Below are 144,179 nucleotides of genomic sequence, written 5' to 3'. Positions count from 1 at the left end.
GGGTACGGAGTATGAGGAAGTCGAATCATTTAGCTATAAGTGGACAACAGTGAAATTTAAGTATGAGGCGTTCAAGGTATATCAAATACCCTGTGATATTTTTTCCGCAATATCGAGAATTTCTCACACTAGTAGATTGGTTAGTAAATTGCTGAAGTTTTCGCTTGTCAAATTCTCGAGAGATGTGAAGCAGTGGCTATCATTTTGGGTGCAGTTCAAACGAATACACGAAAGTGGTGAGCTGGATGATGCAGAAATGGTTCTCTATCTAAGAGAATCTATGATTCCTGGTACAAGGGCTTATGAACTTGTGAATGGTTTACCGCGTTAAACGTTACACGTTTACACGTTATGGTGGAAAGGATTTGTTAATAGAGCTTTATGTCAGAGCCATTATAAATCTAGTGACTGAAAAACCTTCCCTGTCAGTGTTGTGTGCTGGAATTGAGGTTAATGTTAGGTAGCTAGAGTCGATTGATCTAACTACTGACAACTACGCCGCATTATTATTTCCTCTAGTGGACTGATGAATTAATGGATGTGTGGCAGAAACTAGGAGATAATACACAAGCAACTGGGTCACAAGAAAATCTCAAAAGACTATTAGAATTTCTGAAATCTGAAGGAGGAAATGAATATTACTTACAGCTAACTAGGAAGATCAGTTACATTAGTGCGGGTAAGACTCAAACATTAAAACCTTTGAGAAAATCTGATGTTCCAACCACTCAAGGTTCAGTTCTCACTGGTTGTGTTATTAATGCGTGTGCTTTCTGTAAAGTAGACACTCATGCTTCATCGCAATGGCAGCAGGTAAAGTATATGATTCTCGAAGAAAAGGAAGCTATACTCTACCAGAAAGGCGCATGCTTCAAATGCTTCAAGGTTGGGCGTGATGCAATGAAATGCCACGCTCGCCTCTCCTGTAATATATGTAAACGGCAACATTATCCACACATGTGTGATCTTTCAGAAAGGAAGGGTTAGAAAGAGTCACAGGCTTTACCTCAGTTTAATTCAGTAACGAATTTCTGCGTTAACTCCCCGTGTGTCTATCTTCAACCTGTCTTGGTTAAAACAGTGTGTGGATATAATAAAGAAATTTTACGTTTCCTTCTGCTTCGCAGCATTCTTGATTGAAAGAAGAACTGGCAGAGATATTGGGAATTCGGGAAGTTAGAAAAGTGACTTTGAGCCATAGTGTGTTTGGTTGTAGTACTGAGTCTCCTGTAGAGCATCGTGTTTTTGAACTCTTTCTTCAGAATCTTGATAATTCTAATCAGCTGAGACTGACTGTTCTTAGCCATCCTGTTATTTGTAGTCAGGTCCCTCGCCTTACCGCAGAACAAGTGATGAATCTTGGTCTGTAACACCTAGATGTAGGGAGAGATAAGGAAATGGTGATCCTTATTGAAACAGATTTCCTAGGATCATATCTCTTGTATGAGCGTAGAATGGTGGGATAATTGACAGGACTGTTGACGGTATTCGGCAGGGATCAGCGCTCAGATTGGGTGAGAAAGAAGCGACACTTGCTCTGCTGTACATAGAGAAAGAGAATACCCTGTTGGAACTGGACGTTTTGGGGGTAGATGTATCTATCTCTGAAAAGAAGAAATGCAACTGGAACAAGAAGCAAGACTAGAATTTCTTGAAGCTGTACAGATAAAAGAAGATTGTAGATACGAAGTTCGACTTCCATGGCTGAAAGATCATCTGCCCTTGGAGCTATCATACGAGACAGCAGAAAAGTGGCTAGAAATTTTAAAGAGAAAACTTGAAAGCAATGTGCATTTAGAGGAATATAATAAAGTTTTTCAAGGCTGGCTAGATGAAGTGTAAATAGAAGAAATTCTGGGTGATCATTCTGGAATCTGTGGGCATTATCTCTCTCATCGACCTGTCATGAAGAATTCTGCAACAACACCAGTGAGACCTGTCTTTGATGCTTCCGCGAGAAGAGGTAACAATCCCTCCCTAAACGATTGTCTAGAAAAGGGTCCGAATCTCATCAAACGAATTCGTTCTCTTCTTCTACAGTTACAAAGTAAGTCAATTGGGGTTATTGCTGATATGCATAAGCATTTCTGCAAATTTCATTAGCAACAGAAGATAGAGATTTTTAAGATTCCCGCTGGGCAAGGAAGAAGTGAAAATATATAGGCACGATCGGGTAGGTTTTTGGAGTGACTTCGAGCACTTATTTACTGGCAACTGTGATTGAGTACCTTTTAGACAAAGCCTTGTAAGATGCTCAAGATGAAAATAAAGTGACTGTCGTTATTATTATGTAGCTACAGGACAGTTTTTATGTTGATAATTGTGTGACAAGTGTCTCCAATAATGTTGAGCTAGTACTATTTGTCAGAACTGCTCAGGATGTTTTTCCCAAAATAAGTATGAGCTCAGAGGTTCGGAAAGCACAGATCCTTTGCTTTAAGATTATATTAAGTTGTTACCCGACCATGGTATAATGTGGAATCGCAAGGAGGATGTTCTTCGTTTGAAATGCGAGCCTGTGGAAAATATTTCACCGGAGAAGATAACTAGAAGGATGGTGCTGTCTTCTGTCAATCGGATTTATGATCCAATTGGATTTTCGGTGACCCTTATGCTGTTGCCGAACCTTTTACTAGAGAAAATAAATGAGGTGTCGTGGGACACGGAAGTACCTATGGAAATGAAAACCACATTTGGGAAATGGCTTCGTGTACTTCGAGATTTACACCAGTTGGAGATCCCCAGAAGATTCCTTGAAGTACATATAGAACGTAGCCTCCTTGCTTTCTTTGATGCGAGTCGAGATGTGTATGCCGCAGTGGTATTTCTACGTACGCAGACATAGTCAGGAGTTCAAGTCTAGCTCCTTCAAGCAAAATCAAGAGTAGCTCCCTTGCCAAAACTGACCATTCCTCGATTCGAGCTCATGGGGGTAACAATAACTGCTCGATTGTTGTCGACTGTGAGAAAGGAGTTCGACACCAAGTCAGTTTACTTGTGGACAGTTTCTGTGATAGTGTCGACATAGATGGAACATGAGATCCTTTGGTCAGTCTTCGTCAAGAAAATGGTTAGGGAAATAATACCACCCCCAAAGTAATCTTGCAGGCATGTGCGTGGTGCAGTGAATCCTCTTGATCTGCCTACTTGAGGATGTGGGACAAGCGAACTTATAACCTCTAGATGGTGGGAGGTGCCATCCTGGTTGTACCTTCCAGCAGATGAATAGCCTTCAGATTGTAGCGTCAGGAATGAAGATGAAATTATGCATGAGAGAAGAAATACTACCACAAGCATCGTCGTCACACAAGATCCATTATGATCAGACTGATACTACAAGTATTTTTCTTGAGTTGACAAGATAGTGAGATTGATTGGTTGGATTAAACGGTTTATTTTTAACTGTACGGTAAATCTAGAAGGAGGAAGAGTGGAAAGCTGAGTTCTTCAGAACTGGAAGACTGCGAAAGAACAGTTTTGAAACTTATCCAGAATGAGAGTTTTCGAGAACCTGAGGACAAATAGGTGACTTTTGTTGTGCCAATCCTGGACGAACATGGTATTTTGCGATTGAATATGAGATTATCAGAGAGAGAGAGAAGATTCATTTGAGTTTCGTCAGCCCGCTCTATTGCCAGGACATCACCCTGTTGTGCAGCTACTTATTCATGATGGTCATGTTCAGAATTGTCGTGTAGGCCTACAGACTCAGTTGGGTATTCTCAGGGAAATGTTCTGGATCATGAATGGCCTAAGAGTTCTGAGATCATGTGTGCGAAAATGTGTCATTTTCTGGAGATAAAGGATAGAAATACCAAGGGTTTCTACACCACCTCTGCCTAATGATCGTGGGAGATGTGCCAAGTTTTTTGAAGTAGTTGGTGAGGACTTGGCTGGGCCGTTAACTGTGAGAGGTAATCAGAAGATGTGGGTTTGCTTGTTCATTTGTGCTGTGTACCGAGCAATGCATTTGAAACTGTTCGCATCATTACCTACGGACTCTTCTCTTCAAGGACTACGAAGATTTATATAACGTAGGGGATGGCCTTCGACTATTTATAGTGATGATGGAACCAATTTTGCAGGTACGAGGAACATAATGGCTAAACTTAACTGGCAGCAGATGGAGTCTTATTGTAGCATTCGAAGAATGGCATGGAAGTTCGACCCTCCCACGGCATCATGGTGGGGTGGCTGTTGGGAGAGATTGATCGGATTCATGAAAGACCTCCTTCTCAAACTTCTAGGAAAATCTCCCCCAAATACACTGACTGACAGAGCAAATGCAACACCAAGAAGGAGTGGTCAGAACTTGATGCCAATTGCAGGGTAGACTGACGTCACAGAGGCATGCTCATGATGTGAAATGCGCCGCTGTGCTGCGCACGTAGCGAACGATAAATGGGACACGGCGTTGGCGAATGGCCCACTTCGTACCGTGATTTCTCAGCCGACAGTCATTGTAGAACGTGTTGTCGTGTGCCACAGGACACGTGTGTAGCTAAGAATGCCAGGCCGCCGTCAACGGAGGCATTTCCAGCAGACAGACGACTTTACGAGGGGTATGGTGATCGGGCTGAGAAGGGCAGGTTGGTCGCTTCGTCAAATCGCGGCCGTTACCCATAGGGATGTGTCCACGGTGCAGCGCCTGTGGCGAAGATGGTTGGCGCAGGGACATGTGGCACGTGCGAGGGGTCCAGGCGCAGCCCGAGTGACGTCAGCACGCGAGGATCGGCGCATCCGCCGCCAAGCGGTGGCAGCCCCGCACGCCACGTCAACCGCCATTCTTCAGCATGTGCAAGACACCCTGGCTGTTCCAATATTGACCAGAACAATTTCCCGTCGATTGGTTGAAGGAGGCCTGCACTCCCGGCGTCCGCTCAGAAGACTACCATTGACTCCACAGCATAGACGTGCACGCCTGGCATGATGCCGGGCTAGAGCGACTTGGATGAGGGAATGGCGGAACGTCGTGTTCTCCGATGAGTCACGCTTCTGTTCTGTCAGTGATAGTCACCGCAGACGAGTGTGGCGTCGGCGTGGAGAAAGGTCAAATCCGGCAGTAACTGTGGAGCGCCCTACCGCTAGACAACGCGGCATCAAGGTTTGGGGCGCTATTGCGTATGATTCCACGTCACCTCTAGTGCGTATTCAAGGCACGTTAAATGCCCACCGCTACGTGCAGCATGTGCTGCGGCCGGTGGCACTCCCGTACCTTCAGGGGCTGCCCAATGCTCTGTTTCAGCAGGATAATGCCCGCCCACACACTGCTCGCATCTCCCAACAGGCTCTACGAGGTGTACAGATGCTTCCGTGGCCAGCGTACTCTCCGGATCTCTCACCAATCGAACACGTGTGGGATCTCATTGGACGCCGTTTGCAAACTCTGCCCCAGCCTCGTACGGACGACCAACTGTGGCAAATGGTTGACAGAGAATGGAGAACCATCCCTCAGGACACCATCCGCACTCTTATTGACTCTGTACCTCGACGTGTTTCTGCGTGCATCGCCGCTCGCGGTGGTCCTACATCCTACTGAGTCGATGCCGTGCGCATTGTGTAACCTGCATATCGGTTTGAAATAAACATCAATTATTCGTCCGTGCCGTCTCTGTTTTTCCCCAACTTTTATCCCTTTCGAACCACTCGTTCTTGGTGTTGCATTTGCTCTGTCAGTCAGTGTATATGAAGAATTAATGACTGTTTTGTGTGAGTGTGAAACGATTGTCAACAGTCATCCCTTAACTTTAGGGACAGAAAATACTAATGACTTGAGACAAATCACACCAGCGATGATCCTTCAAGAGGCCCATGGAATGGGTCTAACGGATCTGGATGCGATGGGCGGACCTCAACTGGGGAAGAGCGTAGCCTATTGACTGCAGCTGAGAAATACACTTCTTCAGAGTTTTCGTAAAGAGTACCTTGGCCATCTTCAGCTGAAGCAGAATAAGCATGTCAAATTTAGCAAAGGAGATGTTGTGCTCATTAAGATGGACAAGCATAAAAAAATGGAGTGGCCATTTGGCATTATCGAAGATCTCTTACCTGGGAAGGACGGTCGTGTACGAGTTGTGAGGCTTCGTACAAAGAGGGGAGTATTCATGCCTCCTGTTCAACGTCTGATCCCGTTAGAATGTTCTCTGTCATCAGCTGAAGAGACCGAACGGAAGATTGATGCCTCGAAGAGGGGTACAGGACTGGAAATAGACCGTACTAGATGTGGAGGAGTGGTGAAGCGACCTGCACGGTTTCTGCGATGAATGACTGACTATAGCAATTCCTTAAGGACTGAAAATTGCAAGATGGGAGACTGTTGGGATATTTCATGTTTTGGTGTAGGCCATGTTTTACTTTGAATTGTAATTTTGTAACGTTGGGATCACTACAGACGTTGTTGTAAAAATTAATAAAGTCGGATAGTCTTTGTTGTATTCGCGAATCTGGGTATGGTATTAAATTGATTAGATACCTAATTATTGCACGACATATGATATTTTATATTAATGTATTAACACCGGTTATCAGTAACACTGCATAGGTAGTTTATACCAGACATTTTGTTAACTTGAACTTGAAAGAAGAATCCATTCTTTTCATGTATTTGTAATTTACTTAAATATTTTTCACAACATTTTGCTTCATGACCATGTATGACGTGAGTTCTTACATTTTCACTATCAAAGGGTAGGAAGGGTCCACCTATTCATTACTATTAGCTTGTATATTGTCTTATAAAACTGGGACTAATTTCGACCCCATATGTATTGGGTCATCTTTAGCCACGCTCCAATTGGAAGACATAAGCACACATATAATCAATAATGATATAAACACTGATATGACACAATTTATAGTCCTAATTAAACCATTGATGAAGTCTGAATAACACATCCACACTTACAAGTAAATAACACATCAAGATTGTTGTTCTACAGCAGTAGAAACGACAAAATAGTTCGCTATCAACAATAACATGTTTGATGTGTTATTTACTTTAAAGTGTGGATATGTTACTCAGACTTCATCAATGGTTTAAGACTATAAATTGTATCATATCAGTGTTTATATCATTATTGATTATATGTATGCTTATGTCTTTCAATTGGAGCTTGGTTGAAGATGGCCCAATACATATGGGGTTGAAACTAGTCCCAGTTTTATAAGACAATATACAAGCTAACAGTATTGAATAGGTGGACCCTCCCTAACCTTTGATAGTGATCAATTTTCAATACGGACCATAATGAAATTCATAACTTATGATTCTTACCGGTACACTTTTTAAAAATTTGTTTTACGTCACACCGACACAGATAGGTCTTATTGCGACGATGGGATAGGAAAGGCCTAGGAGTGGGAAGGAAGCGGCTGTGGCCTTAATTAAGGTAGAGCCCCATCATTTGCCTGGTGTGAAAATGGGAAACCACGGAAAACCATATTAAGGGCTGCCGGCAGTGGGGTTCGAACCCACTATCTCCCGGATGCAAGCTCTCATCTGCGCGACCCTAACCGCACGGCCAACTCGCCCGGTGCATTTTTGCGTACAGTTGGCCTAAATAAACACATTTTGATGATGTAAATACTTTATATTCTACAACAAATCAAATAATACACCGTGAACGTTCCGTAGAACGTTTCGTGAAATTTCCATTATAGTGTAATTGAATATTTCATTTAAAACTCAAATTATTTTATAAGTGGTTTTATTATCAAACAATTCCGGATCAGTGCCACTCTTAATGATTGAATCGGTGTAAGACGTGCTTTACTGATCGAATTAAGATTTATCAAAAATATCTTATAAATTATAAATCGTCATAAACAAGCGTATGATTATCACGGTAGAGCCTTCATGCTGTAAATAAATGCACTTATACCATTAGGAGGAATTGTAAGGATAATGCTTCTCACGACAACATTGTATATTCAGACTATGAAGAGGATTTGACGAAATCATAAAATTCTTGAAGAGTTTAGTCACATCAAAATATACCAAGTTCATGAATTGATTTTGTTATGTTAGCACCATCAATGGTAAATTGCAGGCAGATACATATGTGTTTATATTTTCTTCGTCGATAAATGTATGTCAGTTCCTTTTTTTTATTATTATTTATATTACAAAAAATATAGATACAATTGAGGGATAGTGAATTGAGAAAGGACTTAGCCCCACTTACACGAAGGTGCCTCCATCCCCCGTTAAAATTACAATATTAAAGAACTACAATTATAGGCTACAGAATGTGCTTATCTACAGTTACACTATTTACATAAACGTATTGTTTACATAATTATCACTGGACCTGCTCAACATTCAAGTAATTCTGCACACACGCACACACACACTTCAGCTACGTTGACCCATTCACATACAGTCTCACTCACTCGGGATCACAGAAACTTGCATCCTTCCTCCTATGCACACTGACCATTCACACAGTAGAAAATTATGTTATGTACCGAAGGTTTCCATATTTATACACTCGTTTTACCTCTTAAACTTTTTCAGTAGATAGTTCTTTTGTCTGTGGTGAGAGTTCATTCCATGGCCGAGAAGAATGAATAAAGAAGCCACTTTGCTATGAAGCTGTTCTTACAAGTGGAGGGATAAGGGGCACACCTCAGCCTCTTTGAACGAAACGGTAGTGCAGTTGTAAGCGGATGAAAGGGTTGATGTGAATGTTACCTGCGAAGGATTTTCTCAGAAACGTAACATACAGAGAGCTGTTATCGGAGGCAGTGACCTGGCTGTATTTAAATGGCCATGATGAGCAATTAGTCGTTCTTCGTAGCGTTGAAATCCCTCTAGTTTCGTCACGTTCTCTAATGTAGAAGGGTGCTAGGAAGGAAGCACGTACAACAGTATTGTCCGTACTAATGCCGAACAGGCCGTTTGAACTGGTTTCCTTCTACTGTAGCTCCCAGTAGAGATCTGCGGATAAATCTTAAGACTCTATGTGCCTTGCACCTTATTTCCTCAACGTGCTTGTTCCATTTTAAATTGCTGCAAATATGAATGCCAAGCAATTTTATTGAGATGCAAGGCATCAGGTTTTTGCCACACAGTGAAGTTTGATGTTGTAACGGTGACCATGCTCTAGTTAAGCGGATATATTTACATTTATGTATATTTGTAGATGTTATATTTACTTTTGCACCAAAGAACCACATTATCAAGATCTGACCACAACCTATTTACGTCGTTGACATTGCCAATGGTTTTGTAAACAATGGTGTCATCAGCTTACTCTACCATAGTAGACGATACACAACCTGGCAGATCAAGCGTAAACATCGTGTACAAAAGCGGCCCTATCATACTCACCCTGAATCACACCCGAGGTGTCCAAACATTAGTCTGACCTGGCTGGCCACACTGAACACAACGCCCTGCGTTCGACCTATCGGGAATGATCGAAGCCATGTCAGCAGTTTGCGTTGAATGCCATACTTACTATGTTTTAACAACTGTCGTTGATAAGGTACCTGATCAAGGGCCTTACTTAAGTCGAGTTACTAAGTTCACTTGGGAGGTACTAGACTGGTCCACGGAATGTTGCCACTCATCAATTACTGTTGTTAGAAGTGTAGTACAGGATTTTCGATGGAGGAATTCATATTCGTTGTTATTCAACAAGTTTCTCTCATTCAGAAAATCCAGCACACATTTACCAATTAGCAATTCGGTGCATTTACATAAACCAGATGTAATAGACACCAGGCGAAAAATTTCTACATTTTCCCTCTCACCGCCTTTGAACCCGGAAAGGTCGTTTTCATTCTTCCATTCACCTAACACAGTCCCAATGTTCATTGAAGTGTTAAATATTGCACAAAGAGAAGGTTTCAATGCATCTATACAACGGTGGAGCACGTTATCCGGGCCGTTCGATGAATAGGGTCTGTCTGGTTCTCCGAGGACTTGCTGCGACCTCGTTACGAGAGCAGTAGAGGGTAGTTAAGCGAGGGGAGGGAGGAGTTGTCCATGTAGTGAACATGTCTTCGTCCTTGTCAGCCGTGGTGAAGTGATTTCTAAATTTACTCTTAAATGTGTCTGCTATTACTTGGGAATGGGAACTGATAATCCGTTGTACTTGAAGACGGATGGAACACTGTTGCCGCTTTTCTTTCCGATGAAAAGCCATGGCTCTATACTACTGGAACTAAGGCTGTAGGCATCACGGACTGATGAATTAATTTTGTTCCCAGCAAGTCTGTACTTGTCCCACCTTCTGTCACTTGGCTTTTTCACCCATTTCTTGCAAAAATTACTTCTCTTTTGGATAACTGGTGTTATCTCTTTACTGATCAATTGCATATTTCGCTTATTAGAGAGGGAAACTTTCGGCACAACTTGATAGACGCATTCAAAAAATACATATATTCCTGTTTTTCCAGAGCTCACTGATATTTATGTCGCCAGTGAAGGACGTAGGCGCAACAGGAAGCCTTTTTATATAGCAGAGAGAAGGATATTTCCAGTTGGTGTGCAAAAAATAATATATAGTAATTTAGAGATATCTCGACACGCTAAGCGAAATCCTGTTATTTTGATCATGCTTTATTTGTAAAATATTTCAATTATTTCCCAGGTGATTTCGTACACAGTTAGTTTATGTTTTCTATTATTTATGGAAAAAATAACATTTCATAACATGTTAAGGTATCAGATAAATAAAGGATGCAGTAATGTCCACTTCTCAAGCACTTAGGGAGAACCTGACACTAGGTAGGACCTCCGAATAGTTACGCAACTATTGTACACAGTGTGTACATATAAACTGCTTATCGTTTCGATTTTCCACACACATCTCGTGGAACATTTCCTGCAATCCCCACTACATTGTACCCATGCCTCATTACGGTTGTCGTCACATACTGCGCAGTAATTCTCAGAGCAAAGAAGACTGCTTGAGGAACTAGCTTCCGCGTTGCGCACGCCGAGTTCTCGTTGTTTTCCTTCGGTTTGAAGGATGCTTTTCATTTTCACATTTACTATTCTTTAAATTTTCCCGATAATCCTTTGAATAGAAGTCACCGTGGCGGGTAGGGGAGGGGAGGAAGCAACACATCTCTATTCGTAAAGCTGATACCTTATCAAGCACATCCGGATCTTTGCAGTGCGTTGAGTGTCCGTCGATTATGAACCGAATCCTGCCCCGAGGTTTGTAACGGTTTAGGTGATCAAGGAATAATGAAAATACCTCAGTGGTCATATACACTGATTCGGACATTTTAACAACTGATCCACCTGGCCTTACCCCTTTCATTATAACAAAGGGTGGTATAGCCTATCCAATAGCATTATCACACACTATTACTGTTACCGTAGATCCCTTTTCTGCCGTGGAGCTATGAAACACGTTTTTCTTTCCTTTTTCGCTGATAATCATCCCTGCCTTAAATATGAGCTGAACACCAGTTTCATTGACATTGAAAATATTACCAGGCTCTTGAAAAAACTACGTCAGATCCAACCATTGCCTTTTGTTTTTCAAATATGATTCTTAACACCATCCCTCTGAGTGGACCTAAAAGCCAGTTCTCGTAAGTCGGTCACTGTTCGCCCAAATCCTTTAGAATCGAGATGAAAGAGATAGTTGACTAACTGGTCCTCCATTGCTTTGTCAATTGTTGCTCATTTTTCCAGTTTTCTATTGGTAGATATACCAGATAGTATTCTGGATTTGAGTGTCTTCCTTGGAATACTGAAATACTTCGCAGCTGTTGCTAAACTAGTTCCATTTTCATTCACGTCCTTAATAGCAGCAGCAATATCTTCTGCATTCCACCGTCCAAGCAGACCTTTGTACACATATTTTCGTGGCATCCTCCACCTATAACCATTTGGATGCAAAACTATTAATGCGAAACTTCTACTTTATCATCAGTCTCCAACCTTCGTAATTTGAGTTTAACTTAACAATACAAACATTATTATAAAAGTATCGGATTACAAAAATATTATAAATACCCTAATACACTATATTGTCATCATTTATTAGTCCTACTAAACTGTAGTATTAACGCACCATTAAACCATGTCCCCAAAAATGTATCCCGGTTTAGAGATTCAGGGAGATCTCGACACTGTCGAGATCTCATTCAGCTTGTCGTGTCTGGATCTACCCGAGTTTAATTGGCAGGCAAGAGGTCGCAACACTTACCAAGCTGAAGGTTTGGCGATTTGGAAATGACATGACCGCTTCTCCGAAACTTGCTTAGAGTGCCTAACCTAAAACATTATCTTAAAAGTATCGCATATCTACCTATTTCTTTACACAACCTGCTCATCATATTATAGCAAGTTATATTCAAGTCATATATCACTTACTTACCTTCAATTGTTCATATGCCTTGTATTTATAGTGATAATCTTCAGCTAACAGGATGACCATGAGCACAAGACCATACGGCTCCAGTCAATGTAGTTGCAAGTTTGACCTGTGCAATACTGTGATTACCAGAGGCACTAAGCTCAAAAGTGTCGAGTTCTCCCTCATGTCGGGATCTCCCTAAGTTACCGTATTGTTCTGGAGTAGAGTTTTGGGGAGTGTTTTCTGCGGGTCGAATTATAATTTCAGTTCGGTGGTCACAAAATCCAGGTATTACTTCCAGGGACTGGACGGATGTTTGGGAGATAGTAAGGAACAGATCTAGCATAGAATGGAAATTTTGAGTAATAAGGGTCTTTCAAACACTAGCTGATGGAGAAAAATATCGTATAAGGTGAAGAGAAAACTATTTGAAAGAAGATTATTTGGCACTGGGGTGGCATTTGTAGACCAAATAATTCCGATTTTGAAGTCGCCGGCAACATAAATTGCGTCTTAAATATTCTGTACTTGTTGCACGTGATCCAGAGATGAGAGCAAGGCATCATTTATTATTTGCAAGGACTTCGGAACAGGTTTTACTTTTACTATCACACTGATTTCCACCCACACGGCTTCAGCCGTCGTCTCCAACTCTGGACGTATTATTGAATTACACTCTGGTTTAACAGTAATATGAACTCTGCTCCCTGAGGTTAGGATCCGGTCCTTACGGAACAGGACAAAATAATTTGGTAGCACTTCTGAGTCATTAATTGTGTCTGCAAGCCATGTCTAACTTATACGAGCTGGCTCTCGAACGCCGTACTTTCTACTTATAAATGCCCCCCATGCACAAATGATGAATGGGATGTCTACCAACTGATTTTGACAGGGGAACTACTGCCAGCGGGCTGGTTACGTCACAATATGCAGAGATAAGAAACGGAGTGTCGCTGGCAGAATGTTACCGGCCTAATGCGCCCCTTGCATTAGTAAACATCGTTTTCGACCGCATAGTTCTATGCTGAGGTATGGTACAGCTGCATTATATTTGCTGTCGGCATATCGGCAATGGATAGTGTGATCAGCAGCGACGAATACACAGACATTATTTTAATCTGGACAATCTGGTCGGATTGCAACAGAAGCTCCAAACAGACGTATGCCTTCTACACACATACTTCACCGAACAATATTAGTTTTTGTTTCATACAAGCAACTCTTCCATCGAGTGAAATGTCTACACGTGTATAAATTAATACATTATTAGATTTCCTTTTCTGCATCGTTGGCGTGTCTACAAAGAGTAGCGGCGATTAGGAGGTGGGGCGAGGAGGGCAGACACACCTCCCACTTTGTGGAGTAAACATCACGTTTCTATTCCACTTTAGCCAGCTGGAACCAGGAATTATTTTAAAAAAGCTGTTTGTACACACCTTGTTATTATTTATTATTAATTTAAGCCCACTAAGGAGCGCTGATGACAAGTTCTTCCTCGATGCTCTTCTTTGTTCCCAATATTTCTTGAGCCCTGCTGATAATTTCTCATTTCTCTCCTGTGAAAGGGGCTTCCGACTTCTAGGAACTCTAGGTGGTGGGGTCCAAGACTGTACCATAGCACAAAATATGGAACGATTTTCTATATCAATGTCTGAAATCCCAGCCGAATCCAAGTCCTTCTGTACTTCATTAAGCCAAAAGCTTCCAGTCTTGTAGCTTTTAACCAAAGAGAAGATCTTCTTGGTAAGCCTGTTTCTGTCCATTCATTTTAGGTGTCCGTAGAACTTAAGCCTCCTACGTCGCATGCTGGTATTTGCGGATTCTAACTGTTGATACAGCTCAGGGTTCGATTTAAGTCTGTAGGTTCCATCTGGGATCAATCTCGGTCTATGAATTTTCCTGAGGATACGTCTTTCGGCTTTCTCTAGATCATCCATGGTGCCTTTTTTGTTCATCAGGAGGCTCTCTGCGGCGTACAAAAACTGTGGTCTGACAACAGTTTTTTAATGACAGATCTTAGCATTTTTCGAAATGCACCTCTTATTATAATGGTTGTGAGATAGTTGGTACGCTGCATTGAGTTTGTTACACCTTTCTAGGATGGATTTACCGTCTCTACCATTGGAGTGGATCCATTCACCAAGATAGCGGCAGCGACTGATTCTCCCAATCGTTCCATGTATCGTCGTCAAAGGGGGGTTTCGGGGATGCCGAGTCTCAAAGTGCTTAGTTTTGTCGTACGATAAGTGTAATCCTGCCTTTATCGCTATCTCGTGCAGGGCTTCGATAGCAATGGCAGCATCCTTAGAGTTGTTGGTTAGGATTGCTATGTCATCTGCGAATGCTAGGCACCTGATCTCAATATTTCGGGTCCCGGATCCAATGGCAACTGGTTTGATATCTAGATTCCTCAGTGTACATTCCCAGTTCTTGATGACTTTATCAAGCACTAGATTAAACAGAATGGGTGAGAGGCCATGACCCTGTCGTACTCCAGTTTTTATCTTGAAACTCCGAGATAGTTCTCCCCTGAATTTCTCCTTCGATGTTGTATCCGTAAGAGTCTGTTGGATGAGGGTGCGTGTGTTGTAATCAACACCTCGTTCTTGCAGTACGGAGAAGAGTGTCTGGCGGTCGATGGAATCAAAAGCTTTTCTAAAGTCGACGAAAACCACAGCGATGTTCATACTCCTTACTTGTTTTAGTTCGAGAATAGTTTTTAGGTTGAAGATCTGCTCGGTACAGGACCGTCCCCGCCGAAATCCTCCTTGGTATTCACCAATCGTTCGATCACATTGGCTTTCTACATTGTCCAATAAAATCCTTGACAGCACTTTGTATGCTACCGACAGCAGAGATATCCCTCGATAGTTGTTGACATCACTGCGGTCACCTTTTTTATGTAAAGGGTGTATGATAGCTGATTTCCAGTCATCAGGGATCCTGCCAGTCCCCCAGCAGTCGATCAAGATCTGGTGTATGGCCTCTGTGATTCTGTCTCCACCTGCTTTCAGAGCTTCCGCAATGATGCCATCTTCCCCGGGTGCCTAGCAGTTCTTAAGATGTCCGATGGCATAAGCAATTTGCTGCATTGTTGGTGGGTTAGATGAGAGGTGTATCTCTGGAGGATCTTCAACAGGTAATCTTTCCGTGGGCTCTTGGCAACTGAGCAGCTGCTCAAAGTAGTTTGCCAAAAGTTCCACGTTCCGGCGGTTACAGGTGACCAACTCCCCGTCTGTATTCTTAAAGTGAAGACGTTGTGGTTTATAACCCGAGAGTTCCTCTTTGAAGGCCCGAACAATGTTTCTGGTGTTGTACATTTTGAATTCTTCATCTAACTTCTCCAGTCTTGACCGATTGTGAGATCTTTTCACACGTCTGATGGTCTCACTCGAAAGTTTCCGCATCATTCTGAAATTTTCCCAGTCTTCCTTTCGTTTAGTCGAGTACCACTTCGTCCACGCTGCGGCACGCTCATCAACTGCAAGATCGCATTCAGTATTCCACCATCTATGTCGTCTTTTCCTTCGAGGTTGTCCGAGGTTACTGGTCGTTTCGCATATGGTGGACTTCTGTTAGTTCCAGTCTTTCATATCTTTTTGCAAGATGTCAGTTGCAAAACGTTCTTTATTCTCCGACAGCAATTGGGGATCAATCCTTGGTGTAACTGTGGTAGAAGATATCTTTCGTTTGGGCAGTAATCTGGTCTTTATTTGTGTGTGAAGAAATGGTCAGAATGAACATTACAACCTTTACGAACTCTGACATTCATAATCTCTTTCCTGCATTTTACACTGATTGCAACATGATCGATTTGAAATGATCCTATAGCTGCGTTCGGTGATTGCCAGGTGGTCTGGTATTTTGCCTTTCTGGGGAAAACTGTGGACATGATCTTCAACTGATATAATCTACACAGTTCAATTAAGTGCTTGCCGTTGGTGTTTGTTCGTCTATGTGCTGTGTAAGGCCCCAGTATATCTTGGTACTGTCGTTATTTTCCCAGTTAAGCGTTGAAGTCACCTTCGAGTATTTTGACATGGTGACCGGGGATTTTACCGATCTCGTCTTCTAGCATCTGCCAGAAACTTTGGAACTTTTCAGGGTTCTTCTTATTGTCATCATTAACTGGAGCATGTGCATTTACAATAGAGTATCCCTTGTTGCCACATCTTAGAGATAACACAGAGATGTGTTCGCTAGCTGATGTAAATCCGATGACAGAATCCATTATATCATGTCGTACTAAAAAAGCTGTACCAAAAACGCTGGAGCCATGTGTGTTATTAGACGCTAGTTTCCCCTCGATTACTCTATAACCTTCTGGCTCGAAAGCCACATCATCAGTAAATCGGGTTTCTTGAACTGCTGTTATTGCAATTTTGCGCTTATGTAGGATGTCGGTCAATTGCTTGAGTTTTCCGGTCTTAGAGAGGGTTTGAATACTGATGGTTCCAAATTGTGTGACAGTTTTGGGTCTCAATAGGTCGGTGATATTGGGGAACTCCGACTTTCCCCGCACGATGAGGTCAGGCTCCCCAGAATCCGAAGGCCTGAATGCGCCACCATTGGTGACGGGAGATTGGATACTCCCTGGGGTAGTGACATCTGCGTCGTTGTTTATCATCGTATGCGAACTAGTTAAGACATTTACTAGGGGTGAAGACTAAACGCCTTCAGGGTTGGCCACTCCGAATCTTATACAGGAGTGTTGATTACAATGGGGTCGCCACTCCCAAAGGCATTTTAGAACTACTGCCAGCAATTATTAGGCCGCCCCTTACATGGGGAACAGACGCCCTTGCAGCCGCCCCTGACATGGGAAACAGACGCTGCTGATGCCAAGCGTACTTATATTATTCCCTAAGCACTGGGCTGCCTCTTCCGCAATCTCCACCGTTCAGAAGTCCATCTTCTCTGCTGTAGATTCCGTTGAGGACTTCACTCGCAACCCTGATCTGGGACCCTTACCAGATTCTACACACCGGGTCAGTGTGCTAATTCCTTCCTTAATTTTCTTTAATTATTAACATAATTATTGACAGAAATACGTATAAAATGCTGTTCGTCAAGGCTAACCAGTTTGTATAGCACTACGGCATGTGCTGTGAGGAAGGGTAGTAGGGGTACATATTTTTTTGCCAAGGTCGTGGCCACCGAATTATAATTCACCCACTTGCCGCGCGCATTCATCAGTCTGGCAGTCTCTTTAGTGTCTGTTAGATTCTTAGCGAGTACTGAAATACTAAATGATTTTAATTGCATAATCATGCCGTACTTCTATTTAATAGTATCGGGCGAGCTGACCGTGGGGTTACGGGAGTGCAGCTGTGAGCTTGCACTCGGGAGATAGTGGTTTCGAATCCCACTGTCAGCAGCCCTGAAGTTGGTTTCCCGTGGTTTCCCATTTTCACACCAGGCAAGTGCTGGGGCTGTACCTTATTTAAGGCCACGGTCGCTTCTTTCCACGCGTAGACCTTTCCTTTCTCACCGTCGTCATAAATCCTATCTATGTCGTGCGCAGTAAAGCCAATTGTAAAAAAATAATATTCAGTTGTAATTGCATTTCAACGGGATTGAATACCAAAGGACCTTTCATTAGACTAAATTATTTCTTTGTTTTATGTTATTTAATAATTAAATGAATTAAACCTGCCCCGTAGTATGTTTGTGAGACCTGGCGAAAATTTGAACTGAATCAAAATCTCAAAAAAACTATTATTACGAATAATCCACGGGGAAGATTAATTACATTTACATATAAAATAACATTATACAAACGAAGGAATTTAGTCTGGTGAAACTAAAGTTGGTATTCTCTCGCGATGAACTTACATTTACAATTAAATATATATTTTTTACAATTGACTTTACGTCGCACCGACACATATAGAACTTATGGGATGGAAGCGGCCGTGGCCTTAATTAAGGTACAGCCTCAGCATTTGCCTGGAATAAAAATGGGAGACCACGGAAAACCATCTTCAGGGCTGCCGACAGTGGGATTCCAAACCACTATCTCCCGAGTGCAACCTCACAGCTGCGCGCCCGTAACCCAACGGCTGGCTCGCCCGGTACAATTACATAGCTGTACGGCATGATTATGCAATTAAAATCATTTAGTATTTGAATACACACTAAGAAACTAACAGACAGTAAAGAGACTGCCAGACTGACGAATGCGCCTGGCAAGCGGGTGAATTATAACTCAGTGGCTACGACCTCGCCAAAAAGTATGTACCCCTACTACCCTTCCTCACAGCACATGCCGTAGTGCTATACAAATCGGTTAGCCGAGAAAAACGGCGTTTCGTGCGTATTTCCGCCAGTAATTACCTGTTAAATAAAGAAAATAAAGGAAATATTTAGCATATAAGACAACAAGGCTCGTACAAATAGCTTTTCTTTAAAAATAATTCCTGGTTCCAGCTGGCTAAAGTGGAATAGAAATGTAATGTGTACTCAACAAAGTGGGGGGTGCGACTGTACAGCCTCGCCCCACCCCCTAATCGCCGCTACTGTTTGTAGACACGCCAAAGATGCAGAAATCGAAATCTAATAATTTATTAATTTATACACGTGTAGACATTTCACTCGATAGAAGAGTTGCTTGTATGAAACTGTTCGGTGAAGTACGTGTGTAGAAGGCATACGTGTGTTGGAGCTTCTGTTGCACTCCAACCAGGTTGTCCAGTTTAAAATAATGTCTGTGTATTCGTCGCTGCTGATCACACTAGCCATTGCCGATATGCAGACAGCAAATATAGTGCAGCTGTACCATACACCAGCCTAGAACTATTAGGTCGTAAACGATGTTTACTAATGCAAGGGGTGCATTAGACCGGTAGGATGCTGCCAACGTGACTCCGTTTCTTATCTCTTCATATTCTGACGTAACCTGCCCGCTGGCAGTAGTTCCCCTGTGAAAATCAGTTGGTAGACATGCCATTCATCATTTGTGCATGCGGGGCATTTATAAGTAGAAAGTACGGCGTTCGAGAGCCACCTGGTATAAACTATAGCGGATTTAGTCTTGAGAGCGATGCGAGATTATATTCGATCAATCATTCACTACAGATCTGCATTTAGGGCAGTCGCCCAGGCGGCATATTTCCTATCTGTTGATTTCCTAACCTTTATTTAAATGATTGCTAAGAAATTGGAAATGTATTGAACATCTCCCTTGGTAAGTTATTCCAATCCTAACTCCCCTTCCAATAAAGGAATATTTGCCCCAATATGTCCTCTTGAATTTCATGTTTATCTTCATATTGTGATCTTCCTTAGTTTCAAAGACACCACTCAAACTAATTCGGCTACTAATTTCATTCCACGCCATCTCTCCACTGACAGCTAGGAACTTACCACTTAGTCTAGCAGCTCGTCTCCTTCCTCCTCCCTTTTCTACCTGGACACAAAATACTGCGTGCGTTAAATGCAAAGAGATTTAGATTATTATTAACATATTTACAGTTGTGGCTATTTGCAGAGTCACTGGTAACGTCACTGGTATTGGAAAAGAAAGAGTTCGTTAGTGGCGGCATTTTGCATTGCCAATAAGTCCACGTTCTTCCCCAGTTCTTTAATTTCCTGTATTCGGATTTTGTCATTTTTGTACAGTTCCTGGACTACTTGAAGAACAACTGTTACAGTTCACAAACAGTTCACTACGACGACCACTGCTTTCACATATCGTACACAGCTGAAGTCCGGGTTTCAGTTCAATGTCTCCGGTTAATGCGAGAGTTAAGCAACACAGAGGCTGCCCAGCGATAGGAAATCTGACAAAATTTCTCTCCCCATCACGACGTGGCCACTCTACTGCAAGCAGCCTGAGGTTTTTACTTCCGCACCATGTGAGACACTTAAGAGAATATTTCTCATTTAACAAGATTTTTTCGTATTAGGTGAATCTTCTTCAAATCACCACAAGACTTATCCGAATGTACATTTACAATTCTCGAGTCGGTTACGGCACTGTTATTACCAATAAATCTATAGTAAATGCATGGAGAATACTTGTAAACACTGGCATCCACACCGCCATCACGAAATAGTGTTTTAACAAATTCCTTCACTCCAGCAATTGAAATACGTAGTAAAATCCCTGTTCATAAGTCCAGAAATAAAGCTTTAGAGATTGTTGCACGTTATGAACCACTTGTATGTGGTTCTCTTGGAAATTCCAAGACTGCTACATTAGTATTATTGATATAATTATTTATTTACCACAATTATGTGCAGAAATATGAAAGGTCAAGAGAAAAAGTGTGAAACCTCCATTCACATACAAAGTGCTCCCTAGACGTATCTTAAGATTGTCGGTACAGGATAATCTGAGACAACAGGATGATGATGGCGGTGCTGAACGAATGTTCAAGAGAGGAGGTTAGCGCAAGAATTCGTCAGCGCGACATGTCCGTTCTTACACTATTTCATAATCACCGATGATTCAAATTTTCTGCGCCTATTCGTGTAAGGAAAATTTAATATTTCTGGTGATATTAACAAATGAGCTTTGGAGAGTTCTCATCTACAGTGATCTGTCTGCAAACCATATCTAGGGTCCACCATTCTCTTACTGGCACAGCACACGTGTTACGTCACCCTACCACAGGCAGTAGCAGGACCTCGTAAACAGTAATAGATTGTCCGTGTCCGTGAACTGTCTCATACTGGAGTACTGAATAAGAGATACTTGCTGACTTGGTTACATGATATGTGTTATCAGTTTAAGGGAGAACGTATGTATCAGTTAATGAAAAGTATAAGACTTTGCGGGTAGCGGTTGTGGAATAGATATTCCCCGGGCTGTAAAGCTGCAGTGTACTGGAACTTCTTCTTACAGTCGTTTGGTCTCTTCAGCTCGAAAAATAATAATTTCAACAATTTACAAGAGTTTAGAGTTAATTGTCATTTCGGAGTTTTACCTAAAATACTTACATCCTCGATAATAAATTGTCATTCCCCCTGTAATATGGCATTTTAGTATGATATTACATCATTTCTGGCATGCCCAGAATTTTCCCATTGTATCTGGTCTCAATTTTATAACATTTCATATTACACATTTTAAACAATTCGAACGAGAATGTATTAATATTCTTGTTCTTTGTTTACCGTAAGGAATGCCATAAAAATTCATATGGAATGTGAAAATAATTGTATGTTTGTAAATGAAACACTGTCTATCTCATTGATCTATTTTAATATAGGATGACTCAATCAATACACAAGTATAATCATGCGGACATTTATATTCGACAATGAATGGTAACGCTTCATTTATTAGTGGCTATTTGCAGAAGTCCCTTGTCCTCGCAGTAGGTTTCCGCACGGATGTTATTTACCTAGAAAGAGTTATTCTTCCGGATACTTCCTTGACAGGTCTTACCATTCATTTGGTTGCACACGCACGCCGCGGTCACTTAACACAGCAGCTTCCTTGTAGTTGTGTTTGAATACACGTCTGTTGAATATCACAACTCACGACTGCTGTTCAGTTGGCTCGAACTTAGACAAAACCGATCTTTTGCACAATCAATTCACGTGTCCCCACGACGCACTGTACTACTTACCATACATCACTCGACAAGATAGTAACACAGCACAAAATCAACTACTACTCAACACTAACAGCTTCATATTCTAACACTCCTCAGCGACTCACGCTCTTCACTATAACACTATTCTAACAGTCCATCACGACGACATCTCTCACGTTTTTCATCGACATTTCTGATTTGGGTTGCATCCAACTCCGTAGAACCTGCTAATCATTTTTGCTCGACCGGTTGTCTTACCATCTATAACTTAGTTTCCCGCCGATACAAACAGCATATTGGGCCGACACCTTTTTGGTAGTCAGCCCCCCCCCCGCAACATATCTAGCTGCGTGCTCCATGATATTGATCCATTGATCCCGCCCTCTCTGACCAGGACTTACTTACCAAACTCCAACTGGCACACATCCCAGCCCGAAATATCTGAAGGATACTGCAAGACTTCGTTCCTACTCGTCGGGTCCTGCTACATTTCCATACAGCGGACGCCGTTCCACATTTCATCGCCAACGGAATCTACTTGGGCCCGCAGAACCATCGAGTGACGTCTAGTCCTTCGTACTTGGCCGACGAAGCACCACCACAGTGGACTCCGCCCCACCCATCTTCTTCTCGTTCCTACACTACTCCCATCACCGCCACTACCAGCAGCACTACTACAACCACTACCGTCACAACGACCACCACGCCATCCATCCATCTCTAGCGTTCTTTTCCGATCACAACTGTTGTAACATGCCATCCTTCTCCTCTCATGACACCTTCCCTCCCTCTCTGCCGTAGCCTTGAAGGAACTCAACCCCCGTATTAGCCCACTGAGACATCTCAGTCTACAGCTGCAGCACTGCCTTCGTCACCATCATCTACGCACGCCGCCGACGCAGCAGCCTCCGCCACCCAACCATCCACGCAGTTCTCATCGACCTGTCACACCACGTACTATTGTGTGATCCGCGGATTGGATCCTGCTCTCTCAGCAATGTCAAGCCGAAGGGGTCCCAGTTCGTCGCGTCTTTCGGATCAAGAAATCCTCCGGCCCGACGTATATGGTCCGCGTCCAACTTCCAACTGCCGAAGATGTCCAACGACTTATCGCCAACGGAACCTACATCTATCGCCATTGTCATAAAGTTGAGCACTCTCTATACCCACCTCAACCTATTCGCCAACATTTCAAACCACCATATCGCCGTCCCCGGCCAGCCAATCTTTTTCAACCTAGTAAACCCGTCTATCCACGCCTTTCTCCACCTAGTTTCTTCTCCCAACCACCTCCAACGCTAGATATCATCCTACTCCGCATCACGTCCCTCAACAATATCACAACAATTCTGCAACTCCTAACATTCCATCTCCACCCTGCCACCTTCATTTAAACTTCACACCTAGCGCACAACTCCTATCATTCCCACATTCACATCTCCCCAGCCAAGAGAACCCACCGGTACGTCACCATGACTTTTCACATCGCTTTACCCATCTTCTTCTTCTATCACACCTCCTAATTATTTTTCCCTTCTCCCGGCCCGAGAGAGCGCGTTACGCTTTGAGGGGCCCGCCCCACTTTCGGGTGGGAAATGAAAACCTAAAAAAATCACTACGACACTCTCTCAAAATTGCAACTTGTTCGGAGAGTGCTTGCTTTTATATACCTGGTGATGAAGTTCTAGTACCTTCCGGGTGAGGCCGGAATAGGAACGTTCTAGTTTCGCCTTCTACAAAATCCACGGAGGTACCAGACGAAAAAACACAATGCAAACAGAGGTCGTAATATGCCCTAAGGCCGGTCGGGAGCTTTCCAGCCTGATTGTCTCATCCATTCCAGGAAATATCCGGGCGGGGTGGGGGATTCCAGACAGCTGGTAGTCACACGAATACGTAACAATATGATATTTGAAGATTTCTAAGTTATAATTTCAGAACTAAAATAACATTTAACAATGAAAAGTATGATATTTTCTTACTTTCGAATGGTAATTTTTGTGAATAACGTTTTAGTCCGTACGCCAACACATCTAGGTAAGATAATACATTTTCAGCATGAATTTCAAGTGTAATATATAAAGTGTGTCTTCTGTTCACATATATTTTAATTTTCTTGTTGGAATGACGTGTCCATCCCAAAACCCGCAGTCAGCGGATGTCTGCCTGATGCACTATCTGGGGTTAAGTACCTTGCCAGTCTGTGTAATGGTGGGATGTAGCTGGGGAGTTGACGTAACTTTCTTCTTTTCTTATCTTGGCGTTCCTCTGGATCACATATATTGCGACAACTAATGGTAAAGGAGACTGTTTTACCTTCAGGATAGTGAGCCATGGAACATGTTTTGTTCTGATTTCTTCTGCTTTCTATCAAGCTCAAAGTCAACCAAATTATAAAATATTCCAGCAAGTGGCACTGACGCTAGTTCTGACTTGTTAACAATTGTGGATGCTGTGAACAAAACATCACCTTCACCATCGAAAGTTATTTTTTCATTCGTATTGTGCTCTTCGTAACACAGAAATGAAATTGCTAAGTGCATCTTGTCATGTGATGAGTAAGTGCATTTGCTAACTTTAGTGATTTAACCCGACGTCTAACTTAGGGGGCAATTCTTGTTGAAACGTGCATCCTACAATACAGCATCATGCGCCATGGGAAATGGTTCACGATGTTATCGTTCCTTTTTCCTTTTTTTACTTTTGAGAACATGCCGCGAAGTAAGTCGAGCGACAAGAGGGTTCACGCTGATCCGGATGTATTGAAGAAAGCCGCAGAAGCAGTTGCGGCTCCTCCAAACGCAGACCTTTCAGTCATTTAAACTTGTAAATTGTGCATTGTGAAGAAAGGGACGCTCTCAAGAAATTTGGCAAATATCCCGAATTCATACGGTGAAACGTTCTGATGTAGCCCAAGATTAGACAGCAGAAGAAAACCAAAGAAAACTGTTTATGTACCTGCATAAATCTATCACTAATATGAATTGTGGTTTGACCAAAATGTGTGTTAGGGGACTACTTTTTACTAACAATAACAACTACCCTGATTTTTGGGTTGGAGGAGATACATTTTAAAATGTTTCCAACAGCAGCTAAGTGAAACTGCAAGAGAGAAATAAGTTTCCATGCATGGTTATGACTTTTTCGAAATATCCCACTGAGTTTTATATATTTCTGAAATTCATTGCTGAAGTGGTTAATGAAAAAAGAACATTTAAAATTGATTTGAAATGTTACTTACTGCTGTTTCCAATCTACATTGCCCGTGTTGTTATATACAAGAGGATTTGTTACATGGTACATGATCCCGTTGTACAATGGAACATTTTTCACACGCTATAAATTATATATTTTGACCGTACGAGAGCAGTAGAACATAAAACTATAAACTGGAAGCTATAAAGGAAACCTCAATACTTATCATTAGCGTATACTGAAAATTATAAAAGAAATTTAAAAATTATTCCAGGATACAAGAGTTTTCCCTGTGTTGCATAATCGCATCCGATTTTAATATATCTTCTGATTTCCTTTGTGTACGATAAAGGTGTTAATGGGATAAAAAATAACATGTCCTTTGTGTCCTGATCATTTAAATATGTATTGTCTTTATTCTTTGTGACATTTGAATTTATCCTTACGTTTGAATGAACTATATATACCTGATGAATATTTTCAATTTCGTGTTTCAACGTGAACATTCAATTGCAATGTTAGGTGTCCATATGATTCAGTACAAGTATTGTTTAGGAGGAGCACTTAAACATGAAGAACGTTTCGCTCTACGACATGAAATAGAGAGCAAATACGAATTACTTAGTGCAAGTTATGAAACATAAATTGGGCTGCTCAAAAAAGTTCAAATGATAAAAAGTAATATATAATTATATGTAATAAGTATCATCTTAATATAAGCCATTGTATTCACATCTTCCGTGGTGCCAATCTTACTTCTAGTGGGGAACATACATTAGAAATTTCATTTCATTAACTCTCGCAGTCAGGAAGCTTAACGACACTTTTTCATGTTTAAAGAGCAGATGTAGCTTTCAAGTCCTCACGCAACATTTCCTCTTGCATCTGATCCGAATATAGTTGATTCATGGTAGCAGGAGCCAGTTCTATGGAACAGTGACTGCACTCTGCTTCAGGTACAGCTGTAAGAGAGCCAGGACGGGTATTTATGCTGGGATTACCACTGTCAAGTGACGTTACTGTTGTCAGAAGCGAGCCTCGGTGAGTTGGCCGTTCAAATTCTTGAGCAGCTCCTAGACCTCGAGACCTACATGTCCCTCCAAATGCTCCGTGTGGGTATATACCTGTGGTCCCTTTGTAGCGTGCAGCGCGTTCACTGAACAGTCCATATCTACTTAGCAAAATGAAGAAGTCACGACGATAAGACTTGGTCAACAGGGCGTAAAGATATGGATTAGCACACGAATTTAGAGGGTAGAAGAAGACGAGAAGAATCTTCGTACGTGTTACGTCTATCAGAGGGTAACCCGACAATGCTGTAAGTCCAAAAAAGGCAATTGGTGCCCAGCATGCAAAGTCCGTGAAAACCAGGAGTGCCATTCGTTTCGCTACTGTCATGTCTGAGCGGGATAAGCTTGTCACTGCATCTTGTCCTCCTCGAATTGAGCAGTACATCCGGATGTAGAAGACGCAAATCATCATGAATGCTAGGCCGTTGAAAGTCAGCAGCATGGTCAAGTAAGCCAGGTCGCTATTCCGTGCGTTGTCCATGGGCAAGCAGATACTGGTGACAAAAAAGACAGAGATATAAAATGAGAGAAAGTTGATTACTTGAGGTACAACATTATAATAAGTTATAGCACAGACCTGGAATTTGTTTAATATTATTTACACTGGTAAGAATATTATACCGTTCAAAATATACTAATAACTACATAATATACTTTAATACGTACACTTGTATGCAATCATAAAGCTTGGTTAAGGTAGTAAATAGCATAATTACTAACCACGTTAACCTTCAGTTTTAAAATATTTCCTACTGAGGTAGGTTCTCGCTGTATTAGTAACAAGTAAGTGTTGCCAATTTACTGTTTGAAGTATCTCCCTACGACTGTTGAAAGTTTTTTTTTTTTTTTTTTTGCTAGTTGCTTTACGTCGCACCGACACAGATAGGTCTTATGGCGACGATTGGACAGGGAAGGGCTAGGAGTGGGAAGGAAGCGGCCGTGGCCTTAATTTAAGGTACAGACCCAGCATTACTGCTGAAAGCGAAGAATAACATTATGATATAGTGTTGGCTACTGAATGCATGATTCGAAGCAGTGTATCTATTCATTCAAGTGAGCGAGTGAATCGATCCACAGGAACGGCGAACTCACGACACACGATTCAGCTTACTCCCAGAGGACAGTGCTGAGTGGCGTACTCACTGGACGTTGACGGGGAGCCGAGTTTCCGCTGCAGCGAGACAGTGAGCCATAGCACACCGAAAGAATCGTGAACGAGCACGGTTCAGTGAGACACAAGATACACACGGCTCCTTATCGGCACACTGGACACTACCGGACAGCCGAGCTTCCGCTGCAGCGAGACATACAGTGGGCCATAGTACACTGAAAGAATCGTATGCTATAATAGACTCTCGAGCTCAGCTCATTTGAAAATTATACCCATTTGCATTCACTGTCCTCTTCTTACAGGGAGGTTCAAATAATAGATGGATTTATTTGCAGTGTTAAAAAGGTAGTCAAAACCTAATTCTGAAGTAGCTAGTAAGTAGGTAGGCTATTAGGTTATACTGTTTAATAGTTTAATGAATCTTAGTATTATAACTTAGTTGATATTTGACAATTAAACTCGACTCTAGCCTGCCCTATGACTATGAGTCATGCTCATGACCACTCAAAAGTAGCTGTTTTATATTAGGAAAAACGGCTCAGTATTCTCTCAGTTCATATGTCACATCGTTGCACAAGACTTCAATCATATGTGAACAGACGCAATAACTTAACAAACAGTATATTGAATCAGAAAACCAGCGGGCTACTGTAACTCTCGGATAGCCTATACAAAATATGACGATTTAATAAAATCCTCAGGTGATAGAAAAATACATATTTTCAAAAATGGCTGAGCGAGTTGTCATGCGGCTAGTATCGCGTAGCTATGCGCTTCCATCCGGGAGATGGTGGGTTCGAATCCCATCGTCGGCAGCCGTTAAGATGGTTTTCCGTAGTTTCCCCATTTTCACACCAGGAAATCCTGGGACTGTACCTTAATTCAGGCCATGTCTGCTACCTTCCTAATCCTAACTTTTCCTAACCTGCGTCGCCGGAAACCTTCGATGTATTAGAGTGACTAGCATTTTTTTTCTAAGAAGGGAGTTCATAGTATGAACACCACATGGCAGCTGCGAGCACTGAACGCTGTTGCTGCGGTCTTACCAGCACATACTACACAGATGCAGTAGGAGTACTGACTAATGTGCCCTGAATCGGATCACTGTATCGATTCAGTAACGTGAACGGAATCAAATGAATCGATTCAGTAAAATGAATCGAATGTCCCATCACTCTTATGATAAGCATATTACTAATGGGTTCCATCTGATTTGTATCTGCAGTGTGAACTACATTTTAACATCACAAAATAAAGAAAACAGGTGGTACGCAGTGAGTAAATTCTATCACTCTTCATAGTGAATGATTGTGATACACGGATATTGCGGTAATGAAGTGACTTAAATATATATGTAATAAGAGTTTTGTCTATACATTGCTCAGAATTTGAAAAGAATAGTATTTCTAAATCGGTCATGTCCACAGTAACAAGGAAATGCACTTTTTACTTTTCCGTAATTTCTGTCTGTCTGTCTGTCTGTCTGTCTGTCTGTCTGTCTGTCTGTCTGTCTGTCTGTCTGTCTGTACACGCATCACGAAAAACGGCTGAAGCGAATTTAATGAAAATCGGTATGTAATGTCGGGTGATGAACCGCTACAATCTAGGCTATAAATTATTTCATTCACGCTAAGTGAAATTGTAGTTTTGGGGGAAGGCCTGAAATTGAATTATCAAATACTTATGTAATTAGTGGTCATGTCTTAACGAAAATCGGTATGCGAAGTAGCGGTAATAAGTCGATATAATCTAGGCCATCAATAACTGTATTCACGTAGAGTGAAATGGTAGTTTAGGGAATACCTCAAATATTTATGTTATTAGTGGTTGTATCTTAATGGGAAATCGGTATACAAAGACGGAGAATAAGTCGCTATAATCTAGGCTATAAATAATTGTATTCACGGGGAGGAAAATGGTAGTTTAGGGAAGGCCTAAAATGTAATTCTCAAATGTTTATGTTATTAGTTGTCGTATCTTAATGAACATTGGTATGCAAAGTCGGGGAAGAAGTCGCTCTAATATAGGCCATCAATAATTTTATTCACGCTGAGTGAAATGGTAGTTTAGGAGAAGGCTTAACATGTAATTCTCAAATATTTGTGTGGGCCGGGCTGAGTGGCTCAGACGGTTAAGGCGCTGGCCTTTTAACTCCAACTTGGCAGGTTCGAACCTGGCTCAGTCCGGTGGTATTTGAAGGTGCTCAAATACGACAGCCTCGTTTCGGTAGATTTACTGGCACGTAAAAGAACTCCTGCGGGACTAAATTCCGGCACTTCGGTGTCTCCGAAGACCGTAAAAGTAGTTAGTGGGACGTAAAGCAAATAACATTATTATTATTATCAAATATTTGTTATTAGTAGTCGTATCGATAAATACTACATAACTAATATAAGTTTAGTTATGTAGTAAGTTAGTAGTGGTAACGTAGGAAGTTATTAAATTTCTGATCAATTATGTCTTATACATTGTTACCGCACCGCCTATAATCACAGCGATATTCATGAATTTGGATTTTTGTTACTAAGTCCATATCAGCGCTGAGTCACGAGAAAATGGGTAAACAGAATTTAATGAAAATCGGTGTGTAAAGTCTGAGAATAAGGAAGTACAGTCTACGATGAAAATAATTTTATAAGACACCCTAATATTACAAATCCGAAAGAAAACTAATGTGAAGGCCTACAGTATAGAAAGCTCATAAAATTAATCAACAATAACATTACATTGACCATTGTTTGTTGTGATGTGCTTTGTGTCTTCTGTTTCCACTTATCTCCGATAGATAGGATTACTGCTGCGTACCGAGTATTTATTTAATTTGCTGTACGTCGCACCGACACAGGTAGGTCTTATGGCGACGATGGGATAGGAAAGGTCTAGGGGTGTGTAGGAAGGGGCCTTTGCCTTAATTAATGAACAGCCCCAACACTTACCTTGTGTGAAAATGGGAAAACACGGAATACCAACTTCAGGGCTGCCGGCAGTGGTGTTCGAATCCACTCTCTCCATGATTCAAGCTCACAGCTGCGTGGCTCTAACCACACTGCCAACTCGCCCGGTCGTACCAAGTGTAACAGCCTGCCTGAATATTGGAGGGAAGTAGCTGGGGAGTTTGATAACTTTCTTCTTTAGCATGCCATTCCTCTGGTTCTTAACCCTTTAATGCATGATTTTTTATTTTCATGTTTAAAAGTTATTTTTGGACTTTCCATAAGGTTTATAGAACGGGAAAAATATTGAAAAAAATATCAATAATGCTGCATATATGCTACATCATGAATAAACATTCTCTTTGATACGGTTGCCATTCAACTAGTTCCTACATAAAATATATACAAATGGGCAACTAACGTCAAAGATATTCTATAAACAACTTGGAACTCACGTGGAACATGCACTGGTTTATGAAATGCCCATCAGAGGCGTGCAAATCAATTTGTTAATCTATGTTGTATATTTGCTACATCATGCAACAAAAGGGTGTATGCTCTTCCATCTCATATCATATGCTACTCTAAGGCCACAGTACAGCCAACCTATGAGTAAATAAGGTCAAAAGTATTATATAAACATCTTGGAACACATGTGGAATATGCATTGGTTCATGAAGTGCCCACCAGAGGCGTGCAAAACAGTTTGTAAACCTATGTTGCATATATGTTACACAATGCAACAAAGGGTTAAATTTTCTGATACTACTGGTACGTAACACAGTGGTTCATCATAGCATTCGAGCTATTCAGTCCCTACTCTCAGACACTGATTGGAATGAGCAGTGTGGATATTTAACGGAATAATGGCAGAGGAGTGTTCACGGCAGTCTGCGACCTGGTCATTCCAGCTCTGGGACTTCGGATTGTTAGATCGGCACCGTAGTACTCTTCGTTGAAAGTGAGAAAGTGTGCTGTTTTTCATTTGATCGAGTATTTTATATGATAAGGTTGCTTTTAATCGCTACATTCCAACTGACGTTTTTGTAATGACCTGTGTTGAATTCAGTTAGAAAAACCACGAAGTCAGTCTTTCTGAGAATCCCGTAGCGAAGCTTGGGTACATCAGCTCGTGTGTGTGTATATATATAAAATAAGAGTTTTGTCTGTACATTGCTCAGAATTTGAAAAGAGTGGTATTTCTGTATCGCTCATGTCCACAGTAACAAGAAAATGCACTTTTTACTTTTCCGTAATTTCTGTCTGTCTGTCTGTCTGTCTGTCTGTCTGTCTGTCTGTCTGTCTGTCTGTCTGTCTGTCTGTCTGTTTTTCTGTCTGTCTGTATGTATATATGTACACGCATCACGAGAAAACGGCTGAACAGAATTTAGTGAAAATCGGTATGTAAAGTCGAAACCACTACAATCTAGCCTATAAATTATTTTATTCATACTGAGTGAAATGGTAGTTTAGGGGAAGGACTACAATTTAATTCTCAAATATTTATGTTATTAGTGGTCGCGTCTTAATGAAAATCGGTATGCAATGTCGGAGTAATAAGTCGATATAATCTAGGCCATAAATAATTGTATTCACGCTGAGTGAAATGGCAGTTTAGGGGAATGCCTAGAATTTAATTTTGAAATATTTATGTTATTAGTTGTATCTTAATGGAAATCGGTAGACAAAGACGGGAAATAAGTCGCTACAATATACGCTATACATAATTGTATTCACGCTGAGAAAAATAAGTTATTTATGTTATTAGTGGTCGTATCGACAAATACTACATAACTAACATAACTTTAGTTATGTCGTATGTTAGTTGTAGTTATGTAAGAAGTTACTAATTTTCCGATCACTTATGTCTTATACATTGTTACCGTACCGCATATAATCACAGAGATGTCCATGAATTTGGATTTTTGTTACTAAGTCCATACCACCGCCGAGTCACGAAAAAAAGGGTAAACAGGATATAGTGAAAATCGGTATGTAAAGTCTGAGAATAAGGAACTACAGTCTACGATATAAATAATTTTGTAAGACGTCCTAATATCACAGAGTCGAAAGAAAACTAATGTGAAGGCCTGCAATATAGAAAGCTCATAAATTTTAACAACAATAACATTACATTGACCATTGTTTGTTGTGATGTGCTTTTTGTCTTCTGTTTCCAGTCATCCCCGATAGATACGATTACTGCAGCGTACCGAGGTTTGTTTAAATTTGCTTTACGTCGCACAGACACAGATAAGTCATATGGCGACGATGGGATAGGAAAGCAATAGGGGTGTGAAGGAAGCGGCCTTGGCTTTATTTAAAGTACAGCCTGGTGTGACTGGTGTGAAAATGGGAAACCACGGAATACCATCTTCAGGGATGCCGGCAGTGGTGTTAGAATCCACTATTTCTCGGATGCAAGCTCACAGCTGCGCGCCCCTAACCATACGGCCAACTCGCCTGGTCGTACCGAGTGTAACAGCCTGCCTATATATTGGCGGGAAGTAGCTGGCGAGTTAGATAACTTTCTTCTTTAGCATGCCATTCCTCTGGTTCATACATTTTCTGATATTACTGGTACGTAACACACTAGTTCATCATAGCATTCGAGCTATTCAATCCCTACTCTAAGGCACTGATTGGAATGAGTAGTGTGCATATTTAACGGAATAATGACAGAGGAGTTATGCGACCTGGTTATTCCATCTATGGATCTTAGGACTGTTAGATCGGCACCGTAGTACTGTTCGTTGAAAGTGAGGAAGTGTGCGGTTTTCCATTTGATCGAGTATTGTATATGATAACGTTGCTTTCTATCGCTACATTCCTACTGACGTTTTTGTAATGACCTATGTTGAATTCAGTTAGGAAAACCACGAAGTCAGTCTTTCTGAGAATCCCGTAGCGAAGCAGTTTGTACTAAATGTGAGTCAGTTGCATGCACACCTTGACAACAGATCACTTAAGATATAGAAATACGATCTTTCACACAAATGGTTGTATCATGAACATCTCAAACGATCCTAGAATTGTTCTCCTTCTGTGATTACTGGACAGTTTCATGTTTTGATTACATTTTAATTTCATTGTACCTCAACTAATCGCAGAGTTTCTAGTTGTCGCACACAAAATTCTTCTTCTCTGGTGTCTAAGACCAACTCCACCAGCATTTTAGTGAAAGGTATTTTACCGTGAATTATTATTTATATTATTCAATCCAGTTTCGAACTCATAGCTCAATACATGTAGAACTGGAATATTTAAATGGAAAATAAATATATATTATAAATTGTGCAATATTACAATTGTACAACTGTCCTCTTGCTAGATCCAATGTGGTGTTTTATTGTGAATGCTGTTTAAAGGGATATACTCCATATTCTATTTGTTTTCACGTGTCATATATTTTGAAAGCATGATTATCGCAGAGAGTACAGAACCCCCCATATGAAACTAACAGCTAACAACGTTGCGAGCGGGGTTAACAAAAGAAAATCTCCTTTGATTTGAGGCACGTCATTTTGTAGCTATGGTGGTACAAAAATGACCTCGAAATAACAAGGCTTCGACTTTCTGCCATTCATGGCGAGATAAACAATTATTCGAGGAGGTATGACATCCACATTCCACCCATTAGATGTCCAGTCCATGTTGGAGGGAAGCGCAGACAACCAATGAGGAAGACTGTTTAAACGCGTTGAATTGATTTTGAATGTGTTGCCATTGCCAGTAATGCCAAAAGGCGTGGTCTTGATTGAGGTATTTTGTTTGTGATAGTACATATATCACACCCTCGCACTGTATGTAGAAGTTAGAGATATCACTGTCAGTATTCGATTTATTATTATTATTATTATTATTATTATTATTATTATTATGTCATTTGTATATTTTGTTATTAATCTTTGTAAGCTGGAAGGTAACCATATATATAGTATGAGTAATTTGTTTTGCATGAGTGGGAAAACATTGCTATCTTGGACTCTGGTAATTCGTATGACTCATGCGGACATCCCAGTGTCTGATGAGATGTGATTGTTTATGTTGTTGTACTAGGAACGTTCTATGAGTCATGTGATATACCCCAGCGTTTGTTTATGTCTTAGGAGCATGAAGAAGTTCAGAGCAACTCTGAACGGTGGATCACTCATGATTGGCTGGCAAGGACCAATCCAGACGTATCATCTGAGAGGAGGGGAGAAGCGGATGTTTATATAAACTTCGACATCACTACACAAAGGAACCACAACTACAACTGACACTCGGTACGGACAAGAAGGAGTACTGACACACTGTACGAGAAGGAAGTAGTGCGGATATACGGTATTCGAGTGACATGGCCACAATGGACAGGACTTCAAACGTTCGTGGAAGGTAGTCATGTCATGTTCGTGGAAAGTGGATGATCGACGGATTGTGGAGTACTTACGCATTACGTGTTGTAGTACTTGTGGAGGTCTGGCATTACATGTTGGTGAAAGCCATCTCAGACTTTCCATAATTTATGTTCAGGGTCGACAGCGTGTGTTACTCAAATGTATAGATCTTTACAACAAGTGTTAAAATATGTGAACACAGTATTACAAGGTACATTATCTGTGTGATGTTAGAAGTGCTGATTATGAGAACCGACAAGTAGTATTGATACAGAGACAGTGAAGGGTATTTATCTACATATATGTACATTGTTCATCGGACCATCTACAAATGGTAGTTTAGTTCTCGCTTTCGTTTTCCCACTGTTTTCATTGTTGTTGTTGTTGTAAATATGGAGTTTTCCAGCAATATTTTATGTGTGTATTATATGTATAATTTTGTGTGTTGATGAGGTGCTCATTCACGGATTTTGTTAAGAATATAGTTAGCTATTTTAGAATCAGTGGAGTTTTTTATGAACCTAGGTGCAGTTCCTACCTATTTAGTCGTTTAACGAGGTTAGGTAAGGCCTGCAGCAGATGTACCAGTACGCAGCATTATGTACACGCCCTGGGATATAAAGTTTATCATGCTCTATCAAAATTCGAGGGATCCATTCTGGTGAACTCTGGCGCCCGTACTACGGACATTTCGATTATCTATTTTTATTAATTTAATTTAATTCAAGTATTTTATGAAGTTTTTGAATAATGTTATTTATTTACATATTTTTATTTATATATATATAAATTGTGCCGTAGTTATACATTTACGATAAGTACTGCATAATGAACAGCATAGTAAAGAATATGGATCTGATTGTTCTGTCACGACTAATGTTTGTAATGAGTACATTCCTCGCGAGTTGGCTGTGTGGTTAGAGGTGCGTAGCTGTGAGCTTGCATCCGGGAGATGGTGAGGTTTATCCCCACTGTCGACAGCCCTGAAGAGGGTTTTTGCATGGTTTCTTATTTTCACACCAGACAAATGGCTGTACCTCATGTAATGCCATAGCCGTTTCCTTCCCACTCCTAGTCCTTTCCTACCCTATCGTCGCCGGAAACCTATCTGTGACGGGGCGGCGTTAAGCAAGTAGTAAGAAAGTGTATATTTAATAATTGTCTTTATACATGTCGGTGGTCTCTGTAACCTGTACAATTAACCAGATATGAATATGTCGTTGATATGTATTGGTGTCGGGAATTGGGAACAATCGAGCGTCCGAAAATAGGAACACGTCTGTCCATCACTCAAATTTCGTGCAATGTTGACAAGTGCAGTGACCTATTTGTTACCACCCACACATTACCTGGTTAAATCTTTCAAATTCAATACTACAGATTTTCTCACTCTCAGGTTGTACATTTTCTCAATTTAAGTGAAACGAAAGATCAGAATAAATATACAGTCAAGGAAAAGTATAGGAGGCGCGTCTTACTGTGTTTCTTTTCGTATTGCCTGGAGCAAGAAATGCTCGATTCCTGCTATTCACTACCGTTTCACTCTACTGTAAGAGGGTGCTGTCATGTAGTTTTCTGTTTCGAAAACACATCTGACGCTTATTTGAAATGTAAATCACATAGATGTTACGAGTTTCCGGAAATAGGAGCTGTCTGGATATTGGCCCCCTCAGCCTATGTTGTTTATGCCCCCCGTCAGACAGGTAACTAGAACACCAGAAAACGTACATGAATTTGTCACCACTAGAGCAACATTAACTGCACACACTATACTCCCAGAGGCATCTTCAATGGGTGCGAGAAGTAGACTATTTTTTTATTTGCCATCCAGAAAGCTAATACTGTAAGTTACGAAGATCAATCCAAAACTATTGCAGCACACATTTTTTCCAAATGAAAATTTATATATCGTTTTTTATTCCTTGAATACTTAAAGACAATACTTTTTCATTAAGTAATATCGATTTCACATTTCTTTAAAATGTGTACTCTCGTAGAAAGTAAGTGCGTATCATTAGGACGTCTACAGTTCTGCACATTGTGTGATTTCTCTATACAATGTCCGTCCCTAGCCGTTTCAGCATTCTACTCACACATCTCCAAGTCCTAGTTGATTTGCTATTTCGTTTACAGTTACGCATCCGTATCTCAGAATCGTGGCGTGCCAAATATTGCCCGATAAAGTCTGTAACTTGTTGTACAGTGATCGACGGCAGCATCTCCATGCACTTGCTTCAACTCTGTAACAGCTTGTTGTTTTTGTGGTATGAGTGCGAGAACGAGTGCTACGACCTACCACGCACCGGAAATGAATGAAATTTATTCGAATAGAAGTAATAGGAGTGCTTCTATGTGCTCTGTAAATATATAGCTGTAGAAAAAGTGACTTTGCAAAGAAATGTGGTACATTCATTTTGGAACGATACCGGTATAATTTCAAATTCGCATCTCTTAATATTACACCAACGGATGCATTTTGCATTTCATGGTGATTTAAAATAAACTGAAATTTCCGTTACTCTTGAAAACAAAGAAATAGAAATTTATATGAGCAATACCTTGTTTTGGAGTAACCACTGACTCCAACGAGAGGCAACATAGCCATTGTGCAAGAGTAAATCCATCCTAAGACCATGATCTTCCCAGAAGTATTTATCTTGAGTCTTCTATTTAGATGTATGGCGTACGTTATTGTGTACCAGCGTTCTGCAGTGATTACTGTAAGAGTGTAGATCGACAACTCGCAGGAGAAGACGGTAAGGAAACCAGCCACTTGACAACCATAACCTAAAACAAGTAGGTTTGCACATTAATGTATCTAGACATTGGGCATATCAACAACTTGAGAATTGATCGGATTTGAAAGGTAACTTTTCAAAGATAATCAACATCAAATATCATATTGTATTAAGTTTTAAAATATGTGAAACAATAAACTACAAAAACTTTTAGCGTGATACAAGCAAGTTATCTGTTCGTGATTGATGTATCACAGATTCGTCCAAAGTTTTGGGTTTAACTACAGCCTAAAAGCAAAGAGTGCGAATTTATTTTCGGAGAAACCGCAGGGCTTAAAGAGAAGAACTAAAACTTGAATATCATAACTCGACAATAGAGTAGATTAATGTTTTTCTAGCAACCAACAATTAGTAGAATTGACAACTAATACTGCTGAGGAGAGAACAGTATAAGATCTCATTCAATCACCTAATTCAATAAGACAATAATTTTAATGAGTTTTAAATTGTATACAAAACTTGAGGTATTAAATTGTAAGTAATCACTATACATCTTTCAGATTGAACAACATATTTATGAAGAAACAATGCGGGGGAATCAAGTCAGAACTAGTGCCGACAATCTCAATATTTCACACCATAAAACCCCAATCATCGTCCTCATCATCATCACCATCAATTTCGTAGTCGACAAATTTAACAGCAAGCTAACTGATCATTCTGCCGAAGTGAATGTCTCTTCTGTTGTATGCTTTCATTTAGGGAAGTCGTGAACTTGCCATTTGATGGGAAACAGAACCAGATGATGCGTGGTGGAAATGTTCAGTAGAAAATTGTCCATAGATTTAGAGCCATTCATAATTTAATTCAAGTTAATTTAACGCCACTCCTCCTATTATCCTATTCAGTTAGCTTTATCCTGAGAAAAATATATCAACACGCTCCTAATTTTGCCTTAATACTGATTCCGAAATCTTGAAATAGTAACTAATATATGAGAGGAACATGCAATTTATTAGTAATTCACTCTCATCAGGAATTTCCAACACCTTTATATTTTTTTTAATATTTCCAACTTAAGCACATGAATTGACATACGTATGACGATTTATGTATATAAAATAAACCCATATTTAGTATTTCAAGTTCCTATTATTTTGATAACCCATGAATTAGGCTCTACATTATTATTTCTTTTAAGTAAAAGTATGCAGTTCAGTTATTTCACTAAGTACTGAAGTTCTCCTGACACAAGCTAGTTTTTGGTCTAAGGCTGGAATTGAAATGTAGTTTTCGATATCACGTTATGTTTCAAGTATAATTACTACCTCACCGGGCGAGTTGGCCGTGCGGTTAGGGTCGCACAGCTGTAAGCTTGGATCCGGTAGATAGTGGGTTCGGATCCCACTGTCGGCAGCCCTGAAGATGGTTTTCCGTGGTTTCCCAATTTCACACCAGGCAAATGCTGGGGCTGTACCTTAATTAAGGCAACGGCCGCTTCCTACCCACTCCTAGGCCTTCCCTATCCCATCGTCGCCATAAGACCTATCTGTGTCGGTGCGACGTAAAGCAAATAGCAATAAATAAATAAATAAATAAATAAATACATAAATAAATAAATAAATAAATAAATAAATAAATAAATAAATAAATAATAATTACTGCCTCAAATTTACGGGTATTCGAACCATGGTGAAGGAGATATATGCTAGACACTGAGACGTAATATCTCCACTTTCGTTGGATTAGGAGAGTCTTAGAATTGTTATTAAACAAGAAATTGGTAATAAATTACAAATATCAACGGCTATAATTTTAATTATTTAAATACTATTCAGTAAAATAAACTTTGTTCTGCGTGATATATGACAATAATTTATTGTTAAAGTGAGTTGATAATACACCTATGCTGAGTATTTTGTAAGTTCCGTTTATCCGGAAATTCATTATCTGAACTTTGAGAAGAAATGTATTGGAGTCACAGACATATTTACAAAGATCAACTATCTTCGACAGTGACTTATTTAAATAGTTTGCCTCGTCCTGAACCTCATTAAATGTAAGTTGGTAAAGACGTGAATTCTAAGTCAGGTGAAATAATATGGCGGCCTGAACTGTAAACTCGAAGAATAAAGAGAAGGGGAATAGGATGATATTAGATGCTACACAGTTAACGTGTCACAGTAAATTCTCAGTCAAGCTGTCAAACATGCATGTGTTCTCAGCTGTTAGTAAGGTCATGTGTGAGTAACAACGCTTCAAAAGGAACCCAACCTTGATCTACCAATTTGGCGAAAAATAACCGTTTCTCACATTATCTTCACATTATAGAATGACACTTCACAGAAGAATGAGTTACGAAACATTTTTACAATAAGTCCCTTTTCTTGTAGACAGGAGATATAACAGTACAATAGAATACAGAATCAGCATTACACTCCTGCTAGCAACCCTTAAGTTGTAAATTGGGTCACCCAGTTGTAACCAGATCACAGTCACACGAAATAATAAAGTTACTTAATCATTGCATTTATGTTATTTGATCCAAATTTTCTGTTCAATTTCCGAAGAGTGCTTATTTATTTACATTTATTGCTGATATTGGACGTTCCAAAAAACAAGATAAAATTTCACGTGGTATTATACTATATCATCCGCTCATCACCAGTGAAATTTTTTGTTTCAAATATTATCCTTTTCTTCTCAAAAGTTCGATTATCATCATTTTTGTAATAACTTTATTATGTTACTCCAAATATCTACTCAACAATCCAGTGGTTGTCAACGTTTACCGTTGATTTTATTTCAAAGGCACATGATACAATCAATTCTATTGATTCCCTCCTTCGAATGAAAATTCTATTCAATACTGTGTTATTCTGCGATCATTCTAATGAGCTAAACAATCCAGTAGATTCATCTCTTCAATGTTACATTCAAGTACATGTCAACTGAATGTACACTGACGGAAAATGAAATCCCAACACCAGAAGACATAAGGTTAAAGGAATGAAATTTAGGATAAGCAACTATCTAGGTAAAACGTTTATTTGATTAAAGTGTCCAGGTCATAAGTTCAAGTATGGACGAGAAGACATGTGACATTTGGCACATTAATAACTACTGTAGTCGCCACGATTTTGAACACAAGCATGTATTGCCTGCAAACTTGCGTGCATTATGTCGTACGGATGCAATGTCTTTTTGAAAGATGGAGTTGCACGCTTGTTGCAGTTGTTCACCCGGCTTCATGGCTAAATGGTTAGCGTGTTGGCCGTTGGTAACAGGGGCCCAGGGTTCGATTCCCGGCGGGGTCGGGAATTTTAACTTTAATTGGTTAATTTTGCTGACACGGGGGCTGGGTATATGTGTCGTCTTCATCATATTTTCATCCTCATCACGACGCGCAAGGTCGCCTACGGGCATCAAATAAAAATAGACCTGCATCTGGTTAGCCGAACTTGTCCTCAGACACTCATCATCATCTGTTTACCCTCCAGGTTCGGCTTTTCCCTCGGACTCAGCGAGGGATCCCACCTCTACCGCCTCAAGGGCAGTGTCCTGGAGCTTCAGACTCTTGGTCGGGGGATACAACTGGGGAGAATGACCAGTACCTCGCTCAGGCGGCCTCACCTGCTATGCTGAACAGGGGCCTTGTGGAGGGATGGGAAGATTGGAAGGGATAGATAAGGAAGAGGGAAGGAAGCGGCCGTGGCCTTAAGTTAGGTACCATCCCGGCATTCGCCTGGAGGAGAAGTGGGAAACCACGGAAAACCACTTCCAGGATGGCTGAGGTGGGAATTGAACCCACCTCTACTCAGTTGACCTCCCGAGGCTGAGTGGACCCCGTTCCAGCCCTCGTACCACTTTTCAAATATTCGTGGCAGAGCCGGGAATCGAACCCGGACCTCCGGGGGTGGCAGCTAATCACGCTAACCACTACACCACAGAGGCGGACCCTCAGACACTCCCGGCACTAAAAGCCATACGCCATTTCATTTTTTTTTGCACTTGTTCACTCAAACCAGCAATAGTTAGTGCTTGTATTCGATACCGCAGGATTTGTGGAAACATTATGTCCCATGCGTGGTCAGTGGAAAAATGTCTGGTGATCTCGCAGGCCAAGGCAATTGGTCAGCATTATGTAGAGCAAGTTAGGTAACAAGAGTGGTATGAGAACGAGCGTTAACTTGTTGGAAAATTACCCATTGAATACTGCGAATGAACGGCAGCATAGCCTGTTCAGTCAACAGTCTGACATACAAGTCCACTATCAATGTTTGTGAGAAAACAACGACATTTCTCCTGCGGTCAAAGGAAATCGCTCCCCAGACCATAACTCCTGGTGTAGGTCAATGGTGTCGAATCTGCAGACAGCTTGGTTTCAAGCTCCCACCTGACCTCCTTCTTACCTAACTACGGTCATCACTGGCACGAAGACAGGAACGGCTCTCATATGAGAACATAACAGATCTCCAAACAGCCCTCAAATGAGCTCGGGTTTGACACCACAGAAGTCACAGATGGTAGTGAATCGGAGTTAGTGGAATGAATGCTGAAGGACGTCTGGCTCGGAGCAGTCACTCAAGTAATCGATTTGTTAGGGGTACATAATCACGATGTCAAATGAATGGAGAGAATGATTTGGTTGTATTCAAAGTTATTCAGTTTTTCAATTTATTCTGTGGTGTTTCTGATAGATTTGTTGGATAAAATTTGGTATTTTTTGTTAAAAATTTATGGATGAATTTGGATGTATTGCATAAAGGACTGGGTCTGTAATTGATTATTGGGCGAATGGGAATGTCGACCTTATGAATCTTAGAGAGGGCTTTAGCAGTGGGCAGACCGGGTTCATATTTAAAAGTTTTGTTTTTTCTTGATCCGTAAAGAGAAAAGAATTTTAAGTTTGTTTAAGTAGAAGTTGGATTTTTGGTAGGGTCTCTTTTTAACGCAGATTTGTGTCAAAGCTCGTACCATTGGTGATTGACTTGTGATGTAACTTCGCATTACTAAGTGTTATTGTATTGAACAGGTGGAACCGTAATACATTATTAATTTAGTTGTAATCTCAGTTCAATAGGACCAAATTAAAATTCTTATATTTCAACGAACTAGCCAACCTGGCAAAAGGTCAAGTCTACTATTATATGGGCTTAAGAATTAAGATCGCCAAATTGGGAAAGGACATATTCTTTCTAAGACAGTGCATTACACATAACCTAACTCCTAAATTTCTTGATGACAGAGCCAAAAACATCAATTTTATCCTCATTCCCTTCAAATGCAAAAAACCCAGCACAATTTGGTTAAAAATGAGATCCGTTTTACATAAGAGAAAAACCTTTTTACATAACAGATTATACGAAACTCACCTTGAAATAGCTAACCTACACCCAGGTGTCCAATGGAACCTTTTCCAAGCCCATATCAACAATAGATTATTTAACGAGTTATTAAAAATCCAATTTTGGAGAAAAAGCTTAACACCCTAAGAAACTATTCCTCACTATCTAAAATCTTGTCAAAGAGAATAAAATATCCGACACAATAACTGAACAATTGCATCACCCAGTTGTTAATTTGTCTGTGATAGCTTCGAATGATGAAGAAAACTCGATTCTGTCCAAAGATCCCAAGCACAATTGGCCAAACCTCAAAACTCTTAATATTGTCACCAACTTAGTAATTGAATCCGAGATAGCTATCTATAAAATGCCGTCAGAACAGCAAAACTAACTAAGGATTGACGTAAAAAGAAAGCATGACAAGATTTTCACTACTAGAAAGAAAAATGTTCCTCCCAGTAATTATAAAAACAGCAGGGACTTATTCAATGATCATAAACGTATCTTTGATCTTAAAAAGAAAATTAATGATGATTGCCTTATCATCACCAAATCTGATAAAGGCACTACCACTGTCAAAATAGATAAATCTGATTTGGTTGTAAAAACAAAAGATTTCTATAAAAAATATACTGTTTCAATAGTTAACGGAAGACCCTACCCAAAAATCCAACGTCTACTTAAACAAACTTTAAAAAATACTCCTTTTCTCTTCACAGATCAAGAAGAAATAAAACTTTTAAACATGAACCCAGGTCAGCCAACTGCTAAAGCTCACTCCAAGATTCACAAGACCGACATTCCCATTCGCCCAATAATCAATTACAATACATCCAAATTCATCCATACTTTTCTTACGAAAAATACCGTATTTTATCCAAAAAATCTATCAGAAACACCACAGAATTAATTGAAAAACCAAATCATTCCCTCCATTCATTTTACATAGTAAATATGTACCCCAGTATACAAGCCTCAAAGTTATTCCCCATCATCGAAAATAAATAAATACAATCACCTAAGTAAACTATAAATTCAAGACTTTATTTCTACTTTAAAAGTGGTCGTTAATAATAACTTTTTCACTTTTGACAATACTATATTTCAGCAAGAAGGTTTTGCTACGGGCTCACCGGCCTCGGGTATTTTGGCGGAGATCTATCTTGATTTCTTAGAATATACAATTCATAGTAATAATTTTACTAATATCCTCTTTTGGCCCAGGTACGTTGATGATACGCTAGTTATTATGAATGAAGATATTACTAACGCGGATTCTAAAATTCCTCTTCTCAACAACACTGACCCTCATATTAAATTTACTCTCGAATCTGAAACTAACAAAGCTATATTTTTTTAAATTATCCATTAACAGACATCATTCCTCTTTATCCTGCAATATTCTTAGAAACTCCACGCAAACAGCAAGCACCATTCGACAAGACACTTCGCATCCGCAAGCACAGAAACGTGCAACTTACAACAGCCTAGTCTTTCGTGCCTTTAATATTCCTATGTCTAAGGAAGATTTATGAAACGAATTGACCGAGCTCGATAGCTGCAGTTGCTTAAGTGCGGCCAGTATCCAGTATTCGGGAGATAGTAGGTTCGAACCCCGCTGTCGGCAGCCCTGAAAATGGTTTTCCGTGGTTTCCCATTTTCACACAAGGCAAATGCTGGGGCTGTACCTTAATTAAGGCCACGGCCGCTTCCTTCCACCTCCTAGCCCTTCCCTGTCCTATCGTCGCCATAAGACCTATCTGTGTCGGTGCGACGTAAAGCAACCAGCAAAAAAAAAAACTATTTGAATGCTATTGCTAAATTCAACGGCTATAACAAATTTTTCATAGATAGAATAATTAAAAAATTCAAGCACCGTCCCAAACCACTTTAACGAAAGAAAAACTCAACAGCTCCGCATTATCCACTTTAATTTTTAATAAAGCTGTTTATAAAGTCACCAATATTTTCAAAAAGCACAATGTAAAAATAACTTTTAGAGCTAACGACAGGAATATAGATATCTTACATAAATTTACCTTGGTAAACAAATCTAATGTTTTTTTTCAAAATCCGGGGTTCACAGTTTTAAATGCAACAACTACAGTTCTTCGTATTTGGGACAGACCGGGCATAATTTTAAGTTAGATATTCATAACATGTTAACGATTAAAAATACAATAGATCTTCTGCAGTACTCAGCATATGCGTGATTCTAAACATATTTTCACCAATATGTAACAGGGCATGTACATACTTGAAATAATAAACAAAGGCCCCCTACTGAACAGAAGCGAAAATTGTTACATTCATCTTTTCGATTTTATCTTCATTTTTAAAAGTATTGAATCTTCAAACTCGAACTCATTTTTTCACCCCTTGCATAGCACCCATCCACGTCTTTTACCCCCCATTACCTCATCCACCTGCCCCGCCTTAAATTCACTCCTCTTTCCTCCTTTCCCTTTTCCCCATCGTCTCCTTACCCTCTCCCTTTCTCCTCTTTCCGTTTTTCGCTCTCTTACACGTTTCCAAATTCAGTCCTTCACTGTATCACGCTGTGCAATGTGAGTTATATATTATATTTTTCTCGATCAATGCATTGCCTTTAAAATCTATCCCTTACCCAAATCGACTTTTATTACTCTCGGTATGTTTCCACATCCAACTGGTAATTAAAATCAACCATGGTTCAGAACATTACGACCTTCAAATTGATCTTTTCGCCCCATCAAGAACTACTCTAGCATTTATCTCAAAGATACCTTCGTTTGTCAACTGTGATTCTCAATTGTTCTAACACTGCACTCTGTTTCACTTATTTCTCTTCCCAATAGTATTTAATTTCAACTTTTCTGCATAACAAGACAACTGGCTACTTGCATCTTAGGCCCGGTTTCATCAACACATGTTAAATATATACTAACAAGTAGTTAGTTAATACGGAATTAAAATTTTAACATCTTGCTAGGTTTCTTGCGTTTCATCAAACTTTTCTTGTGAAATGTTAACCAATCGACTGTTAACTCTCCCAATATTGCGAACTGGTGCGAATCAAGGAGGCAGTGGTACGAATATGCTCTTTTACAGCGCGCTCCGATGCGCTTTTGTTTGCGTACAGAAGTGAAAAGGAATCGTAGTTCTAATTTTTCCTCCTTCGAAAAAGAGTTGTTAATTGAATTAGTTAGTAAATGTATATAAGTTATTGAGTGCAAGCGCACGGATGGCTTGACGATAAAACAAAAGGACGAGGCGTGGGAGAAAGTCCGCGATGGTTTCAATGGGGTTAACAGATACTTTTTAGCGGCTATCCACTGTCACCTAACAAAATCACTTCGTTAATTGTCCAGCTTCAAACTGTGCTCCAATATGGGAGTTATTAAATATTGTATTGTCGTGTGCAGAACCATACCACCTAGCAAGTATATCCCTGATTTGGAGGTTAGGCTCATTAATCACCTGAACATTAACAGATAAATATCCCTTCCGATTACGATATATTTCGGCCCAATTGCCTCCAGGTGATTGGATTCTTTCATGTGTGTAATCTATTGCACCTAGAACAAACACTAGGAAAACGGCTTATTTCATAGAAGTGGCGGATAATTTGCTGACGCTCTTCTACTGAAGGGAATGTAATGTTACATGCCTCCTCCTCATGGATGCTATTGCTGCAGACACTCGTCAAACAACTCTACTAACAGTGGCTTTAGAAATTCCAGCATTGTCTCCGACCATTATGTGAAAATAACCAGTAGCAAAAAATCGTAATATTATCAGTACCTGCAACATTGGAGAAAGAGGTTAAGTTTCTCTTCGTAGGACATTCTAACCTCACTCGAATTTCGTCAACAACCTTAGCAATGACTATTTTTGATAACCTGTATCTATGAAGAAATTCCGTATCCGTCAAATTTTCAAAAGTCATTACGTCGCTGAACTCTTCATCGATCAGGATTGTTTTGTAAAAGATCTAAATAGAGCAATTCCGCATAGAAAGCGAGATTCACAGCAGCCATTTTGGAACAGGTTGCTAAATGCTAATGTTAGCCATTTAACATTGGAAATGGCTGATGTTAACTTTAATACGCATTTTAACATTTGTTAATGTTAACAGTTGTTGATGAAACGCAAATTTTCTTAAATCGTATGTTAAAATGATTTAACACCTTGTTAAGTACTAACATGTGTTGATGAAACCGGGTCTTAATATATCAAACATACGATTATAAGATTTAACATCGGGCTATTTATTAATTTCACATCAAGATTTTAAAGACATTTGAAACCTAGTGGTTTATACTCAAGTGTTATATAGCTCCACACGAACTTTGTCTTGAAAAAATCTTCATATCTTCTACGTCACTTGTTATTCATGTGTGCGTTACTTTTACCTTGTACCTTTTGAATGATCGGTTGATGATGACCCAGATCTCGGGTCGAAACCAGTACCACTTGTCATCGACTTTTGATGTAACCTCTCATTACTAAGTGTTATTGTATTGAATAGGTGAAAACATAATATATTATTAATTTAATTGTAAGCCAGATAGACGCATAAAGTTACGAAAACTGAGAGCTGTAGTCATCACGTCTATATTATCAGTATATAATGCGATGGTTTGTGACTATACTGTTTGGCTATATCATTATTTCTGGATACTTTTTCCCCATGAAAAGAAATTGCTTATGCTTAAAATGTTCATGCAGTTATTATAATTATTGAGATTGAAGTATATACAAAGCCGGTTCAATCATAGGGGGAGCGAATCAGCTGAATCAGCCTTTTTGAATTTTGCTGAATCAGCATGGATCGATGAACTATGACGTTGTCCTAACTTAACCTAACTTAACTACCCTACCTTAAATTCAGACTCCATGCAAACCGTCAATGATAACGACCGGTCGTTGGGAGAAGGGCCGTATGTTTTTGAACGAAAGAGCGTGTTTTGAAAGTTGGTAGCTGTGGAAAACTACGCGTAAATGCCCAAGAGAGTTCCGTAGATGCCTCATAGATTGGAGACCGAGCGCAAGAGTTCTTTAGATGACTAGTAGAGGCTGTATGATGGTTTGTTCATAAATGTATAAATAAGGGCAGGTGTTTCGAACTTTTCGCAGGTAGAGGCATGTCAGAGAATTTGTTTCCTGACAGGTGAGGTAGCAGTATGAGTAAAATCAAGCAGTTTTAGGACATTTTTGGACTTTTTTAAGAGATAGGGGCATGTCAGAGCACATATTCTTTTGAAAAATATCACAAGCACGTGAACGTATTTAACAGAAGAGGTAACAGCCTTAGTACGATTTGATGTGTTTGCGTGAATAATTTGATTATGTTCAGGACCCTGGTAACATGCGCAAGGGAGTCTTTTTGATGGCTGATAGAGTGCATGCGTTCTTTAGATGACTAATTGAGAACGTGTCGAGCATAAGCAGATTAAGTGGAAGTATGCGTGTTCCGCGAAAGCAGTCATCACATTGAGACAGCTACGGTATATAGAACGGGTGTGACTACATATGTGTATCTGGAGTGTGGTCCACACATGTTGTCCTCCTCATATGTGGGCACAGTCCAATTATTTGGAAATGCAGGGTGGTCCACACTCATGGACATCCTCATCTGTGAATGCAGTCCACATACGTTGATCTGCAGGGTTGTCTACACACGTGGACTTGCGACACTGTGCACACGTGTGGATCACCTCATTTGTGTATACAGTCCACAAATGTGGACCTGCAGGGTGGTCAACGCATCTGGAACTACTCATCTCTTCTCGCATTCCACATGCATGGTTCTGCAGGATGGTCCACGCTACTAGGTCCACATATGTGTACCATCCCTAGGTACAGAAACGAGGGCTGTCAGAGCTGCTAGGTCCATCCACGTATGTTGACCATACCTAGGTCAACAGGCGAGGACTTCCCAAGCCACTAGGTCCATCCACATACAATCTACCTGTCCTACCAATTACAAAGCCCGAAACCAAGGGCGAAAGTATTATTATTCAAGGACCATTGACGAATTGATCCGGACAAATTAGAAGGAGATGCTCTTTCTGTGCTGTGGATGGAGATAAATCGCGTCAATAATGTAGAGGAAATGGTTTCAATATTTAATGACCTAGTAACGCAACTCTAAGTTCGGAAAAGGGTTCCAGAGCTCCTAAACCGTAGATAGTTGATGAAATTCGTCACCTGATGGCTAAACGAGACACTGCTCAAGGATGATAAGGACACTGCCCAGCCGAAGTGAACCACCAGACTTATAAAACACTGCGTAATGAAACGACATCGAAGCGCTAGACTACGTTACGCCCTTACCTTGATTAGACCTGACGCACGCCTTGTGACGATGTGGAAATCTATGAAATATTACGGCATAAATAAGCAGCAATATAACGAAGAACTAAATGTTTGCGTACATGAATTAAACGACCATTTCATCATGCTAACGGAAATGAATCCGGCCATGGAAGGAAAGACAATTAATACATATGCTAATACGCCATCTCCATACAGAGATAAATTTTACTTCAGTTACTTCAGACCGCAAGAAGCGATTGACCCAATAAAACGCATTAAGACCAAGGCTAGGGGCGTACATAACATAGGCCAAGAAATGCTCATGAAAATTCTCCATGACATCATTTATCCATTGGTGAATATCTTTAAGTATTCTCTGCAACAGGGGCCTTATCCAGAAATATGAAAAATACCCATAGTTCGCCTGCTTCCGAAAATGAGACTGGCGAAAACGCCAGTGATTATCGGCTGATTAGCATCTTATATATATTGTCAAAAGCTTTAGAGACCGGGCGAGTTAGCCGTGCGCGTAGAGGCGCGCGGCTGCGAGCTTGCATCCGGGAGATAGTAGGTTCGAATCCCACTATCGGCAGCCCTGAAGATGGTTTTCCGTGGTTTCCCATTTTCACACCAGGCAAATGCTGGGGCTGTACCTTAATTCAGGCCACGGCCGCTTCCTTCCAACTCCCAGGCCTTTCCTATCCCATCGTCGCCATAAGACCTATCTGTGTCGGTGCGACGTAAAGCCCCTAGCAAAAAAAAGCTTTAGATTCATAGTTCACAAGCAGATTACCAACTACCTTACTTAATATAATCTCCTCAATAAACACCAGTCCCGGCTTTAGACTAACACACAGCACTTGCATTGCATAAACACCTGTGACTGATGACATAAGGCAAGCCATGGACAGCAAATAACTGACAGTTCTAGCATTATTTGACTTCAGTAAAGCTTTTGGCACTGTTGACAGAGGCATACTTACATCCAAATTAAACAGTTTAAATTTCTCCGCGAGTGCACTCCAGTGGATCAGTTCGTAACTCACCGGCCACCGGCAGTGTGTACTTAATAACAACAATGAATTATCAATTTGGTTGAAGCGGCAATACAACAAGGATCCGTTCAGGGCCTCCTATTTATCTCTTTGTTCATAAATGACATAGTTTACGGCTTAAAACACTGTAAATACCACTTATACGTAGATGACTTATAGATATATATAAACAGTAAACCCGAAAATCTACACTCGAAAACACTTCACTTGAATAAAGACTTGATGACCATAGAGATATGGGCCAAAATTCACGGATTGAAATTAAACCCCTGAAAATCCTAGACAATAATATTATTGGTTACCCTAAATTACTTCGCAAACTTAATCGAACAGCTTTACCACAATTGTTCATAAGTGGTACTCCCATACAATATAGCCAAAGCGTAAAGAACCTTGGTATAATATTTGACGAGCATCTGCCCTTGTCTGCCCAAATGATATCTGTGTGTAGAAAAATATACGGAACGCTACACTGTCTCAGTAAATTCAAATTGCCGGGCTTAGTGGCTAAGACGGTTGAGAGGCTGGCCATCTGACCCCAACTTGGCAGGTTCGATCCTGGCTCAGTCCGGTGGAATTTGAAGGTGCTCAAATACGTCAGCCTCGTGTCGGTAGATTAACTGGCACGCAAAAGAACTCCTGCGGGACAAAATTCAGGCACCTCGGCGTCTCCAAAAACCGTAAACAAGTTGTTAGTGGGACGTAAAGCCTATAAAATAATAATAATAATAATAATAATAATAATAATAATAATAATAATAATTATTATTATTATTATTATTATTATTATTATTATTATTATTAGGAAATTGAAATTGAAATTCACTTTCCCTTTTAAAGTAAAGACAATTCTTGCTGTATCACTCGCATTACCTCAGTTTGATCATTGCGATATAGTTTACAACTACCTAGAAATATACTGTGGAAGGAAATTTCAGTGTGTTCAGAATGCTGGACTTCGTTACGCTGATCATGTCACACCGTCTTACACATGGCTCGGATGGCTACGCCTGCATGAACGACGCGCACTTCATACTCTTTGCTTTTTTCAAAAAATTCTTTAAACATCTCAAGCTGCCTATCTCCGTGATCGCACTAAGCTCCTCTTCACAGACCATAACAAAAATACCCGATCCTGCAACACTATGGGTTTATCCCTTCCTGTACACTGAACAGCAATCTACACGAAGTCATTTACCGTTAGTGCAGCCCGACAATTGAGTATATTACTAGTGGACGTCGGAAGCATGTCCTGCAGCTCAGCTTTTAAACATGCCTGTGTCGAAATACTAGGTAAACCCACATGAATCATCAAATGTTGACTTTTAAATACCTCTTCCTACCGCTTCTTCCTCACTATTTCCCTCTTCCTTTAACAGATTTTCTTATTCTTATTCTTATTCTTATTCTTATTCTTATTCTTATTCTTATTCTTATTCTTATTCTTATTCTTATTCTTATTCTTATTCTTATTCTTATTCTTATTCTTATTCTTATTCTTATTCTTATTCTTCACCTCTCAACTGAAGGCAATATCTCGGTATATTGTAGAAATGTATATATATATTTTCTAAACTTTCTCTTAAGTATTAGTTATAATACTCATTATTCATATATCTTTAGTGTAGGACTACTCTATGTATGACGGGCATTATACAGATGATAGTACTTTTTTACGTGTGATACTTTTATTATTACTGTTATTATTGTTAACGTTTTTTAAATATAATTGGCATCAGTAGTTAAATTAAGTGTCCTATGTTAAGACAGGTTAAGTGTAAGAAAGGGAGTACATTCCTAACTTGCCAGATGAAACAAAACATCATTATTATTATTATTATTATTATTATTATTATTATTATTATTATTATTATTATTATTATTATTATTATTATTATTATTTGCACCATGCCTATGTCAAAGGATGAGGTCTGTCCACGCTACTAGTTCCGTCCATATATGTGGATAATTCTAGGCCCACAGATTACCACTGTCGACGCTACTAGGAGCATACCCAAATATATGGACCATCCCCAGGTCCACGTACAACGACTATCCATGCATCTAGGTCAATCCACATATTTGGACCATTTATAAGTCCATTTATAAGTGGAGTGCTGACCACGCAAATAATTGCATCAACATTGTTATAGTACATATATCATACCTTCGCACTATATGTAGAGGTGAGAGATATCATTGTCAGTATTCGATTATTATTATTATTATTATTATTATTATTATTATTATTATTATTATTATTATTAGTAGTAGTAGTAGTAGTAGTAGTAGTAGTAGTAGTAGTAGTAGTAGTATCGTCAGTATTTCAGTTGTATATTTTGTCATTAATATTTGTAAACTGGCATGTCTCCATATATGTAGTATGAGTAACTTCTTTTGACCATACGGCTGAGAAAACATTGTTATATTGGAACTTGGAAATTTTGCATGAGTCATGTAAATATCCCTGTCTGATGAGATGAGTTTGTTGTTGTACTAGGAAAGTTCCATGACTCATGTGAAACACCCTAGAGAGTTTGTTTATGTCTTGGAACCAAGAAGGAGTTCACAGCGTGGTCTTGACAAGAGGATCTACCATGATTGGGTGGCGAGGAACAATCCAGACGTATCATGTGAGAGGAAGGGGAATGCTGATGTCTATAAAGGTTGATCAAACGGCGGAAACCACACACACTGTACCAGAATTAAGTAGTGCTAACACACCGTACGAGAAAGGAGGAGTGCTCACACACTGCACGGGGTTGAAGGAGTGCTAAGAGACTGTACGGGGATGAAGGAGTGCTAACACACACGGGAGTGAAACTGGATATACGGTATTCGAGTGACACTGGTACAATGGACTGGACTTCAAACATTCGTGGAACGTAGTCTTGTTATGTTCGTGGAAAGTGGCTGATCAACAACTTGTGGAGTGCTTACGCATTAGGTATTGTAGCACTTGTGGCGGCCTGGCATTATATGTTGGTGAAAGCTATCTCAGACTTTCCATAATTTATGCTCAGGAAAGACAAGCGTGTGTTGCTCAAATATATATATATATCTCTCTTTACAACAAGTGTTAAAGTCTGTGAACACAGTATTACGAGGTACAGTATGTGTGTGATGTTATAACTGCCGATTATGAGAATCGGTTCTTATCTACATATATATACATTGTTCAACGAACTAACTACAAATGGTGGTTTAGTACTCGCTTTCGTTTTCCCACTGTTTTCAGTGTTGTTGTTGTAAATATGGAGTCTTCCAGCAATCTCTTGTTTGTGTATTATAAGTGTATTTTGGTGTGTTGATGAGGTGCTCATGCACGGATTTTATTGAGAATATAGTTAGATATTTTAGAATCAGTGGAGTTATTGATGAACCTAGATGCAGTTCCTACCTATTTAGTCGTTTTCAGAAGGTTAGGTAGGGCCTATAGCAGATGTACCAGTACGCAGCGTTATGTACACGCCCTTGAAGATAAAGAATTATCATGCTCTATCTAAATTCGAGGGATCCATTCTGGTGAACTCTGGCGCCCACACTACGGACATTTCGATTAAATATGTTTATTAATTTTATTACGTTTTTGAGTAATGTTATTTATTTATATAATTCTATTTATTCAGTCATTTATATATTTATTAGTATTATACAGTAAAGTTACAACATATGTAGACAGACGAGTCGCCGGACGAGGACTCTCCACGTTACTAGGGCCATCCACATATCTGGACAACCTATATGTTCACAGACAAGGTTTTCCACGCAAACAGATCCATCCACATATAAGAACAATCCATGAGTTTACAGATGAGGGCTGTTTTGCTACTAGGCCATCATATGTTGACCTTTGTAAAAGGTGACTTTCCACGTTATACAGTATACAGTATGTGGATCATCTTTCGGTCCACAGACGAGGACTGTCTACGTTACTAGTTCCATCCATATATGTGGATCTTCTATGGATCCACAGGAGAGTAGTGTCCACGCTACTAGGCATATCGGCATGTCTGGACCATCTATATGTCTACACACTAGGACTATTCATGCTACTGTGTCCATCCAGAGTCCTGCAGACGAGAACTGTCCACACCAGTAGCGGTCGTAAGAAGCTCGTGGTCCCACCACAACAATTGAAAATTGACCCCCTCCTTTCCTGATAAGGAACGTTACAAGTTCTTCTCGTAGTACATAATAATAATAATAATAATAATAATAATAATAATAATCATAATAATAATAATAATAATAATAATATGCTACACAATTCGGTTTTCAAACCCGAAGAAATTAAATAATACACTTATATGGTAAGAACACACACACGCATGCACGCACGCACACGCACACAGGAAATGTATATTCCAATTATAATAACCAAAACACGCTGACCGTCACAGTATTAAGATATAATCTCATTCCTAGGACCAAGCAATTTACACATCAACCGTCCATCTTAGGCCTAATTAGCTATTATACACTGACTGCCGAGAGTTATAAGCAGACTTGAAAATTCAGTATTTTGTGTTTAGATCAGGAGGAAGCCTTTCTTATCACATCTTAGCTGACTACTGGGTTCTCAGAACTGGCTAATTACTCTAAAAGCCTTGTTGATTGTCGTGAGTGGCAGCAAGGGATGGTTATTATTGGAACAGGATGGGAAACTCACATTCTTTCAGAAATAACTACCGTAGTCCTATTGACTAAAGAAGCTCTGCATTACGACGGCCAAAGTTAAGGATATCCCTCTGAAATACAAATAATACTCTGTTGTATGCTGTAGCCTTATCAATATGTAAAATCACTCTTCAGCTACTGACGTAAGAAACAGTCATGGGCCCCTCAGAGGCCATGGGCCCCACTGCTTCGTGGGGTCTGCGCGGTCCTTATAGTCGCCAGTCATCTACACTACTCTCTCCATCCCCATATGTGGTCAATGTGTAGGTACTTAGACGAGGACTGTCAACCGTATTAGGGCTGTCCACTTACGTGGATCATCCACACGTAGATATATAATTTATTTACCCTGGCAAAGTTAGCGACAGTTGTTGCCGTCTTACACTTAACCAGTAGCGGATTTAGATTGATATCTAATTACGTGTCGTTAAAAGTAACCTATCATGAACTTAAACTTTACAAATTTACTGAACTGTAGCTCTGAATAACTACTTGTACACTAAAAGTTATAAATGACAAGAACGCAATAATACAGAAAAGGAGTACAGTTTTGAATATATACATAAACAATAAAGTTGTGAAAATAAAAAGGGAATTAGCAAAAATAAAATTATATGTGAAGTAAAAGTTACTCTTGTACTGTCAGTTGTCATTCAAATTGAGATAAGTACAGGGAAAGAAAGGATGAAGTAGATGAGGTAAGAGGGATTAAAAGAAATGAGGACAAGGAAGTAGGAAATTGATTAGGTCCTGCTGCCTTGTGATTTGTGTATTTCCTTAAGATACTTTGTATATGCACGTTTAAATTTGTTGGACATTGATATGCCTCTGAGGTGTTGTGACTGATTTTTCCAATCACGAATTGCAGACTCTGAGGACTTGTGATTGGGTATGGTAAGAATATGCATGTTGTATGCTCTTATGCCTTTTTCGTGGTTAAAGAGAGATTATAGAAACATTCATTAATGTAACAAGGAGAAATGAGGTTTAAAGTTCGTTGTAGTAAGATTAGGCGGTGATGATAACATCTGTCTTGTAGACGGAGCCAGACGAGTTTGGTGTAGAACGATGTCACATCATCTGTCTGTTTAAGGTTTCAGATGAACCTCACACAAGCACTTTGCCAGCGCTGTAACTTCTGTACTGATTCATCAGTGCAGTTGTTGTAAACTAAATCACAGTAATCAATGATTTGCTTAACTAGCGTTTCAATTAAAATGTTTTGGAGTTTAAGGGGAAACATGAATTTGAAGTTACTGAGGGGACGATGACACTCGCCTGCATGTTGATAGCGTGTGTGCGGACCAGGTTAGGTGTTCGTCTAGACGGATTCCAAGATTTTTGAGTTTTACTGTAATATATGACTTAGTTCTGTATCACTGGATGAGTTGCGCGATCTGCTTCGAATAGTAAACTTGGATTGGCTATAATGGTCGTTCAGGATATGTCAGGGTTGAGAGACAGTCTATGCTTTACTGCCCAGTAGATTACTGATTCGAGATCTGAATTTAATTCCTCTGTTGTTACAAAAATGTCATCCGGTACACAATGAATGTACAGTTGCACGTCATCTGTGGATATGTGATGTCTGCTGTACCTAAAGGATTTAGAATTACCAATGAAATGCAGTAAAAGAAAGGAAGAGACCCTAGTGTAGAACCTTGAAGAACTCCTGGTTTCACGGTCCGCTACAAATAAGATTGGCCAGCTTTGTTAGCAACACATTGCTGCCCACCATGTAAAAAGTAGTCCATCCAGTTTAAGGTGCTATTTAAAAATCCTAATTCTATATATCGAGTGAGTTAGCCGTGCCTGACACTTTATGCTGTTAGGCATCCCACCGAACGTCACTGGTGTCGTTATGGTCCGTTCTCCTTTGCCACATACGAAACAACATTCGCCTTTAATCCCTCACTGCACCATTACATTTGCTTAAACATTTACCGTATCCGACAGACATTTACACAATGCATCAATCTGTCATGCGGTTATGTAAAAAGTATGTGCCAATTATGAACTTTCAGCAGGATATGAAATGAACGCTAAAAGCGATGCCATACTGATAGAAAACGTGTGTGCATTTGTGAAGCGGAAGTAGTGGTCCATCTAGTAGGCTTCCTGGAAACCTACTCGCTGGAGTTGCTCTGGTGTCGTAGGTTAAGTGCGGTGCTGTTAATACAGCTGCGTTTGGTAGATGGGTTCGAATTGCAATTGAGCCTGTAAATTTTATTCGCATTTTGTATTTCGAGAATCATTCGGAGAGTCAATGTATCTGAATGCCCTCACGACGTGGGTTAATTGATTAATTAATAAAAGTATTAATTAATTAATTAATTAATTAATTAATTAATTAATTAATCAATTAATTAATTCATTTATTTATTTATTTATTTATTTATTTATTTATTTATTTATTTATTTATTTATTTATTTATTTATTTATTTATTTGGCACTGTTCTAGGCAATTAGGACTGCTCATGTGGATGTTTTAAAAGCAGGGCTGGACAAGGATAGAATGGTTGTGTGTTTGAAACCGCTTGACTGAGCAATAGCCTGTTAGCGCAGTAAGTGCTCGAATAGATGGCCTTCTGCAGTAATGCACGTTTCAGTACGCCATTGAACTGCCATTCGGTCTCTTTCTAGCATTGTACGTGTTACGGAATCACAGGCTTCCCTAATAAGGTTTCGAAGGCTTTCAGGATTTTTCGGCTGCTCAGCGTACACTACATCCTTCAAATAGCCCCATAGGAAGAAGTCAAAACGGGAGTCAAATCGGGCGATATAGCAGACTAGGGGACAGGTCGTCCCTTTCCTATCCATCGACAGAGATATGTTACATTCAGGTATTTGCGAACATCTGCTGACATGTGAGGGGAGCTCCGTCGTGTTGATACCACATGGTTACACGCTCACCCAGGGGCACATCCTCTAGCAGCAATTGTACTTGGTATTGAAGAAACTGTACGACCGGGCTCCTGTCAAATGATCCTCAAATAAATATGGTCCAGTTAGGTGATCACGCAGTATACCACACCAGACATTTACTCCCCATCATACCTGAAATGCTGCCTGCCTTATCCAGTGGAGATTTTCAACACTCAAGTAGTGCATATGATGACGATTCACAGAGCCATTATAATGTTATTTGATTTACGTCGCACCGACACAGATATGTCTTATGGCGACGATGGGACAGGAAAGGCCTAAGAATGTGAAGGAAGCGGCTGTGGCCTTAATTACAGTACAGCTCCAGCATTTTACTGGTGTGTAAAAGCGGAAACCACGGAAAACCATCTTCCGGGTTCCCGACAGTGGGGTTCGAACCCACTCTCTCCCGGATGTGAGCTCTCAGCTGCGCGCTGCTAACCGCACGGCCAACTCGCCCGGTGGCATATCAATAATTGCAACTCGCCAATGTGTTCCCCGAACCACTCCATCACACTCCTGGCGTTGTGACATGGCGCATTATCTTGTTGAAATATGCCACTCTCGTTGGGAGACATGATCGCCATGAAGGGGTGTATGTGGTCTGCAACCAGTGTACGATATTTCTCAGCCGTCATGGTGGCTTCACGAGCTCAACTTGACCTATGAATGCCCACGTGAATGTTCACCAGAGCATAATTGAGCCACCACTAGGTTGTCTCCGTCCCGTAGTACAGGGTCAAGGAGCTGTTCCCCTGGATGACGACGGATTCGCACACTCCCATCAGCATGATGAGGAAGGTACCGAGATTCATCAGACCAAGCAACGCTCTTCACTCCGCCGACGTCCAGTGACGATGGTCACGTGCCCATTTCAGTCGTAGTTGCCGATGTCGTGGTGTTAGCATTTACACATCCATGGGTCATCGGCTGCGGAGGTTCATCCTTAGGAGTGTTCGGTGCACTGTGTGTTCAGAAAAACTTGTACTCTGCCCAGAATTAAAGTACGCCACAGTTCGCCACCTGTATTGTTTTAAAAGTCTGCCCCGCCTACGACGTCCATCTGTAATGAGGGGTGGCCATCGAACCTGTCGACTTTTGGACGTGGCTTCACCTTGTTTTAGCCACTTGTTGAAGACACTCACCACAGCACCCCTCGAACACCCTTCAATTCGTGCCGTTTCCGAAATGCTCGTTCCCAGCCAATGGGTCATCACAATCTGCCGTCCGTAAAACTCAGATAGATAGCGCGCCTTCCCCATTCTACACATAGACAGCACCCTCACTGATACTACATGCACCGTCGTGTATCTGACTAGCAGTCATTCCTCATCAGGTGACGCTATTAATCACCTGGACGGGTTTATATCGATAGTAGGTGGGTGGTCATAATGTTCTGGCTGATCAGTGTAGATTATGTCATTTTTTTTTCTAACTGCCAACAGAAAATACTATTTCCAATCATTTATAGCTGAGTTTCTTCCGCGTGAGCTATGAATTGCATATATTTATGAATCCAGATAGAACTCCCTCAAACAATGTACAGGTTACAGTAGGTGTACAAGAGGGAGGGGAAGGAAAGGGAGGAGTTGTAGAAGACAGGTGGTCTAATGTTCTAAGGGGAAGGAGATTGCAGGCCAAGGACTCTATTCAGGATCAGAATTCAGAACAGGTGTCTGTGCGAAATCGGTACGAGTCACTCCAGGTAGAACAACAGAGGGAAGATGAGGGACAGGGAACTGTTGCTGAGATGCGTGGAAGTAGGAGGAAGGGAAAAGGTAGGAAAGGGAAATGTAGAGTAGAGGATAGGAAAAGACAGGTGGAACAGGGCCATGGGAAGGAGAAAAGGGAGGAGGAAGTAGCTTCTGCAGCTATCAGGAAAGATAGGGCTGAGCAGGAGGGGAGGGGATCAAATGAGGTGGGTAGATTTGAGGCTCTGGTCATGGGGGATTCCATCGTTAGACACGTGGGGAAAGTGTGTGGAGGAAAGGGAACCAGGGTAGGATGTTATCCAGGAATTAGGTTGAGGCAGATGTTGAAGAAAGTAGAAGAGAGGGAGGAGGGGAAGGAGAAGGTGGTAGTGTTTCACGTTGGTACCAACAACGTAAGGCAAGCTGATATAAGTACCAACATAGTTGGAGATGTGTGGGATCTGGTAAATGCAGCACGGGTGAAGTTTAAGAAAGCGGAAATTGTTATTAGTGGAATACTGTGTAGGAGGGATACTGACTGGAGGGTGATTGGGGATTTAAATGAGACTATGGAGTGGGTATGTGGGAAACTGGGAGTAAAATTTCTAGATCCTAATGGGTGGGTAGGAGAAAGGGATCTGCGCTCAGATGGCCTTCATTTAAACCGCAGTGTTACGTATAAGTTAGGAAATTTGTTTGGAAGGGTAATAGGGAGGTACATTCAGGGAAACGGGATGGCCTAGGGAGCGGTGATAAGGGAACAGGGAACTGAAAATCAAGTAGGGATGACATAAAATTGTTAGTGTTGAACTGTAGAAGTATTGTAAAGAAAGGAATAGAATTAAGTAATTTAATAGATATATATTTACCAGATATTGTAATAGGAGTTGAATCATGGCTGAGAAATGATATAATGGATGCAGAAATTTTCTCACGGCAATGGAGTGTGTATCGTAGAGATAGGATAGGAAAGGTGGGAGGGGGAGTTTTCATTCTGGTGAAAGAAGAATTTGTAAGCTACGAAAAAGTTAAAGATGAGACACATGAAATTCTAGGTGTAAGGCTCATTTCTAAAGATAATAGGCAACTTGATATATTTGGAGTGTACAGATCGGGAAAGGGTAGCACTGATGCGGATTCGGAATTATTTGATAGGATAGTCAGCTATGTGGGAAACGACATGGAAAGAAATGTGATTGTAGCGGGAGATCTGAATTTGCCAGATGTCAATTGGGAAGGAAATGCGAACGACAGGAAGCATGACCAACAAATGGCAAATAAGTTAATATGGGAAGGACAGCTGATTCAGAAAGTGATGGAACCAACCAGAGGGAAAAATATTTTGGATGTGGTGCTGATAAAACCAGATGAGCTCTATAGGGAAACTGAAGTAATATATTATATTAGTGATCATGAAGCTGTTTTTGTGGTAGTTAAAAATAAATGTGATAGAAAGGAAGGTCTTAAAAGTAGGACTGTTAGGCAGTACCATATAGCTGATAAAGCAGGTATGAGGCAGTTTCTAAAAAGTAACTATGATCGGTGGAAAACGGTAAATAAAAATGTAAACAGACTCTGGGATGGGTTTAAAGGAATTGTTGAGGAATGCGAAAACAGGTTTGTACCTTTAAGGGTGGTAAGGAATGGTAAAGACCCACCTTATTATAATAGAGAAATAAAGAGACTAAGAAGGAGGTGCAGACTGGAAAGAAATAGAGTTAGGAATGGCTGTAGAAGTAAGGAGAAATTGAAGGAACTTACTAGAAAATTGAATCTAGCAAAGAAGGCAGCTAAGGATAACATGATGGCAAGCATAATTGGCAGTCATACAAATTTTAGTGAAAAATGGAAGGGTATGTATAGGTATTTTAAGGCAGAAACAGGTTCCAAGAAGGACATTCCAGGAATAATTATTGAACAAGGGGAGTGTGTATGTGAGGATCTTCAAAAGGCAGAAGTATTCAGTCAGCAGTATGTAAAGATTGTTGGTTACAAGGATAATGTCAAGATAGAGGAAGAGACTAAGGCCAAAGAAGTAATAAAATTTACGTATGATAACAATGACATTTACAATAAGATACAAAAGTTGAAAACTAGAAAAGCGGCTGGAATTGATCAGATTTCTGGGGATGTACTAAAGACAATGGGTTGGGATATAGCACCATATCTGAAGTACTTATTTGATTATTGTTTGGCCGAAGGAGCTATACCAGATGAATGGAGAGTTGCTATAGTAGCCCCTGTGTATAAAGGAAAGGGTGATAGACATAAAGCTGAAAATTACAGGCCAGTAAGTTTGACATGCATTGTATGTAAACTTTGGGAAGGCATTCTTTCTGATTATATTAGACATGTTTGTGAAATTAATAACTGGTTCGATAGAAGGCAATTCGGTTTTAGGAAAGGTTATTCCACTGAAGCTCAACTTGTAGGATTCAGGCAAGATATAGCAGATATCTTGGATTCTGGAGGTCAAATGGACTGTATCGCGATTGACCTGTCTAAAGCATTTGATAGGGTGGATCATGGGAGACTGCTGGCAAAAATGAGTGCAATTGGACTAGACAAAAGAGTGACTGAATGGGTTGCTATATTTCTAGAAAATAGATCTCAGAGAGTTAGAGTAGGTGAAGCTTTGTCTGACCCTGTAATAGTTGAGAGGGGAGTTCCTCAGGGCAGTGTTATCGGACCTTTATGTTTTCTTATATATATATAAATGATATGAGTAAAGGAGTGGAATCGGAGGTAAGGCTTTTTGCGGATGATGTTATTCTCTATAGAGTGATAAATAAGTTACAAGATTGTGAGCAACTGCAACGTGACCTCGAAAATATTGTGAGATGGACAGCAGGCAATGGTATGTTGATAAACGGGGCTAAAAGTCAGGTTGTGAGTTTCACAAATAGGAAAAGTCCTCTCAGTTTTAATTACTGCGTTGATGGGGTGAAAGTTCCTTTTGGGGATCATTGTAAGTATCTAGGTGTTAATATAAGGAAAGATCTTCACTGGGGTAATCACATAAATGGGATTGTATATAAATGGTACCGATCTCTGCACATGGTTATGAGGGTGTTTAGGGGTTGTAGTAAGGATGTAAAGGAGAGTGCATATAAGTCTCTGGTAAGACCCCAACTAGAGTATGGTTCCAGTGTATGGGACCCTCACCAGGATTACCTGATTCAAGAACTGGAAAAAATCCAAAGAAAAGCAGCTCGATTTGTTCTGGGTGATTTCCGACAAAAGAGTAGCGTTACAAAAATGTTGCAATGTTTGGGTTGGGAAGAATTGAGAGAAAGAAGAAGAGCTGCTCGACTAAGTGGTATGTTCCGAGCTGTCAGCGGAGAGATGGCGTGGAATGACATTAGTAGACGAATAGGTTTAAATGGCGTCTATAAAAGTAGGAAAGATCACAATATGAAGATAAAGTTGGAATTCAAGAGGACAAACTGGGGCAAATATTCATTTATAGGAAGGGGAGTTACGGATTGGAATAACTTACCAAGGGATATGTTCAATAAATTTCCAATTTCTTTGAAATCATTTCGGAGAAGGCTAGGAAAGCAACAGATAGTGAATCTGCCACCTGGGTGACTGCCCTAAATGCAGATCAGTATTGATTGATTGAACAGCTATGACTATCAATTCATCGCTAATTTGGAAATATTGAACAATTATCGTGGTAAAGAACTAATGGGCGATGGTGGTAGTTGAGATTATTTTTGTAAGCTGCGAGATTGAGTGATCATCATACGCTAATAATAGGAAAAGAAAATGACGATAACTATCGAAGTTGGGAGGGAAACGCGAAGGAACGATCACTCGAAAATATTAGGAAAATCATAAAATAGTAGCGTGATTATTACGTAGGCCTCGAACACCCTTACATCGTCGAACCGAAATAAAAAAAATATAGCCTACAAAATCCCGAGCCTTATTAACGATAACATTACACTGATTGACTATTGTTCTTATTTGACGTGTGCTCTGTCTTTTCTGCATTCACTCATCTCCACTAGATAGCATTACTGCTGCAGTTAAAAAGCTGCCCGGTCAACGAAGAGGAGCTAGTAAATAATATGTGACTTCATTCTGAGTACCGTAATATGGATATTCAATCAGAAAATTCAAGACATTATTTCAGGACCACGCCAGTCTATTAAGCTGTGCATTTCTATATTTCCTAGCAGGAGGAACGCTTATTTCTTGCGACCCTATCAAAGTGTCTTTGAAATTGCTGTGAAAGTATATCTCCTTTAATCCTTTTATTGAGAGTCTACTAGTCAAGTAGTTGTCAATATATTTTTGAACTACATCCATTGCAATGATAGACTTAAGATATTCTGGCAGTTTGAGATAATCACTCAATTAAGAATCAATAGGAAATCCCACTCGCCACCGTATAACATTCAAAATTTCAGTCCTCATTCGAAGACTTACGTCATCGTACGGAGCTACATGTACTATCATTATCACTCATTTCGCATTTGTGAAGGTCGTAATGGGGCTATGTTTCCTTTCAAGCCTTCTTCCAGTGGGTAATAACGGCGAGCTGCGATTGTCAGCTTTTACTCGTTATTGAACCTTCTGAATCCTGAATATTCATTTCTTTACGAATTCCCCAATTAATTACACATACTTCTTTCTATTACAAAGATATGCATTCCTATTTACTTTATGGAGAATTTACTCGATCGTATTGAAATTAACGAAAGAGTCCCAATGGTGTTTTTCTACCTGGGCCAAAATCCGTCCGTTCGAACCTTACGTAGCCCAATCATGCATTTAGGGAGGAAGGTCTATTACACTGAAAAACTCTCCTATTCCCATTGTTTAGTTTAAGGCAGAAGTTTACTTTCCTTTTAGAGACGTGTTTCCTCTGAGTTATTTACAGAAGTTGTGCATAAATGGATATTTTTTTACAATTTGTTTTACGTCGCACAGCGCAGATAGGTCTTATGCCGACGATGAGCTAGGAGTGGGAAAGAAGCGGTCGTGGACTTAATTAAGGTACAGCCCAAACACATGCCTGGTGTGAAAATGCGAAACCAAAGAAAACAATCTTCAGGGCTTCAGGCAGTGGAGTTAGAACCGACTATATCCCGGATGCAAGCCTACAGCTGCACGGCCCTAACCGTACGGCCTACTCACCCGGTATCTAAATGTCTACCATGTATCAAGTCTGCATTCGAATACTACCAACGAACTAGGTAGCAATTGTAATATACGGTATATAAACCTTTCGATGAGTTGAAGGAAACAGTCAATGAAGATTCTAAGAATAAGGATCATCAATTACAATGTCGGTCAGTCACGCATTTCTGCGTAAAATTCGTGCCTGAAGTGGACGTTTAAAACAATATTGCGTTTCGTTTACGTTATTCTTGTACGATTATGACAAACTCCACATTGTATTCGTGAGCAAACTTCTGTGTATGTTTCTGCACGTCACCAACATTTGGATCTCCGGGAGGTATGCAGCCTGCTACTTTTCAAAACATTCCACAATATGCATGGGTAGCTGTACTCCGCAACCGAGAATATGTAAAATGCTTTCCATTTTCAAGTCTTTTAATTGCTTGCCAAGTATTCTCACAAGCAGCATACAAACCAAAAGCAAACAGGGGACATCATGTTTTCCCTTCACTGACTGCACTCCGAGATAATCTACATTACAGTTTCAATGGTCTGCTACACACACTGTTTCGTTATAATTCAGGATTATTTTGGTGTGGTCGACTTACAGTTTTGTCCTCTGTCCGGTGTAACTTCAATTCTGTACCCCTTTGACAATTATGCATGACAATCACAATACTGTTTTCATATCACTTTTCATTCAAAATATCTTCAACTAATTTGGAAGATATATCTGCTCAGATGGAAAGCCACTTCTAGGGAAAGAAGACAAAGCAGAAAGATGGCAGGAGCATATCCAACAGTTGCATCAAGGTAAAAATGTAGATAATTTGGTTCTGGAACATGAAGAATCTGTTGATGCAGATGAAATGGGAGACCCAGTTTTGAGGTCAGAGTTTGACAGAGCTATGAGTGAGCTAAATAGGAACAAGGCACCTGGAATTGATGACATTCCCTCAGAATTACTGACTGCCTTAGGAGAAACCAGCATGGCAATGTTATTCTATTTAGTGTGTAAGATGTATGAAACAGGGGAAGTCCCATCCGATTTTCGTCAGAATTTTTTATACCTATTCCCAAGAATGCCGGTGCTGACAGGTGTGAAAACTACCTCACCATTAGTTTAGTATATCATGCCTGCAAAATTTTAACACGTATTATTTACAGAAGAATGGAAAAAACAGTTGAAACTGAGTTAGGAGAAGATCAATTTTGCTTCAGAAGAAATATAGGAGCTCGCGAAGCAATCCTGACTTTACGTCTGAACATAGAGGATCAAATCAAGAAGGACAAGCCCACGTACATGGCGTTCGTAGATCTAAAAAAGGCTTTCGATAATTTTGATTGTACCAAGCTATTTAAGATTCTGAAGATGATAGGGATCAGTTAGCGAGAACGAAGAATTATCTGCAATCTGTATAAAAATCAGTCTGCAGTGATAAGAATCGAGGGCTTTGAAAAAGAAGCAGCAATCCAGAAAGGAGTGAGGCGAGGCTGCAGTTTGTCCTCCACCCCCCCTTCCTTTTCAATGTTTACACAGAACAGGCAGTAAAGGAAATCAAAGAGGAATTTGGAAAGGGAATCACAGTCCAAGGAGAGGAAATCAAAACCTTGAGATTTGCCGATGATATTCTTATTTTACCTGAGACTGCAGAAGATCTCGAGAAGTTGCTGAATGGTATGGGCGAAGTCTTGGGTAAGGAGTACAAGATGAAAATCAATAAGTCCAAAACAAAAGTAATGGAGTGCAGTTGAACGAATGCAGGTGATGCAGGAAATATTGGATTAGAGAATGAAGTCTTAAAGGAAGTAGATGAATTTTGTTACTTTTGTAGTAAAATAACTATCAATGGCAGAAGTAAGAAGGACATAAAATGCAGAATAGCACAAGCCAGGAAGAGCTTTCTTAAGAAAAGAAATTTGCTCACTTCAAATATTGATATAGGAATTAGAATGATGTTTTGGAAGACTTTCGTGTGGATCGTGGCATTGTATGGAAGTGAAACATGGACGATAACTAGCTCAGAAAGAAAGAGAATAGAAGCTTTTGAAATGTGGAGTTACAGAAGAATGCTGAATTTGAGATGGATAGATCGAATCACGAATAAAGGGATTCTGAATCGAATTGGTGAGAGGAGATCGATTTGGCAAATTTTGACGAGAAGAAGAGATAGAATGATAGGACACATCTTAAGACACCCAGGACTTCGTCAGTTGGTTTTTGAGGGAAGTGTATGTGGTATGAACGGTAGGGGTAGACCAAGGTATGAATATGACAAGCAGATTAGAGCAGATGTAGGATGTAATAGTTACGTGGAAATGAAAAGGTAACCACAGAATAGGGTGGCATCTAGAGCTGCATCAAACCAGTCTAAGGTCTGATGACTCAAACAACAACACATCTGTTCTCTTTTCCGTCTTTATCGTTCCAATTGCTGTGAGAGGATATTTCTATATAATTTATGTGTACACTTTTCCTTTATAGTGCAAGATTTTCCGTTACATTTCCCACTCAGAGTAGACAGAAGTGGAATGCTGGAAATTATTTGTTGTCAGAATGAAAGTCCTAAGGTCGAAGGTTCTATGACAATTGAAAATGATGTTCCAGTACAAGAGCAGCTCCCAAAACTAAATTATCCTGACGAGGAAGAGCAGCTGACTTAGCTCCCCTGTAATTCTCCAATGTAATATGATGAAGTAGCCATTAGATGTTGAAAATTACCATAATTTTTAACTAAATCGTAAATAAATGTTTCGTATGTATATGTTGTTTGGTACCGGTACCATGTTAAATAGTGTGGGACCATTACTTCATCCTTCGCTATGTATGGTGATGCCACTTTGTGAAAACGTTCTACGAAGCTGTCATTGGCATGTGGAAATGTTTGTGAACATTGCAAAATTTATCGTCTCTTGGCAAGCTAAAATGCTTAGAGATGCGAATTTCAAAGATATGATTGGATGGATTACTTTAATGAAGAAATTCGCCGCTAATACAAACGTTTTTAACGAGAAATTCTATAATCTCACCTCCAAAATCTTAAGAAGTAAAAATAACAATTATTTCTTAGTTTCACTAGTCGAAATGTAGGAAACACCTTTACTTCCACTGTAGTTATGAGCTACTTGTAATTCATACTTTTCACTGATGTTGAATGTGGGATTTATTGGTTAGTAGTATGAACCTTGATATAACATAACATTAGAAAACCGAGCAAGTTGGCCTAGTGGTTAGGGTCACGCAGCTCTAACTTGCATTTGGGAGACAGTGGGTTCTAATCGTAACGCCGGTAGCCCAGAAGAGGGATTTACCGTGGTTTTCCATTTTCACACGAGCCAAATGCTGAGGCTGAACCTTAATTGAATCGATTATTTCAGAAACCAGTCAAGCGCCAACTCTTGTCATTTTTGGGAAAATGAAAAAAAGCTGTCTAGCATCAGACAAAATGTTATAATAGAGGTTTTAATATTTTAGCTTGAAAGTATTCTATCTTTTAATACTTTCTATCTAAGGAAAAATTTTTGTGCTTATTAACTTCGCTGTAAAAAAGTCCAAAAAATTTCCACTTAATTGGTTTCTGAAATAAACGAGTGTTGCAAACATATTTTATGGGATAATTCTTGAATTTTGAAAGGATTTTGACATAAAACCCATATTTGAGGAAATATAAAATATTTTAATAGGTTTAGACTACAAATATAATTATTGAAAAGATGAAATCAGCAATGCCTGCTCATCATGACAGGAGATAACCAATCCTCATACATAAACTCCACAGGACATTCTGTCTCTGTAGTAGGCCATTGTAAAATGCTGTCATAAAAGTGTTCATATCCCATCATATCTTCTTGATATTGATGGGCACCTAAAACAAACAGTAACAAAGAATAATGTAGGGCTCAGACCAGGTACTTCCTTGCCCGAGTAAGAAATATAAACTCCTTTTACCCTTGCATTCCGAATAATATTACGCATGTGAGCTTGCTTGTCTACCACTCCTCGTTTCATTTTAGATACAGGTTCGTCTTCTGAACTTTCAGACATATCACTACAATTATAAAAACACTGCACTAAACAAAATAAACACTTATTCAATCAGTTGTTCACAAAACTACGAACATGCGATTCCAGAAACACTACAATGACAATATAAACAGCTGAACAGCTGGTTATTCTGGATTCAGAACAGCAGCGCCAACTGGCAAGATGAGGCACATCACAAAATGTACCAGCAGTTTACTGCAGAAACCAGCCAAGCGGTGTCACTAAACTGGTTTCTGAACTAAATACAAAATTCAACGTAAAGCCTGACCATTATAGGAGAACGTTTCTTAACTGGTTTCAGCACCAAAATGTCCGTATACCCTCTTAGTAACATATTTTGCTATTAACTCATTTTTTTCATTTTTTGGCACTTGACTTCTTTCTGAAATAATCGATTCAATTAAGGTGACGGGCGTTATCCTTCCCAACCTTTCCCGTGCCTCCATCGCCGGAAACCTCGAATGTCTTAGTGTGACGTTAAGAAAAAAGAAATAAATTGCAAATTTAGGCCACCATTTGCACTGAGAGCTGAAAGATGAACTCACTCTGTTGCTGGCAGACTTTTTTCATTTCCAATTGTTTCTAAAGTAATAATATTGTTTTTTTTCTTCTTGTTTCTAAAAATCTATGCAGTTGTAACAATTCATATACATGCATACTAACATTATTATTACGTTGAACAATTTATATGCGTTTCAAATATAAATAACTCACGGGTTTTATGGAATTCCGAGCTGCAATACTCTATTACTAATCACCCCGTGGTTCGATTATCAAATTTGTGATTTCGTCGTGTTGTCTCCGATTTTGTTCACATTTACTGCGATGGCTGTGAGATTTCACGTGTTAATGGATTTTCTAAGAAAATATTCACAAGTAAATTGCTTCCGTGCTTGTATGGTTGCGATTACTCCCCTGTCCAACCTATTTTTCGCAATGTCCGTTATACAAATTTTATTATGAAAATATATGTCTCCTCTTGACGGGTGAACAGTTAAGTGATTTATTATTTTCGTGAGTTACTAGGAAAGCCTCCTCTTGATTCACCTCCTTCATTCACAACTAACTCATTTCATGTTTCACATGACCGTGACGATACAATGCATTGCCGTTTTAACACTTATTTTTAGAAGTTGTGAAACAAATGTTGTGACGAACGCCTGTTTAGTTCATGAGAAGAACATTTGCAACCTAATACCTGAAACTATTTATGTTGATATTATTGACTAGAATTGAAGAGAACAATATTCCTTTTCCATCTCTGACACGCGACTAGTGATATTGGACAGAATCTTGGCAATTGTGCATAGCGGCCTTCACACAGACAACTATGGCATTATATGCCTGTGACATTTCAGGCTGTCACAATTGAATGCCATATCACATTGTACTCATTTGATGCAGTGTCCGATGTGTCTACATTTTGCTTGCAGACATGCTTCACAGTTAAGAATCTGCGATGCACTCACACGTTCAGGCTTTTAAAGATCTTCCGGAATTGTTTCCGCTACAGTTCAAATTCATTGCTAAAGCTCGTTATCATGTAGATGTTCTCTTGCGGCAGGTACTGTTCTGTACGTGTACGTGAAAAAGGGCGGTAAGCACCTTTCACGCGGTATCCGAGTACCTTTCCAAAGGAAAAACATGCACCTTTCGATACTTCTCTCAGAGTACTGTCCAGCATGCCGAAAAGGTTTTCTCCCACTTCTAGAGTAATAAAATCCGAGAACATACCCAAACCACCAACTTTTCTGGCAACCATCGTGACACAACACATAAATGTTGAACGTTGTGGTGCTCGGCAGTTACTACAATTTTTCTTGTATATTCCAAACGTAACCTCGTAATTACGATATGCTTCGCAGGAAATGAGTATGATATCCATAAACACGAACGTGAAAGTATTCATTCTCTTATCAGAGAAAAACTATGTGTTAGTTGCTTGTCCGGCTAACATGGACTCCTTCCATCACCAGCTAGTGGTAATAAGTTTATTTGGTTGCTGCTTCAGGTGCACGGGCTTTGATATCGACCTCGAATGCTGACATATTGAATAACATCGTAGCAAATCGTTTGACCTTGTTCATAAAGATACTCACAGTATAAAGGTGCAAATTGTTGCGTTGTTCTCAATTTTATTTATAAGTGTGTACGTGAAATGTGGGTTACGCAAATTAGTGTCCGTACACAGCACTAATTAAGAATTAGAAATGATTCTCACTTGTGCCATGCTAGGAACATTTTCCCCTACCCTTTATATTCTCGGCCCAACGTCACTTTAAAATGTGTTCCTTAACCATATTTAGCCGCACTACACACTTGGAAACTAACCGCTCATCGCCTGAGCAAAGATAGGAACGAGCAAGTCGTCGCTGTCCTTGTCTCTACTGTAACTGGGAAGAAACTGAGAAAGCTATTCAGTAAAACCAGAGCATTTAAATTTCAAGAAAAACTCATTTTTTTCTACATTGTTTTCTAAGCAGCATGCTTTCTAATACACGAATCATTTGTTCCTTCTGAAACTGATTCTTGAGTAGCAAATAGTTCCCCAGAACTTCGCTCGGTATATGTCGAAGTGGCATTCATGTCACATGTTACATCAGCATATCGTTCGGAAGATACTTCATCCTAAAAATCAGCATTCAAAACTATATCTCCTACTTCGTGCAAAATATAAACATGTCGACTCGCTCCATTTCTTGGAACTCTCACAAACTACGCAACGCAAAAGATCACATATTCACATATTCCACAAATGTACAGACACATCACTGGTACATACAAGTTGATTTACTTGAGTAGTGACAGTCTTAGGACATTGGCTGACGTACTGCAACAACAATGGATCATTACTGACACCGTTAGATGGTCTCCACTATTATGCAATACGTCAGCTAAAGCGAAAAGGACCGAAAGCCACCATAGCATTATCGCGTATATCCAAGGTAATCCCCAGTGATAGTTGTTTCACGACATGGGACATTCACAGAATAAAAATCACAATGAGAGAATGAAAGGTACTTACCCAAAACAGTCCCAACAGAAGTCGCGAGAAAGATGGGAAAACAAGCTGTGCCCAGAGGTCATGCGGATTATTTAAATAAATAGGAAAAAATACTGACTGAAATAAAAATAGACAGTAATTTCAAAAATGAAACTTTAATTAATTCAAATTGTATTTAAATGAATCATTAAACCACTATTCAGTATTCTTTTAAAATAAAAAGACTAAATTGAAATGGTCAACCAGGTAAGGTAAAATCATTGTTATACCTACATATAATAATGGCCCCATGAAACAAATATTTAATTTTAAACTGTAATAACAATTACATCATTTTTGCGTAAGAAATTAAGTAATTAATTAATTAATTAAAATAGAATGAAGTGTCTTAGAAATACTTCAGGTTAGAATTGAGTAGAGAATTGTTTCTACATGATTTCCTTCCAAAGTTCATATAAGAAATGCAAGAATAAAACCCGCCACAAAGCTTAAATCATGCGATATCAGAGTGAAGGAAAATTTAAGGTAAAATTAAGAAATGATGACTCCTGAAGGTAATAAAATTTTAAAACATCAATGCTATAATAAACAGAATCACACACAGACTCAGGCAACTTAAGTCAAAATTAAATCTACGACATGTAACAGTCCATCAACGACTGAATGTTCAAACCTCAAATGTTCATCTGTCAACAGGAGACACGCCCCCTTAAATGTTTTATAATACGTAGCCATGGCGACCACATCACGTGATCAAGAAAAGGAACATTGCTGCCATATAATAGCCTAGTAGCCACAAGAAACAATTTTCCACTCACTGAGTTTGCGTACGTTTTCGGTAGAGTTACATTTATATATATAAAATAACATGTCCTGACTGACTGACTGACTGACTGACTGACTGACTGACTGACTGACTGACTGACTGATTCATCATCGCCGTGCCGAAACTACTGGACATAAAGAAATGAAATTTTGGGGAAACATTCATAATGACATGTAGGTGCTGGCTATGGGAGAATTTTTGGATATTCCGTTGCTAAGGAGGTGAAATGGGGTGAATTTTTAAAATGAGGATATCTGTATCTCAAAAACATGAAAGTTTACAGACGTAAAATTTGGTACTTGGAATCTCCTTTAAAAATAAGAAACAAGTATTTTTTGTTTTCGGAAAATCCCATTAGGGGGCGTAAAAAAGGGGAAATGGGGTTAAACACGTTTTATGAGGAGACATATATATATATAATTTCCAGTAAATATAAAGAAATATAAATATTTTTTTGAAAAATCCACTTAAGGGGAACTGAAAAAGGGGATGAATTTTTAAAATTAGCATATCTACAGTATATCTCAAAAACGTAACATATATATATATATAAAATGAAGATGGTATAGACATGAAAATTTGTAATCTCCCTTGAAAATAAAGAAAAACGTATCTTTGCGTTTTTTGATAATGTGATGAATAGGGGGTGAACAGGAGTGACAAACGGGGCGAATTTTTAAAAAGATTATATCTGCAAATTTTCTCAGACACGTAATATATTACAGACTTGGAAACTGGTATTTGTAATTTCCAGTAAATGTAAAGAAATATAAATATTTTTTTCGAAAAATCCACTTAAGGGGAACTGAAAAAGGGGATGAATTTTTAAAATTAGCATATCTACAGTATATCTCAAAAACGTAATATGTTGCATACGTGAAAATTGGTATTTGGAATCTCCTTTAAAAAGGAAACACGTATTCTTTAGTTTTAGGGAAAACCCCTTAACGGGGGGGGGGGGTGAAAGAATAGAAAAATTTGAAGATACAACAAGCGTGAATACTGGTATTTGGAATCTCCTTTAAAAATAAAGAACACGCATTTGGTGGGGGAAACAACTTGATAGGGGGGATGTAGGCAGATACGAATTCCTTTTACGAGGATACATATATCTCAAAAACTGAAGATGTTACAATCGTAATAATTGGTATTTGGAAGCTCTTTTAATGAAACGGGTAGGGTATACTTTTTGTTTTCGGAAAATTCGCTTGAGTGGAGACTGTGAAAGGAAGAAAAAAGAATTGATTTCCTTGTCTGGAGAAACTTGTATCTCAAAACCGAAGGTTACAGCCGTGGAAATTGGTACTTGGAATCTTCTTTAAAAATAAAGAAACGCGCATTTTCTTGGGTGGGGAGAAACCAACTTAACGGGCGGGGGTAGAGTGACAAACGACTTGAATTATTTTCATGAGGATACTTATATCTCAAAAACTGAAGATGTCACAGACATGAACATTTGTTTTAGGAATTAGGAATTTTCTTTCAAAGTAATGAAACACGTGTTCTTTTGTCTTTGGAATATCTACTTAAGGGGGTTGAATTAATTGAAAAATTAGTTGAATATTTTGTATGAGGATACTTATATCACAAAAACTAAAGATGTTACGGACGTGAAAATTAGTAATTAGAATCTCCTTTAAAAATAAAGGAAAACGCATTTTGCGTGGTGGTGGTGGTGGGGGGCAATCAACTTGGGGGGCAGGGTCGTGAAAAATTAGTTTAGTTCCTTTTTATGAGGATATGTATATCCCAAAACTGAAGATGTTACAGGCGTGATAATTGGCATTTGGAAGCTCCTTTATAAATAAAGAAACAAGATTTTTGGTTTTCGGAAAATTCACTAAAGGGAGAAGGTGAAAGGAAGTGAAAAATATTATTTCATTATATGGAGAAACTTATATCTCAAAACTTAGAGTTACACACGTGAAAATTTGTATATGAAATAACCTTAAAAAATAAAGAATTAGGCATTCTTGGAGAGGGGAATCAACTTAACGGGTAGGAACGGGGGTGTAAATGGAGATGAATTACTTTTTTGAGTATACTTATATCACAAAAACTGAAGCTATTACAGGCGTGAAAGTTTGTATTTTGAATTTCCTTCCAGAATAAAGGAACACGTTTGTATGTTTTCGGGAAGCCCACTTAAGGCGGGAGAGTGGTGGAAAGAAGTGAAGAAGAAGAAGAAGAAGAAGAAGAAGAAGAATTTCAAGTTGAATTATTCTTATGAGTATACATTTATCTCAAAAACTGAAGGTGTTATAGACGTACAGGCATAAAAACTGGTATTTGGAACCTCCCTTAAAAATAATGAAAAGGTATATTTTTGTTTTCGGAAAATCCAGTTAAGGGACTGTAAAGAATTGGAAAAGCAGGTGAATATTTAAATTGAGTAGCGGTATATCTACATTATATGTCAAAAAATTAACATGTTAGAGACAAGAAACTTGGTATTTGCAAAGTCAATTAAAGATACAGGAGCCTGTACTTTTTTGTTTTTGGAGAAGGCACTTAACAGCGGATGAAATGAAGTGAAAAATAGTTGAATTTTTTTTATGAGGATACTAATTGAAAATTGAAAATGTTACAGAGGTGAAAATTGTTATTTGGAATCTCCTTTAAAAATAAAGAAGCATTTATTCTTGTTTTCGGAAAATACACTTCAATGGTGGTGAGGAGGTTGGGGGAATGATTGATCAAGGGGTTGAATTCCTTTTATGGGAATACTTATGTATATCTCAAAAGATGTTACACATGTGGGCATAGGTATTTGGAATCTCCTTTAAACATGAAGGAACATGTATTTATTATTTCGACTTGAGAAAAGACTGCTTCTCACATGTACAGTTCTATGTAGCATGGTCGTTTTAGCCCCAAAAGGTAATACCACAAACATGGTTTACAAAAAAATTCCGGGGTAACTGAAACTCAATTTCCGGGTGTGTTTTTATACTTTAGGATTTTTCAGCTGATGTCTTAGTACAATGCCCAATGTTTCGGACGTGAAAATTAGTAATTAGAATCTCCTTTAAAAATAAAGAAACACGCATTTTGCGTGGTGGTTGGTGCGGAGCCGCTGGTAATTGCTAGTAGTTAAATATAATTCTTAAATGAAAAGTTATTGAAAAAAAAGTGACTAGAAAATTAATTCTAAGGAGAGCCCCGTAAAAGTGATGCCTAACATCAGTACTCGATTTACGTAGGCTTGCACATTTTTAAAATTTTATTTCACAATTGCTTAATTACTAGAGTCCAATGATTTTTATAACTTAACGAGATTTTGAGGTAGGCAGTGCGAGAAGTACAAAAACAGTCCAGATCAACACTCTAAAATCATCACTGGTATACAATCCCGGGGACTAAAAAAATTAAATTACTTAAAATTATATCCATAAAGAGGAATAATGACGTAGAAAACTCAGCGTTTCGCCAGATGGCGATTAACTTTCCCAGGTTCGTACATTTTCACCATCTCTTCCCCTTTTTTTACTTACATTTCCTTAACTTTTCTTCTAGCGTCAAGGGCCGATGTTTCTCGTCCGACGATCAAACCAGAACAAATTGCTCTGAAATCACTGTCGTTACACAATGAAATCGACAAATGACGACACAAGGAGTAGCGCACACGCAGCCAGATAGCGCCACAGTGCCTGCCAGGTGAAATCCATACATGTTTAGCGCCCAACGTCAGTCATTCATACTAACAAGTGTTCAGTAGATACCATTATGAATAAAATGAAATACCTTTAAGGCCAACGAAATGTTATCACGCATGTTAATGAGTTTAAATACGAATTTCCAACTATGCTTGACAGTCAAATATATATGTACTCTCCGAAACACGTCATAGCATGGAGGAAAAGTTTTTCTTGCTCCACTAGAGTGATACACGGAATTGACAGCACAAATTGTGACCAAAGATGAGAAAGTGCCAGAAACATGTTTTCGAGAAAACGCCAATAATAGAATTCCCGAGTAAAATGACAGTTTCAACATTCTCTACAGACTAGACCTGGAATTAATGATTACCTATGGCCTTAGAAGTGCCATTATATTACATGAGGGTAAATATCACAATATACTTGAAATTGTTTATTTTAACATCGCGGCATTATTTTACTTAGAGCGCCATGTAGTCGTGGGGAGTGAACGAAAGAATCCAGTATGGTCGTGCCGTATCCTGTGAGAACCCCGTAGCACTACGATAGGAACGAATTCCTCTAGTTCAATCAATCAATCAATCAATCAATCAATCAATCAATCAATCAATCAATCAATCAATCAATCAATCAATCAATCAATCAATCAATCAATCAATCAATCAATCAATCAATCAATCAATCAATCAATCAATCAATCAATCAATCAATCAATCAATCAATCAATCAATCAATCAATACTGATCTGCATTTAGGGCAGTCGTCCAGGTGTCAGATGGGCTTGAGCCGCAAGCCGTGATTTAAATAATGTAGATCCCGATATATAGGCACACCCAAACGCAGCAAACCTGGAGGGGGTGAGATTTAAACGAGGGGATATACTGAACAATTTATTGTTACATCTTAACAAATTTCTCTTTTCCAGGGCTGGAATCATCTTATTTTCAATCAATGAATCCGCCATTAAGCTAAATTCCACTGACACCACACATAATTAAGGTTAGAATTACCGAGTATGATGAACCGATAATATATTATAGACCTACTTATGCTAAGCTGAGAGATATGCGTATTTACGGGAGCGGCTGATAACATCTGGGCAGCTCCTACAAAGGTAAATGGACTGTTTGCGGGGTTACACTAGAAGCAAGCGTCCGCCAGAGGCTACACAATCTGCGGTGAGAAAGGAAGGGCCCTCATTGTCACATGTTTACTGGCTCCTTCTGATTTGAAACGCCAAGTGCAAAGTGTCGTAATTCGCGAGCTAACAAGTTATATTCCTTTGTGAAGTTTTTGTTGAACTGAAGTAATTCGCCTTGAGGTAGCTCACAAGAGCTAGTGACGATCTGAAATTATATGTATTACCTTGCACGTACACGAACTGTGAAATTAACGTGTGCGAGTATTTTAAAATGTAACCGCTGTCAAAAACTGATTGCAACCGGACCAGTTCCCTTAATTTAGTGCCGCACAATTTGAACTTACATCTGCGCGGAGGCTATAGTCAAATGGTAGCCAGTGCAAAGATTGTAATTGTTTATTCGAACACGCTAAGCTTTGAAGTAGATGCTCCTAACGTAACTCAATATTTTCAGATACGACCGTTACCATGAAGTAATCCGGAGTCGAGAATAGGACGTTCATCCCTGTTCTGTGTACCGTCGTCATGAGCTAAGCACGCATGAAATAGCGATTATGTGATTCGTCGCTAATGGAGAATTAGCTGCTAAGTTAAGTCTTTTTGTTCTATAAGCCTGTGAACTGAAATCTAGGTGCAATTGTTAGGGCATACTTAAATAGGTATATTAATCTATAAATGTATGCCTGGGTGGCAATTGTTCTGTTTATTTTAAGTGAAGTTAAATAAGTTCATGGCTGTAAAAGTTCCAAATCTCCGACCTAAGTGTTGTATATAATTTACATGGGAATGAGAGATAGAAAAGGTTAAATACAGATGTTCTTATAGTTATTAGAATTATATTCCAGCGTGTGTTCATTTTAGGTAGAGTTGCTCGTGCAGATTCTTAATAAATCCTAATGGGCTGTACCCCATCGGTGTCGTAATATTTAAGAGGATTAGACTTGAGACAGCATTTGTTGATATGTTTCTTTGCATGCCGCATGCATTTCAGCTGCCAGGAGAAGCTACGGGAGATCTTTCAACGTCGAGAGTAGAATAGGGTCTTTGAGTATAGTGGTAGTCAGATTCATGAGTCATTGAACCGAGGATTATTGATATGCGAGGGTAGAAATTTGCCGATGTATGTTTACGGGGATGAGATGACAAATGTTAGGTGATGGAATCCGTGGTGTTATATTTGAACCTGCGTTATATGTGAGTTGGTAAGCCAGCCTGTTTTGTGTGAGAGTAACGTACCGCTGTCGTCTATGTTTTTCTGGTAAGAATTGCATGCGAATTTGAAGTACTGAGAATGTCAGCCAGGCCCCGACGTGGTATTGTTCTTACCCAGGTAGAAAGTCTACCTTGACTCAGCTGTAGGCTGAGGGCAGTGAGGGAAGTGAAAGTTATTTACAAATGATCCCGTTAGCTGGATGATCTGCCTGACCACAAAGCCCAGTTACTATGATGTTCGTTGCTAACCAGCTGATTTTCCCTGTCGTGTCAATAATACTGATATGCTGTGTCTATGTGTGAGAGATGCTATGTTCCGTACCCGGATATGTGGGATTTTCCAGGTTTGGTTATTATATATATAACTTAGTGCATTTATTGTTGTGTCCAGTGCATTTATTTCTGTTTTGTGATTTTGTCTTTTGTTGATTAACGAGGAGACTTAGCTCGATGGTTATTAATTTTGGGAAGAAAGGTTCCGATCTTGGTCTTGGAGAGAAATAGAGTTAGAAATGGCTGTGGAAGTAAGGAGAATTAAGGATTTACTAGTAAACAGAATCTAGCAAAGAAGTGAGTTAAGCATAACATGATGGCAAGCATAATTGGGAGTCATACAAATTCTAGTGTAAAATGGAATGTTATGTATAAGTACTTTAAAGCAGAAACAGTTTCCAAGAAGGACATTCCAGAAATCATTAACGAACAAAAGGGGTCTCAAAAGGCAGAAGTATTCAGTCAGCAGTGCGTAAAGATTGTTGGTTACAAGGATAATATCCAGATAGAGGAGACGACTAATGCTAAAGAAGTATTTATACTTACATATAACAACAATGACAACTACAATAAGATACAAAAGTAGAAAACTAGAAAAGCGGCTGGAATTGGTAAGATTTCTGGAGATATACCAAAAGCAATGGGTTGGGATATAGTACCATATCTGTAGTACTTATTTGATTATTTTTGCATGAAGGAGTTATGCGGAATGAATGGAGAGTTGCTATAGTAGCCCCTGTGTATACAACAAATGTGATAGACATAAAGGTGAAAATTACAGGCCAGTAAGATCGACATGCGTTGTATGTAAACTTTGGGAAGGCGTTCTTTCTGATTACATTAGACATGTTTGCAAAATTAATAACTCGTTCGATAGAAGGCAGTTCGGGTTTAGGAAAGGTTATTCCATCGAAACACAACTTGTAGAATTCCAGCAAAATATAGCAGATATCTTAGATTCAAGAGGTCAAATGGGCTGTATCGCGATTGACCTGTCTAAAGCATTTGATAGGGTGGATCATGGGATACTACTGGCAAAAATGAGTGCAGTTGGGCTAGACGAAATATTGACTGAATGGGTGGCTATATTTCTAGAAAATAGACCTCAGAGAATTAGAGTAGGCGAAGCTTTATCTGACCCTGTGATAATTAAGAGGGGAATACCTCAAAGCAGTATTATTGAACCTTCATGTTCCTTATATATAAATGATATGAGTAAAGAATTGGAATCAGAGATAAGGCTTTTCGCAGGTGATGTTATTCTGTGTAGAGAAATTGATAAGTTAAAAGTTTGTGAGCAACTGCAAAATGGCCTGGATAATGTTGTGAAATGGACAGCAGGCAATGGTATGATGATAAACGGGGTTAAAAGTAAGGTTGTGAGTTTCACAAATAGGAAAAGTCCTCTCAGTTTTAATTACTGTGTTGGTGGGTTCCTCATGGGGGCCACTGTAAACATCTAGGTGTTAATATAAGGAAAGATCTTCATTCGGGTAAACACATACATTGGATTGTAAATAAAGGGTACACGTCTCTGCACATGGTTATGAGGGTGTTTAGGGGTTATAGTAAAAGGTAAAGGAGAAGACATATAAATATCTGGTAAGACCACATCTAGAGTATGGTTCCACTTTATGGGTCCCTCACCAGCATTACTTGATTCAAGAACTGGAAACAATCCAAAGAAAATCAGCTCTATTTGTTCTGGGTGATTTCCGGCAAAAGAGTAGCATTACAAAAATGTTGCAAACATTGGGCTGGGAAAACTTGGGAGAAAAAAGAAACGAGCTGCTCGTCTAAGTGGTATGTTTCGAGTTGTCAGTGAATAGATGGCGTGGAATGGCATTAGTAGGCGAATAAGATTTGAGTGGTGTCTTTAAAACTAGGGAAAATCAAAATATGAAGATAAAGTTGGAATTCAAAAGGACAAATTGGGGCAAATATTCGTTTATAGGAAGGAGAGTTAGGGACTGGAACAACTTACCAAGGGAGATGTTCAATAAATATCCAATTTCTTTGAAATCAATTAAGGAAGGGCTAGGAAAACAACAGATAGGGTATCCGCCACCTGGGCGACAGTCCTAAATGCTGATCAGTATTGATTGATTGATTGATTAATTGATTGATTGATTGATTGATTGATTGATCGATCGATCTTATCCGTGCTCATGGGTATCGGCCCATATGATTAGAATCTTTGTTTATCTGTGTGGGTAATTTGAACGCAGTCCTGAACAAGTGTTTTATTTATTTGTGCCCGAGTGATCGGAATGCACACATGTAAATTAGGCCAATTCCTTGTCTATGGGATATTACTATCGCATCTCATGAACGGTTAGATATCGAGCCTTCGGGCAAGAAACTGGGGACTTAGCGAGGTAGGCAACACAACGAAGTAAAATGTAATTAGAGACATTTTCCATATAAACAATGTCATGCTAATTTCCAGGGTTCGTTACCCGTTTTCATTTGTGTACATTTTGATAATAACATTAATTTGTGAGTATGGTCGTGTCAGTTTTCTTGATTAACCAACGGTCTGTTATTCGTTTTGTTCTATATCTTTTATTTAGTATGATTTTTACTTATGTTTTTAGTTTAATAAGTCCATTTTACCCGATTACCTGCGTTCTCATTCACTAGATGTATGTGTACGTATTACCTGTCCAAATACTTTGGTATATTTTAGTAATTATAAATTTTATAGCCCATATCGGGGCGCACAACGCGCTTCTGCCCTGAGCTAGGCCAAAATTAAAACATGATATGGTACATATAAATTTGGTGCCCAAAGGGGCGGCAATATTGTTATTTGTGGGCAACTTTATATCCACGTTGGTAGATATAAATTTGGCTACGAAACAGGTGGCAGTATTGTTGTTTGTGGGAAAATTGTATGTCCATGTTGGACCACATCATATTGACACCCACCTTTTAGGTATTTTCTATAGTAGGGTTATTGGTTCGGAGCCTTGGAGTGAGCATGTTATACCAAGTGTATCAGGCATTTGTAGTTGTTTTCTGGCAAGATGTCAGTCATTTTCGATTTTTGAAGCAGGTATAGGTAAATTCGAACCTTGCGCGTTAGTTATATTATTGATTGTTTATAGTAAATTTAGATACACGGCATCAACCTCAGTCTCAAGTGAAATCGTGTAGTGATAGTTGCATCGATATTGAAGGTTAGGGGCTTATAGCCACAGTTCGGACAATAATAGCCTCAATAAAATATGTTTACGTATTGATGTCTAACACATAGCATTGAGCCCATAATTAGGAATCCTAGCAATTTTAATAGCATATTTGTGACTACAAAGTTAAAATTATTCAAAATTAACAGATACAAGCGGTTATACACATTATCATGATAGCATAAAATCAGGGAATGAAATCGTAAGGCAGCTTCTTAATGGCGAGTTTTTGAGGCAAATTTGTTTGAATTTATTAACGTAGAATGATAGAATTTATTGAGACTTGGAATATGGAATTTATGTAAATTAATCAATAGGTGGTGATGATCAGAGCGCCTTCACATTTTAAAGAAGTGTTATGTCTGTAACTTTGGAGGACTTGTTAGTGAGGATAGACAGGGCTGCAGAAGAAAATACACGACGTGAATATGATCGGATAGTTAAAACAGAACAGGAAAAAGCTGAAATATTAGATAGGATCGATAAGCCCGGGGAGAAGACTGGTATGTTGAGCGAACAATCAAACCAGAATAATGGGACAATAACTCAGTTAACACAAGTACCTAAGTTCACGAAGGATAAGCTGGGGAAATGGAATAAAAATTGATACCGTACAACAGTGTTGTAAGGAAGGAATGGATAGGGTATAGAGGCAGTTAGGTGAGGTAGAGAATAGAGCACAATAACAGGTAGAAACGCTCAGAAGATCTGTTGAGGAATTGAATATACAGGTGGCCGTAAGTGCAGAAAATACAGAAAGGCGATTTGGTAAAAACACTTCCAGCCTCGACGTTGCGCGAACCGAAATGGGGAAGAATGGTGGTGCGATTTTTAAAGCCTATCCAGGACACAGAATCGCGATTTAATGCCATGTCAAGTGAGGTAAGCGACCTCATAGCCAGCGCTCAGCAGAGGATGGAAGAGACAATAGAGAGCGAAATGAGAGAAATACAACTGGAAACACAGGAAAACGTGAAGAAGGTGAAAGGATAGATAAGGTAGGACGTAGCGGAAGAAATAGCGGACAAGGGACGAGAAATCCAGAAAAATATTGCGATCATGAACCTGCTAAGGTTAACAACCAGGATATAAGGACTAGTATACAGGCATGGGCGGAAGTGAGCGAGAAGAATAAGACCAAATTAAGAGTATTTGAGAAGGGATAAGAGCACATGAGATAAAATGGAACTCTTGGATTTGCGAACAGATAAGGAAGTTAGCAAGATTAAATGCTCTATCCAACAAACAAGTATAGGAGTAGGGGACCGTACGTTTAATGTGGAACATAGTCAAACTAGCGAGCCCACTGTATTGAGTGAGCTGTTGAACTTGCCGCGACCGGAAGAGCGTACTTCAACTGCCAATATACGAGTGGTCCCGGTGTACAACATTGTTCGTACAGCGAGGATAAACCACGAAAATTAACCGGAATGGACGACAGGACACCATGAGCATTTTTAGGGAGATGGATGGTTATATTCATGATTGTAGGATACCGCCAGAAAGAAGACCTGAAGTATAGAAAAATTCCAAGTGGATTCCGTACTGAAATGGATGATAGCATTTAGATATACTTTCCGCACATGCGAACAGTTCAAGGTGGCGTTTATGAAGAAAGTTTGGGACGTTACTGTTCAGCAATGGTTAAGAATGGAGCTATATTCACGAAATTATCCGGCAGATTTACCTACAAAATTCTCAACATTTTCGTATCACAAATGATCAAATTCCGTGATTTAGATATTCCACCGTCAGAGAGTGAGACCATAGCTGCAATATCTACGCAAGTACCGATCGATGTCCTAAGAACATTAATTGCGGCAGCCTTCAAAACCGCAGCGGAAGCAGAAATGACACTAGGACAGGTGGATAAAACGTGTAGCCAAAGTCATCGTAGGACACGTCACGCCGAGGCGATACACACGGTAGGTTTGGCCGGAGACCGTAGGCCGCCGACGAATGTCCGAAAAATCACGGAGAGGCAAAATTCAAGAACTAAGACCATATCTGGAGTATCTCGAACTGAAGTGAGTGAAAACAGTGTGGAGCCTGGAGACTAAACGACCGGATAAATAACGCGAGACATAATGACTACGGCTGTAATAAAGGAGATCCAAGTGGGAGAAATTACCCGAGTGGACATAACGGAAGGACGTACCGAAATCGATATGAAGACTTCGCTGGATAAAGAAGGCCATACTACCAGTGGAACGAAAGAGAAAGTCGACATGGTAACAGTAGAGATAACTACCCGCAAAGCTTTTGAGCAGAGATATAGAGATTCGTGCAGATTTATAAATGAATTGTGAGATGAACACCAAGAAGGAACAAGACGAAAAGACGCTATTCAGGGTCAGACGGACGATAAATATCACGGAGCTGAGAGTGACCAATACCGGTGCTGTCGACAACTGCACCAAGGAGAGGGATTGGACCAGAATGCTCAAGATTACGATGCCAGAGGGGGCGCGTACAAGAAATTCAAAATTAATTGAAGGAGATAGAATGAATTTCGCAGGGGACCAGATAGAAGACGGATGGATCGTGGAATCGGTGGATGTGTGGATTATACAATCATAGGACTTGATTCATGAAGAAATTAAATTAAATCCCAAATCAATTGTGCGATTACCAATTATCTACGTAAGAACTGAGAACCTTTGATTTCGTCCTTTGATTGACACAGGTGCGACAATCAGTGTGGTTCCACATATGTTAATAAATGAACTGAAGTCCCGAGTTCATATTCCGATTATTCATCGCAAGACTGAAAGTGAGAGGAATAATTCCTGATAGAACGGCTGTATGTAAAGAACAAGCCTTGTTAGACACCAGAATCGGAAGGTCAGTTATGTTGCATCCATGTGTAATTTTACAGAAGATGGAATATAATTTAATATTAGGGACAGATTTTCTGTGAGGGTATAATGCAATGATTAATACAGGACAAAAAACGTAATATTCCTGACTGAAAACACTGAAGAGGAAATGAAATTAGATCAGGCAGACGACGAGTTCGGTGAATAAAGGATTTGGACAGCTACAGCAGAGAAAGGGGAAAGGGAGTCTATTGTTTTTCCGACAGGCTGGATAGAAAACTGCACTTAACTTCCTGAAGATCTACAGGCCATGATAGCAAATCTCGAGGAAGAAAGTGAAGAGGGGAATTACTGCCCGAAAAGATTGCTGAAGCCCCTGTGAATGAGGAAGGTCGTGAAAAATTTAGAAAATTTTAGTGAAACATCAGTCAGTATTTGGATAAAAACCAGGAAAGATACCCAACTGTCATTGTTTTTTGTTTGAGTCATCAGTTCGTAGACTGGTTTGATGCAGCCGTCCATGCCAACCTATCCTGTGCTATCATTTTTATTTCTACGTAACTATTGCATCCTGAATCTGCTCTAATCTGCTTGTCCTATTCATACCTTGGTCTACCCCCACCGTTCATACCACCTACACTTCCTTCAAAAACTAACTGAACAAGTCCTGGGTGTCTTAAGATGTGTCCTATCATTGTATCTCTTCTTCTCGTCAAATTTAGCCAAATCGATCTCATCTCACCAATTCGATTCAGCATCTCTTCATTCGTGTTTCAATCTATCCATCTCACCCTCAGCGTTCTTCTGTAACACCACATTTCAAAAGCTTCAATTCTCTTTCTTTCTGAGCTAGTTATCGTCCATGCTTCACTTCCACACAATATCACGCTCCACACGAAAGTCTTCAGAAACATCTTTCTAATTCCTATATCAATGTTTGAAGTGAGCAAATTTCTTTTCTGAAGAAAGCTCTTCCTTGCTTGTGTTAGTCTACACTTTATGTCCACCTTACATCTGCCACCGTTAGTTATTCTACTACCCAAGTAACAATATTCATCTACTTCCTTTAAGACTTAATTTCATAATCTAATATTTCCTGCATCACCTGCATTCGTTCGACTGGACTCCATTACATTTGTTTTGGACTTATCAATTTTCATCTTGTACTCCTCACCCAAGACTTCGTCCATACCATTCAGCAACTTCTCTAGATCTTCTGTAGTCTCGAATAAAATAAAAATATCACCGGTTAACCTCAAGGTTTTGATTTCCTCTCCTTGGACTGTGATTCCCTTTCCAAATCCCTCTTTGATTTCCTTTACTGCCTGTTCTATGTAAACATTGAAAAGGTGGGGTGACAAACTGCAGCCTTGCCTCACGCCATTCTGGGTTGCTGCTTCTTTTTCAAAGCTCTCGATTCTTATCATTGCGGAGTATTTTTTTTTTTTTACAGATTGTAGATAATTGTTCGTTCTCGGTATCTGATCTCAATCACCTTCAGAATCTTAAATAGATTGGTCCAATCAACATTATCGAATGCCTTTGCTAGATCGACGAATGCCATGTACGTGGGCTTGTCCTTCTTGATTCGATCCTCTAAGTAAAGACGAAAAGTCAGGATTGCTGCACGTGTTCCTACATTTCTTCTGAAGCAAAATTGATCTCCTACCAACTCAGCTTCAACTTGTTCCTCCATTCTTCTGTAAATAATACCTGTTAAAATTTTGCAGGCATGAGATACTAAACTAATGGTGCGGTAGTTTTCACTCCTGTCAGCACCGACTTTCTTGACAATAGGTATAGCAATAATCTTCCGAAAATCGGAATGGACTTCTCCTGCCTCATACACCTTACACATTAAATGGAATAACTTTGCCATGCTGGTTTTTCCTAAGACAGTCAGTAATTCAGAGGGAATGTCACTAATTTCAGGTGCCTTGTTCCTATTTAGGTCACTCACAGTTCTGTCAAACTCTGACCTCAAAATTTGATCTCCCATTTCATCACCATCAACAGCCTCTTCATAGCCAGAAACAAATTATCTACATCTTTACACTGATACAACTGTTGGATATGTTCTTGCCATCTTTCTGCTTTGTCTTCTTTCCCTAGAAGTGGCTTTCCATCCGAGCACTTAATATTCAAACACCTAGATTGCCTTTATCCAAAGGTTTCCTTGAATTTCCTGTATGTAACATCTTCCTTTCCCAGGACAATACAACCTTCCAAATCTTTGCACTTCTCCTTCAGTCATTCTTCCTTACCCACCTTGCACTTTCTATCCTCTTGAGTCTTTAATCGCCTGTATTCTTTTCCGCCCTCTTCATATCTAGCATTCTTGTATTTTCGTCGTTCATCAATCTGGTCTGGTATCTCCTGAGTTATCCACTGATTCTTAGTTGATCTTTTCTTCCTTCGTACTTCATTTTTCATGACTATCTCCTCTTTTGTGTTTCATTCATTCTTTCCATTTAGCCCTTGTGCAACATGTTCCTTGAAACAATCCCTCACACTCTTTTCTTTCAACTTGTCTAGATCCCTTCTTTTTGCATTCTTTCTTTTCTTCAATTTCTTCAACTTCAGATGGCATTTCATGACCAACAAGATGTGGTCAGAGTCCACATCTGCTCCTGGGAGAGTTTTGCAATCCAACAACTGTTTTCTGAATCTCTGCCTAATCATAATGAAGTCTATTTGATACGTTCCGCTGTCTCTAGGCCTCGTCCATGTATACAGCCGTCGTTTGTGGTGTTTGAACCAAGTATTGGCAAGGACTAAATTATGATCTCTGCAGAGTTCAACCAGCCGAATTCCTCTTTCGTTTCTTTGTCCCACTTCAAATTCTCCTACTATATTACCTTCTCTTCCTTGGCCTACCACTGCATTCCACTCTCCCATCACAATTAGATTCTCGTCACCTTTTACATATTGTATTAAATCTTCTATCTCTTCAGATATTCTTTCGATTTCCTCCACATCCGCTGAACTAGTAGGCATATAGACCTGCACTATTTTAGTGAGAATTGTTTTAGTGTCTATCTTGACGACAATAATTCTTCCACTATGCTGGTCGTAGTAGCTTACCCGCTGCCCTTTTTTCCTATTCATTATTAAACCAACTCCTGCATTTCGCCTGTTTGATTTTGTGTTGATAATTCGGTAGTCGCCTGACCAAAAATCCTGTTCTTCCTGCCAAAGTACTTCACATATACCAACTACATCTAAATTTAGCCTCTCCATCTCCGTTTTCAGATTCCCTAACCTAACACAAATATTCAACCTTCTTACATTCCACGCTTCGACTAGCAGAACGTCAGTATCCATCTTCCTGATGATCGCCCTCTCTCGTGTAGTCCCCATCCGGAGATCCGAATGGGGGAGTTGTTCACGTCCGGATTTTACCCGGCAGGAAGCTATCATCAGTACATCATTCATACAGAGAGAGCTTCATGTCCTCGGGAGGTAGTTACGGCTGGAGTTTCCCTTTGCGTTCAGCAGTGCAGCAGTATCAACACAGATAAGGCATGTTGAGTGTTATTACAAGGCCGTATCTGTCAATCATCTAGACTGCCGCCCTTGCAACTACGGAAATTCTGCTACCACCCTTTTCGATGAACCATTCCTTAGTCTCGTCTCTCAACAGATACCGATCCGATATCGTTGCACCTGCGGCTCGGATATCTGCGTCATTGGGCACGCAAGCCTGCCCACAGCGCCAAAGTCACATGGTTTGCAGGGAAGGGATCTCCAACTACGAGTACAAAATTGTGGTGATTAATTCGGAACTTTTCGAGCAGAAACCATATCCCATACCTGAAAACAATTTTACCAGGTCAAAGAAATTATTGAGAGGATGGAGGGGAACGAAATTATTGTCAAGTCACCAACACTACTCGTAAGTCCTGTTTTAGCTGTGCCTAAACCAAATGGGTCTATCAGATTATGCTTTGATGCGTGATTCATTAATAAACGGTCAGTATCTGAAGATGAGAAGCGCCTGCCATTGAGGACATAAGTTTCGAGGCATGAAATTCCTTGGGACTGTAGATCTAACCTCATAATTTCATCATATGCCATTACATGCTGTGTCACGTAAGCTATCAGGGTTCAGGTTTGATAAACACACGTTCAGTTTTCAAAGACTTTCGACCGGTTTGATGAACTCTAGATCTGCGCTCATCCGAGAAATTGGAACGAAACCTCAGTCAAGAAGTAAATGACCTCACGATACGCTATATCGATGACATCAGTTTTTGCTCTAAGGCATTAGAAGAACACCTCAGAAAGATCGATTTAATATTGGCAGATTTAAACAATTGCAAATTTAAAGTAAACATGGAGAAATCCACTTTTGCTAAAGGAGCACGTTATTTCTTGGTCATGTTATCGATGGAAGAGGAATAAGACCCTACCAAGTCGAAATTGAAGTTGTACATAATTTTCTAAAAAACAACAGGCTTATGTCAGTTTTAGCAGTTCATTGAGTTGCTTGGACAGAGACTGTAGCACCTTTACAAGAGCTTTTGAAAGCGAATGGTAGATGGCTATTGTAACCGTCCAGGCTCCTCCAGCCCTACTAATTTAATAACATCATTTTACGCGATATCATTTGATATCAAGTTTATCCGCCATCGTCAATCATTTGTAATCAAGGCATTTTGGAATCATATTGTATATAATATAACATCGTTTTATTATTTAAATTATTATATTATGTAGGATAAGAATGCATTATGTTGTAAATACGGTCAATATGTTGAGACATAGTTGTTTTCATTTCATCTCATGTTTGTGTATACGGAGGGTTATTCTTGAAGCTTGGGATTTTGCGTGAGTCATGGGTTTATTGTATGACCAAGGCTTGTAAACAGCGACCCGTGCGTGAGGCTTGCAAGCTGGTCAGCTATATCATCGCCACGCCTTCTGGACTTGTCCAGGAAGAAGGGAAGTGGAGTTGATGCTTCGATCTATCGAATCAGATACTTCGTTGTATATGAGTTTTGAGATTGAACTGTTACCAAGAGTGGGGTGAGCCCGTATATATACTGATTCTCAACACGAGAACGGGACCTTAGAACCTTACGACCTTCCAACCTTACAACCTTACAACCTTACAACCTAACTACGGAACTCCATCTCTACTACTTCTACTGTGAACATCTACTTTGAACGACGTGATTTGATTTTTGAAACAGTGTGTGGTCGCTCTGCGACATAGTTACTTTTGTACAATGTGTTGTCGTTTCGGTAATGTTATCGGATCTGCGTGACACGAAACAAGCTTACGGCTTGTGTTATATTCAGTAAATATTCTGGACGAAGAACTATGTTTAAGTTCAAGTCTACGGAAATTGGTACAAGTCTGTACCGTATAAATAGTATAGCTCAGTTGGATTGAGATTTCTACTAATATGGAAAAATTCATATCTCTGAATTTTCCCCTCATACGATCAACGCTGATCAGTTTTTACAAGTATAGGGCCAATGTCTATTTTAAAGACTGGGCAAGCAGGGAGTGCTAGTCCAGATAGCCCGTACCATATCAGAGAAGGAAGGAAGGATGTCCATGGAGCAAAGTCTACATCGAGAAGAAGAGAACGAGTAACCACGGAAACCAGATGACTTCAACGGAAGCTGCAATTGGTGAGCTTCAATTAGATAAAGCAAGCAATAGTAAATTCAGTAAATTATAAATTCCTCCACGCTTTAAGGAAACTTTTCCGATTCATCTCATTTTTTTTATAATAAATTCATTTGTATTTTATATTGCGTTAATTTTCCTTCTTAAGCGATACTTAATGGTTAATTATTTAAAATCCTACCCCTGTGATTTAAGTATAAGTCTCTATGCTAGTAAATATAAATTTTGGTTTACAGTTGTATTTAAAACTGTAACCATGGCGCCCAAACATTATATAGAGAAATGGGGAACCATGGAATGTTAATTGTTTCTATTTGCGTGGCAATTTGCGGGCAAGCCACAAATAGTTTATTTAATATTCATGTGTCCCAAGATAATAACTTTCATCTCCCCAAGTGTTTTTGCTGAGGAGGGAACAGTTACACTATGGACCGTTTTTCATGAGAAGGCATTCATGAAGACCAAAAATGTGTTCGCGAAATCATGTATTCATATACGTTTGAAATGACGTATTTATACGGAATTTTCACTTGTTCATTTTTGTTACCTGATGAAAACTTAATTCTTCTAGTTTAATAAAATGTATAGTTCTTACATGTTTCGTGCACAAATATGCTCAGAAAATTGATTGGAAGGGAACAGTGCACCCGTGTCTCGGTCTGAGTTGGGCGTGGCATCGCTGCGCGGAGAATTTCATCGTTCTTTTTCGATGTTTAAATTCAATTTTAGAGCTCGTTCTTGCAGAAAAGCTCTCCATAGATGGCTCCACGTGTGTATTCTTTGTGTGCAGCGGTAATACTCTTTGGTATTGGGGACTTCCTTGGTTTCCATAACTGCGTGTTTTTTGTGAAAATATTGTCACGTTGCCTGTTTACCTGTGTGCATTTGGATGTATATTCTTTGTTGTTGAGATGATGTCCAGAAGCTGTACTCGATGTAAGAAGCATTCACATGATAATAAGCATTCCCCATCCTATTTAGGTTGGAAGGCTGATCATGCCGCAGTCTGTGCCGAAAATTACAGTGGGTCTTCGCCTAATATGGAGCAGTAAAAATATTTTCTCGCTCAAGTGATAGTGGAGGTCTGGAGTATGTAGATTTATATGGGGATGCGGATTCCAAAAGTTACAAGGCAGTGTGTGATTCCAATCCATACAATGGTAAATCAAGTCAATAAACTGGAATGTGTGGGCCACTACAGAAAGCGTTTAGGAACAGCTCTTACAAAAATTGCATAACATAACAAGATGATGTGTGGTAGAGGCAAATTAACTGGGGCACTGACAGACAAGTGTCAGAATTATTTTTGAATTGCTTTGCGTTCCAACTGCAGTTCCGTAAAAGATATGCAAATGGTATATGGGAAATATTGTAACATTTGACTGCCCATAAAGACAGGCCTTCCCGTCACAAGTGCCCTATAGGAACAGACAGTTTGGTGTTCATACGAACGAGCCAAAGCTGGCAATCTACTTGACAATTATAAGCATAAATCCTAAATGCAATGAGGCCTGTGTATGAGAGGCTCTGTGATCCAAAAATGTTATCAAAATGTCTTTATGGTTTGACTCAAAATACCAATGAATCATTCAACGTTATGGTATGGAAGAGGTGTAGAAAAGTACATATGTGGGGCTGTCCACTCTCAAACTGGGTATAATGGATGCTGTTTTACACTTTAATTGTGGAAACAAGGTTGAAATAGAGGTTTAAAGAAGAATGAAGATTGCGTCTGGTATGTAATTAGCATCGGGAGTGCCACAAGCTGATGAGGCACGTGTACTCAAAAGTCAGCTTCAGAGCACTGCTGACCAAAGACACCGAAGGAGGTACCTCAGGGGGAGAAGAAAGCTGAAAGAGGACAAGAAACCTGAAGAGGAAGGTCCCACCTACGCAGCGGGAGAATTCTAATACTTTCAGGTAAAATGAAAGAGGTCTAATCATAATGCAAAACTTTTAACTTAATTTACTCAAAACTAAGGATTATGTTTTCTTTTCAGGTTAGAACAACAATAAGTCGAGTTCTAATTCAGATATCTACTTCAAAAAGGTCTCAAATTGAAGATAATTAATTTAGGAATGTCCTGTACTAGAACTGAGGAAAAAATATATCCCCGTTCAAAAACTGAGTATATAGAAAAGAAAAATTATTTTTGAAATTTTGCATTTAAAAAAGAATGTGTTATAATTCTTTGTGCAAATGTGATAAACTAATACATTTAGTAGGAGACATCAAGAACACTAATGATAATAGTTCGGCGAAATAAATATTAAAATAAATGCATTTTTATAGTTGCTAGGTAATTTCAAATAGTACCCTTTTTATTAACAAAAAATTCTTGGACACACCTTAAAATATAAATTGGGGAATTTGATAGCATAACAGTCTTCATTTTCGTTCCTGTTAAATACTAACAAAATTTTAAATTTTTGGTTTAAAATTATGGATTTTTTATGAAACGTACATGAATGCCTTGGGATATCCGCCTTACAACAGAAGGTTTACCATCCAAACGGACCCCCCTAATGTTAGAATTGGGGCCGTTCTTTTCCAAGAAACACATGAATGCGAAAATAAGATTACATATCTGGCTTTCATGAGTAGAAAATTGAGGCCCCATGAGCTGAAATGGACAACCACGGAGCTGCAAATGATATGTATTGTTGTGGCATTAAGTCAATGGAGGAAATATATTTATGGCTTTCCTATCACTATCAGGACGGACCACAAAGCACTGACCTTCATACGAAAATCGAATGTAGAGCGATCGCATTTGCCGCTGGTCACTATTTGTACAGCAGTTGGATCTAACTCTAGAGCACTCTTCTGGAAAACTAAACATAGTAGCAGATGCTCTTAGTATAAACCCTAACCTACAAGAAGCTACTACTAACCTAGGCCAGAACATTATTGGTAGATTACGAGATATCGGTAAAGAACAGGCTAAATACCCACGTACTCGTCTCCAGATAGATTACTTCAAGAAGGAACTCGAACCCTGAACTCCAAGGTTCATTGAGGCGCAGAAGAAGGCTACATCATTCCATTACTTCAATAACCTACTACATAACTTCATTGACGAAATTCATACTAAATTTCGAATTGTAGTCCCACCGGTGCTCCAGATCGATTTAATTTGGTTAGGACATCATACAACTGGTCATGCTGGCATTGACGAGGTGATGGCCGTACTGAAGGAAACATTTATTTGGCCTCGTATGAGAAAAATGCTACATCAAGTGCGATACTTGCCAGTGTATTAAACCAAACACTTTTCTACTTAAGCAAACACCCAAAGCCTCATTGCCTAGCAAGCCTAGAGAGATACTTGCAGTAGGCTACTGTTGCGGACTTCCAGTCTGCCTCCGTGGGGTAAAATTCATTCTCGTCTGTATGAAGGTCTCCTGTAAATTCCTAACCCTGTGTCCAGCAGAGGAAGCTAACATAAGATCAGCGCTGAACCAAATTAAAAACAAAATAATTTTTAGGATTGGTAAACCAGAAAATATACTAAGCGACCATGGACCACAATTCGCCCCACCTATATTCAATTGCGAGCTTGAGAAGTTCAAGCATATTTTGAGTTCTGTCCATCACCTAGAGTCGAACCCTAGTGAACTCATAATGCGAGAAGTTAATAAGTATTGCCATATTTTAAACCCCAGGGAACACTGGAATTAGTTAGATGTCATCCCTATAATCACTGAAAGCACTAATACTTCTCGTCATGAATCAACCGGACAGATACCCTCGGTGTACATTGCAACGTGTATTCGACTAGACCATGGCATGGAGTGATACCTTGTCTAAGTGCCCCTAGACCATCTACAGAAGTGTGCATTAAAACACGGTGGAACGAATGAAAGCGCAGGCAGAACGGCGCTTACGCAGGACGATCAATGAACTAGTGTTGGTAAAGAGACCTGGTACGTCAGATGTGCTTGCTCGTTTTTACCACAAATTTGCAGACTTATAGATTGGTCCATATCGAACTGTTCATTTTTATGACAATAACACATACAAACTCAGGAGCATGGACGTTTCAATAGAGAAAACTTTCAATGCAGAAAACCAAAAGTCCTGTTACCCACCAGGCCAGATTAGGATCGACGATATACAAGATGGAGAAAAGATGGGTGATGGAGATGAGGATAGTGAAGAAGAAAATTACATCGAAAATGAGGAAGACGGAGAGAAGGAGACTGTGATCCAGGTGGAAGTAGAAGAAGAGGAGGAAGCTTAAGAAAAAGTAAACATGGTAAGTGCTGAAGACCCAATGAAGCCTAATGGACACTCATACACTGGAGTGAAAGCAACCAGAGGAATTTCCAGGCATTGCCAGATATACACTACCAAGCAATGAAATAGAATGACATCCTACTGGAAAACGCTCAGCGATTGAGGATCGAGAGAAGAGGAAGCGAGGGAAATGAGCCTCAGTGTTGAGAAGTTCAGGTTATCCATAGATAAGAAAAGACATATTCATAATTTTTTCTTTCCCAGTTGGTAGGAGGATGAACCATATCATAATATGCTTCAATTTATTTATTGCAATGCTGCGGTATAGTTTTATTTAGCACTCCATACAGTCAGGGGAAATGATGGATGGAACCCTGGTTGGCCGTGCCATAAGCTGTGAGAACCCCGAATTCCTCTAGTTGGACTTGAGCCGCAAGCCGTGATTGAAATCATGCAGACCCCTATATGTAGGCGTGCCCAAGCGCAGAAAACCTGGAGGAGGTGGGATTTAAACCAGGGGATGTACCGAACAATTTTCACAGGTTAACAAACTTCTCTTTTCCAGTTATGGAATCATCTGAATTTCAATCAATTAATCCGCCATTAATCTAAATTCCACAGATCTGACACCACACATAATTAAGTCTAGAGTTATCTAGTAAGAGGAGTTGATAATATTACACATTTCTGCTAAAATGAGAGATATGCGTATTTACGGGAGCGGCCGTTAACAGTTGTATTGCTGTTACAAGGGAAAAGGGACAGTTTGTCGAGGTTACCCTAGAAGCAAGCGTCCTCTAGAGGCTATAAATTATGTGGTGAGAAAGGAAGATCCCTCATTGTCTCATGTTCACTGGCTCCTTCTGATTTGAAACTCCAAAAGCGACGTGTCGTAATTCGTGAGCTAACAAGATATATTTCTTTATGAAGCTTTCGTAAAACTTAAATACAATGGCCGTGAGGTAGCTCAAAGGAGCAAGTGAAGAACTAAAATTATAAGTATTACCTTGTACGTACGCGAACTGTGTTCTTAACGTGTGCGAGTCGTTTAAAATATAACTGCTGTCAAGGAGTGATTGAAACCGGGCTAGTTCTCTTAATTTAGTGCCTCACAGATTAAACTTACATCTACGCGGAGGCTATAGTCAAATAGTAGCCAGTGCAAAGGTTGCAATCGTTGATTTTTACACGCTAAGCTGTGAAGTAGATGTTTCTAACGTGGCGGAATATTTTCAGCTACAACCGACATCAAGGAGAGAGCAACCATGAAGTATCCCGGAGTCGAGAACAGGACCTTCATCCCTGTGCTGTGTAACGTCGTCATGGGCTAAGCACCCATGGCATAGCGGTTATGTGTCGTCGCTGATGGAATAGTTGCTGCCAAGTTAAGTCTTTTTGTTTATAAGCATGTGAAGTGATATCTAGATACACTAGTTAGGGCATACTTAAACATGTAAATTAATCTTTAAATGTAAGCCTGAATGGCAATTATTTTGTTCATTTTAAGTAAAGTTAAATACGTTCATGGCTGTAAGAGTACAAAGTCATCGAGCTAAGTGTTGTACATAATTTAGATGAGGATAAGGTGTAGAATAGGTTGGTTAAATACATATGTGTGTTATAGTTATTAGTACTTTATTCCAGTGTGTGTTCATTTTAGATAGAGTTATTCGGGCATATTCTTCATAAAACCAAGTGGGGTGTACGCCATCGGTGTCGTGATATTTAATAAGATTAGACGAGAGACAGCATATGATAGGATGTTTCTTTGAATGCCGTATGAATTTCAGCTGCGAGGAGACGCAACGGGAGATCTTTCAACGCCCAGTGTAGAGTAGGGACTTTGAGTATGGTGGCAGGGAAATTCATGAATGTAGCGGTCATCGAACCGATGATCATTTATATGCGAGACTAGAGAATTGTCGATAGATATTTACAGGGCTGCGATGACAAGAGATAGGCGATGGAAGCCATGGTGTTATATTTGAAGCTACGATAAATATGAGTTGGTAAGCCAGCTTGTATTATACGAGAATAACGTAACGCTGTGATCTATATTTTGCTGGTGGGAAATGCATGCCATTCTTAAGCACCGAGAAAGTTGACCAGGCCCCGACGTGGTATTGTTCTTACCCAGGTAAAAAGGCCCCCTTCACCCACCTTTAGGCTGAAGGCAGAGGGAGAATTAAAAGTTATTTACAAGTGATGGCGTTAGCTGAGTGAATTGCCTTACCACAAAGCCTAGTTACTTCGATGTTTGTTGCTAAGCAGCTGATCTTCTCTGTCGTGTCAATAATGTTGATATGCTGAGTCTATGTGTGAGAGATGCAATGTTCCGTGCCCGGTTATGTGGGGTACTAGACCCCATACGTCCATCACCTTCAGTGTATATATTCTGTGTGTGTTTTTGCAGGTGTGGTTAGTATATATATATATATATATATACCTTATGCTTTTATTGTTGTCTCCAGGATATTTATTTCTGTGTTGTGATGTTGTCTTTTGTTGATCAACTGGAGACATTGCCGGATGGCTAATTTTTTGATGAAAGGTTCTGAACTTATCCGTGCTCATGGGTACGGATCCATATGATAAGAATCTATGTTTATTTTGGATGGGTAATTTAGACGCAGTTCTAAACAAGTGTTTTATATGTTTGTGCCCGAGTGATCGAAATATACATATGTAAATTAGGCCAATTACTAGTTTATTGGATATTGCTAGCACATCTCCTGTACGGTTAGATATGGAGACATCGAGCAAAGAACTAGGGACATAAAGAAGTAGGCAACATAACAAATAAATTGTAATTAATGCATATCCCATGTAAACAATGTCGTTCTAATTTCTCGGTTTCGTTACTCGGTTTTATTTGTAAGAATGTTTTAATAATGTTAACTTATGTATATATACGTGTCACTTTTATTTGCTTATCCAATAGTCGGTTATAGGTTTTGTTTTATTTTTATTTAGTATAATTTTAATTAAAGTTTTCGTTCAATAAGTCCATTTTACAAGATTACCTGCGCTCTTATTTACTAGATTTATATGCACGTATTATCTGCCCATATACTCTTGGTTATTTTAGTAATTAGAGACTTTATTGCGCACATCCGGACGCACCACGCCCTTCTACCCTGAGCTCGGCCGAAATTAAGACAGGTATGTTAAAATACAATCCATTTTATATAATTACATAACAATGTTTAGCTCCTAAACATGTTATTTCTTTAATTAAGTGGCTCAGAAGTTAGAAAATACTTGAGCTCTGTCATGTTGAAACCACATCCTGCAGAGATCAAGCGGTGGCATATGTTCCAAAACGGTGGTAGTTCATCTTGGTGAAACCGCAGATAGCGTTGTCTGCTTGGATAGCCCTCAAAGAAATGGGAAATGACCCCATGATTCGACACCATACATTCACGCCCCGCTATACCTGGAAAGCTGTGTGTCGCACCCAATTGGGATTATCCACACTCCAGTAATGCATGTCATGGCGATTAACAGTTTCATTGTTGTGGAATCATGCTTCGTCCTTAAATAAGAGAGTCGCTAGAAAATCAGGATAAGTGTCCACATGCTGTATGATCCATTGACTGAACTCCATCCGGGCATCAAAATCATGACCATGGAGTTCCTGGTGTAAGTTCAGACGTACGGGTGAAACCGGTCGGTATGCAATATCCGCGTAACAGACACTCGGCTGATGTTCGACTCCTGTGCAATGACCCGTATGCTACTATGGGGATTACGCCGCATAGCGTCAAACACGACCTCTTCCTTATCAGCAGACAGCACGGGACGATCTCGAACAGACCGTATCCTTCCCAAGGATGCAGTATCCCGCAGGCGTGTTTCCACACTCCGAAAGATCATGTCCGTCGGTGGTCGTCTATCCGGATAGCGTTCTTGGTCCAGGCGTTGTGGCTGATATGCATTCTGTCTACCTTTTCCATTGATACGTAATATATCCACATACTCATCACTGGAATACATTTCGAAGCTTACTTGCCATCGGAAGTTGTTATCGTTCCAATGGGGCACTCTTTGCTCTACGTTTGGTCTACGAAGCTTGGGACATGTACAGCGTAGCTAACTGATCACATACCAATCTCTCCTCATCCTCGTCCAACCCAGCACCATACCCAATGCAACGAACATTCGGTCGTTGACAGGGTCAAATAAACCAATCAGTCCTTAGAAGCTGTCAGTATGCAACCACATCCCAGGCAAGTGGCTGATAAAACAATTCGTATGTGGGATTCGAACTTCCTACCTCGAGCACTGTCCACTATCACATTATTCCCCGCCCGCTTGCCACGTCCGCTACTGCGACACTTGACGTATGCCGCCCACTTTCCAGCGTATACCATACCGTGTTCCCGGTCTGTGCGTCCACCTCCTGTTTTAAAGTACGTGCTCTGAGTATCTGTACTCGTTTTACGGGTTCATTCGAGGTACCCATAATGAATTAATAGTGGTGCTCTCGACTCCTGCTTTCTTCTATCCCGTAAACACACATCTCGTTAAATTACCCCGATTTAGGGAGAGGGACCGATGTCTTTCAAAATTGTAGTAAATGTGAAAGGATGCATAAAATTGGATCGCAAGGGGCCGGTGGTCCTCCCGGTAGGCTATACTAACGTTATGTATTAACCGTGAACTTTTCATAACTGAGGCATTTTATCTTCGTGAGCCTGGAATAGTTCAGTAATGTATTCATTCTATTTATATTTATATACATACCGTATTTCCTTCAAAAATTTAGGCGATGATAACTATATCTAACAATTTACAAGTCTTTAGTTTGTTGCAATACTGCAATACCATTACGCTACGTCATAGATAGTGAACATGTATACTTACATATATATGAACTATATAATTTTCTGGGATACGTGTGCATCTTTTGATGACATAAGTTTTGTCATTTCTAATATCGATTGTGAAAGTTACACTTTGACCTATTATTTAAAGATGATAAATTGAACAAAGGTCCTGTACTGGAATGCGAGGTACCGTTCTCATTCAGTCTACGAAATAATGAACCATGTGTTTTTGTAAATAAATTGTGGATCATTTATAATCCATATAGCACTTGCCCCGCCTCTGTGGTGTAGTGGTCAGTGTAATTACCTGCCACCCCTGGAGGTGCCAGTTCGATTCCCGGCTCTGACACGAAATTTGAAAAGTGGTATGAGGGCTGGAACGGGGTCCACTCAGCCTCGGGAGGTCAACTGAAAGTGGAGGTGGATTCAATTCCCACCTCAGCCATCCTGGAAGTGGTTTTCCGTGGTTTCCCACTTCTTCTTCAGGCAAATGCCGAGAAGGTACCTGACTTAAGGCCACGGCCGCTTCATTCCCTCTTCCTTGTATATCCCTTCCAATCTTCTCATCCCCCACCAAGGCTCGTGTTCAGCATAGCAGGTGAGGCCGGCTGGGCGATATCCTGGTCATTCTCCCCAGTTGTATCCCCCGACCCAGAGTCTGAAGGTCCAGGACACTGCATTTGAGGCGGTAGAGGTGGGATCCCCCTCTGAGTCTGAGGGAAAAGCCAACCCTGGAGGGTAAGCAGATTAAGAAAGAAAGAAAGAATGGCAGCACTTGCTGTTAAGCCGAAGTTTTCTATTGCACGACATTTTCTATCAATCATGTATTGTCGCTGTGATGTTTCTAATAGTTCTGATAGTTAACAAATCTCTGCCAGTACCTCATGTGACGATGAGGTAACAATTTGAGAACATTTTAGTTGAGCAAAACGTTTCTTGTACAGTATTGTTTGGACTACAGAAACCATACGTTATGAAGCTCACAGAGGTTGGAGTGAGTCCCTGAAGTATTAGTTGACGTATTTTTCTTCACTACCACAACAACGACGTTACAAGAGTGTTCAAAAGAAACGCCATCTATATTTTATATATGGCAGAGGTAGCTCACGCTGCACACTTATCTACATTTCGCTTATAATTACCATTTGAGTACTGGAACAATTTACACTGCCTTACACGTTGAATTGTAATAATTGTACTATATTTAAAGCAGAGTTGAGAGGCCAGTTATCATCCTTACCCGTTACACTAGATTTATCTAAATGATTTAACATTGAACTATTTTACCCTGTTGTAATACTCACCACTTTGCCAGTCAATGGCGTAATTAAAATATTGGCCCATGGATTTAGAATCCATTATAGCAATGAGGAGGAGATATACTCCCATACATAGATCAGCTATAGCTAGATTGCACATCAGGAACTTCGGCACAGTCATACGAAATCGTGAGCTCATCATCACGATCAGTACTGCCAAGTTGCCAAATAATGCCAACAGTGCCACCAGCCAAACGAAAACTCGCAGCCACCAGTTACCCATGAGATCTTCACAAGGGTTAAACGCGTCAGGGGATGGGTAGCAAGTCACATCTCGATAGTCTTTTACTATTGTGCCACATAGTTTTTCTAATGTTCCAGGTATCAAAATGGCTGCAGTCGGGTGAAACATTCCATCAATTTGTGGTCCGACTCCATCTCCAGAGCTGGACACTGAGGCAAGCGGGTGGAACCTGCCCCAGCCTGTAGCAGATACATTCCATGGGTCTTCCACTTCACGCCTAGACCGTTGCACTGGGGTTGGGGCTGTGGTTGTGGTACATTTCTGAACAATTTCCTGTAACATAATTCCAATTAATTTGTAACAAGTACATTAGTAGGTTATCAGAAGTAATATCCAAATAAAATCTACTTAAATAACGTAAACATTAGCGTAGCGTATCCCAGTGCAGACTGAAAATATTTAAGAAATCACCATGCGAAGTCTTATATGATTCACATTCTTCCTCTAGTGTAAAATAGGAACACTCTTCACAAACCACGTGATTATTGCACGTTATACTCAAAACAATAATATGCCATAGGCTATCAAACTACTTTTGGAAATTAAGACAGATGTTTGTCAAAAGCATAGGTTCAGCTACATTTGACCTAGACTTGCTTAGCCACCACAGGCAACCAGATAGTTAATAATTACTACTGTTATTCCAAATTATTGCCTCAGAATACACCAGTTACATGCCAATAATAGAATTACCATGTGCAATTCCCTTCCGAAAGACATAATTTCACACAGCCATCTGTAAACCTTTTCGAAATGTATCCGAAACCGGTAATCTTCGTCCAGGATTTGTTCTTGGTATCAGAATCCAGCTTCTCAAGCATTACGTCTTGCTTCTTCGTAGAGTAATACCATATTCAAGTACTCATAATTTTAAGCAAAGTAGTTACCCACACAGGAACAATGACTCGAATGTATAGACACTATCCTAGCCCTTTCACATCCTTACGTTGCCAAAAAACTTCAATGCGTAAGGATGACATAAATACAATTTACACACAGATTTTCCTTGCATAAGTAATCACAGTGTGGTGTATCATGCCCCTCAGCCCGTATATTGGTAGCCTATATCAATGAGTGCAGTATGTACGTTTGTGCTTGCCGGAATGTGTCTAGCATAATGCTTACAGCCGTATACTCAGCGCGTTTTTCCGTAGTCGTTTGTGATATTTATTATGTCTACCTCACTTGAACCGGTTTTGCATTGTGCGGGGTGCAGGTGATACACCGGTATATAATGAATAGGTCATACTTTTGCTGTGTATACAAGTATAATTTTCATCGAATTGGCTGGAATCCAAACCTCTCAGTGCCGACGTGCTAACGCTGAAAATGTGAAAGTATTCGAGAGTGTGCAACATAATTTACTGTGTATAATCTCAGCAGCAGCGATTGGGAATTAGAAGTGGGGGATCACAAGAGTAGAGATCAAAAAGTACCCTGATATAAGACTATAAAGGAGGGGGGTTTGGCAGGACAACAAAATTGAAAAAAGCTAGAAAATGGTAATTTTTTTACTCTCTCTGAGTGAATTTCGATAGAGACGTAATGGTTGAGTCTACCAACTGTAGTGTGGTAATAATTGTGCTATACAATACAACTTTCACCAACGGGACAATAATTACACGTGCGTTACAATTAAAAAGTCATTTAGTATTTGACTACACACTGACAAAATAACAGCCCAATTGACTGAGTGAGACTGCCAGACTGAAGAATGCGCGTGGCAAGCGGGTGAACCGTTGCTGCGAGAGTCTCCTCTACTTGCCGTGGCGTTGTACGAATCGGTTAGTCTCAACGAACGACATTTCGTGAGTATTTCCGCAAAGTATTTTTCTTAATAATTAAATAAATTAAAAGAAGTAATTAACTGAAAATAACAACAGATATTGCATACATTGCTTTTTAAAATAATTCCTAGTTTCAGGCCATTTTAAAAATAACTGTTAGGTTCTTCATTCTGCCGAAACTTAGAAAAGTCAGATGGCTAAAATAGAATAAAATATTTTCCCCCGTCGCTCCCCCTAATCTCCGCTACTGTATAAACTGAAATATTAATCATAAAAAGTGAAATAAATGAAAACATTATGAAACACTGAATGACATATTTTGGCCAAATGAGCGGACATCTTCAGCTTCCTAAAATTGCATTAAGAAATCAAATTGAAGAAGGTTCACGATCCGTATTTCAAACGTGTTAACGAATTGTATACATGCACACACGCATAATCATAAATAGTTTTCCACGTGAAGAGTTAACTGGGGTAATCTGTAGATGCCTATTTAACCCCGGCACTCTTAACGAGAGTCTCTCACACTCATCTCGTCATATTTTGTGCTGTTTATTTTTTCATTTTATTTGCAGAAGCTTCTCCTTCTATTTGATGCTCATGAATTCCGTATGTTATAGTATAATGGCCTCGTTCATTATTTTATTAGTCGTTCTTCATTTTGATGCGCTTTATTTTCACATTGCGACGCTGACACCCAGGTTGAGTCTAATGGACTCTTAAGTATTGTCTGGCCCATCTAAAATATTTTTTCAGTATTCTGTTGGCTGTTGTGTTGCGGAAATGTGCTAGATACTATTGTAACCGTACTGAAGTAATAATGGGCTCTTACAAAAAACCGTTCATTCAAAATGAGTAAGAGGAAGCTGTCAGAATCTGAAATCCGTGTGATGTTTTATAGTGAAGATGATTGGAGTGAATGTGTTTTCAGTGAAGACAAATCAGACTATGCCGCCTCTGTGGTGTAGTGGTTAGCGTGATTAGCTGCCACCCCCGGAGGTCCGGGTTCGATTCCCGGCTCTGCCACGAAATTTGAAAAGTGGTACGAGGGCTGGAACGGGGTTCACTCAGCCTCGGGAGGTCAACTGAGTAGAGGTGGGTTCGATTCCCACCTCAGCCATCCTCGAAGTGGTTTTCCGTGGTTTCCCACTTCACCTCCAGGCGAATGCCGGGATGGTACCTAACTTAAGGCCATGGCCGCTTCCTTCCCTCATCCTTGCCTATCCCTTCCAATCTTTCCATCCCCCTACAAGGCCCCTGTTCAGCATAGCAGGTGAGGCCGCCTGGGCGAGGTACTGGTCATACTCCCCAGTTGTATCCCCCGACCAAGAGTCTGAAGCTCCAGGACACTGCCCTTGAGGCGGTAGAGGTGGGATCCCTCGCTGAGTCCGAGGGAAAAGCCGAACCTGGAGGGTAAACAGATGATGATGATGATGATGATGACAAATCAGACTATATACCGGAAAGTGATGAAAATGGAGTTGAGGAGGAGAATCATGCCAGTGTAATGAGTGACATAAACGATATGAGTAAAGTTGTTGATACTGATCTTATTGATAGTGATAGTACACCTCAACCAACAGAGTGTGTATGTGGTAAACATGGTCTTGTTTGGAATGTGCACCCTCCAGAACCAGGCGAGGTAAGGAAGCGTAATATCCTCAAATCTCAGAACAGAGTTGTCAAGCTCCTACCTTTGAAAACAGCCATAAGACCTATCTGTGTCGGTGCGACGTTAAGCAACTTGACTTTAAAAACAATGAGCGGACATCTTCAGCTTCCTAAAATCGCATTAAGAGTTAAGTTATGCTACTGCATGAGCAGTTATTAAACTAAAACTATAATAGTAATGACAGTTCAGAATTTAAATTGCGTAAATGAATGCATTACACGTAAAATTTAGGTACTTGTGAGACTTCAAAATGTCTAATGATTAATGGAGGGGGTATATAATGTTTTGTAATTGTGAAATGATTGCCGACAATGATAAATAAAATTGATAATAATTTCAACATTAAATATTATAACTTTGGATAAACACTGTACGCTTAAAATGGATGTTTGCCTGTGGTTAATTGTGGTAACACATGAATTAAAATAATTGATTAATTAAGTGATCTGGTAAACACTAACCTTCATTACACAAATTTTGCATGTGTAATAAGCATGAATAAATTAAGGGATGCTAATTATCATAATATTTGGCAGACATTTGTGTCACTGATGACAATTTAAATCATCGGCTTGATGATTATTTAAATAGGCTTGGAAGGTCGTGAATATTAAGTTGTGTAAAATACAGTTAGTAGATTCAGTGTGTGACCTGAATCATTTGTCCTAGTTTCTGGAACTTTACATTGTTAGTGTTGTCTTATTATTTTCTAAATATTAATTTATCTTGTAGTTTTGTACCTAAATAGATAATAGAGTTAGGTAGAATGAACAACCCGTCAGTCTCAGTTAAAATAAAGGCAGCATTATCCTTAATCCCTAGAAAGTCAACGCAAAACCTACGAATTTAAATGTCACAAACAAACAAGTCCGCCTCTGTGGTGTAGTGGTTAGTGTGATTAGCAGCCACCCCCACAGGCCCGGGTTCGATTCTCGGCTCTGCCGCGAAATTTGAAAAGTCGCACAAGGGCTGGAACGGGGTCCACTCAGCCTCGGGAGGTCAACTGAATAGCGGGGGTTCGATTCCCTCCTCAGCCATCCTGGAAGTGGTTTTCCATGGTTTCCCACTTCTCCTCCGTGCAAATGCCGGGATGGTACTTAACTTAAGGTCATGGCCGCTTCCTTCCCTCTTCCTGTCTATCCCTTCCAAACTTCCCATCCCCCACAAGGCCCCTGTTCAGCATAGTAGTCGAGGCCGCCTGGGCGAGGTACTGGTCATCCTCCCCAGTTGTTCCCCTGACCCATAGTCCGAAGCTCCAGGACACTGCCCTTGAGGTGGTAGAGGTGGGATCCCTCGCTGTGTCCGAGGGCTAAACCGACCCTGGAGTGTGAACAGTTTACGAACGAACGAACGAACGAACGAACGAACGAACGAACGAACAAACATTTTTTGGGCTACTGGCTTTACGTCGCACCGACACAGATAGGTCTTATGGCGACGGTGGGACGGGAAAGGGCTAGGACTGGGAAGGAAGCGGCCGTGGCTTTAATTGAGGTACAGCCACAGCATTTTCCCGGTGTGAAAATGGGAAACCACGGTAAACCATATTCAGGGCTGCTGACAGTGGGGTTCGAACACACTATCTCCCGAATACTGGATACTGGCCGCACTTAAGCGACTGCAGCTATCGAGCTCGGTGAACGAACAAACAAACAAACAAATAAGTGTAATAGTAAACTTTCGGTCAGGTCAACAATCTGGTGGGTCAGGTGAAACAAAGTAAATGCCGCAAATCTAAGTATGAATATGAAACGTATTTCCTAGTGTCAGTGATGTGTTGTGAAGTGTAAATAAATGAGTGTGTTTACGCAACCAGCGGAAAAATGTATTGGAGAGGAGGCTAAGTTGACCACCGACCCACTACACGTAATTCTTTTGTTAATTCTGTTAATATTGGTCCTGTAAGTTCACAGTGGTATTATATTTAATGTTATTAGGGCTGATGATTGTGTTTTTAATATTTTATTTATGGTAATGGCGGTATGCAGCCATTGAACAATCAATAGATGTGTAACTACATTGAACTGAAGTTATTTTTTTGTATTCGTAGCTATAGTTCAACGTTTAGGTCTCATGTTTGATATTGGATGAGTCTAATAGTTAACTGTTTGGAGTCATTACTTATTAATGCTGTGACAAATAGATTTACAATTTCAGTCTTAACTACATTCTGTAATTTGAGTTAGTTTTGTGTCGTTAATTTAGTTGAGTTTTGAAATCTCTTTTGGATTTTAGTTCGATAACATCGTTATTTGTTCACAGTTAATCTTGATTTTCCGATGTGATTTATATTTTTTATCTCTGCTGTGTTAAACGTCAGTTTGTTATGTGGAAATTTATTGATATTTTACTCAATGCCACTTTTATTTAACATTCTTTTTTTTTTTTTTGCTAGGGGCTTTACGTCGCACCGACACAGATAGGTCTTATGGCGACGATGGGATAGGAAAGGCCTAGGAGTTGGAAGGAAGCGGCCGTGGCCTTAATTGAGGAACAACCCCAGCATTTGCCTGGTGTGAAAATGGGAAACCACGGAAAACCATCTTCAGGGCTGCCGATAGTGGGACTCGAACCTACTATCTCCCGGATGCAAGCTCACAGCCGCGCGCCTCTACGCACACGGCCAACTCGCCCGGTTATTTAACATTCATTTAATTATTTAATTATTAAAAAAAATATTTAACATTCATTTAATTATCAGTTGATTTGGAATTTTTATCTAAGTTCAATTTATATGCTTTTGATTAATAAATAACTTTACTTCATTTATCTTATTCAGTCCTAGGGTGGCCTTATTTCGTAGTTAGCTTGATCCGTAGTTAATTCATGACACCCCTATACCATCACGGTCCAGCACCCTGAGAAGAGAATCTACGTGGTGGTAGGTTATGTTTCTTTTTCAGACAGCCATGGCAGAAGTTGGAAGAGGCTCATCACTACACTTGCTCTGCTCAAAAGGTCACAGTATGTATGTATGTATGTATGTATGTATGTATGTATGTATGTATGTATGTATGTATGTATGTATGTATGTATGTCTGTATGTATGTATGTATGTATGTATGTATATGTATGTATGTATGTATGTGAGTGTGTGTTTGCGCGTGTGTGCATTCATGAATTCTCATTAAAACATACCAGAAAACTATTCACAGTGCATAACTCACAAAGGGAATTATTTTCTCGAGTAGTAAGGAATTTCTTATTTGCACTTTAGTATTATTTCATTTCGACTATGAGGCCAAGTAGTGAGGCCGAGGTAGTGTTCACTCTGACCATGTGGCACTCTAATACTTGAATGTTATGGATCTTACGGCTTGTAGCATCACGTTTTGTTTTTATAACTCAGTTCGACTACTGTGACGCCGTGTATAATCAACTGACCGCTATTGTAAGTGGAAAAATACGCCGATAGTAAAATTCTTGTGTACACTAAACAAGTGATATTAACTACAATGACCATATTGTACCTCACTACGATGGACTTGCTTGAATAAATGTAAAATGGGCCGTTATCTTTATGCTTTATACTTCCTTCTTCGAATATTTCCCACATGCTCACTTCCTTGCTTGTAATATCAATTTCACCCCTCCCCATCCAGTTACATCGACACCCTCTTACCGTTACCACTATATCGCGCCACTCGATGCATGAGCTAGTTTAGTACAGAAAGTACAAAAGAGGGATACACTACCTCTCTCTCAGAGGGATCTCACCGGTTAGTTTGAAGTATACGCGCAAAATGGTCTACAAATTTCTTGCAACTGTGATCCCAGTTTCTGCTACCTTCTTCCTTAGATATTGTACAATACTCTCTTGGTCGTGTTTTTGCCGTTTGGGTCATTGTCTATCAGCTATTAGAAAATTGAAATATGTACCTCACAGTACATTGCGTACCAATCTCATCTCTAAGGTGTTACAGAGTGATCGTATATTACGCAACTCCATTTGGTTACCTTTGATATCAAATATCCTTATTAAAGTACGAAAATAGTTTACTATATACTGCTCATCATCTGTAATAACTGCAGTCCGTAAACGAATATCTACGTATTCAGTAAGACATTCAAGTTAGCTGAAGATAACAATTCATTTATGGAAACGTGGGAGGAGTTCCTAGCATTGTGAAGCAGCAAGTAATTTGTTAACACTGCCTCACTCTTCGTGAAAATGACATTTAAGTATTCACTAGCAGTATCTCCTATAATCTGAAAGAATATTCAAATACAGCATTTTGGTCAATATTTTTCCAAACTTTTGAACTGAAATTGTCTTCAGCGTACTACCGATGACCTTGCTGCATACTCCTGTTATTCATGTGTGCCTTTCCCAAGCGCCCAAATAGGACGATGTAGATTTTGAAAAAAATCAGTAAGGTATTTGTAACTCGAGACTACTCATAATTAAACACATTTTTTAAGTAATAAAGACTGTAAAGTTAGTACGTATTCTGCTGAAAGGACAAATTACGGACATGGAAATAATAACTGGTTACCTGTACTATTGATAACGATGTCAGAATATATTTTTAATGCCTCTTCTAACGTAGTTCATTTGAATCACGGGATATTACACGTCATGAAATTGGGACAATTCCTTCTGATAAGTTTGGAACATTGAACGTTAGTAGTGGTCTTTCACGGGTTCCGCGGTCACAGCCACCGCCACCGCTTAGGTGTGTGGGCTTAATCTCGCATGAAGTCATAACCTTACGAAGGCTATGTGTGAAATATTAACCTTACGGACTTGTATTCGACTCTAGGCTTAAACTCAAACGACTACTACACTCACAGATCTAAGTTCGATGGTCGCGCTATCTACATAAGGGTTGCAAGTTTAACCATACAGGCTTTACCACTTCGATTCTAATTGTACACATTTGTCATCCCATAAATGCACATAATAATAAAATTTGCAATGTGCATTCTCATTAAGTATACAATCTTATTCTGTACGTCCTCAGGTGTAGAAAATAGATTCAAGGTTTACAACCCCATTTAAAAAATCTGTAACTCTCGAACCGTTCATGTCAGGAAAACATATTTTAAGTTTTTCTTTAAACAGTTTATATACAGTATATATCAACTCACTCATAACTGTCTGTTTTCAAATTTAGGGGTAACATTAAATGTCAAATTACGAAAATAAACACTTAGGGGTGAGTTGATATATATTAACTGTTAAATGAATATTTTGAGTAATTTATACCGCTACTCTAAACGTAGGCTTGTAGCAGATTTTAGAAGGCAGTGAAAGACAAGAGACAAAAGAAATAACAGAAAAAAAGAAAGTAGGAACCCGATATCGGGACATTAATGACTTCTTAGGTTAGGTTAGGTTAGGTTAGCCTTTTGTCATGTACAGTTCATAAAAGTTTTCATCTTCTGTTAACGTAACTTAGTTACTGGCAGGAGAGTGATGTAGCAGATTTTAGAAGGCAGTGAAAGACAACAGACAAAAGAAATAACAGAAAAAAAGAAAGTAGGAACCCGACATCGCGAATTCATTAAGATGATGTTTTTTTTTGCTTGTAAAATCTTATTGTTGTACATACAGAAGTGTAAATAAATGCATTAAATATTGATTAGTGACCAAGGGTTATAAGCAGTAACAGGCTAATTTGTAGTATAATCCGATACTTTTAACTTAATAGGCTATTTTTACCCGAAATTTTGAAAAGGAAATCTTAAGGGCGAGTTGATATATTTGTATAAACTATTAAAGGATTATTCTTAAGAATTTTAAGGTTAATCCAGTTTTCTAGGGCTAGTGGTTTGAAAGAATGATTTTTTAATTTAAGGGGTGTGTTCACTTCCAACGTATTCTTACTCTAAAAAGTAATCTGAAGTTTAATCCGAGACTGTTTTTAATAATGAAAGTTGCTTTTATCCCGAAATTTCGAAAGAAACACTTAGGGATGATTCGATATATATAAACACGTTGAAGGATACAGTAATTTTAATGCATGTTAAGCTAAGAAAAATATTTTTCTAAAGTGAGCAGTTCTAGAGTTGCAGTATTTTTAATAAATGGGGGTATAAACTTTGAATCTATTTTCTACGTCTGAAGACGTACAGCAATATGATTCTATATGTAATAAGAATGCTCTTTGAAAATTGCATTATTAGGGATACTTGTTGGATGAAAATGTGTAGAATTAGAAACGACGTGTTAAATCCTGCACGGTTAACTTGCAGTCTTATGCAGATAACCTGGGAATCGAAAGTGGGTCTGTGAGGTTAGTAGTCCTGTGAGGTTAAGCTTAGATGCGCATCTAAGCCATAAGTTTAAACTTGCACACGTAGCTTACGTTAGGTTACGACATCGTTTGAGGTCAAGCATGCACTTTTAGCCGGCTCCTCTTAGTGGTGGAGGCTGTCTCTCATGCACTGGCAGTGGCGGTAGCCGTTGAACCCGTGTAAAACCACTACTAACCATTATCGCTGCAGTTTACGTGTATATGTCATATATATATATATATTACTATTTCCTGCCTTCCTTCTTTTGAGACTTGACAGTTTCGCGCAAAGTCTTACATTGCTGAAAGAGCAGGGAATAAAGTCGAACCCTTACTGGCTAACAGAATAGTATTTTTGGTATGAAATGAGGAAGAACTAACTCCACACAAAATAGAACTGGATCATGTTCATATTACAGAGAGTTCTATATTCTGGTACAAGTCCGTTGAAATCGTTGATCATGCACTTCCTAATGGCTTCGGTGATGAGCTTCATTTTTCCCAAGTACTGATACATCTCTGGTACTAAGGCAGAACCCGATTTCGCGAAGAAAAATATTCAGGAGGTGCTTTTAAAAGGTAGAGAGCTCGCGGAAATTCGTATCGTATTTTAATGGCCTCTAAATTAAACTGGCATATATTTGTGAATGTAATAAAAACAAGGAAGAAATTCTATGCTTATTTACTCAGAAAATTCAGGAAACAAATCACTCGGTTGACTCAATATCTAAGTACTGATCATATCGGAAACTTTATTTTGGGAAAAGCATATTTACGGGCAACAGAATCATACCAGGCTTTGCCTTCATGCTCTTTGTTGCAAAATCTACTATATTGGCATTTAAACCGACAAATCAATTCTTTGACATTTCGGATTCTGCCTTAGCATCACGTACAAAACGTACCTGATGACGAGCTTCTTCTACCGGGTCGTGCCTAGCTGGAAATACAAAGGCGCAGCAGTGATAAGGAAAAGTAAGACGTGCCTCTTGTATGTTCTGAAACAAAAGTAATGACATTATTATCTAACTTATTGATTAGTTATTAATCACACAATATAGATCCATTTTTAAGAAGACATGGAAACATTTTCCACGGCATATTTGACTTCGTTGGATTGAATAACACTCCGAATGTTTATTGGAAGTTTATCATAATGTCATATGAGTGATTTCCAAAAGAATATTATAAGTATCGAACATACTGCCAATTTAGATACCCATTTTTAACAATTAATAAAAAAATATCCTTTCCCTCTGCTTGATTTTGTCCTGTGGTCTTAATGGATTTTAGTAAAGATAAATGAATACAGATAACTTTGTCCCGTTAACATCTGAATGGGTGAGGGCAGGTAATTGTAATGTCCGCAAATAATTTTGGTAAATTAAGTTCAATATCTTCTCAAACGAACTTCAAATTTTGTGGATTACTACATTTAAGTGGACAAGTTCCACGTCTACTTTACTACGGCAATGTCTTGAGCTGATTTTATTACAAATCAATGCTCTCTTCATACGACAAAATTTGTGAAAAATATATGTTATAATGAAGGATAATTCTGCATTGTTATACCATAGTTAGAAATTGGAACCCTTAGTTATATTGGACTAATTACAAAACAATGTCCCTTTTTAACAGTATAAAAGAAGAATATGGCAGAATATTAATTAAATTACATTGCATTCTGTTTGAGATAGATTATGGAATGATATTAGTAAAAATTCATAAAATTAGGTAACTAAATATATACATGAAGTCCAAAGTAAGGAGCTTCCTGCCGGCATTATGATCTTCCAGTGCTGACACGTACGGTGAAGTGGTATACAGATGGGAACACCTTGAGGCTCTCAGTGCTCTCGACGCGAAGAACTTCTAACTCTTGAAGACCTATGGTTGGAAGCTCCGTCACGGATGTCTCGGACAGGTCACTTTGGCATGCACAAAAAATTAGCAAAGTTTATTGAATCAGAGTCAACAACATGGAAAATGAACAAAGTAACTACATTCATTTTAATGCTATGGTATCCAGTTCAGTGAACATATTACAGCGAGAATTACCCTGTATTTGGTATAGAGTGTGGGAAACAAAAGATCCGAATTTCCATTAACCTGTAGACACCTAGCATTTGTGTGACACTATGTATACCTATTGCTCACCGTTGAAGGAAATGCAAATTAATTAAGCACATTATAGTTATTCATAGTGATAAATTTGTATATTTTTTAAATAAAACTAAAAATGATCATTCTGTGGTTGAATGGATCACTGTAGTACGCATTATTGAAAGTACTCCGTTTCCAATCTGCATCATTGTCTCAGTTTTCATAAGGAGACCTTAAGCTCAATAGAGATGTTTAATTTTGTCAGAATTCAATACTTGCAGTGTACACAAGGTAAAGGAGGACCAGAGCATAGAATTTAATAGGACATGAAAAAAAAAACAGAAAAGAGCAATAATGCTATAATTCCTATTTTCTGATCGCTGTCGTCGGCTTAGTGTCACTTATTACCGGAACCGAATATGACGCTTCCTTATTGTTACTAATTTCAACTATGAATGTATGTGTATAATTCGTACGCACCACCCTCTCGCACATATATACTAAGCCTCATATGACGCGTTGAAATTTCATCAATTTTGAGATCTGTCATGTCCCTTCAGATATTTCTAGGCTGAAAGTAAATGACTCTGTAGTGTAGAGTAGGCCTCATTTGAGCCAGGAAGCAGTACTCACTGTGACCTTTAGGTGTCAGGAGTGCATGGCGGGGGGGGGGGGAAATTCCCAAGTGTTCAGCTCACACGATGGAGGATATTTGTGCCTACTTGTAATAAAGACTGAAGTAAAGGCGTCACTGAGCATATTGTAAGTACTTTTAAGTCTTAAATATCATGTGATTCTTTAATATATTCATGGATGTTGATGTTGAAACATTTCATCTAACGTTTCAAAACAACAATTAAAAAATGTTGGTGTCACAAATGAGGCTGGCTTACTGTCTCTTATGGTCCCATGATATAATTAAGGTAATAGTATGACTGACATACTATTTGCAGAAGCCAAGCCTCAATGAAATTGATTCCAGTTCACTACAGATGCAGCCCGGACCATCAAGTTGTAAAATATCAAGACAGGTAATACCTTACTTCCTTTTTAAATACAGTAGTATAACCTGCATTGAAAAGGGCGGGAATAACTGCAGGTGTTGACTATTCATTACACGGTTCTTTTTCTTTCACCACAGTTAGTCTGCTGGAACTCTGAATTCTGTCAACTATTCTGAATTAATAACTGCCTTAGGAGAAACCAGCATGGCATGGTTATTTCATTTAGTGTGCAAGATGTATGAGACAGGAGAAGTCCCATCCGATTTTCGGAAGAATGTTGTTATACCTATTCCCAAGAAAGCCGGTGCTGACAGGTGTGAAAACTACCGCACCAATAATTTAGTATCTCATGCCTGCAAAATTTTAACACGTATTATTTACAGAAGAATGGAAAAACAAGTTGAAGCTGAGTTGGGAGAAGATCAATTTGGCTTCAGAAGAAATGTAGGCACACGTGAAGCAATCCTGACCTTACGTCTGATCTTAGAGGATCGAATCAAGAAGGACAAGCCCACGTACATGGCATTCGTAGATCTAGAAAAGGCATTCGATAATGTTGTTTGGACCAAGATATTTAAGATTCTGAAGATGATAGGGATCAGATACCGAGAACGAAGAATTATCTACAATCTGTATAAAAATCAGTCTGCAGTGATAAGAATCGAGGGCTTTGAAAAAGAAGCAGCAATCCAGAAAGGAGTGAGGCAAGTCTGCAGTTTGTCCCCTCTCCTTTTCAATGTTTACATAGAACAGGCAGTAAAGGAAATCAAAGAGAAATTTGGAAAGGGAATCACAGTCCATGGAGAGGAAATCAATACCTTGAGATTTGCCGATGATACTGTTATTTTATCCGAGACTGCAGAAGATCTCGAGAAGTTGCTGAATGGTACGGATGAAGTCTTGGGTAAGGAGTACAAGATGAAAATAAATAAGTCCAAAACAAAAGTAATGGAGTGCAGTCGAACAAAGGCATGTGATGTAGGAAATATTAGATTAGGAAATGAAGTCTTAAAGGAAGTAGATGAATATTTTTACTTGGGTAGTAAAATAACTAACGATGGCAGAAGTAAGGAGGACATAAAATGCAGACTAGCACATACAAGGAAGAGCTTTCTTAAGAAAAGAAATTTGCTCACTTCAAACATTGATATCGGAATTAGAACGATGTTTTTGAAGACTTTCATGTGGAGCGTTGCATTGTATGGAAGTGAAACATGGACGATAACTAGCTCAGAAAGAAAGAGAATAGAAGCTTTTGAAATGTGGTGTTACAGAAAAATGCTGAAGGTGAGATGGATAGATCGAATCACGATAGAAGAGGTACTGAATCGAATTGGTGAGAGGAGATCGATTTGGCTAAATTTGACTAGAAGAAGAGATATAATGATAGGACACATCTTAAGACACCCAGGACTTGTTCAGTTGGTTTTTGAAGGAAGTGTAGGTGGTAAGAACGGTAGGGGTAGACCAAGCTATGAATATGACACGCAGATTAGAGCAGATGTAGGATGCAATAGTTACATAGAAATGAAAAGGTTAGCACAGGATAGGGTGGCATGGAAAGCTGCATCAAACCAGTCTATGGACTGATGACTCAAACAACAACAACAACAAAATATTAATTGCTGTAATTTTCAGTGAGTTATAGCTATTTAATTACGAATTATAGCCACTTTTCATTATATCAATACATCTCAGTTCGTTGAAAGCTAGGCTGCTGTAGTACTGTTTGCTAACGACCGTGCAAGTATTGTCATAGCAAATGTTGCTATTATTTCCTCGAGTAGTAAGGAACTTCTCATTTCCACTTCAGTATTATTTCATTTCGACCATGAGGCCAAGTAATGAGGCCGAGGTAGTGTTCACTCTGACAATGTGGCACTCTAATACTTACTGTCTCTTATGGTCCCATGATACAATTAAGGTAATTGATTCCATTTCACAACAGATGCAGCCCGGACCATCCAGTGGTAAAATATCAAGATAGGTAATACCTTACTTACTTTTTAAATACAGTAGTATAACCTGCATCGAAAATATATTCTCTATATATACACAATAGAAATTATTTCACTCAAATAAATTGTGCGACAAAGAGCAAGCAAGAAGACCACCTCTATGCCCATCGTTGTGAATCAGAAGTAAAGGACGCAACATACAAAGGTACCTTGTTTTGTGCATGGTTTGCAATGTGTAAATGTATTCACGAAGGCGTCTCTCTGCGTTTGATTGGGTCTGGACGAAAGATATTAAGTACGATATTCCTTACATATTATTCCTTTCACTAGTCATTTAAACGTTCATAATGACGCTGGTATACCAAAGGTACAAACAGGGGAAGGTAGTGGCCGTGGCCTTAATGAAGTTACAGCCCCAGCAATTGTCCGTCGTGAAAATGGAAAACCATTGGAAACGAAATTCGGAGTACAACTCTAAGCCAACATATCCCAAATGAGACCTTACAGCTGCTCTGTCCAAATAGCCTGGCCAATTCACCTGATAATTACGTAGGCCTAATTATTGTCCTCGATACGCAGACTAATTGCTATCACTTCTCTCCCTCTGATGATAATGATGATGATGATAATGATGATAATTATGAGGACGCTTGTAGTTTAAAGGGGCCTAACATCTAGGTCATCGGCCTCTCTCTCTATCTCTCTCTCTCTCTCTCTCTCTATATATATATATATATATGCAATAACGTTTTCGAAAATTGCAGCACCATGAAAGAATGGCCCGAATGAATCCAAACTCGGTGGGTGTGTAGAACAGTGTAGCAGCAATAAGTGATTAGGATTCTAGGCCCATCAGAGCTTTACCTATCTTGTATGCAAGCATTCTTCGAAGAACGACGGGTACCAGTGATTCCCTGGCCTTATTTTCACCTGACATGTCGTCCACAGAGCATGTCCGTGATGTGGTTGGTTGGCAACTTTTCCTTTACGGTCCTCCGGTAACCGAAGTCGATGATTTGTGGACTCGCATACAAACTGCGTGGAGGGAAACACCCAGGAACATATCCAAAACCTCTTTTATTCCATGCCAGGATATTTAGAGGCTCCGATTGATGCGCGTGGAAGCTACAGAAAATACTGAATACTGAAGCTGAAAGGTCATGTACAGATCCGTGAACTTAACCATTTCTGTACTGCCATGTGTTATAACGTTCATTTAAATAACGCGTTTCTTTCTTGGTGTTACAGTTTTCATAAAGGTTAGTGAATATATACGTGGCATCCTTCCAGTCAGTAGCGAGGCTATATCGGAGACAAATGAGGAACAGGTTACCAGGGAAAAAAATATTCTCCTCATTTTTGGTTAATTCAAAATTTCTTCTACAATCTTTATATTTCCATGAGCTACGATACTACGTAGTTTGCCGATCATCTGAAAGATTACGACAGCAGACACTGTAGAATCAAAGAACAGTTTGCCTGTTGGCTAAGAGCGTTCTTCGTATTGTATAGGGGGAGCGGTGAATAGTGGTTTCATAATTTGTAACTCCTCATGGTTCAGATCAGGGGACGCTGATGCATGCCTCCAACGCTCCTTTCTGGTAACTACCTAGGTATAGTGTTGGTGATACTGCTGACTTTGGGTCATTAGTCCATAGGCGGATTTGATACTGCTCTCCATGCCATCCTATCCTGTGCTATCTTTTTCATTTCTACGTAACTACTACTTCCTACATATACCCTAATCTGTGTATGAAATTCATACCATGGTTTACCCCTGCCATTTTTATCAACCCTACTTCCCTGAAAATTCAACGGAACAAGTCTCGGGGTGTCTTATAGTATGTCCTATCATTTTATCTCTTCTACTGGTCAACGTTTGTCAAATCTTTCTTCCCTCACCAATCCGATTCAGTATCGCTTCATTCGTGATTCGATCTACCCATCTCAACTTCAGCACTTTTCTGTGACACCATATTTCAGAAGCTTCTATTCTCTTTCTTTCTGAACTAGTTATCGTCGATGCTTTCCATTCATACAATGCAACGCTCCAGATGCAAGTCTTCAAAGGCGTCTTTCTAATTTTGAGTCAACATTCGGAGTGAGCACATTTCTTTTCCTAAGGAAGGCTAATTTTGCTTGTGCAATTCTGCATTTTATGTTCTCCTTACTTCCGCCATCATTCGACTGCAACTCGTCTATCATTTTTTAAGGCAGTCATCACTGTTCATGAACTGAAGAACACTTGGACTGATCACGGAATGTCATAATTAAGTTGGCAGATGGTACAAAGTGTCGTATCAACCGCAAGTGTGATATTCCTAAATCGTAATCTGCAAACATCACTACCCACTACTACATAACTACATTCGCTTTTAATGTGATTACCGAAATATTGTCTTCCCTTGCCTTCGTAGTAGAAATACACTACAATTAAATCTCACGTTTCCTCTCTCCTCGCGAATAGTTAATATTACTGTGGTGAACTGACATTAATGAATGGTGTCCGTAAGGCATGCATGTCTTGTGACCGATTGATGTTCCCCAGTGCTACGTACTCATATTACTCATGGTGTATCTACCCCTTCGATATGTATCAGCTACGTGCGCACGTAATTTATTTATTTATTTACTTATTTATTTATTTAATTATTAGATACAGCCTATGGAGGGCCATTTTACACTAATAATAATAATAATAATAATAATAATAATAATAATAATAATAATAATAATAAATTTAAATAAGTATAAAAGATAACAAAGGTATAAACAACAATAATTAACAATTTTAACAGTAACAATGTAACAACAATGACAACGGTAACTGGCAAGTGTCGGTTTCAGAAATTAGGAAGAAGAAAGGTCAAGGGTTGGAGGGACGGAAGAAAGTGAAAACCTGGAGAGGACTTCAAAGGAATCTTTTAATTTTTTGTTTGAAGGATGCGAAAGGTGTGAAATTGTCGATATCGGGTAGTGAATTACCATGAGTAGGGAGACGGTGGAAGATAGAGCGTTGTTGTAAGGTTAGGCGCGGATGGGACATATGATGGGTGCGCCGGTTGCGTGTAGAGCGGGGAGGAACGTGTATAGGGAAGTACGCTGGAAGAGAATTACATTTGGTGTAGCCATTGATTATTTTGTGAAGGTAGCATAGATCAGAGAACTGTAAACGGCTTCTCAGGTCAAGTATACCCAGGTAGTTCATGATGTCGGATCTAGTTTTGTTCTTAAAAAACAGGATTGCGAGTCTTAACAATGAAAGCGAAAAAGTTAAAAATACTGTTTAGTTGAGATATGTTTGTGATAGCAGATGAGGACCAAATAGGGGAACAAAAGTCAATAATGGGGAGAACATACGAGACAAAGTATAATTTTAAGGCGTTAATATCATTAATTTCAGTAAACCTGTAAAGAATGCCTAGAGTACGCATAGCACAGGATTTTATGGAGTGAATGTGAGCAGAGAAGGTTAGTTAAACTCCACCATCGGTGCTGAAAACGGGCTACATTACCACTCTATTATGCTGTATGACTGTAGCCATTGCCTGTGCTCGTATCGACTGTGTGTAAACAACATCTACTTGGCAGAATGTACATGGTACTGGCCACAACGTATTCATCATTTCTGTGCCACAAATAATCCTGTCGTCGACATTGATTTTGTGCTGTTGCCATTACGTCATAAAGCTAAAGACTGTCAAAACTTCCATCTCTTGAGGACTTGCCCTGTGATGATTCAATTCTAAAACAACGATGTGTATGAAGTGCCATATTTCGCCAGTCACTATTCTATCTACCTATGTATTCAAACTCAACTTACCACCCTACCCTGATGTGTGCCTTTGGGGCGTGAGGCTGTAGCGGTATAATTTGAGGACTATGTGAAATCACCGCTACACCGGAAAATTGTTCGTGTGAAATTTGAATGGAAACGATCGTTTAATCTTGCCCAATAGAACGGAACTCTGCGATAACTAATTGCTGTAGAGTTGGGATTCTTATTGGTGCAAATTGTAATATAACTGTGGGCAATTGATTAGCCATTGGACTTTTATTGTACGCTGTCGCCTATGAGCTTGTTATTGGGTAGCTCCGCTGCTTGATAGTCAACTGTTCTGCACGGCGCTCCCTACACACTTCCTATCACATCCTTTACTATGCTAAGTATCTGCTTTCCAAGTATAACATCGCTAATTCGAACCCTCCAGTTTAAAATTAGACTCATTAGTGTGAGTTACCTTGTATGATTTGTCTGTAGTGAGTTCCGTCATTTTTATTACACTCGCATTGTCTTTTATTTCTACAGTAATCAGTATTGCTTGAACTGTATTTAACAATAGTCCTCTCTTTAGTTCTGTTTAAGATTTACTTTCCTGTTCCGAAGTTGGCATACCCTTTAGCACAACAAGGCCATGCTGCTGACGTCTGCCGGCCTAAGCGCATTCACTCACTTCTATCCCCTTAGCCCCCTGTTCCGTTAACCTTCACACTCACAGCTGCTAAAGAAATCCCAGATAGTCTCTCAGCCGCTACTATATTGAAGGAAACTGTGAAACAATAAACAAGAGGTCTTAACGTTTGTCACTGTAATGTGCAGTTTTTACAGTCCAAAACGCTAATGGATGAAATGCATGACCAGTTTTCTTCGCGCCAATTCCACGCAATTATTATATCAGAAACGTGGTTGACCAGCAAATGCCCAAGCTCAGCTGTTGACATGGATGTGTACGTCCTTCTACGAAATGACCGCGAGGGTAAAGGCATTGGTGGGGGGGAGGGTTGCATATGTTGCCAGAGACCTCCCCCCTCAAGTAATTAGCCAATAACCATCACGGTATGAATGTAAGCCGGAGTTTTTGTTTGTAGAGTTAACCCTGTTTAGAGCAAAATGCTTGCTAAGAGTGGTTTACAAGCCTTCGAATGTAAGGTACTTGACGGACCTTGAAACTGAAATACTAAACCTTCTGCCAGACTATGAACACGGTATTTTAAAGGGAGCCTTCAACACAAATTTGTCAGACAGTACTGCAGCTTCTACTCGACAGTTTAGTAATAATTTTGAAGCATGTAACAGGACAATTTTACCCCAGAGACCAACCCACCACACTAGTTGCAGTCACACTCTTCTTGATCTAATAAAAACAGAAATTCAGCGAAAGTTCTGCAACTTGGACAAACACCAGCCCCGGGACTATATGGACATGACATAATCTACCTGTCCTACCAATTACAGAGCCCGAAACCAAGGACGTCAGATGAATTGACGCAGCCAAATTAGAAAGAGATGCTCTTTCCGTGCTGTGGATGGAGATAAATCGGGCCAATAATGTAGAGGAAATTGTTTTCAATATTTAATGACCTAGTAACTCAAATTTACGATCGGCGTCCCGCAGTGTGCACGGGAAAGGGTTTCAGAGTTCCTAAACCGTGAATAGAGGACGAAATTCTTCACGTAATCGCTAATCGAGACACTTCTCATAGACGATACAAACACTACCCAGCGGAAGTGAACTTCGGACATACTGTATAAAACTCTGCGTAACCAAACGACCTCTAAAATTTGAAGTGCTCGGCTATGTTACGCCCATAATTTGATTATACCTGACCTTTGCCCTGCGACAATGTGGACATCTATGAAATATTTCGGCATCAGTAACCACAAATCTAACGAAGAACTAAATATTAGCGTAGACGAAATAAACGACCATTTCATCTCGCCAATGGGAATTACTCCGGTCGGGAAAGAGAAAGCAATTAAATGCACATGATAATACACCATCTGTAAACAGGGACAAATTTCACTTCAGTCACGTCAAACCGCAAGAAGTGATTGCCTCATTAAAACGTATCAATACCAAGGCTAGTGTCGTAGATAATATAGGCCACGAAATTCTCATGAAAATTCTCCATCACATCATTTATCCATTGATGAATATCTTTAATTATTGACTGCAACAGAGGACTTAGCCGGAAATATGGAAAATGGCCATAATTCGCCCGCTTCCGAAAATAACACTGCCAAAGGACGTCAGTGACTATCGGCCGATTAGCATCTTATGTGTATTGCCAAAAGATTTAGAATTCATGGTTCACAAGCAGATTACCAACTATATTACTCAACACAGTCTTTTCGATATCCACCAGTCCGGCTTTAGACCAACACGCAGCACTTGCAGTACATAATATATGTGGCTGATGACATAAGGCAAGCTATGGACTACAAACAACTGAATGGTCCAGCATTATTGGACTTTAGTAAAGATTTCGAGACTGTTGACAGAGACACACTTATATACAAATGAAATAGTTTAAATTTATCGGCGAGTGCACTCTAGTGGATCAGTTCCTATCTCACTGGCCGCCGTCAGTGCGTACATAATAACAACAATGAATATTCAAATTGGCGTACGGTTGACGTAGGAATTCAACAAGGATCTCTACTGGGCCCCCTCTTTTTCTCTCTGTATATAAATGACATATCTTCCAGATTATAACACTGTAAATACTACTTACACGCAGATGACTTACAGATACATATAAACAGTAAACCCGAAAACCTACACTCAGAAATACTTCACTGGAATGAAGACTTGATGACCATAGATATATGGGCCAAAACTCACTGATTCAAATTAAACCCATCAAAATCCCATGCTATAATTATTGGTTACCCTAAATTATTTTGCAAACTCAATCGAATAGCGTTACCACAGCTTTCCATAAGAGAAACTTCCATAAAGTATACCCAATACATAAAGAATCTTGGTGTAATATATGACAAATATCTGCTCTGGTCTGCCCAAACTATATCTGTGTGTAAAAGAAAATTCGGAACTCTGCACTGTCTCAGTAAATTGAAATTCACTTTCCGTTTTAAACTAAAACTTCTTGTTGAATCACTCGCATTACCTCATTTTGATTATTGCGATATAGTTTACAACAACCTAGGAGTATAAAGGGGATAGAAATTACAGTGTGCTCAGAATGTTTGTGTAAGATACATCGGTGTACTTCGTTACGATGACCATGTCACACCGTCGTACATACGGCTCAGGCGGCTTCACCTGAAGGAACAACGCATACGTCATACTCTTTGCTTTTTGCATAATATTCTTAAAACTTCTCAAGCAGCCTATCTCCGTGATCGCATCAAACTCCTCTCCACAAACCATATCAAAAATACCCGATCCTGCGGCATTGTGTGTTTATCCCTTTCTGTACATAGAACAGCTATTTAAATTAAATAATTCACCATTACCGCAGCCCGACAATGGAATCTCTTACCAGTAGACGTCAGAAGCATGTCCAGCAGCTCAACTTTTTAAGTATGCCTGTATCGAAATACTAGGTAAACATGCATGAATCATCATATTTTGACCTGGAAACATCTCCTCCTACCTCCTCATCATGATTATTTCCCTCTTTACTACACAGATATTTTTGTTCTTAATAATCCTTCTCTTCACTTCTCAATAGAAGGCGATATCTCAGCATATTGTAGAAATGCATTTATTTTTTGGAACTTTCCCTTAAGTAGTATTTATAGTACTCATCATTCATATATTTTAATGCACTCTACGTACGATGTGTATTATATAGATGATATGATTCGTTTCTTACGTGTGATTACTTTCATTAATACTATTACTGTTATTATTGTCAATATTGTTTTCATTTTGTTTTAATCAGTAGTTATTACTAACAGTGTTCTAGGTTAAGGCATCCCTTACTTTGCCAAAATAAATAATACATATTATTATTATAATTATTCTACTACCCAAGTAAAATTACTTTTCTACTTCCTTTATGACTTGAATTCCTAGCCTAATATTTCCTGCATCACTTGACTTCGTCCAACTACACTCCCTTACTTTGTTTTCAATTTACTTATTTTCATCTTATACTCATCCTCTAAGACTGTGTCCATACAGTTCAGCAATTAAAACAATAATATCATTTGCAAAACTCAGAATAATTTATTCCCTCTCCTTGGATTGTGTTTACTTCTCCAACTTACTCTTTTATTTTCTTTACAGCCTGTCCTATATTAACATTGAACAGGAGAAGGGACAAACCGCAACTTTATCTCACACATTTCTGGATTACTACTCCGTTTCCGTAGCCTTCGATACATATCAATACATCCTGACTTTTGTACGGATTACAGATAGTTTTTCTTTCTCAGTATCTATTTCTGATCACTTACAGAATCTAAAATAGCTTGGTCCAATCAACATTATCGAATGCCTTTCTTTAGATCTATGAATTCCATTTACGTGAAATTCTCTTCTTTAACTAGGTAATGCGTATAAAGACTTCACGTGTTCTTACATTCCTTCTGAATCCAAACTGGTCTCCTCCCAAGTCAGATTCAACTTTTCTTTCCATTCGTCCGTAAATAATACATCTTAACATTTAGCAAGCGTGAGATGCTAAACTAATGGTGTTTTTGTTTTCACACTTGTCATCACTTGCTTCCTTTGGAAAAGGTATTACAATATTTTCTCTAAAATCGGATGACGGATCAGATCTCCTGCATCATACATCTTACACACTAAATGGAATAATCTCGCCATGCTGGATTACACTAAGTCAGTCAGTAATTCTTAGGGTATGTCATCAATTCCAGGTGCCTTGTTCCTAGTAAGGACCATCAAAGCTCTTCCGAATTCTGATCTCAAAATTGGGTGTCCAATTTCATCAGCATCTACAGCCTCTTTTTGTTCCAGAACCATATCATCTACTTCTTTCCCTTGAAACAGTTGTTGAATATCTTTGGTTTATAGTGAAAACTCTCTAAGTGACATTTTCAAGGTACTGAAATAGATGAACACTTTCCTAACAATAACTGAACCAGAAATGAATTTGGTTGATATGCTCTAAAATAAGAAATGATGGAGCCTTCGGATGCACTTCATGACCTCTTGATGGGAGAGAAAAAATTATTTGATCAGAAACAACATATAACTCAAATTTAGCACGTGAACTCAGCGATTTCTTACATCTGAACAAACGATGTGTTTTTGCCACCTTTCGGTCCTATCTTCTCTTCTCAGAACTGGTCTTCCATTTGAGCTCTTAATACACATACTGTGACCGTATCGGTCACATATTTCACATATTTATTTATTAATTAATTTAGGCAGTGAAAAACTTTTCTTAAGCTCCCTTGTACATATTACAGAAAGTTGCATTAGGTTGCACCTGCTTGCACAACGCTTCTAACCTGGTAAGCACGACTCCGTCGTAACTGAAGGAATCCCCAGATAGAGAGAGAGAGATGAAAAATGCCAAGGAAAGAAAATCAATACTAATAACACCACCCGGTAAAAAAGTGGCCGAAACACGGTAATGCCAACGTGCAAGCTTGATTTGTATGGTATGATTTCGCGAAATGCATAACAATTAGTAAGGGAAACCTCGGCATGTCATATGTTTTCATAACAGACCTCTGCCAAAATTCGAGTTGCTTATAAAATGTTAACGTGTGGAAAAATACGCGATCATCTGATTATATAACTATTAATAGATGTTAAGATGTTAAGAAGGAGGTCCATCAGACTCAAGTCGATATGCATGAAATTCGGAACCAGCGCGTTGAAACAGCAAATTGTTTCCAACGCGGATAAGCAAACATCCGAGGTCAGAAAGCAGGCATTCGATGGAATAGTCGCGATCCAAGAGGAGGTACGGAGGAATGAGGATAGGACGTCAGATAGGATCGCGGATTGGTCGCACAAGATGAAAAAGGCGAAGATAAAAGTAGACATACATGACGACCTTGTACGTTAATTGAAAGAAAATATCGAGAAATTTGAATTACAAGAAGTATCAGAGAAAAAGCAGTATCGACCATCCGAAGAATCGAACTGGGGACCACCAGAAAAGAAGACGAAGACCAGTCAAGAATACGTAAACATGGAAATGAATGCTGCTTCTAAGGAAGCGAAACAATCTATCTCATCGAAGAAGTCAGGCATAAGAAAGAAGAGGAAAATAATGTGGATCGTCAGGCCAACGGAAAATACGGTATCATATCAAACGGTACTGCTACAAGTACGGACAGTTTACTAGTCCGGGAAGATGGTATTCATGGAGGAGAAATCGTCGCAGGAGAGGTTCGAAGCCACAACCCGCAAAATTGAAAGAAAAAGAGATGTGCGAATTTTGAATCCCAGACGATACGTGGAGCAGCGGGAACGTAATAGACGTAAGAGATGGAAGATAGCCGTGTCACAGCAAGCAACCGAAAATGGAGGTCCAGAGTTGCAAACTCAATGGGACATGAGCAGGGATCCTAAATGGAGGTCTTTAGAGATGACACATGATCTAAGAGCATTAACATCATTAGGACACTCCTGCAGGAAGAGAAAGAAGAAAAACGAAAGCGTCGAACTTTATCTTCAAAGTAGTAATATCAGGGACATTAAAGTAAATCCCTATATCTCCGAATGTGACCAGAACTCTGAGGAAGAAGGAGAGATCAAGATGAAGATGATGGTAACATTCCACAGGATGAAGAAGATGAGAATCCTGACGAAGCAGAGGTCCAGATGACAAGAACTGAACACCAAGATTACGAGGGTATCCAATGGTGTAAAGATTGTGAAGAGTTAGAACAACGACGAGAAATATTGAGTCAACATGCTTTCGGAATCGAACGGGATAACCAGAGGTTTATGATTGAAAACCGAGAGCTCATGAGAACAATACACTACCGAAGAGACCATAAACAAATATGTGATTGAGAGTTTCTTTCAATAAATTGCTATACGTTAAGAAATTGGTAACCCATTCCAAATTTCTTGAGTCCTACGGAAAGGCAGATGTGACCGTATCGGTCATGGACATATTTATTTATTGTTTTAGGCAGTGAAAAACTTTTGTTAAGCTCCAGAAAGTTGCATTAGGTTGCACCTGCTTGCACAACGCTTCTAACCTGGTAAGCACGACTCCGTCGTAACTGAAGGAATCCTCAAATAGAGAGAGAGAGATGAAAAATGACAAGGAAAGAAAATCATTACTAATACCTCCAACCGCTAAAAAATGGCCGAAACACGTTAATGCCAACCTGCAAGCTTGATTTGTATGGTATGATTTCGAGAAATGCATAACAATTAGTAAGGGAAACCTCGGCATGTCATATGTTTTCATAATAGACCTCTGCCAAAATTTCGAGTTGTTTATAAAATGTTAATGTGTGGAAAAATACGCGATCATCTGATTGTACAACTACTAATAGCGTACCCACGCTAACTAAGTACGCAAACTCCTCACGGGGGATTCTGTAAAGGCATCATTTTGATAATAAATTTTAAAGAAACGGACGATCGATGAATATTTCGCAGATAACTAGAGTACTTAACAATCTGAGTCACACATTTGAGCGCATTACCGATGTCATATAACATGTAGAACTACTAATTAAAAAAGTGGTGGGGACTGACCGCCGTCTATTGTGTGTGTAGGGGTAAGGTTATAAAAGGGGCAGCCCTGATGACACAACATCCACTTGACAGAAAGATTCAAGGCAGACCCGCGGTTCGCTGGTGTTCTGACCTTACCTGTGTTTGAGAGTGATAATATACATTTTGCAAATACGCGGTGTGAAAAACCTTGTCCAAGTGATAGTATTCAAAGTGTTTAAGTAACGTGACCACAAGAACAGTGTTACAGTTTAAAAAAAATTTGTGTTTGAGGGACGTAACTTAATTCAACATCATTAGAGTTTTTACAGGTGTTTGAGTGACGCAACGTATTTCAATATCATTAGAGTTGTTACTGTTCAGAAGAGGACCCTGGGATTATGAACGTGCTCAGCAGGAATAGCAGTGGATTCGATCTTGTGACACACGTCAGCGCCATGAGAGGCTAAGCTACGATAAGGGCCTTTTCCTGGGCCCGAGCCATGGATTTCACGACATGACGATAAGTACAGAAAATATAAATTTTGATCTAAACAAATGCACGGTCATGTAATACGTAGATGGCATAAATAAGGTTAGAAATTAAATTGAATGTATTCTTGAATTAGGGAGAGAACTTTTGAGTGGTCTTGATATTGTTTTTATATTCATATAGATGGGAATTGAAATTCTATTGTATGGGCTAAAAATTCGGGCCTGAAAAATATTTAATGTACTGCATGTACGTGATTTAATGGCAGAATATCAGTAAGTCTGTGCGTGCTTTAGATTAGGTGGGAAAATGTAGATTCGTATTATTGATGATTTCAATATGTGATATACATATTTAATTTTTTGGGATATTCAAGCCTATTTTGATAATGCAAGGTGACAGTGTTTTCAAAATGCACTATGGGCTTATATCACGGGGAGAGGAAGGCACACTTGTTTTAATGTAATTTTGCACGATAAGAATATGTAGATGGCTGTATTAATTACCGGTATATCCGTAACTTGTGACAAACCTGGACAACGAACAAACGCCCTCCCATTTAGTAAAGTGTTTTCCTTTTATGTCACGTATTTGTCTTTCTGTATATGAGAATAATATTATGGATACGTTTAAATCCATATTTGATTTTTGACCGAGTTCAAACTGTAGGAAAACATAGGCTGAGATATTCTACGTAGTCGGATGGATGTGAACCTGGACATTCTAAGTCTATGGATGTGAAATTGAGAAGATGAATAGTGGCTTGGTATTGAATTAAAGAATTGTAACAGGGCAGTGAAATAATAAGCTTTAGAATATGATATGAGATCAGTTGAAATGATATTATTTACGACGATATATTTTAAGGGAGACGATTTGGTCCCGCCTTGAGTTATTGAAAAGAAATATTCTGCGGACGGCCATTATTTGGTGTGGTTAGACATTGTATGATTTATGATTTAGAGAGGGGTGAGTGAGAACTTCCCTTTGAGAAGTGTCATTGCCAAGTGTATTGCTCAAGCCTGTCGACTAAGACTGAATGCAGGGAGGTTCGCATAAACCCGATTACATTTAAAGGATTCTTTTAACTCTTTCAAGTTTACTTCTATAAAGGAATTAAATAACTGAAACGCCAGTATTATTATTGATTTGTTGATATTATGAATAACTGAGAAAGGGCGTTTTTAGTGACCCGTCTGTCGATGTCATCCGGGCGATCGTCGGTTCGAACTCCAAGACAGACCATGGATTTCCATTGTCACACAATATTCCTTTTACATTATACAGCCAGTTGCATGCGTATATTGTTTAATGTTTGTTTTAAAATATGTGTAAATATTTATTTGAATATACTACTTGAGTTGTGTTTAGTTTTTTATTTGGATTCTAAAACGAGTTCTGTCTTATTTGTAATCGTCGGATTCGTTATGATTTGGGTTCGATTTACTAACGCGATATCAGTCAAATTTTATTTTGATGATTATGATTTTATCAACAAGTTTTCTCTTATTTTTGATTATTTATTTAGTAATTTAATTATTTAGTTAGGTGACCACTCCAAGTTGCCTCCAATTTTCGCATAGATAATTGTTTCTTCTAAGAGTGAAGAAGGAATGTAATGAGAAGCGTCGCATTTATAAGGATATTTCTGTTCTTAAGAAGGATTTTTTACCGATTATTTCATGTAATACTTATTGTCATGTCAAAAAGTAAAATGGAACAAACAATTTCGACATTTAATCAATAAATATTAACAAAATATGAATTCATTAATTTTTTCAATGAAAGGAGTGACATCTCCAAATTTGTATTTAGTCTATCGGACATTGTTTATTTTATTTTCATGATATTAGAATTATTCAGGATTAATTTCAATTAATCGTGATTTTATCAAGAAATAATAGATAGGTTTAACATTTTTGTTTGCGTGTCATTTTGCCGCTAAACATTGCATCCTAATACCCTCCGTACATTTATGCCTTTAAGTTAGTTAAGTGATGTATTATGGTCATTTGACGCGAACGCACCATGCCCCTGGGAGGCCGTTGGTTTGATTGTTATTGATTTGTTGATATTATGTATAACTGAGAAAGGGCGTTTTTAGCGACCCGTCTGTCGATGTCATCTGGGTGATCATCGGTTCGAACTCCAAGACAGACCATGGATTTTCTTTGTCACACAATATTTCTTTTACATACCGCCAGTTGCATGCGTATATTGTTTAATGTTTGTTTTAAAATATGTGTAAATATTTATTTGAATATACTACTTGAGTTGTGTTTAGTTTTTTATTTGGATTCTAAAACGAGTTCTGTCTTATTTGTAATCGTCGGATTCGTTATGATTTGGGTTCGATTTACTAAAGCGATATCAGTCAAATTTTATTTTGATGATTATGATTTTATCAACAAGTTTTCTCTTATTTTTGATTATTTATTTAGTAATTTAATTATTTAGTTAGGTGACCACTCCAAGTTGCCTCCAATTTTCGCATAGATAATTGTTTCTTCTAAGAGTGAAGAAGGAATGTAATGAGAAGCGTCGCATTTATAAGGGTATTTCTGTTCTTAAGAAGGATTTTTTACCGATTATTTCATGTAATACTTATTTTCATGTCAAAAAGTAAAATGGAACAAACAATTTCGACATTTAATCAATAAATATTAAGGATTAATAAATAGGTTTAAAATTTTTTTGTTTGCCTGTCATTTTGCCGGTAAACATTGCATCCTAATTCCCTCCGTTCATTTATGCCTTTAGGTTAGTTAAGTGATATATTATGGTCTTTTGTCGCGAACGCACCATGCCCCTGGGAGGCAGTTGGTTTTAATTCTTTGTGACTGAGGAGTGCAGTTTATCATTGCACGGTCGAAAGAGCTTTTGCTCACCCATCATTTGAAGTTTATTTTCCTTCGTTTTCCCAGAAGAGGTGGCATTTAACTCTAGACTAAAAATGTCTCATACCATCGAACGCCTTGGCGTATGGTACTATATGGCGGTAGCCCGACATTATGGGGACTATGATGCTGTCATGTGGTTCTATGGGGCTATAGCGTGGGTGGTAAAGTTGCAATACACCTAGTTTTACTTTCTCTAAAGCTTTCCTTGATTTTCTTCTATTTAGCATTTACATTTTCTGAGACCATACAATACAATGCAATATCCTTGCACTTCTATTTCAGCCATTATTCCTCACCTATACTTCTGTTTGTATGTAGTTCATTGTTTAATCACCTGTTTTCTTTTCGGCCTTCCTCATTTTTTGCATTATTGTACTTTTGCCGTTCATCGAAGAAAATTTTAATACCTCTCTATTTTTGTACTCTTTTTACTTGCTTTTACTTTTCCTTAACAGCCATACTGATCTCATTCTTCATGGCTGTCTACTCTTTGTCTATTGCTGTTCCGTCAGCTTTTTTCATTTAGTACTTGTGAATCAAATTTTTTGAAAAATCCATCATAATATTTTTTCAACTTATCTAAACGCCATCCTCTTGTATTCCTTTCTTTTTTAAACTTTTTAAAACTTTTACTACTTCAGATGACATTTCGTGATCACCAAGTTGTGGCTGGAGTCCACGTCCGCTCCTTTGAAGGTCTTGTAGTCGAAAACCTGCTTTCTGAATCTCTGCGTAATCATAATACATCTATTTGATAGCTTCCTGTGTCTCCAACACTCGTCCACGTATTTGTGGTGTTTGAAGTAATTATTAGCAAATACTGTGTTATGATCAGTACAGAAATTAACCAGCCGACTTCCTCCTTCATTACTTTGCATAATTCCGAATTTTTCTACGGAATTTTCTCCCCTTCCTTGCCCTAATTCTGCATTCCATCCTCCCGTCACGTCACTTTCTCGTCTCCTTTTACGCATTATATTAAATCTTCTATTTCTTCGTATATTCTTTCGAATTCTTCGTTATTTGCTGAACTAGTAGGCATGTAGGCTTGAACTAGTTGGGTGGGCTTTGGCTTGGTAACTACCTATAATCAATAATTCACTCACTATTCTGGACATATTAGCTTACCCCTTGCTCCGTGTTCTTATTCATCATGAAACCAACTCATGAATTGCCCATGTTTGATTTTGTGCTGAAAATTCTCTAGTCGCCTGACCACAAACACAGTTAGATACAACTTTGGTCTACCAATTTCTATTATCACACTATCTAACCTTCAGGAATAATTCATACTTCTAACATTCTACGTTCCGACATGCAGAATGTCAGTATTCATCTTCCTGATGATTGCCCCCGCTCGTGTATTCCCAACCCGGAGGTTCGAATAGGCGACTACTTTACCTCCGGAATATTTTACCCGGGTATAAGCGATCATCAGTATATCATGTAGTCATACAGAGAAAGCTACCTGTCTTCGATAGTTATTTGCAGCTGTAATATCCCGTTGCTTTCAGCCATGCAGCAGTATCAACAAACCTACACAATGTTGAATATTATTACAAGGCCATATCAATCCTCCAGACTGCCGCCACTGCAACTTTGAAATGCTGTTACCCCCTTTTCTATGAACAATCTATGAACAATTCGTTAGTCTGGTCTCTCGACTGATACCCATCTGATATTGTTGCACTTACGGATCGCCTGACTCCCCACCACGGCAAGTTTACGTGGTCCTCAGGGCAGCTTGGTTATCCTGTATAATTGATTCAGGTTTGTTGGTATCAGCGACCACCAAGCAATGGCTGCTTGGTATTATAACAAGGGCACAAATTCCTTGAATAGAACTAACTTGTAAAAGTGATATGAAGTGTGTTCCAACACAAGTGGGTGGGGTTGGATATTTCGCCTCAAAACAACGAAAGAGTTTCTGCGAACATATGCCCTACGGTCGATCGTTTGCTGGACTTTCCAAATTTTTACAGGAATAGCTGTCGCCATGTTGGTGTACAAGCACGGATAGTTCATTTTAATACAAGAAATACTGAAATGTCCACCATGCACCAGACTGTGCGCCTAAATACGCCACTTCGTTGATTATCGGATAGGTTCCATTACCCTGGGCATCGATGGTAACCTTTTCCACACGATGTCGAAGTTCTAAAATGTCCATAACGGAATGCCTGACTCAAACATAATCATAAAGAAGAACCCCGCCATTCTAGACAATAACAAAAACAAGCGTAGCGCTCGTAAACCAACGACCATAAGGCATATGTTCTTAGAGAGTTTCTGTGTTGTTTCGGGATGTATTTTCCATCCCTCGATTACCACCCGAATGTTGGGAACATCCTGTAGGGTATATTTAAATATTTTTAACCACTTATAAAGTATGCCATTCCCTTCCAGAAAACAACAGTTCTTCATGTAATATTTGGCAAATCTGTGTGACAATTGCGATATAAGTAAATATTTTGTTACTTGTGATGTTATATTATGAAAGAAAATAAATAACATATCGTCAAAAATGAGTAAACCTGGCTCCAGCAGGAACTTGCTAAAAGTGTTCGGTAAATAGCAAGCCATTCTATTCTTGGAGTACCGAGCTCGATAGCTGCATTCGCTTAAGTGCGGCCAGTATCCAGTAATCGGGAGATAGTGGTTTCGAGCCCCACTGTCGGCAGCCCTGAAGATGGTTTTCCGTGGTTTCCCATTTTCACACCAGGCAAATGCCGGGGGTGTACCTTAATTAAGGCCACGGCCGCTTCCTTCCACTTCCTAGGCCTTTCCTATCCCATCGTCGCCATAAGACATATCTATGTCGGCGCGACGTAAAGCTAATAGCAAAAAAAAGTCTTGGAGTTATGAGAAAAATTTAATTAAAGACGAATTGTTTACTGCTAATTTATATATAAAATATATTGTCCCGTTCACATTAATTGCATGGATTTTAAGTGTGAGAGGAACCGTTTGAGACCCAGATAATAAAAAAGAAGACTGGGATATCAACAAATGGAATACTGAAAAGAAGATATAATTTGGTGGACTGATGACTCAAAGACTGGGGATGGCACAGGAGGAGGGACCAATGGGGGAAGACCTGAGAGATCAATCCAGATGAGCCTGGGAAGACACTGCACCCTTTCAAGCTGAAATGATAGCTATCACAACATGCCTTGAAGAAGATCTGAAAATGAACTATAGGAAGAAGAACATTTTCATTTTTACGGACAGCCAAGCGGCCATTAAGGCACTAGAGGCAGCCCGGATAATATCCATAATTATCTGGTATTGCCGCTCACTTCTCCTGACGCTCTGAAAGTACAACATTGTCAAAATAATATGGGTACCACGGCATGCAGGTATAGAAGGAAATGAAAAGGCAGATAAACTGGCCAGGAAAGGGAGAGAAACACATTTTGTAGGCCTAGAACCTGTATGCGGTATTTCCTATGGACAAGCCCAATACTACATAGGAAAATGGGTACAAAAGAAACAAATGGAAAACTGGAAAAATACTCCAGGATGCAAGATTGCAAAAGAACTGATAAAAGGACCAATCAAGAAGCATACTAAAGAACTGTTGAGACCTCAGCAGAGAAAATATAAGATGGGCAGTAGGACTGTTGAGAGGACACTGCCATCTGAAGAAACACCTACATAGAATTGGAGTAACAGACAACATATGTAGGAAATGCAATGAAGCCGAGGAATCAGCAGAACACATACTTTTCGAATGTGAGGCGCCCGGTTGAATCAGACTCCCCACTCTAGGACTACCAAGTGAAGAAAAACAAAAAATCAAAGAAGACCCTATAAGAACAACCTGCATCTTTGTCAAGGGAGCAGGTATATCTAGGTGGGAATGAAGGAAAACCATGGCAGCAAAGATCTTAGAGGTCGACGCTAATTATGAACTGATGTTTAGAGGCCCCATGAAGAAAATAAGAGAAAGAAGAAGTGTGAGAGAATGGCCACAGGAATATAATTTTTCTCGTCTGGCGAGTGTTAAATTTCATTGGAATACCTTTGACTTGACTAAATATTAAAATCTCCTCTGCTAGCTGAGAGCAGTGCCTTGTTCTCTTTTGTGTGTGTTACTCAACTCAGTGACGGGAGCAAACGTACGTGACTTAGACTGGGAACTAAGAAGGCTAATGGTTTTCGCGTGTGTAATCTCGGAACATTCTCAGGGTCTTGAATGAAGCAATGAACTCTTATAAATAATTTATATTAACCAATAGGACATTTTGTAGCATCACACCTCTAACCAAGTATAGTGCGCATAAGCTGACGATGAAAGACCTCGTTCTCCACAATCTGATGAAGATTATCAGCACAGTAAATTAAGTATTCTTTACGTAGCTCCTCAGAGAAGTGACACGTTGTCGTAGCCATACTGTAATTTTCTCTGTTAGTTTTCAGCTTTAGAGAGCTCGATAGCTGCAGTCGCTTAAGTGCGGCCAGTATCCAGTATTCGGGAGATAGTAGGTTCGAACCCCACTGTCGGCAGCACTGAAAATGGTTTTACGTGGTTTCCCATTTTCACACCAGGCAAATGCTGGGGCTGTTCCTTAATTAAGGCCACGGCCGCTGCCTTCCCACTCCTAGCCCTTCCCTGTCCTAGCTGTGTCGGTGCGACGTAAAGCAATTAGCAAAAGAAAAAAGTTTTCAGCTTGCGGGGTTTACCGAACATTTGAATGAGACGAGTGAAACTCTATTCTTTTAAACCATAAGATTAATTTTGGAATGTGACCGTTGGAGAGGATTACGACCTGTGAAACTATCCCCATCATGAACTTCTAGAATGAAAGCGCAGCCCTGACTCTATGAACGGAACACCCGGATATCTCAGGTCAATGCAGCGTGATCGAATCCCATAATCAGCAGAAATGAGTACTATTTTGTAATGTAATTTCTTTCAAAACTTTATTATAATATAATACGATCTGACTTTTCGTATTATAAACTCCTCTTAGTTAGAATTCAGTCAGTAGCATTCTTTCCATTTCAACACTGTTTGGATTATGCTTAATTTTGAACTGATTGTGATAGTAGTCTTATAGCATATTGAGTGAGAGTTGGTGTCTTCGAACCTCAATGATTTAAAGTTCACCGCTGTACCCTCAAAAGTGAGAATATAATAGTAAAGTCCAAATACGTTAACTTGTGCACTAAAACTGTTTGTTTTGAAGCGATGATTATAATAGTAAATGTTAATTGTAGCTAGATAGGATTTTATAGAATAGCTATTCTACATTGTGAAATATCTTGAAGATCATCAGAGTATTACTTGCAATCTTGAAGCGGATGAGTGGTAAGAATAAAAGTAATTATTATCATCTTAGTGAACGAATCACCAGGATAAATGATACATGCAAATGAAGTTTGAGATTTTAAACTAGTAATCTTGTTATATTTGCTAATGTGATTGAAATGCGAAAAAGTGCTCAGGTGTTATACTAATTTACCGGCAGGATATACGGTAGGAGAAGATGTCTCTTGGAATTTAATCACAGAATAAATTAAGATAAGTAATAACACTGACGGACATTAACAGACAAATGTATAAATTAAGAGTTTGTGAGATGAAGTGAGTGTAAAACCTTTTAATTAACAGACTTAAACGATAATCTACAAACTAATGTGGATTCACTTATCAACAGAACTTCATGATAATTATTGTTGGATTCATGGTTTTGATACAATCAAGTGATTCATTTATGTGTGATTGATTGACTACTGAATTTAGGCAAACTCAACTGTAACAACTGTAACAACTGTGAATCTCATACCAGTCATGATGTAACCTATTATGTACGATCAAGACCCTGTTTAGCTTGCTTCTCATAGGAATTTAAATTCATATGCACGACGTTGCTAGTAGTAAGCTATAGAACAATCAAGTTACTTAACAATAGTCCAGTCACAAAGCAGCTTGTGAATCATTGAATTTAGAGGCGTGAAAACATATTAAGACATTCTAAAATAATATTACTAACCTATACATGATAAAAAACTCACGACCGTAAAAGTAATTTTGTAAATGCTTGTTGTAGGGTTTTGCTATTCGTCTTGTAGATTGATTATGTGTGCTGTTTGTCGTTATTTAAGTTTTGTATTTCGCATGCTGATTTTTCCCCGTGTTCTGCCACAGTGGGAATAATTCCAGCGTTATTTGGAAAGATTGTAAATAATTTAATAATGGAGTGTTAAGATGAGTAATGATCAGTAGTATCGTAATATATTCTTATAGTTTAAGATAACTCAACAAGAATAACAAGATTCAACAAAATTAATTGTTAAACCACAAAATCGATATTTTAGACAATGAAATATATTTTTCAACAAGATTAATATTTGAAAACAATGTTGTAAAAATAATTATAATCAAGATTGTCTTCTAAAAATGGTTTATTTTTTAAAACCATAAGATTAATTTTGGAATATGACCGTTTAAGAGGAACAAGATTCATTTAGATAATTATAAGGTTTTTTGGACGCGGAAATAATTGCCTAGATTTAAGGTTTAAATAAGACTGCTATTGAGGAGAAGTGCTCTATTATTACGCATTTAAAATAATTTTAATCTAAAAACTCACAGTTGGCTCGAGCAATAATAATGAATTTAATTAAGGCAATATTACTAATGAAACTGAGACCTAATTTAAAGGAATAAGTTGATTTTCTTACAGATAACTTATTTAAGAAAGAAGAACTATTCAGCTTGTTTTAAAAATTCAGAAAATATTTTAAATCTGAAGAATTAATGAAGGTGAGTAATAACACTGGTGGAAATTAACAGACATATGTGTAAATTAACAGTTTGCGAGGTGAATTGAGGGTAAAATCTTTTAATTTACAGACTTAGTCGATAATATACAAACTAATCTGAATTCAGTGATCAACAGGACTTCATGATCATCATTGTTGGATGTTCATTTCAATCCTTTTTGTTTTGCAACAGCATTAATTGATTTTGTAATACGTGTCAGTTCACTATTGCTTTTAGTTTTAATTATGCCTATTTATTATCCCGTTTCTTATGTCCTTAATTTTGATTTAGCCACACTCACGGTTCACCGTAAGGGATCCTCATGGCTTCCGCTGAGCATATTTTTGTAAACGGGGACAATATCGATGGTAAGGTTACAAGGGCATTGCAGCATTCTTATAAAGGATTCAAGCGTCTGATGGGCTTTTGTGATAGCAATAAACTTTTTGTTACACGTAGAGTACGTTTCATACGGAGATGAAAAAGGATGGACTTCACGTGGTGTAGCACTTACAAATGAGTTTCTTAGAAATAGGGAGAACCATCATAATTCAATAAACCTACTTAGAACTAAGATAACTATACGTTTGGAACTACTCCACAATGATTACGGTGACATCACCTGACTGCCCATTCCTGGGCTGGTAACATCGCCACTCCAATAAATACGTGTCTTCGACAACAAAATAAAAATTTCCCGACTGACAGATGTTTCCAAAGGAAGGCAAATCAGTATCAAGGAGCTGAATCAATCATTCTCATGCGTTGACATTCCTAGTGGAATGAATTATCGTAGCCGTCTCGAGAGCGGGATACTTGGGACCGAGTCTGAATTTCAGCAGTTCATTTTAGATCGCAATTTACGTTAGATAAATTACCTGATTTTATTCATGTGGAATGAATTATCGTAGCCGTCTCGAGAGCGGAATACTTGGGACTGAGTATGAATTTCAGCAGTTCGTTTTAGATCGCAATTTACGTTAGATAAATTACCTGATTTTATTCATTATATCCATAAAATCTGCTTACGTGTACGATTCAAAAGACGATATTTATAATTCGCTTTCTTCTTTAGTAAAACCTTTGGTTAAGAACGTTTTCTGATAGGAAGGAAGTCAAATTTCTAGCCTACAACGAATTCTCCATTACACCTAACGAGTGATGAATGATGCGCGAGGCCAATCTTTACCTCATGCAATATTCATTGTAGCCCTATATGAAAATGAACTCAAAATTCTCGTTAAGGATTCATTTCGGTGGAGTTTATGAAAGGAAAGCATTAATTCAAGAAATGATCGAGACTGTCTTATGCGTAGACTACAGATGTACCAAGGAAATTGTGCACTTATTTGATTGATGATTTTATGTTACACCTGTTCAAACGAATTCTTGTGACTGGACTGGTTTTAGCTATATTTTCTACTGCGAACAACAAATATCATTTTATATTTCGTGACTATTTAGACAATATTACAAGGTGGCTAGCGTTAGGGATTTTAAATAATACAGCACGTCATAAACGAAAGCATCACACATTCAACTAATTAATCTACGTAGAAGAGATTGTAAAATTTCGCTGATAAAATTACTTTAATTACTTACAGATGACGAAGACTTTGAAGTTCGTCGAAAGCCCTTGAATGTAGTTTCCTGAGCCGTCGATTTCCCTTGAGGCTCCTATAAGGATAAGGAAAACAAATTAATGACATGCATTCACAACATACCCGTAAGTATGCCATCCGATCAAAGGTTCCTTTTCAGATATGTATTATTTGTAATTGCAATTAGACTCTCTCTATGGATCGTTTCACCGCTCTACATTAATATTTGCAGCTGTCATGTTTAGAGCACGGATACTTATGTAATTACATATTCCATTCCTTTCTTTATAGATAACTGAAAATGTCGACGAATTGTGGTGTTGATGTGGTAGAACTTGGGTTTCATTTGACATATTTGTACATCTTCTTAGTAATATTGATTATTTGACATTTTATGTGAAAAATGCAACATCTTTTTACTCACAATATTAAATGTTTAGTAATGATTATATTCACTGCAGGACATGAGGGCAACATATAATTAACTCGCAACAATAAATTTTGTAAAATACTCCACGATTTACAGTGGAGTCCGCCTGATGCCCATGAACATTAAGGCGTCAAATGTATATGGTCTATCACTGTGCTTACCCGGTTCCAGCCCCGTTTGTTAAAAACGTTTCACTATCAGATCGTTGGCTGGCAAGAAATGTGTTGATGTACAATTTCTTATCATGAGATTGCTTGTCTAAAGCCTAGATTCAACTTCTAACCTCTCTTCATTGTTCGTATAGAGTGAAGAAGTATGATACTGTTGATGCGATTCATCGATCGGATGGCGCGTTTTTCCCTGAGCAGACCCCTATGTGCTATTCAACAGGAGTAGCCTATAAATTACAGTCTTCATTAATCATCCAGTTATAAGTAGCTTTTAGACACCGTCCTGCCATCTGTAAGAGAATATTTTCTTCAGCACTAAAGGAAGCGTAGAATTTCATTGACCTGCGAGTTGACCGTGCGGTTATGGGCCAGAGGCTGCGAGCTTGGTTCCAGGAGATAGGGAGTTCGAATCCCACTGTCGACAGCCCTGAAGCTGGCTTTGGGCCGATGACCTTCGATGTTAGTCCCCTTAAAACAACAAGCATCAACAAGAAGATGGTTTTCCGCGGTTTCCCATTTTCACACCAGGGAAATGTTGGGGATGTACCTTAATTAACGCCATGGCCGCTTCCTTCTAACACCTCGGCCTCACCTATCTCATCGTCGCCATCAGACCTATCTGTGTCGGTGTGACGTAAAGCCACTAGCAAAAGAAAATAGTTTCATTGTACTTGTAATACCAACATTCTTCGATCTATCTACTTCTACACTATTTACTTCATAACGAGCCTCAGAAGAGAGAAAGGCTAGTCCTTTGTTGTATATTTGAGAACTGCTCGGGCCACTTCCATCTGCCTTATCTATGCATCCGTCAAGATAGAGGTAGCTTTAATGAGATAGGTTGTATAGGCCTACATCTTTTAGGTTGATAATGATAGTGGGAATTTCATAATTGATATTGAGTCCGAACGCAAAAGGTTTATAAGAATGGCGCTCATTACGTACTCAATTTTTGTGAGCTTCTACTGTGCTCGTGATTTCCAATATCTCTTCCATATTGTAGTAGCGTATAACCTATGTCTTGGAGAATCTGCCTATGTACATAACCAATAATTTATCTACTGTTAAAGTCGTGTAGTACGTGTGAAGGTTGATAATTAAGTGCCTGCAAGGATATTAAAAGTATTGCTTAAATGATGGTCATCGAAGTGTGTTACAGGTTGATCAGACTCATGGCGAAGGCTCGTGGTTAGTTCGAAATCCTAGAAACGGTCCAATCGATTCGGATTGTGATTTAAATTCAAGATTCACTGACACATTTATGTATGGTGTTGCTTAATGTAAGAGAGAATCTGTAATTATTATTGCGAAAACACTCACCATCAATTTGTTCAAATAATTCAGTTTCAATGTGTTCATGAATATTGTCTACTGAATGTGTTTGGAACCGGCCCCGCAGTGTAGCAGTAGCGTGACTGCCTCTTACCAGGAGGCCCCGGGTTCGATTTCCGGCCAGGTCTCGTATTTATACCTGCATCTGAGGGCTGGTTCGATGTCCACTCAGCCTACGTGATTACAATTAAGGAGCTAGCTGCCGGTAGAATGGCAGCCCAGGTCTAGAAAGCCTGGAATGACGGCCGGGAGGATTCGTCGTGTTGACGACATGATACCTCGTGATTTTCAGGCCCTCGGGCTGGGCAGCTGCCACTTGGTTGGGCATGGTACTTCGGGTCTGTTGCGCGACGGAGTTTGGTTTTGGATTGAATAAGTAAATAAGTACTTGGCGGCAGCGTTAGCACGTACTCATCGAATTAGTTGTTGGTTATTCCAACTTGCACGTTATAGATTTTGTTGTAGGTTTTAAAGATACTAATCCGAGACTATGAGACCGTTGTTACAGTTTGGTCGGTGGTGTAAAATAGAATTGTTTCAGGTCCATTTCTGAGTACGGTCGACGTTCGTGCAACGTTGAACATTGGGTGTAAACTGATGCTCTTCGCTTACTGTGTAAGTTTCAGATACGAACATTAGACATAATCGACCACGTATACGTGTACAGAAATTCCGTAAGCGATTTTTTAATGAGCAATGTTGGCACCGTTTCAGAAATAGCTTATGAGCTCAAAAGGAAGGCGGGAGGGAATGTTCATAACTGTCGAAATTCCAAACCGTAGATTTACGTTTTACGTGTGTAACGTAATGAGTTCTTGGTACACGACTGCCGTCTGTTTGATCACAGCACTCTCACGTTCATGTGGATATGCTGGTAGCTTGTCTCTCATCAACACACCGTGAATATCGTGAATTCCTTCTTGTTTAGCAAACATAGCAACTTCTTGGTGGGTTAGACATCGATGTGGCAGTATCATCACCACTTAAGGATTGATTGATTGATTGATGCATTCTGTAGATGTTATTGTCGATATGTAAATAAAAACACCGTTCTTCTTTTGCACTCTGTTTGCTTTCATACTTTCTTCGTTTTCTTCTTCTTGATAACCTTGTTATACCCTTGTTTCACCACTCTGTACACGACTTCCCTCGTCATCAGCGATTTACTAACTGAGAGTTATCTCTTATCTCATACGTTATATATTCTTAATAGGTTCCACTTTTTCACTCAGTCAGCATGAATATTATAAATCAGCAAGACACATTACTTGTCAGGGACATAGTGTCACATATCCTGACTAGTTCTGTTACAATTGCCCAAATTCTTAATGGGATATTGTTTCTCTCTACAATTCGATGTATCAATACCACGCCATCGGAATGTGGCAAAACGAATCTTTTACTCACAATCATTACCCCTTCAGATGGCATTCGCGTCTGGAATATTTACATTTTAGATAAGTCACTTAATCTACCCGCTGTATAACTCTCTAGAATATATCGTGCAGGGCATGGTTAACGTTGATTTGGTTTGAGATATTAGCAACTTGATGCGCGTGAGGATTCTCTCACGATCATTGACGATTTTGCTACAGAAAGGCATAGCATGAAACGAACCTCCTAGAATATTCAAAGCTATGGGGAATATAACGTTCAACGTAACTTGAAAGCTGTTCAATCTGTCGAATAAACAACTTCACTAAAAATATTATACTGTAACATACCTGTAGAAACATACTATTAAAAAGAATTAAATTAAAACGTGCTATTAAACAAGGAATAAAAGCATACACTACTTATTCCTTGATTAATAGTGTGTTCCTTTTTACAGGTATATTATAGTGTAATATTTACACTGAACTTGTTTTTTGGTAGACTGAAAAGTTTTTAAGTTACATTTAACTTAGTCGACAATAGAAAGTACGGCTTCCTTCCTTAAAAAAATTAACATTCAGTTGTGACACTGAATGCTCCATTACTACAAGGGCTGATTAATGAAATGTAATTTTAGTATTGCTACCGCCATTAATATGACGTTCGTTATACATTTCTAACATAATATAGCATTATTTAATAAGCAATGAATATTGCATTTCGAAATGTCGGATTACCCGAAAAGATTTATGGAAAAAGTTCTCATTTTTCAGAGGCACTATTATTCAGCCCATAGACTGACCAGATCGCCAACTGTTTCACCATGATATATCATGTATGGAATGGACGCTGCTGAATAGACATGGATGAGAAATTACGAAGTGGTAGTTACCTTTTGCTCTCCTAATCGTGGAAATCAGTGCCATTATACTTTACCCACAAATCTCATTAAGATATATTTTTCAGTCAACTATAAAAGTAATACTTTCACATTATTGAACAAAATTTTTACATTATAACAGTAATGCTGGTTTCACATGTGATACATTCATGCTTGCAAAATACAAAATGAGGCTAACACAGGCAAAGGAACGAAGGAACTAAACATTTTGTACAATATATCAAAATATATTTTGCTGTACAATTCACCAAAGGATCGACCTAGGCTTAGATTTTAGATCAGACATTTTAAAAGAACGAATGTTAGAAGCTGAATCGGACAGAATAGGCATGATACATATATTAATAGGGGTATAAATACATTTAGAGCGTTATAACCTCGTTCATCTCGTCCTAAAATCAATGTAACTGTAACCTACAATCGTAAAATATTTCTTAAGTCTAATCTTGAGGAACTGATAATACTTTTACTTCATGTGCGATAGTCATTGTAAGATAACGTAATTTAGAAGAGATACAGGTTTAAAAATTTCACGTTAACCGACCTAGAAGATTCATTCATGTCTTCCACTTGAAAATGAGGGGTATGTTTGTGTGATACCTTACATTCTTGTCAAAAGTTTCCAATAAGTTCTCTTTAGAAAGCCAGGTCAACGTAAGAAAAAATTTGGTGAAATGGAGATCAGGCTATTAATGCGTCAAGTAGAGCTATCTGTGCATGCTGGTAAAGTAGCGCAAATGACAAGCGGTATAATAAGGCTGAAAATTAACGTTAAACAGTTTGTTTTGAACCTACTATATTATTATAACTGACACTCTGAACTAACGTAAGCTAGATGTATATGGATCATAAGCACCCTGTTGATATTTGAAAACGGGAAAACAAACTGTACAGTTTGGTACACCTATACGCCGCACATTTGAATTTTCCGCCTTAAATTACTCCTCTACAGCTGAAACTCTGAACTTCAAAACTGAATTAATTCTGTACCGGGCAGTACACCTCTACGCTGCAAAGTTAAATCTTCCCCAATAAATCCTCCTCTACCGGAGAAACTGTGAACTTTTAGAACTGTATTAATTCATGAGTTTTCTCAGAAGAGGTCTCTACTATAAATTTTGGGATTACAAAGTTGTCTATACTGTGCGGATTTCGACGTGTTTTG

General features: G+C 39.2%; 1 protein-coding gene across 1 annotated transcript; it reads right to left on the bottom strand.

Annotated features, from left to right (window-relative positions):
* Positions 1-25,593: 25,593 nt before the first annotated feature.
* On the bottom strand, positions 25,594-122,724 carry LOC136863581 (lutropin-choriogonadotropic hormone receptor). Its single transcript, XM_068226002.1, has 6 exons — positions 122,684-122,724; positions 112,379-112,496; positions 111,474-111,566; positions 100,612-101,143; positions 37,115-37,343; positions 25,594-26,627 (listed from the first exon to the last, which is right to left on the bottom strand). Exons 1-6 carry the CDS (start codon positions 122,722-122,724, stop codon positions 25,898-25,900), a joined length of 1,743 nt encoding a protein of 580 aa, XP_068082103.1. The 3' UTR covers positions 25,594-25,897.
* Positions 122,725-144,179: the final 21,455 nt, after the last annotated feature.

The sequence above is a fragment of the Anabrus simplex genome, chromosome 2, assembly GCF_040414725.1.
Source record: "Anabrus simplex isolate iqAnaSimp1 chromosome 2, ASM4041472v1, whole genome shotgun sequence".
In the NCBI taxonomy this organism is placed as follows: domain Eukaryota; kingdom Metazoa; phylum Arthropoda; class Insecta; order Orthoptera; family Tettigoniidae; genus Anabrus; species Anabrus simplex.
The sequence above is the reverse complement of the archived record's forward strand: the minus strand, read 5'-3'. Positions and strand labels throughout refer to the sequence as shown.

What these genes read in the sequence shown, in the direction of transcription:
- LOC136863581 (XM_068226002.1), bottom strand. Translation starts at nt 122,724, where the DNA reads ATGACGTATGCGTTGTTCCTTCAGGTGAAGCCGCCTGAGCC. An exon ending in TAGAAGAAGCTCGTCATCAG is followed by an intron (nt 101,144 to 111,473) that starts GTACGTTTTGTA and finishes ATTATGTTACAG; the next exon opens with GAAATTGTTCAGAAATGTAC. An exon ending in AGTGGTTACTCCAAAACAAG is followed by an intron (nt 26,628 to 37,114) that starts GTATTGCTCATA and finishes TTTTGTCACCAG; the next exon opens with TATCTGCTTGCCCATGGACA.